The 103,056-nt window shown below is 32.9% G+C and overlaps 7 protein-coding genes and 4 pseudogenes across 8 annotated transcripts; 6 read left to right on the top strand and 5 right to left on the bottom strand.

The window, feature by feature from the left end:
- Window positions 1-8,389: 8,389 nt before the first annotated feature.
- Window positions 8,390-24,578, top strand: LOC146924445 (ubiquitin C-terminal hydrolase 13-like). The gene is made up of 32 exons (XM_085709474.1): window positions 8,390-8,547; window positions 8,911-9,001; window positions 10,678-10,822; window positions 11,025-11,182; window positions 11,868-12,133; window positions 12,229-12,447; window positions 12,533-12,641; window positions 12,785-12,900; window positions 14,600-14,698; window positions 15,408-15,517; window positions 16,105-16,179; window positions 17,434-17,512; window positions 17,609-17,755; window positions 18,664-18,744; window positions 18,909-19,028; window positions 19,635-19,757; window positions 20,256-20,333; window positions 20,425-20,513; window positions 20,598-20,706; window positions 21,030-21,098; window positions 21,179-21,289; window positions 21,527-21,582; window positions 21,685-21,862; window positions 21,944-22,045; window positions 22,237-22,308; window positions 22,582-22,647; window positions 22,850-22,915; window positions 23,083-23,169; window positions 23,271-23,387; window positions 23,537-23,611; window positions 23,733-23,819; window positions 23,972-24,578. Exons 1-32 carry the CDS (start codon window positions 8,518-8,520, stop codon window positions 24,011-24,013), a joined length of 3,372 nt encoding a protein of 1,123 aa, XP_085565600.1. The 5' UTR covers window positions 8,390-8,517; the 3' UTR covers window positions 24,014-24,578.
- A 3,021-nt stretch (window positions 24,579-27,599) lies between these two features.
- Window positions 27,600-30,617, top strand: LOC146924444 (thylakoid lumenal P17.1 protein). Its single transcript, XM_085709473.1, has 4 exons — window positions 27,600-27,992; window positions 28,964-29,000; window positions 29,901-29,984; window positions 30,372-30,617. Exons 1-4 carry the CDS (start codon window positions 27,681-27,683, stop codon window positions 30,422-30,424), a joined length of 486 nt encoding a protein of 161 aa, XP_085565599.1. The 5' UTR covers window positions 27,600-27,680; the 3' UTR covers window positions 30,425-30,617.
- Window positions 30,618-31,525: 908 nt separating this feature from the next.
- LOC146924443 (receptor-like protein 6) lies at window positions 31,526-33,400 on the top strand (annotated as a pseudogene).
- Window positions 33,401-34,529: 1,129 nt separating this feature from the next.
- Window positions 34,530-37,834, bottom strand: LOC146924442 (receptor-like protein 7). Its single transcript, XM_085709472.1, has one exon. The coding sequence runs from the start codon at window positions 37,763-37,765 to the stop codon at window positions 34,718-34,720; it is 3,048 nt and encodes a 1,015-aa protein (XP_085565598.1). The 5' UTR covers window positions 37,766-37,834; the 3' UTR covers window positions 34,530-34,717.
- A 10,934-nt stretch (window positions 37,835-48,768) lies between these two features.
- LOC146924441 (receptor-like protein 7) lies at window positions 48,769-51,967 on the top strand (annotated as a pseudogene).
- Window positions 51,968-56,600: 4,633 nt separating this feature from the next.
- LOC146924440 (hyperosmolality-gated Ca2+ permeable channel 1.5-like) lies at window positions 56,601-62,796 on the bottom strand. The gene is made up of 12 exons (XM_085709470.1): window positions 62,687-62,796; window positions 61,694-62,038; window positions 61,306-61,452; window positions 60,842-60,977; window positions 60,586-60,687; window positions 60,062-60,181; window positions 59,843-59,923; window positions 59,179-59,519; window positions 58,237-58,482; window positions 57,783-58,107; window positions 57,333-57,566; window positions 56,601-57,155 (listed from the first exon to the last, which is right to left on the bottom strand). Exons 2-12 carry the CDS (start codon window positions 62,005-62,007, stop codon window positions 56,901-56,903), a joined length of 2,301 nt encoding a protein of 766 aa, XP_085565596.1. The 5' UTR covers window positions 62,008-62,038; window positions 62,687-62,796; the 3' UTR covers window positions 56,601-56,900.
- Window positions 62,797-65,958: 3,162 nt separating this feature from the next.
- On the bottom strand, window positions 65,959-69,284 carry LOC146924439 (receptor-like protein 7). Its single transcript, XM_085709469.1, has one exon. It carries the CDS (start codon window positions 69,165-69,167, stop codon window positions 66,105-66,107), a length of 3,063 nt encoding a protein of 1,020 aa, XP_085565595.1. The 5' UTR covers window positions 69,168-69,284; the 3' UTR covers window positions 65,959-66,104.
- A 5,181-nt stretch (window positions 69,285-74,465) lies between these two features.
- LOC146924438 (lysM domain receptor-like kinase 3 pseudogene) lies at window positions 74,466-75,126 on the top strand (annotated as a pseudogene). The gene has a single exon (XR_015010175.1). The product of XR_015010175.1 is annotated as a lysM domain receptor-like kinase 3 pseudogene (transcript).
- On the top strand, window positions 74,636-78,031 carry LOC146924437 (lysM domain receptor-like kinase 3). The gene is made up of 8 exons (XM_085709467.1): window positions 74,636-75,126; window positions 75,690-75,723; window positions 75,829-76,190; window positions 76,520-76,778; window positions 76,869-76,963; window positions 77,145-77,316; window positions 77,400-77,501; window positions 77,582-78,031. Exons 4-8 carry the CDS (start codon window positions 76,638-76,640, stop codon window positions 77,741-77,743), a joined length of 672 nt encoding a protein of 223 aa, XP_085565593.1. The 5' UTR covers window positions 74,636-75,126; window positions 75,690-75,723; window positions 75,829-76,190; window positions 76,520-76,637; the 3' UTR covers window positions 77,744-78,031.
- A 75-nt stretch (window positions 78,032-78,106) lies between these two features.
- LOC146924436 (receptor-like protein 9DC3) lies at window positions 78,107-79,588 on the bottom strand (annotated as a pseudogene).
- A 2,062-nt stretch (window positions 79,589-81,650) lies between these two features.
- Window positions 81,651-93,225, bottom strand: LOC146924435 (receptor-like protein 7). The gene is made up of 2 exons (XM_085709468.1): window positions 91,717-93,225; window positions 81,651-84,692 (listed from the first exon to the last, which is right to left on the bottom strand). Exons 1-2 carry the CDS (start codon window positions 92,595-92,597, stop codon window positions 81,818-81,820), a joined length of 3,756 nt encoding a protein of 1,251 aa, XP_085565594.1. The 5' UTR covers window positions 92,598-93,225; the 3' UTR covers window positions 81,651-81,817.
- Window positions 93,226-103,056: the final 9,831 nt, after the last annotated feature.

Here is a 103,056-nt window from a genome sequence, read left to right as displayed (position 1 = left end):
TTTTAAAGAAGTAATTAAATTATGTATTTGTAAAGTTCTCAAAAAGCATATCTTTATTTTAAAGAGGTCGAAAAAAAAAAAAATCCTCGTGAGCTTAGCTCAGTTGGTATGGACAGTGCATGGTATGGACAGTGCATAAAATATGTAAGGTCCGGGGTTCAAACCCCGACCACCACCAAAAAAAAAAAAGAGGTTGAAAAACATATCTTACATACCCTTTTTTTCCGAATATCTTACGAATCAGACATATATTATGCATTGTTCTTATCAACTACACCTAAAGTTTCGGTCTATAGCAAAAAGTATATATTTTTAAAAATAATATAAAAAAGTGTATAAAATATATAAAAGATGTGATGTGATTAATATATAAATGTTTTAAGATCATGAGCTAAACAAAAAATGTTTTAAGATCATCTTCGATTGCGGGTTCTTATCATGTAGGAATAAGTACTTATTAAATTAGATACGATCGTTGGGTATGGAAAATAATGTACTTATGGAGAAGGTAATTTTGATTAAAAGATTGGTTTTGCCGTCCAAAAAAAATAGTGGTGCAAGTTGTTGTATGTTTGTCTTCTATTTATGTGTAATTGAGGTTAATAAGCTTGTTTGACTTACCAATTGGTCGTTTCATATCGTAATCCTACTTTTCAAGATTCACCATAAATAAGGTTGACTTACCAAATGCACGTTTCATACCATAATCCTACTTTGCAATATTCACCATAAAATGATATCTATCTATACTAAGTCATCTCCCTCTTTGTAAGCCCCACAGTTTTTAATATTGAAATGTGCTGATATAAATTATAGAATCGTTGATAGATGCTATAGAGTGATTAGCGAGTCACTTTTAACGAATTTTTGTAAGGTGTTTGGTTTGGAGTAAATCATCATCCTCGCATCCTATATTTTTATTTAAGAAGAAAAAAAAACTTATATTTCTATCAAACAAACAATTAACTTACGTAAATCATTATTTATTTATTTTAAAAATAAATAATTTAGTTGGGTTTTGTTATATGGTTGAAGCATATCGTTCGTTGAATCCAACGAATTAGGGCATGTCTTGCTTTTCGTTTTTTTGCAATAGTTAATAATTAAAAAATAATAAATTATATGATTGGGATTTGACGAAATACACTTGTCGCAGTGGTTCAACGAAATTTTATTTTGTACTAAAAACATTGTTCTGTTTTTTAAATTTAAATCTAGATCTTATTTATATATGTTGCACCTTCAAATTTGAGGGTTGCTAAAAAATGATGAAATTGCCACCAAAATTTATAAAAATAAAGAAAACATTGGAAAAGAAACCTTTGGAAACGGAAATATTGATATTTGAAATCATATTTTAATTTAATTTCGTGAGACGATTACGTATAGGAAATGTATCAACACCAGAAGACATTTGTTTCAAAACGGTTACATCTAATTAATTGTGCAAGATTTTGTTAAATTTAAAAATATTTATTTCTCCTTGTTATTTAATATGAATTAAAATCAAATTGTAATTAAAATGTTGTGTTTTAAACGGGAAAAAGTGTTTTATTATTATCGAGTTTTGGTGTCTTTGTTAACCATGATATTAACAAGCCTCCAAAATCAGTGTTATTTGACACATTAAATTTAAGTGAGTTTTTTACGGAGCACTCCACATTGTATATCGGATTTTCTGCATATCTTGTTAATCATGATGAGATTTATGAGATTGCTTGTTAGAGTTTCACTGCATTCTCCAAAAATTATCATAAGCACAATAAGATTTACATTGTTGTTGCATCATTTGTGGTTGTTGGTTTTTTGTTAGCAAGTCGCTTCCTAAGAGGTCCGTGAAACATCTACTTTATGTTTATTAGGTTTGTAGTACTTTTACAAAAATGTTGTTTATAGTTTTTAAATTATGTTTGGTGATTTAGTCATTATTGACTCACTGTTTGTAGTACCACAACTCTTGTGATATCTTAATGATGTTTAATTATGATATCTTACTCAAGTTTAATTATGACCTTAGTAGCATTGGTGTGTAGTTCCAAATTGGTATTGTTATATGGAAAAAAATAGGACGCTATCAAAGAAACTCATGAAACGTCTACTTTGTATTTATTAGGATTTTAGTGCTTTCAAAACAATGTTGTTTATAGTTTTTAAAATTATGTTTGATGATTTATTTATTATTGACTCATTGTTTGTAGTACCACAACTCTTATGATCTCTTAATGATATTTAATCACGATATATTAATGATGTTTAATTATTATCTTAGTAGCACTGGCGTGCAGTTGTAAATTAGCATTGTCAATATTATATGAAAAAAATGATGAGTTGCTTCCAAAGAAGCTCATACATTGTGTTTATTAATTTTTAGTGCTCTCAAAAAATGTTGTTTTTAGTGTTTAAAATTACGGTTGGTGATTTATCCATTATTGACTCAATGTTTGTAGTACCACAACTCTTATAATCTATTAATGATATTTAATTATAATAAATTAATGATGTTTAATTATGATCTTAGTATCACTGATGTGCAGTTGCAAATTGGTATTGTCAATAATATATTATGTGGAAAATGACGAGTTACTTTCAAAGAAGCCCATAAAACATCTACTTTGTGTTTATTAGGTTTTTAGTCTTTTCAAAAAAATGTTGTTTATAATTTTTAAAATTATGTTTGGTTATTTAGTCATTATTGTCTCACTGTTTGTAATAGCACAACTCTTATGATCAATAATTATGATTTATTTGGAAACGACTTGTCCATTTTCATATGAAAATGACAATACCAGTAAGCAACTGCATACTATTGCTACTCCGAACAAAAAGCGACAAACAACCCAAAAATCAACAGAAAATCAGTCACGCATGATGCTACAACAATGTAAATTTTATTTTGCTTATAAGAATTTTTTGATAATGCAATGAAACTTCAAGAAGCAATTTTGTTATTAATAACAGAATGTGTAGAAAATCCAGCATACAATTTGGAATGATTTGTGAAAAATTCACTTAAATTCATTGTGTCAGATAACACTTGTTGGACTGCGGTCTGAATTGTTTGCATGTGCATGCAAATCACTGTGATAAAGTTGTTGGGAGTCTAGAAGTAACGTATGATGGTTCTGTTACAGATGTGTCAAAGATTTTTGTGATAGATTACACAAAGAAGGATTTTGGTGGGAACTATGTACCAGTCCGAGTAAATAAGATTATAGAAATGAAAATCGATGCAAAATTTATTTTATTGATCGAAAGCAATTCAATATTATCAAGCCTTCACGCATCCAGATTTGACGAGAAGTACTAGTGCATCATAGTTAGTGGGTAAGGGTTTCTAACATCTGCACTCGAAAATTTGCACGCAAAATGAGTTCAAAGTTAAAACTACATGTGCTTACTCTTACCGACGGAGATCCAGCTGGGTTTCAAGTACTGTGTGCGTACAAATATGGGTCAGCAAACGTGGCATACGTTGGTGAAATGACAACTCCCAACATTTATTGCTTGGGAGTTAGGCCAAGTGATTATGAAGTTTACAAGATCCTTGAAAAATGTAAAAGACCATTGACTGCAAAGGAAGTGGGAGGTTTGAGTAAGATGAAGGACATGCCTTTTTCTAGAGACACATGATAATTGGAGAAAAGAGTTACAGAAGATGTTGGATACCAGAGAAAAATAAATCTAAACATTTTAGCGTGTGTTTGGTTGTGCGGTGAAGAGAATTGATTTTGATAAAATTGATTTTGTAAAATTGATTTTGGTTAAAATTGAGTTGAATTTAAAGTGATTTATGTTTGGATACCTTCAAAACGGAAGTGATTTTTATGAAAACTGGTGTTTGGATATTTTGTATTAGAATTGCTTTTGAGTGTGTGAAAGACTAAAATGGGTTTTAACATGTGTGTGAAAAGGAGAGTTGACAATATGTAAAAGACAATTAAATTAAAGGGCAAAAAAGAGAAATTCATTGAAACCAAACTCATGGTGAGAGAATTGATTCCAAGAAGCTATGAAATGGAGCTTCATCCAAAATTGATTCTCAAAAGCAAAAAGTATGCTAACAGCAAAAAGGTGAAAGATAACCAAACACAATAAAATTGATTTTGAAAAAATAAACTCACGTTTGGGCCATCTCACCGGGCAACCAAACACTGACTTAATTGTGGTAAGAGTAAGCATATTTTTTTTAGAATACGACACAATTATTAAACACCTTTAAAGTCAAAACTCACTCTCTTAAACATTATTAACACATTTACAATGTTTTTTTTAAAGAACACAATAAAATAATCATTAAAACATAATTGTAATAAACGAAAACGGATCATACTAAAATATCATTATAAGAGTTGTGGTACTACATATAGTGAGTTTCCAAACATAAATATCATAAATCAAGCATAACTTTAAAAACTACAAACATAATTTTTGAAATCCCTATAAACCTAATAAACACAATAGATGCTTCATGAGTTTCTTTGGTAGGAACGGGTCCATTTCAATATAAAGATGATAATACAAACTTGCAGCTGTATACCTGTGCCACTCCGAATAAAAGCAACAAGCAATCCAATAATTAACAAAGAATTAGCCACATATGATGCAACAATAATGTAAATCTTATTGTGCTTTGAGAGATTTTTGGAGAATGCAGTGAAATTTCATGAAGAAACCTCATAAATATCATCATGATGAACAAAATATACAAAAAAACCAACATATAATGTGGAGTACTTTTCGAAAAAAAATCACTTAAATCCATCGTGTCAAATAACACTGGATTTATAGGCTTGATAATATCTTGGTTAACAAAGACACCAAAATACTTATTGTTGGAGTTATATTCGATCCAAGCATAAAATGTGTGTGCATTTGTAATGTCTAGGTACTCATCACTACAAGTAATGGTTTTCAAAGGATCCACTGAGTTGTTGTTACATGAGCTGATGAGAGCAGATGTGTCTTGGTTAATATTTGGAAAGGTATCAAAAACAAATGCTAAAAATCTTTCTGGAAGACCAAACCTCGTAATAGGAGAATGCTGATAATTCAGAGGGTCAGAAGTAAAAAAGAAGTTAAAACCTTCTCCAAAAAAGTTTGGATTTTATGCTTTTGTCACGGTTGTAGAGAAATTAGTGTAAAAAGTGATTATGGGGGATTTCATGGCTCCAATATTGTGGATTAACTGACTTGCAGTATCCGGTGCAGCAACAAAAGACGGGTTCCCATCAACAACTTTGGTGAGTTGAATGGTCTTAGAAGTGAACAATGCATCACCAAACAAAGAAAGTTCATTATGATTGATCTGGGTGAAATCTGCATAATTGAAGGAGACAAGATTTTCTGCTTGTGCTAAACCAACATACAACGTGGAGTACTACGTGAAAAAATCACCAAAATCCATCTTGCCAAATAACACTGAATTTATAGGCTTGATAATATCTTTGTTAACAAAGACACCAAAATACTTATTGTTGGAGTTATATTCAATCCAAACATAAAATGTGTGTGCATTTGTAATGTCTAGGTACTCATCACTAAAAGAAATGGTTTTCAATGGATCGACACAATTATTGATACATAAGTTGAGGCAAGCAACTGTATGCTGAAGTGGTATAAAAAAACAAATGCTAAAAATCTGTCTGGAAAACCAAACACCCAATACGAGAATGCTGGTAATTTAGGGTGTTAGGTGTTAAAAATAAAATAATCAATATTATTAACTTTAACGCGAACATATTTGAAATTAATTTGTAATGTTAATATATGTGTGTGAGCAAGCAATCACGCGTGCAAGTGCGTGTGCGCGTGCATGCACACAGTACTTCATAGTCAAGTTTGTATATGTGTTACCTTCACTAATTGGATCATGATGATGTTTTTATTATGGGTAGTGTTAACTTGTGCCCTTAGGGCACATGTTAAGAAATCCAAAAAAAGAAATATTCTCTTAAACTTTGTGCATTCAATTCATTAAAACATTAAAAAGTAAATTTAATGCACGCATTTCAATACATTATTTCTAGTTTTGGCTTCTAAACTTGTGCCTTAAGGGCATAAGTTAACATTTCCCTTTTATTATTTGTTTTTGTAGCGAAAAATAATGGATGTTTGAGTCTGAACAATTTGTTAAAAAGTTTTTCGACAAGGTTTTTGTTTAGTGTAGTGATCATGCTTTTCTCGTTTTCTTTCTACACGTTTTTGTTTCATCATTCAGTTTTTACATTTAATATTTGTTAATCAGTTGTTTCTCTCATTTCTTTTCTCTAGACTATTAATGCTCGTTGATTAATTAATAAAACTACGTCAACATCTTTTCCTTACTGCGACGTTGGGTGCACACATCTCTTGCTTATGCACATGGTTAAAGACTTTGATGAAAGTTATTCATATAGGTTTGTTGTTTATCTCATTTTCATTTACTTTTTTACAAAGAGTTTGTTTCTTTTAAATATTTTTTGTATCGTTGAAAGGAAACTCTTTTGCACCGTACATGTATGCACTATGCAGTTTTGAAAGTCAGTTTGTATATGCAAATGTAACTTGTGATAATATCCTTCATATTTCCTACATCTTCCTACGTATTGTATTTTACTTTCTCAATGCATATATTTTTAGCTAGTTTTCACTATAAGAACTTTAGATATTGTTGGTTGGAGATCCTCATCCATTAGAAGTGATAATCTACTTGGAAAGATATATTTATCGATATTTCTAAGGTTGTTTGATTTATTTAATCATTCATTATCTTTTAGTTATGTAAGATAATATGGTTGACATCAGGAGCGCACCCTCGACGTAAAATACATACATACATATTGTAAATGAAGAGGATCATCAGATCTGTGACCTAATTGAATATAATAATTATGTCAATATTCAAGATATGTCTATTTTTCACCCAAATTAAATGTCATTGATCGTATTTTGTTGTTCAATAAATATTGACATCTTCTTTGCTCTTCATTTGTAATATAATTTTGTATATTGTTAAGTAGCTACTTAAGTTAAAGTGAGATTCTTCATCTTTACACGATTCATTTGCTTTTTTTTATTCACCTAACATCTAACTTGAGAATTAGTTATAGTAGAAAATGAAAAAAACATTGAACATGTTAAATAACTCTTTTAAAATATTTTTTGATACACAGTGAGATATTTCGTGACACATGTTAAACACAAAATTTAAATTGTAATATGCGGTCAAACCATGAGAATTGTGAAAAAACTTTGAGAATGATTTTGATAATAGAAAAATTCTGTTGATTATTTATATACTTACTTAGATCAACCATATTAGGAGATGCCATTAAAATAGATTTTAAGTAAATTATTGCGCTCAGAAAGTTAAATACTATGTTGGACAAGAGAGTCCGTGTGTTCTACTTCTTCATGTTCTTGAAGTTGTAATTTTTTTAATTAAAATAAACAAATTCAGAGAACTAGTAAGAGATTTGTCGCGTGCGTCATGGAAAAAATGGATGTTAGCTTTCAGACTTATCGTGTTGAGCACGAAGCTCGTAAAATAATATTTGTGTCTCAATATGCCATTGCTATTGTGTCCTTTAAGTAATTAATATCTAACATTGTGATTTGGGCTTAGTCAAGTTCTTATGTGGTTGGTTTAAAATGACCCTTATGTATTAGCCAAGTAGATAAATGTTTGAGTTCCTGATCGTAGGAATGCCTAAACCACCTTGTGATTTGGGCTTAGTCAAGTTCTTCCAATTCATCTAATGAGAAGAGTTTCTTCCCTATACAAAGGAATGCACCATGACATCAATTTTATCACAAAAATCAGACGGAAGCCAAAGTTTTGCTTAATATAAACAGGCAGGCAGTAACAACACTTTTGAGTAAAGTGACTTGACTTGATCTACTCAATAATTTTTTTTCCACCCTGCCAACCTACCATTTATCCTGTCTAGGATATACTGAAAATCAGAATTTTTAACTCTACCAGATAACATAGAAAAGCCAAAATACTTACCAAGTTGTGAAATATGGTTAAATTGAAGTACTGTTATAATTAATTAACAATGTAAATTTTCTTTTTTAACAAAAAATATTTGTATAAATACGATAAATTTTTTTTTTCAAGAGAATTCTAAATATGATTACTTTTAATTAACATATATTTGGTTTTTTTTAAGGAGATGTTTTGTATTTAGTTGTAAGTTGAAATTCATTTCCCTCAAACAAAAAAAAAGGTGAAATTCATTTCTTAACATGATTTTTTTTTTTTTTTTAAGGATAACATATGATCATACATTCTCATTTATCCATATACAAAATTAATGATGAAAGAAAAAAAGAAATATCAGCGAAATACCAAGAATACCCTCCACCCAAATCCCCAAATAAATAAAAAGATTCACAAACTCATTTCACCATTCTCGTCTCGAGCAACACCTTCTTCTGGTGTGATCTCGTTTTTTTTCTTTCACAGTGCACTTTCTCTCTCCTCCATTGTTTTCCTTCAACCACCGCACCGCGAGGTCAATTTCCATAACCGTCATGACCATCATGACTCCTGCTCCGATTGACGTAACCTCACTCTTCCTTCGCTACTCTCGTTTTTCGTTTCGTTTTTCCAATTTTGCTTTTAATGTTCTCAATTTCTTGTTATTGCATGATTTTTGTTTAATTCCTTTTTCAATTTTTGTATAAATGTTGTGTTTGATGTTGAAATTGAGTGTTGTGTGGTTAGAACTAGAAGTGATGAGGTTTTCGTTTAGGGATTGTGGTTTTGATTTTGTATAGTTGAATTTTCGTTCAATTTTGTTGCATTTCGTTTTTGATTTTGGGGATTTTGTTAGGGATTGTGTTTTTAGTCGATCAGAAGTAGTGTGATGGTGATTTTGTTTATGTTTTGGTAATTTCTTTTCTTTTTTCTTTCTGGTTTTGTAGCAACAACAGCAGGAGGATGAAGAGATGCTTGTGCCGCACGCGGTTCCGCATGCGGATTTGGCTGAGAACAATAATCATCAACCAATGGATGGTATTATCTATCGTTTCTTCACTTTTTTGATCTGTTCATAAAGTGTTTTTTTGTTACTTTATTTATTGTTTTTGAGATGATTTAAGGAAATTGATATGTTAGAGTTAAGTGAGATGATTCAAGGAAATTGATGTCAGAGTTAAGGAAAATGCTTCATGCATTGATGTTAGAGTCAAGGAACTAAGTGATATAAGCTAGTGTTGGTGTTTCTAAGTTTGTCGTTTTTTCCTTTTCGAGAGAAAAAGTAACACTTTTGATCTACAAAGCACTGACATGTGGACATGGGTGAGTAGTATGAGAAAATGGTATAATTGAATGTAACTAGTACATGTGTTGGTGTTGGACACTGGACACACCTTCAATGTGGAATGTCGGTGCTACATAGGGCTTGATTGGTTTGAGAACACATTTCCCAGTTTCTTTTTTAATGACAAAGTGCTACTGCCTACTTAGTATTCACTCTGTTTTCATTTCTCAATGATTCGTGGAAAACAATAGAGAAAAACTATGTGAAGTATTTGAAAGTAGTAAACAAAGTGGGATTTTTATAGTTGAAAGTGAAACCAGAATTTTTTTTTTTCCCCCTTCAAATCAAATGGTAATGTATGCGTGTTTTGCATTTTGGTAATGTATGCGTGTTTTCAGTTTCTTTATTTTTATGTAGTTAAGGAAAACACTTCATGCATTGATGTTAGAGTTAGAGAACTAAGTATATAAACTGGTGTTGGTATTAGTAAGTTTTCCATTTCTTCCCTTTCAAGAGAAAAAGTAACGCTTTTGATCTACATAGCACTGGCACGAGACACGACCCTGACACATGGAAATGGGTGGTAATTTGAGAAAATGGTATAAGGAACCATTTTAATCTATTTGACATGACACTGACACATGGAAATAGTGTAAGGAAATAGGTGCTAATTTGAGAAAATGGTGTTGTTGTTAATCTATTTACTTTGTTTTAGATGATTTAATTTATTTGATGTTAGAGTTAAGGAAACCACTTCATGCATTGATGTTAGACTTAAGGATCTAAGTGATTTAAGCTAGTGTTGGTGTTACTAAGTTCGTCCTTTTTTCCTTTTCAAGAGAAAAAGTAACTCTTTTGATCTACGAAGCACTAACACCAGACATGCCACTCAAGACATGTCAATGACGTGGAAATGGGTTGTAATTTGACAAGATGTTTAATTGAATGCAACCACATGGGTCGGTATCGGACACCGGACATATCTGCAATGTGAAGTGTCGGTGCTACATAGGGGTTGATTGGTTTGAGAAAACATTTCCTGGTTTCTTTTTTAGTTGCAAATGCTACTTATTGTTCGTTTTGATCTAGTTTTCTAAGAATTATGAAAAAATAAGATATAAACTGTAGATATTTGAAAGCAGTAAACAAAGTGGCATTTTATGGTAAAAGTGAAACTAGAAAATAAAGAAAGTTTTATTTTCTCCTTCAAATCAAGCAGGCCTTTATTTATTGGTTTTATGCATTTTGGTAGTATGTGTTTTCAATTTCTTTGTTATTATTTTTCTCCTTCCAATTGTTTTACTCGTCTTATGATGATTCCTTTTCTAGTTAGTTCAGTTATGACAACTCTTTTTTTACGCCTTCTAGTTTTGAGCTAATTTAAGGCAGATTCTTAATTGCTCTTTTCATTTATATTGATGAACATTAGTGGTTGCTCAACCTGAAACCGCCAACACTGTGGAGCCTGTTGAGGATCCTTCACCATCAAGATTCACATGGAGAATTGACAACTTTTCTAGGGTGAATTTGAAAAAGCTCTATTCAGATGTATTTGTTGTTGGGAGTTACAAATGGTATTATGCTTACTCATTTTCCAAATAAATTCACAATGTTCATTTTTCTATTTCAGTAGACATGCTCTTAGATAGGATATTTTGCTATTGTTTGACCCAAATAGCCCACTTTATCTAGTGGGGAAGTGATTGTGTTCTATATTTTCCCATGTGTCTTCATCTTCAGCAACCTCTCCTGATTTTATTTTTCCACTCTGAACAGGCGTGTACTTATTTTTCCAAAAGGGAACAATGTGGACTATTTGTCCATGTATTTGGATGTTGCAGATTCAACTAGTCTGCCCTACGGTTGGAGTAGATATGCACAGTTTAGCTTGGCTGTTGTTAATCAGATCCATAATAAGTACACTGTGAGAAAAGGTAACATATTATGTTTGTTCTTTACAATTATTATGAGATGAACTGCCATACATGATGTATAAAAAGACATTTCTGGAGTTAAAAGCAAGGACTACTTTATAGCTGAAAAATCTATGTTATGCTGCCATTTTTTCTGAGAAGCCTGCTTGATTTTGGTTGATTGTTTTTGTCAAACCCTGAGAATGATGCTTCTCTGTATTTCATACTCCTTTCATATGCCATTTATGATTAGCCATTATTTTGTGCACCTAGCCTTTGTTGTTGCTTGTTGATAAAAAAGTCAGAGCCTAACCAAATTGGTTTCTTTCCATCAGCCGTCTGCATCTGTTTCAAAATTTACTTCATTTAACTTCAGTACTAAATTTGAAACCCACACACACACACACACACACACTCCCTTATAAGTTGCAATTTTTTTTCCTAAGGTTGGACTTGTTAGTATTGACTTGTTGAACAAAATTGCTAATTAAGGTATAATAAACAGCAAGCATTGAATGCAAGTATAATGCATTGGGAACTTGCAATGTTTTCCTTCTCTTTCTTGAGCTCTTTCCACGAGTCTTGAGGGAAACCCTTAGCATTTACCATTAGACAAAATGGAAGAGGAGAAAAAGTGAAAGTGCACATAGTTTTTGGGTATATAGCGATGTGTTATTTTCATAACTTTTTGTTTTGTACTGTGTAGATACGCAGCATCAGTTCAATGCACGGGAAAGTGACTGGGGTTTCACATCCTTCATGCCTCTTGGTGAATTGTATGATCCTAGTAGAGGGTATCTTATGAATGATACTCTTATAATTGAAGCCGAGGTCCTTGTCCGTAGGATTGTTGATTACTGGACATATGATTCAAAAAAGGAGACTGGATATGTTGGGCTTAAGAACCAGGGAGCTACATGCTATATGAATTCTCTGCTTCAAACTCTGTATCATATTCCTTATTTCCGAAAGGTCAGGCTTTGTTTCTCCTATTTTGTTCTTGTCTTTAGCCCACCTGTTTAACTGGATAGCAACAATGATGTTTGGTCCTGGATATTGCATTTCAGGCTGTATACCACATGCCTACAACAGAGAATGATATGCCCTCTGGAAGCATCCCCCTGGCTCTGCAAAGTTTGTTCTACAAGCTCCAGTATAGTGACACCAGTGTTGCAACAAAAGAGCTGACAAAATCTTTTGGATGGGATACATATGATTCTTTCTTGCAGCATGATGTTCAAGAACTAAATAGAGTCCTTTGTGAAAAACTTGAAGACAAAATGAAGGTAACAGAAAGACCATCAGATGTTTGTGCACAATTTCATTTTGGTGAAGTACCGTCTTAAATGCATAATGAACTATTGTGTTCAGGCAACTGTCGTTGAGGGAACTATACAGAAATTGTTTGAAGGGCACCATATGAACTACATCGAGTGCATCAATGTGGACTATAAATCAACACGAAAGGAGTCATTTTATGGTACTTCCATATGCATTCTGAAATTAATTGTTTTTTTTTTTTTTTTTTCAGTTTTACCATGCCACTCTTTATTTTTATTTTTTTGATAAGCTTGTACCATGCCACTTGATTCTAATTTAGTCTTTATAACTTATGTATGGCAGATCTTCAACTTGATGTCAAAGGTTGTCCTGATGTTTATGCTTCCTTTGACAAGTATGTTGAAGTTGAACGTCTTGAGGGGGACAACAAATACCATGCTGAACAATATGGTTTGCAGGTTAGTTGCAATTGTTGAATTGAGTCTATTTGTAAAAATATCATTTAGTCAAGTCAACCTTTGTCTTTTAAGTTGAATGTCTTAAGTTCTTGGCCATGTTTTCTCTCAGTGCCCTTTGCCCTTTTTTCCTTTGTCTGTTACACTTTGATAGTCACAGCATGTAACTTAAGATAAGGAGTACCGTGGTAGTCCTTAGATCTAGTAACAACTAACAAATGATGTTTACAATGGGTTCCCAAGAAATTTGAGAGTCTTGGATCTCTCCCATCCAAGAATTCGAGAGTTTGGTCTCTCCCTTCCAAGAATTCGAGAGCTCTGTCTCTCCCAATCAATATCCAGTCCCAAATTATAATGCTTACTTATTTTTCCTTCAGTTTTCCTATTTATTCAAAACATGTTTAGTAAAATAACTGCCAGTCTAATAACATAACTGCTGCCTAAAGCAATAACTGCTGGCTATCGCCTAATAACAGAATAATTGCAGCTTAATATAATATATTACTAATAAGATATCTAGCCTAATAACAGAATAATTGCAGCTTAATATAATATATTACTAATAAGATATCTAACATATAGTAAGGGGTTCCAATAAAAGGTCTTACCTATGACGACAAATGTCATACGCGAGTTATTGGATAATCAGATGTTTGATTCAGCAGATTCCCTTATTGATATTAGATCCACTTCTAGGTATTTTGTATTTAAGAGGGATCTCTTGATTAAGCAATGTTGCTAAAATTGTGATCTAAATATCAAGGTCATGTGATTTTGAGATTTTACACATGCCTGGTGATCCAGATCACAATTCTACTGAGATTGCAGAGAAGTCACAATAGAGCAAAAAAGGTGAAACCACCCAAGTGTCTATCTCTCTTGTTCTGTTTGTCTTCTCTTGCTCTGTCTCATCTGCTGCTCTATTTTCCCTCTCACGATCTTTTTGCTGCTGCACAGTCCCCATCATGACCTCTCTACTGTGAAGTGCTACTGTTGATTGAGGTAGGCAGCTGATGGGTAAAAAAAGAACTAGGGTAACCAGGTTGTTTTTGTCTTGAGAGAGGGTATTGGGCTATTTAGGCGCAAATCATGTCGTATATATATATTTTTGTATGAATGGGTTATTCGGTAGTTTTTTTTTTTTAAACGGTAATAGGACACTTCTTTTTTACAAGAGGCAACAGTGATAATTGACTACTTGGGAGTGGTATAGCCAACATTTTTCTTTTTATTATGTTTTGAGTATCAGAGAACTTCTGCAAAAATATATAATGCTTAACGGAGCATCTAAATTTTATTATTATTAGAAAAGCTAAATCTTTACTTTGTTGCTGTAAGTATAGTTTTATTGAAATAGAAATAAATCATACGATTTATAATTGAAAAAGTAGTAGAAGTGATGTTAACATTTGATGTTTTAGATTATGTATATGAGTTAATTACTTCAGAAGTAAAAGATTATTTGTATTTATTACTTTTTGCACCTTCACCACCAGTCTCCTCTTAGCTCTCTCTTTCAACAGAATGATTTAATTTTGATATATTATTTTGTTCAATGTAACCTTTTTTTTTTTTTTGTAATTTGCTTGGAACAACTTCGTGACATTTCCTTGAGTTTCTTATATTCACTCTCAGAGGCCAATCATCTAAGCAACTTTTAAGTCTAGTTTCATGTGTAACTAATAATTTTTCATATTTTCAGGATGCTAAGAAAGGTGTCCTGTTCATCGATTTTCCTCCGGTCTTGCAGCTTCAGCTGAAAAGATTTGAATATGACTTTATGCGGGATACTATGGTAAAGGTCAGTAGTCAAATAGAGACACTGCTTTGCAACATGTTTCATTCTCTTGGTGCTTTATTTGCTTGCATATTAGAAATTTAGCATTTCTTCTTCTTGGAACTTCCACGGCTACTTGCACTTGAGTTAAGTTGCAACTGGTCCTGTAGTTTTATTGGCTATCGGCAAGAGTAAGATGCAGACAGAACATTCCAGCTTTGCTATAAAATGTTATTGAAGGTTATTTTAAATTGACTAATTATTTATGCTTGATTATGTAAATTGTACAGTAATATTCTTATTTTTGTTGTGTAGTATGCATTAATTCACGGTACTTAACTTAATGCAAGAAAGTGATTTGGCATGATAGTGTTTGGGGACAATAGAGTCTTGTGATATTGAAAAACAAAAGATTTCTGGGTTTTCTTAATATTTATTTTTCAAAGAAATTTTTTGTTCAACAAATGCTTTTTCCTTTGCTGCTTTGAAAATTGCTGTATACTTTTAACAAAGGAGGTATATTTGACACTGACACACACACAGACACATAAATTCAAGTACTTCATTTGAAAAAGTCACATACAATGAAGAACATGGTCTTCTAGAAGAAGCACGGGCGTTTGTTATTATCATTATTTCTACTTATCTGTCACAGATTTCTTTACTTTTGATGAAGGGATTGAATTATCCTATCTATACATGGAAATTTAATTTTCTACCTTTTTTGTTGCAGATTAATGATCGTTATGAGTTTCCATTGCAACTTGATCTTGATCGTGACAATGGAAAATATCTATCACCTGATGCTGATAGGAATGTCCGCAATCTTTACACACTTCATAGGTGATATATTGTCCGTTTCAGCTGTTTATATTGACGATTGCACAGTTTTTTTTGGCATTGGGACTAGTAACCTTTCTGATCTGTTTCATGATTTCTTTAGTAGCTGTGCTTGCTCTCTGGTATTTTATCTGCTGGTTTTTATTTTGGTGCTTCACGCCCACACTTTGTCTTCGATTTTTTCTTCTCTTGAAGTTGTTTTTGGTATATATATCAGACTTTTTTTTAACCCATATTCTTAATGTCTATTACAACCAACAGAATGACAGACAGAATAAAGGGGACAAGTCAAATAAGGATTAAATTAAGTGATAAAGGAAAAGAAACTTAGATAACAACTTATTTTTTTGGAGAGCCATCTCGTGGCCTCATCCAAATTAAGTCGGAGATGTATTTTTGAATCTTTTTGGAACACCTTGGAATAATGTGTTGAAAGCTGTTGTTTATCTAGAACTTTAAATCAATGAAGTTCATCAACTTGTAATTTCTATTTCTCCATGCTGATATTATTGATTGATTTGCAATTATTTATGCATGCATATCTTAATTTGTGATGATCAATATTTGACGGATTTGATTTCCCCTCCCAGCGTTCTGGTTCACAGTGGTGGTGTGCATGGTGGACATTACTATGCTTTTATCAGGCCGACTCTCTCTGATCAGTGGTATGTTCTCATATCTAAACTGTTCACAATCTTGTGAGCTACATGCTATTGTCAACATATTTGACGAGAACCAGGAGTCATGTACTGCATTCATCGAATGTTATTGTAACATGCATGACTAACTATTCATCATAGACTGAGGAATACACATTGTCTCATTGATTTCAAAGCCCAATTCTCAAATTTATTTTACAAGTATATTTGTTAGAGAGGTAGGGCCAAGAGGTGCTGTGTGGGAGTGGATAGGAGTTAGAAGTAAATCATGTTTATTTTGTTCTGTACGATCAATTTCAACAATTGCAAATCTTGTTTGGTAGGTTATCATGTAAGTTGTATAATTCAGCTGTTTGTAAATAAATTAACAATTAAAAATTTCATAATTTTTTTTTTATTCTCTTATGGTTCAAAATGCCAAAGTATTTTGAATATCATCTGCAGGCCTGATAAGTTATCATATCATTTTTCCGAATTATTAGAATAAAATTTTTGTTTTCTAGTTTATTCTTTTACTTATTATGTCCCCATTGTTACAACCTAGTGGTTGGTTGGCAGTTGGCTGTGAGGATGTTTTAAGTGGGTAGCTGAGTTCGATCCCAGGTTACCCCTTCCCTTCCCAGTGCGCGCGCGCGTGTGGCCACTATCTAAAACTTAACAATTTTTAAACTACAGAAGTTCGTAAGAAAACAAATTGTTTAGATCAAACATTGGTATACTTATTTTTATAAGATAAGGTGAAGTGGAGTGTTTTTCTAATGGTGGTATCTTCACATCCTTCCTCACCTCATTTAATACAAGCAGAATGCTTGGGTACTCTGCTTGGATGCTTCGTTTCTAAGTGGGACAAATCAAACATGAATATCCTTAATGTGTGTGTGTGTGTATTTTCTTACTTATTAACTTACATGTGCTTTGTCATAGTGGCTACTGAGTGCCTATGTAGCACTGGCACTACATGTTGAAGGTGTGTCCGAATGTTCGACACATGTCGGCATGTAAAAATTGTGTCATAGCCGGTACTTTGAAATGAGGCTGTTCTAGTGGTTAACAATTGAAAGGCTAAATATGTTCCTTTTGTACTTGTGTTATAGTTGGGTTATGCAATTCCAATAACATTTGTAAATAAAATTTTGTATTGCAGGAAAATTACTTAAGTCTTAAAGGCCATTGAACTTTATTTGTTATTTTGTATTGCTTTTATTGCTGACTACTGAACTCTTAACTGCATGGTTTGATTGAAATATATGAATTGCTCAGGTACAAATTTGATGATGAGAGGGTGACAAAAGAAGACCCTAAACGGGCAATGGAGGAGCAATATGGTGGTGAGGAAGAGGTAGTTATTTTATTTATAATGGTTGTGGCATTTGATCCCTATGAGCATTTGAGTACTTGTTACTGATTCAACCACTTGTATATTGTATTTTAACAGTTACCACAGACAAATCCCGGATTCAATAACACTCCTTTTAAATTCACCAAATATTCAAATGCTTACATGCTGGTGTATATACGTGAAGCGGACAAGGAAAAAGTAATATGCAATGTGGACGAGAAAGATATTGCTGAGCATTTAAGGGTTAGTAGATTTTCTCATATTTTAGAGCCCAAAATTAGTCAAGCCAGATCAGAACCTATTTGTATTCTGAATTCTGATTGCAACTTTAACTTCCAAACAAATTCAGATGACTAATTTATTTTATATCTATATCTATATCTATATATAGGGATATGCTAGAACACACCCACTAGTTTTTTTGTGGGAGTGTTTTAGCAAGTTATAACTAAAAAGTTGATAAATAGACCTTGAGTTGTATGTTGCTATAACACACCTTCTAAAAAATAAGTGGGTGTATGTTAGCAACTCCTATAGGCATTTGCTAGAATACACCCACTTATTTTTTAGGAGTATCTTAGCAAGTGATAACACTAAAAAGTGGTTAAATGCACCCTAAGGTGTAGCTTGCTAAAACACTCCCACATAAAAACTAGTGGGTGTGTTCTAGCAAATCCCACACAAACACACACACACACACACCCACACACACACACACACACACACACATACATATATTCTGGCAAGTATGATTGTTCTCGCGGGAAGCTCCGCTTTGCCGCAAATTTGAACTCTGCATGAACCAACATTTTTTTTTTTGTTTCTCATTAGAATTTTGTTACGAGCATTTTAAGCTAAAATCTAACCAATGTTTACCCATACCTTTGATCTTCTTTTGTACTATAACTGTTGGTTTGTTCTGGAAAATCTGCATTGAATTTGTACCAATGTCATCAATCGCGGATCGCAGAAAATAATGGTCTGTTCAAATTCTGCTATGCAACAATACTATAGTGCCGTCATAGCTTGCTATCTGGCATCATTTGTATCAAATATTGTATCGTGGGACTATATTGATTTTTTCACATTCCACTGTGATATATCACTGACGGTATTTAATGACCACTGATTTCTACAATGGGATTATGCAGGAGAGGTTAAAGAAAGAACAGGAAGAAAAAGAGCACAAAAAGAAAGAGAAGGCGGAGGCTCACCTCTACACTATTATAAAGGTGTTCTTAGCTTCCTTTCCTAGAATTGAGTATTGTTTGTGTCTCTTTATAAAGATGTTGTGAATTTCTCTATCAGATTGTGCGCGCATATATAGACACATGCGCGCGCGCACACACATATTTATATTTATATTTATATGTAACTGATAACATATGATACTTAGGTGGCACGAGATGAAGATCTTGGAGAACAGATTGGAAAGGATATATATTTTGATCTTGTAGACCATGACAAAGTGCGGAGTTTCCGTGTACAAAAGCAGACACCATTTAACGTTTTCAAGGTATCATCATTAGTTACCCCTCTTGCAGTGTAGATGAAAAGAAAAACTGAATTTTGTTATTTAGGGATTGATGTACGAGCACTAATGTGATCATATAGACTAAGCCTAATAAATTATAATAAAGGAAAACGAGAAGTCCCTTAGCGAATACATTTGCCAATTGAATTCCAAAAGGGACGTGTAGTTGTCAGCTGATTATCTAGTTTTTCCTTGAGGAAGTGTCAGTCTATCTCTAACTTGGTTCTATCATGTTGCGTTTGGCTGTGTGCAATGCTAATGGCAGAATTATTACCACAGAGTAGCCTCATAGGATAAGAGTTATGTAAGTCAGGAAAGTTTAGTTTGTGAACTGCTAAAGAGCAAGCTATTGTTTTTGTTAAATCCTCATAGAAAACTATTATTTTAAAAACAGTACTAAAATATAAAATTCATGAAGCTTTAGTTGGAAGAAGAAAAAACAGGTCTTATGAATCTTTATGGTCTTTATGCTTTTGATTTTGTAATTATTTATAATATAATTTGTGAAGTTCATGGTGATTATTCAATAGATGTGTTATTTTTTCTGAGTTTGGTATTTCTGTTTGTTTGCTAATCTGTGATATGTAGGAAGAGGTTGCTAAAGAGTTCGGCATACCTGTACAATTCCAGCGCTTTTGGCTTTGGGCAAAGCGTCAAAACCATACATATCGTCCTAATCGGCCATTGACACAAATTGAGGAAGCACAATCCGTAAGTTCCATGATCTTGCTTAAAGTTTATCGATATCATTTTTCGCATATACTTTCAAGCTTCTTATTTTACGACCTTTTCATGTCTGTTGGCTTTTAGGCAAATGTTGGTTTTGAATTAAAATACTTTGAGCTTCTTTTCCCCCTCATACGTTTTAAGTTGAATTTGTTCAATGTTTCATGGCATTTTATATCAACCTGCTTATTTAATGGTTGCCGTGGCTGGTTTCATTTGATTTCATTTTTATGTTAGGCCAACAGTTACTTCTATGCCTGTTAGCTTCGTTATTTTATTGTTTTTGGTCATTTTTTTGACTAGTTTTTATTTTTTTTATTTCTTTAAATTTTAAAATGAATAACAATGTAGCCCATACAAGTGGTTATCTTATTTGATTGTTTAAGATCCTATGTGAGGGTGTTCAATCTTGTGATTCATGTCTGTGTGACACCGATTTCTATTTGATCTAATTTTTTTTTCTCATTCTGATTTATATTGCAGGTTGGACAATTGAGAGAGATATCGAACAAGGTTCACAATGCAGAATTAAAATTGTTTTTGGAAGTGGAGCGTGGACCGGTAATCTTTATATTATGAAGCTGTATACTATTTTGATACAATGAAACATTATCCAAACACAGCCCTGTTGACAATCTACATTATTATTTAGGATTTATGTCCCATTGCACCACCTGAGAAGACAAAGGATGATATATTACTTTTTTTCAAGTTATATGATCCTGAGAAAGAGGAGCTACGGTACTTAATGTCTTGATTTTTAACATATATTGGGGTAGAAGATGGACCTGAGTTGACATCAAATGTTTTTCCCTTTGATGGCAGTTATGTTGGCAGACTCTTTGTGAACAACACTGGTAAACCATCAGAAATCTTAGCAAGGTTAAATAAAATGGCTGGTTATGATCCTGAAGAAGAGATTGGACTTTATGAGGTTGGTTTGTGATGTCTGTTTTATTGTTTATCTGTTGTACTACATAGAAATTTAAAACCGTAGTGTATTCTTGCATATTCTGAAGCCAGAAGCCATATGATTCATAACTTAGGATCAGGCACTAGCAGTCATGGTTTCAGTTGTTTGGTAACTATGTGATTAATGGCAAATTAAGTGTATGGTGTTCTATGAAAATTTATCTTTCTTGCATGACTTACCAGAAGGGAAATGGCCTTTTTATAATGCCATCCTCAGGTTTTGATCTCTACGAGTGATTTAAATGATACGGCATTAGCGAATTAACTGTGCCTATATTTGTGTAGGAAATTAAGTTTGAACCAAACGTGATGTGTGAGCCTATTGACAAGAAATTAACATTTCGAGCAAGCCAGGTATGGTATCTACCTAGTTAATGCACGTTAGGTTACTGTATGATTTACTTTCTTATTGATTTGTTCTTCCGTGAATGCAGCTTGAAGATGGAGATATTATATGCTTTCAGAAGGCTCCTGCTACGGATAATGAGGAGCATATCCGCTATCCTGATGTGCCTTCTTACTTGGAATATGTGCACAATCGCCAGGTATTTTCCTTTTGAGGATTAATTAAAGGCAATTTGTTTCGTTTGATGTGATCCAAAAATGAAATCTACCAATTTATTCTGTCATGTTTTGTTTGAATTATTCTAATTTCCTCCTCTTGTTTGTGCTAATGCATGCATGTATTTGTGTATGTAACCAGCAAGCCTTGCAAGTTTCACTGGGTATTGTAAGCTATGTACTTACTTTTTTTTTTTTTATCACTGATTGATGTATTGTAGGTTGTTCACTTTCGGTCCCTAGATAAACCAAAGGAAGATGACTTCTGCCTGGAGATGTAAGCTCATTAGATTTTATTGGAATAAATCATTGTATATGTGCCCCCACACACGTGTATGGTGCTTAGGATAACAGGTACTCTTGTGTTATTGATATCTAGGTCAAGGCTTTTCACATATGATGATGTTGTCGAGAGAGTAGCTGAACAACTTGGTTTGGACGACCCATCCAAAATCAGGCTCACCCCACACAACTGCTATTCTCAACAACCAAAACCCCAGCCTATCAAGTACCGAGGGGTGGAACATTTATCTGATATGCTCGTTCACTACAATCAGGTAGTTATTGATTTATCGTTCAATCCTTCTTAGTGTCTCTTATGTAAAAACAAAATATCTTATTCGTTTCTTGTATGTCAGACATCCGACATATTGTACTATGAAGTACTTGACATCCCTCTGCCAGAATTACAAGGTTTGAAAACTCTGAAAGTTGCGTTTCATCATGCTACCAAGGATGAAGTGAGTATAGTGACCTAATTTTCTTCTGGTTTTCATCTATTTTCTTTTTTATTATTATTATTATTATTATTATTACTACTACTACTACTACTACTACTACTACTACTACTACTACTACTACTACTACTACTACTACTACTACTGTTGTTATTATTGTTGTTGTTGTTGAATTTTAATAATTGTTGATTCAGGCGGTTATCCACACCATCAGACTCCCAAAGCAAAGCACTGTAGGAGATGTCCTTGAGGATCTTAAAAAGAAGGTGACTCTGATTTTTGCTGTACTTAATTAACTTGCCTGTATTGTAAGTTACTTATGGGATATTGTAATGCAACTGCACACTTCTGGCCTTCATGACTTGAGCTAAGAAAAAAAAAAAGAAGCCATTGTTTGCCAGCCTTGTGCAGTTGCGACTGTTGTATTGTATGTGTAGCAGTTCTATGATATGAAGTTGATAACTTTGCTAAATTTATAATTTTCCACATTTACTTAATTATATATCTGATGCTCGCTCAATTTTGGCTTGGTTTTACAGGTTGAATTGTCTCGTCCTGATACTGAGCTTAGGTTGCTTGAAGTCTTTTATCACAAGATATACAAGGTGTGGCATTACATTCCAATCATCTGCACCTAGGTTTATTAGCGTTCTTGATTGATTATTTTCTGATCAGGTTACGAGGGAATGACCATTAGTTGTATGAGGACACTCCAATTACATGTTACTGACAATGCAATTAACAATTGCACATTTGGTCATTTCTCTAATTAAAATATGTTCGCTATGTCCTGTTTATGCTGTGCAGGTTTTCCCTCCCAATGAAAAGATTGAAAACATAAATGATCAATACTGGACACTACGAGCCGAGGAGGTAGCAATCTCTTTCTTTCTTCTTTGAGTGGGGCTGGGAAAGGAGGAGGATAGATTTCATTTCATATAGTGTTTCTGCTTTTATTTATTCAAATATGTCATGTCGAATACATATTTTCCGGTTTCTGTAGAAAAATAAATGTTTCTCTTTGTATACTACTTTTACAGATACCAGAAGAAGAGAAAAATCTCGGTCCCCATGATCGTCTAATCCACGTGTATCATTTTACTAAAGACACTACTCAGAACCAAATGGTATATCGTTTTAATTGATTCAATTTGCTTTATACTGGTGGCTTTGATACATTAATTGTATGCATAAACTTTTATAACTTGGTTTTGCATTTTATGTACAGCAAATTCAGAATTTTGGGGAACCTTTTTTCTTGGTCATACACGAATGTGAGACTTTGGCTGAAATTAGATTGCGAATACAGAAGAAGCTTCAAGTTCCAGACGATGAGTTTGTCAAGGTATTTCTCCATCTTTGCAAGTTCTATGGGTATATTAGGCTTCTTCTGTTATATGTTATTTTGGTTTTAGTGATCACTGCTTCATGGAGTAAAGATTGGCTTGTATACTTAGTTTACCTAATTCTTTTAATTGCATTTTTTTTGGCCAGTGGAAATTTGCTTTTTTCTCATTAGGGCGTCCTGAGTACCTTGAGGACTCTGAAGTTGTATCAAATCGTTTTCAGGTGATTCATTTACACTTAAACTTTTTTCTTTCTTTAAAAAATATTACTAATATACAATTAATTTCAATTTCATATATTTGGGCTTATCCTTACATTGTCCTGTTATTATATCCTTTGACAGAGAAGAGACGTATATGGTGCCTGGGAGCAGTATCTTGGCTTGGAGCATACTGATAATGCTCCTAAAAGATCATATGCTGCTAATCAGGTTAGTAACTTTGCTGGCAAGTTATTTTATACCTAGGTTTTGGTCTTTGATTGTTTGGTGGTTATCCACTCTTTCCAGTACTGGGTTTTTTTTTTTGTTGTTGACAAACCTTTGGTTTGTTACACCTTTTCAAACTACATTTTTGTTTTCAGAATCGTCACACATTTGAGAAGCCAGTAAAGATTTATAATTAGGAAATCAGTATGGATGAGCTATCATTTTGCATGGGATGAATTCAGCGTTCTTCTATATCTATGGGATTGTAAAAACAGGCAAAGCAGCGAAAGGCTAATTATGCGTAGGTCAACTTTTGAGATCAGTGACCGAGGTGGTGTGTGCAGGTTTTATATTAGAATTATGATATGTAATTCCTTTTTTTGATGGACTGATACTGCTCTCTACACTGTGTATCTGCTGCCGACCACAGCTTCTTGAGCTTTTTGCTACTTCCATTGGTCTATGGAAGTTGTTCATGTCCAGGTCCTTGATCATCATCACTGCGCTGTATCAGTACATAAGATTTTTTGTTGGATTAGCGAGTATATACAGAGTATAGTTGGTTGGCTCTTTTTGTCCTCTTGGTCGCTTTCAGATTTTGTTCAGTTAGCACTTAGCAGTGTTAATTCTAGTGAGGGATGCAAAATGGTGTAACAAAGTTCATGTAGTGTTTTGTAAAGGAGACTTTGCAGCCTCCATATACTCGTTAGCATAAAGTATTCTGCAGCACCATTTGGTTCACCTCTTGTGGCTGTTTTACTATTTCCTTTTTATCGTCTTAGGAAGGAATATCAGTCAACGAGACTGTTTCTCAAATCTGAAAAAGTGACATTTCCTGTGCATACCCTTGTTGAGCTCTGTATAAAAGGATCTGAAGCTGTACTAACCAATGCAAAAAGAATCACAAACGAAGTAAATAACTTAATCACCACCTTAAAGTATCTTAATAATAATACTAATACTTAATTTTGAACCTAAATAATAATAATAATAATGGATACATAAGTTCGACTTCAAAAAATAAAAAATAATAACGGATACATAAGTATCGTATCAGCCACTTAGATATACCAGTTTTTCTTCTTCTTACATTTCCCGATCTCTTTGTGAACCCTAGGGTTCTTTGACATAGTTCAACGTACACTTCTTTCTCTGGAACATACATGTTCTTGTGCATTTTTCTTCATGTTTTTATACAAAAAACTCTTGATTGCTAAAATAAAACAAACAGTTAATATTAGTTTAAGAACCACAATTTTGGCAGTATGATATTGGGAAGTGCACCAAAATTATGCTTCAAAACTGATGCTTGTAATTAAATCAACGAGCCATTGACAGTAGTAAAATATTGTCCAATAAATGCAAAAAGAAATGGATCCATATATTCCAAGAAATATTTTTTCATACGCACCTACCAAACATCGAACCGGTTAATGGATCCAACTTTCCACTACCTTTGTCACATTATGTATGTTGGCAACAAATTCATATATTTTTTTTTTAAAATTTAAAGTTTAGAAGAGTTGGATTCCGAGGCTCACTAGAGTCAGAACAGACTTTAAGGTACAACGAGTGCTAACAATTCATCCACCAAAGAAGCTCTCACACTGACAACGAAAGTTGAACCTACACCTTGTGAGGTATGAATCAACTACTTATCAAACGAGCAACCTTATGTTGCTGTAGACGTTGGAAGCTTTAGCTGTGTGATGGCCATGGGGAGGGAGGCAAGTAGCGTTAGTGTGATATAGTGTACAAACGTGAATGACTTGTCTCAAGTTGGGTCACTTTCCCAGAAAAGTAGTAACGCTGATCTCCAAATTATTTTCTACAAATACATAAAGATAAAATAAATATTTAAAACAATGACACTGTTTTAAAAAATATACATATAGAAGGTTACCAAGTTTTTATACGATCCTTAAAAAAAGTATTTATATGATTTTTGGGTGAATTGCAAGAGAAGGAGATAAAAGAAATAAGGGATAATTACACTCACCTCCCCCGAAGTCTATTAAAATGACACTGACACCCCCTTTAATTTTAAAACTTACACTAACCTCCCTTAAGTTCTTGTAAAATAGACTAACACATCCCCTTCTATGTCAACGGTGTTAATTTTCCGTTAATTTGATTTTTTTCCTTTCACCCTCAGTTTCATGGACCCATTGTCAAACTAGAAACATAAAGGGATCATTTGCAGAAAGTTTGGGTGCAGTTTTAAGGACACATAAATTGGGATCAGGGGCGGATCCACTTAGGTTCTATGTGGAGCTAAAGCGCCACATGTTTTTTCCTCTTTTTTTTTTTGTTGTTATAATTTATAAAACAGAAAAGAAGTGACTTAGTAAATAACTCTCTCTTTTTCGCTTCCACCTTAGTCCCGCAAAGTCATTTGCAGCTTTAGATGTGAAAAAATTATTGAGGATGACTGAGTTTTATCCAAATGATTTTATAGATGTGCCGGAAGTGGCGTTACGCACTCAACTTAAGAATTGTATTACAAATGTTCTATCTGACCCAAAATTTGCTAAGTTGAAAGGGCTTTCAGATCTTTGTGCAAAACTTGTGGAAACAAATAAGTGCAAACAATGAGGTATGTTAGCACACTACTGAATGTTAGACTATTTGATCGACGAGTTTTTGTGTTTCTTACACAATCTCAATGAGAATTTAATATTTGTCGACTGAAAAAAAATTAGTTTGCATTATTATTTATTTGAAATTTTAGCTCCACATATACCTAAAGTCTGAATCCGCCCCTGATTGGGATCATTGTTCTTTGGGAGGTACTACTTCAATTGATTCTTGAATTGATCCTTCTGAGCACCAATCCCTAGTTTGGCATGAGCATCAGTATTGCCTTGTTGCTCTACTTTAAGCCTCTTGTTTGTCTTCTGAAGTGATTCGTACAAGGAATGCAATATAAATGGTAAAAATATTTATAATCATGAAATTGAATTGAAATTAATGAAGAAAATTTCAATTTTGGGGAATAATTTGATGGTAATATGAGGATGCATCATAGCAAACTTGATGATGAGCTGATGCGGTGGATCCATGAAACTGATGATTGAAAAAAAAAAAAAAATTAACAAAAAATGAATTGGGAGCCACTGGTTGTAAGCTTGCCCTGGTTGGTGAATCGTGGAAAGCCATATTTTGTAACTGAAGTTTAACCCCGTTAAAAAGAGGGGAGGTAAGTGAGTTTAGAAAACTAGAGGGGGTGTTTGTGTTATATAGTAAACCTCAAGGAAGGTCAATGTTTACCCAAGAAATAATGAGGCAACGGATCAAACTCATACTGAGCAAGATATATTCTAAATCAATAGAGGTAAAGGGTAAATTAGAGGGTTAAATAGATCAATTGATTCATTTGAGTTAAATGATTAAATGAGTTAAAAAGTTTAGTTCAAGTCAAACAAAGATGAAAAATATAAACATAACAATTAATATACAACTATTTCTCTAAATCTATTATCAATTGTTAATATGAAATTAGGCTGAAGAGAATAATTTTTTTTTTTGCAGTTAAGCAAAACATAATAGATGAATGGATATCATAATGATGAAGACGTGTATTAACACTAGTATTTTTTTTTTGAGAGGAAGACGTGTAGTGATATTATTTATTGTAATATGTGCATTAATATTATACTTAATGTGATAAGTTTGCACTAATTAATGCAAAGTCGCCAGATTTATTTGATAGAAAAAGTCATTAGATTTAAACTTGAAAAAACAAAAAAAGAAAAGGGTAAGCAATATGACAAGTGACATGACGTAAAAAAGAAGAGACCTTAACTTAGCTCCACATACAATACAAATAAAAATAAAAACAATATTTTCTTTTTCTTTTTATCAATGGCCACGCTTTTTCACTGCACTCTTCATCCTCTATCTTCTTCTTCTTCAAGCTCCATTCATCTTTCTTCTTCTCCTTGTTCTTCTACATCTTCTCTTACACTTCCACAACCTTCTTCTTCATCCAAGTTCTACTTCCAATCCTCCAAATGCAGACGAAAACCAACAAAATCCAGATTCTTGATGATCATGGACCCCATTTTGCTGTTTAATGGCTTAGGTAGTAGTGCTTTCTATATTGATACACAAACACTTCTTGCTACTGTTAGTGTTTTGGCTGCCATTGCTCTTTCTCTCTTCCTTGGCTTCAAGGTAACTACAAACAGTTTTATATTTCTTCTATTATTATTTGTCTTCTGTTTTTGTTTCCATAATAATGTATTTGTTGTTTTTGTTAATATAGTTATGGAAACAAAAACAGAAGACACTAGTTTGTTATTTGTTAAATGTAAATTATGCAATGCAACACTTGTGTTATATAGTTAGAGTTTTTCGAAACCACTAGCTCGGATGATCAAAATAGAATTGTTTTTAGTAGTGATTCTTGTTTCATGAGGTTATAATGTCTTTTCACTATCTTATACCATTTTTTGAGACGCTACTTCTAGTGGCTGAGCTTATAACGTATCATTTTTATTCTATCTAATTATCTTAGTTTTTAAAAAGAATAATAATTAAAAAAATATTTTTTTTGTCATTTTTACATTTTATAATTGTCAATTATTCAACCGTTAATTTTATCAAACATTTCAAATTTAATTTGTTAAGTTATCTGCTATAAGTTAGTTTATATGCCATCTGATACGTTTTTACCAAACAGAACCTTAGGCGTGTATAGTAACCAAAAAGAACCTTAGGCAGAAATGTGTTCATTTTAGTGGGTCCAAATGGACTAATTCCATCAATTCATGAGTTTGATTTTGATATACAATGTCTTTTGCAAAATTTTTACACGGTCAATCAATCTCATAATGTTATTCATGATTTTGTGGTTTTAAAGATGGTATGGTTAAAGTGAAACTTCATTAAACCAGTTATTGATAATAAGTTTGTATTCAATTATGAGTTTCTGCTGGTTTTGATTGGAAAAACCTTTATTGGGGTGGGGGTTTGTGGTTTGAATGGAACTTCAGATATCTATTATAGGATTCTCATGCATTGCATACATGACTGCAATCAGTTTAACTTCCAGAAGAAGTTATTTCGTTTGGTAACAATAAACTTGTGGGTCAATGTTGATACTTTGTTTTGGACTTTTGGTAACGAGTGATGGGGTTTTGCAGGGTGATCCGGTGTCCTGTGAGCGATGTGGCGGCAACGGTAATTATCTTTCTGCAATTGGACTTCAAGATTGTTGTGCTTTTTTGTTGTTTTTCTATCGAAATTATTAATGCTTTATACTTTGGTCTGAGAGTGTGAGGAACATTTTTAATATTACCAGTGAGGGGATGACAAGTCACTTGCTTAAAAACATTGACTTGGATAGGATAGCTGTTGTTAAAAGGAAGATTGTTTGAGCGATGGTGCAAAAGAGAGGGTAGAGTGAGAAAAACCAATTTTGAACCAATATTATAAGCTATTTTGGGAAGCTTTTTGAAATAAGTAGAAAACTTATCAATATGCCGTGTTATTTATTTCTGTAAGTGTATTTGAATACTAAAAAGTGCTTATCTCATTTAGTAAGCTCTTCCATATGCCCTCGCGTAAGACGGTCATAGCATTCCACTAGTTACCGTGTTTTTATTTTCCTTACCCCTTTCTATATCTGCTTTGTCCTTTCAATAAATTATCACTCTGTAGATGGAGATACATTGTATGGCTACGTATCACCGGTTTTGAAGTACTTACAGAGACAGGAACACCAAATACAACTCTGACACTGACATAGTATAAAAATTTGAGAAAATAAAAGTAATTGAACCGAACCACACACGTGAGTATCGGACACCGATATATGTCTACATAGGTCTCCGGAATGGGGAAAGAAGGTGATATAGATGCTTTAGTGATAGTTCATAATTGTGAATCATAAGTCATAACTAAAGCATGTGTGACTTTTGATTGCCATTGCACTCTCACTGTTTTAATTGTTCTAGTGAACCTGTTTGTTCCTTAATCAAGAGGAGTCTTGCTTTGTATATGAAGTAAAGGGGTAACTTGTATTAGTATTGTTGAGTGTTGACAAAAACTACAATTTTAAACGCCATTATTGATAAGCAGGTGGAACAAAATGTGTTTTTTGCAACAACGGCAAGATGAAAAAAGAGACTGGGTTGGTTGACTGCAAAGTATGCAAGGGTTCAGGTATCTCTTTATGTCATTATCACCTACATACAAAAAATTGTTATTGGACATCTAGCAAAATTGCATTTATTTTGCATTCTTTATTTAATATGAATAATTTGGGTTGTGCTCCCCTGTACCATCTTTAGTAGAATGTTTTTTGCTAGGAAACTAGTGTTGAAAATAGCGGCTATAGTGTACGCCATACTGGAATTTGAATAAATCGTTGCGATACATTATACATTATTTGATATAGTGTTGTTAAAGAGTGGCTCTAGCTCCACTATAGCATTGTAGCTTAGCAGAATTCGAACTAAGTGTTATTTTCCGCGATCTGCGATTCTGGTGAAAACCAACATATTTCACGGTATAATCTACTAATACTTGTGTCTAATTCACATTTTTTAGGATTGGTACTCTGCAAGAAATGTGCAGGTTCTGGCTATTCCCGAAGGTTATGAGCTTTGAATTCAGCTTTATAGCTTAAATCTTCTTCCTCTGACATCTTTAAGATCTTGTAACTATCTTATTGTTCATAGTTTTTATCTTTTTAAGAATATTTTTAAGCATATAACTTTGTTTCCCTTTGATGTGTCCTTGATAATTGCTATATGCATAAGCATAAAATGAATCAAAGTTTAATCTTGTGTTAAATTTCTGTGTCAGTGAACATATGAAGTTGTAGCAACGTTGTTTGATGCATCATTCATATCATAGATCATGCTCAAAACAGACGTTCATTTTTCTTTTATAGAACATAGTGGTCATCTATATATATACACACTAAACTTGAAGGAGACATTAGTATCATTAAATTATAAGGTAATTGTTCAATAAGCCCTTCAAATTGCTCAATCGATTGGATTGTAATCCCGATGGACATTTTTCTGAAAATGTCAGCAATCATCGATTGAATAAATCATAACATTAACCTGTTTTTGGTAAACAGTATCCCTTCGGAAGAGTAATCCACGCGCTCTATAAAGATGAAGAAGTCTAAGTTTCTGCTGTTATTTTCTTCATTTCCTGTGTCATTCTTTAACCAGATTACTCACTGTGATTTCTATTTAAATATTTGTTATCACATAAATTAAGTTACAGCTTGCAATAAGATTCCAACTTGAGTGCTATCTTAAATCTTAAATATAGTATACATACACCATACATTTCAACGGATCCTAATTAATTAATGTTGTTGTCAATTGTCATATCACTAAATCTGCAAATTAGGATTGCAACTTAAGTATTACATATGGCTCAAAAGTCTTGGTCTTCCCTTGTAGAAAATGTTATTTAATTTAGTTCACGTTTTCATTTTCTTCAGTCCTTACCCTCTTAAACCTACACCAAATATTTCTATGGATGCTAATAAATTAAACGTTTTTTTGAATTATCATATCACTAAAAGTCTAAAATTGCAACCACAAAAATTCTTCTTACTGGAGTGCCTCATACAGTTGAAGTAAAGCATCCAGAGCATGCCAAGACTTGTTGTTATAAATAACTAGAGGGTAATGGGTTGGTACAATCATCAACTAAAAAAGAAAGAATATTGATAAGAGAGTATAAGTCTAAGTCGCTCTAAATGGGGTCCTTTTTTACCTTTCACTTGTTCTTGTTGCTGCTGCTTACTCACTTTACTACCCACACTTTCTCATTGTGCAGCCAACATGACAGCTCTGCCTTGTTACAATTCAAAAACTCATTTTCTGTCAACACTTCATCTCAACTTGATATTTGGCCTAGTTTTTCCTCTTTTTCTTTCAAGATAGATTCTTGGAAAAACTATACAGATTGTTGCAATTGGAATGGTGTCACGTGTGACATCACGTCAGGTCACATGATTGGCCTGGACCTTAGTCACAATCATCTCAAAGGTAAATTACATCCTAATAGCATTCTCTTTCAACTTAAACACCTCCAACAACTCAACTTAGCTTTTAATGATTTTTCTTGGTCTTTTCTCCATGTTGGTATTGGTGATCTTGTGAGTCTCCCACAAATACTGAATTTACTGGTAACATTCCCTCCACAATTTATCACTAGAAAAAATTAGAATCACTTGATTTCAGTAGTTACTGGTTAGTGGAACATAAACTCAAACTTAATTCATTCACATGGAAGAAACTCATTCATAACGCTACTAATTTAAGGGAGCTTTATCTGGATTCTGTGGATATGTCTTCAATCAGAGGGAGCTCTTTGTCATTGTTAACTAATTTGTCATCCTCTTTGGTCTCCCTTAGTCTAGCATTCACTAGGTTACAAGGAAACTTGTCAAGTGACATCCTCTCTTTGCCAAATCTTCAAAAACTAGATTTGTTAGGTAATGATGATCTTAGTGGTCAACTTCCAAAATCCAACTGGAGCACTCCTCTAAGGTACTTGGACCTCTCTCTCATAACTTTCTCAGGTGAAATTCCGAATTCCATATGAAGTTTCTAACCCAATTACAACTCATGAATGCAAATTTGATGGTTTAGTTCCTCTATCTTTGTGGAACCTCACTCAACTAACACATTTGGACCTTTCACTCAACAAACTTAAAGGTGAGATCCCATCATTATTTTCAAACCTTGTACATCTCACTTATTTAGATCTTCAACAAAATAACTTCACTGGTCTTATCCCTAATGTGTTCCACAAGCTTATCAAATTAGAAAATTTAGCACTTAACACTAACAGCCTGACAGGCCAAGTTCCATCATCATTATTTCCTCTACCTCAACTTTCTTTTTTAGATTTATCATTTAATAAATTAGTTGGCCCAATTTCCAATTGAAACCGGTGAATGTTCAAAATTAAGTTTTGTTGCTTTAAATTCGAATATGTGAAATGGACAATTCCACATTGGTGTTTTTCTCTATCTACCTTGTTAGCGCTGTACCTTAAAGACAACCAACTCACAGGGTCCATTGGTGAGCTTACAGCTTATTCTTTGTAGTATTTGCTTCTCTCTAACAAGAACCTACAACTTAACTTTGTCATCAAACAACTTGAGCGGTGTTGTGGATTTTCCCCAATTTTCAAAACTTAAAAATCTAAATATCCTGAATCTTTTGCACGAAAGTTTTCTTTCTATCAACACTGATAGCAGTGCTAACTCCATCTTTCCCAGCCTTGAATCTTTTTCTCTATCTTCTACCAATATTAATAGTTTTCCTAAATTCTTAGCACGACTATCCAATATGGCAGCATTAGATCTATCTAATAACAACATTCATGGGAAAATTCCGAAATGGTTTCATAAGAAAATTTTACACACATGGAAGGACATTTGGCACATTGATCTAAGTTCCAACAAGTTGCAAGGAGATCTTCCAATTCCACCTTTAGGTATTGAGAACTTTTTACTCTCTAACAACAACTTCACAGGAGGCATTTCTTCAACATTGTGCCATAGAAGGGATTACTAATTTTACACACATGTAGATTAAATTGTTAGGCGTTATTACTAATTTATTCTTGCATCATTGTTTTTCTTGAGCTTAAATTGCAATAGAAGGCATCACTGTCCAAAGCTAAAAGACAAGCATTGAGTATTGGCATTTGTACACTTTGCTCGCTATCTATCTCTACAAATCACAATTGTGTCCAAGTTATGCAGTTGAATATGTGATCAATAAGCTGCAAGTTCATCTGGTAAGCCTATAGATTCTCATTAAAAATATTATCATTAATTCATATCATCACAGGAAAAAATTGACTAGTGGGTAAAACTTGAAAATTATTGTTTACTGAAAAAACTTGTCTTTAACAGTACTTGGTAAATTATGGCATACATCATCAGTTCTAAATATTACACTATTGAAACAAAAAAAAAATAATGAAAAACTTTAAATTGATGTGGTGATGTGAAGTACATTTCATACTAATAGCAAAATGAACAACTAGTAAATCAGTAATAGCATTAGCAAAATGCACACCAAATGTCTGAAAAGAATATAAAATGCAAGCCACTTTCCAATCACTAAAGCAATATTCAAATTAAAATGCAAACAAAATGCCAAATCGGTAACAGCATCAATATATCAATATATAAACAAATAATATAAAAACCACACATTGAGACAAAAGGAGTAATGTTTTCACTCACGACCATCAGCCATAAAAATTAATGTGAAAATTGTTAATATAGCTTTGTAAAATGAATGTATCAATTGAAATTTGTATTTATTTTCTGACTATGTTTATGTGGTGGAACTAATTAAATTCTATGTTTTGGTAGTTAATTTTCTCTCACATGTGCTTAGATAGTATGATAAAGTATTTGAGACAAGATTCTTAACATGTAGTTAGTTGGTAGAGCTGATGCTTCTTAATGTGAATGAGGGCATCCTTAATTAAATCTCAATTCAAATAGTCGTAGACTCTCACATTTTATATAAAGATTTGTATTCAAAAGATAAAGATATATTCTTCTTCAAAAAAAAAAAGATAAAGATATTCATGTACTACCAGAAACCATTACAGCTAGGAGATAATTGGATAAAAATGTCCGAAAATGAAGCAATAAAGCATTGAACATATTTTAGAAAGTATATGCATTATTGCAAAACAAAACCATGAAAATAACATGACAGCAATTATTCACTAATTTCTTATTTGTATAACAACTTGAAATAGGCAACAAAATAATTTAAGAAGATATAAGACTACATTACTCAAACAGAGAAATTCAAATTACAAACAACTTATCTATATTTTTTAAAAACTCGCATCAAATTAATTCATTCTCGGTGATCTGCACGAACTCAATTGTTCGTTCTTTTCAGTCTTATGTTAAATGTATGCTCAACAAGTCTAAGAAGCCATTCGGGTTTTCCAGTGAAAAAGAATACATTATACCCCAAGAGCAACCCGAATATTATCCCACATGCATATCCGATTGCAACAGCTTTCCAACCAAATCCCGATTCTTCTTCATCTTCAAATGTTGAATGTGGTGGCAGATCTTCCTCATTTTTGCATGATTTAGACAATGGCAACCCACACAACATTGTATTTCCTTCGTAGGAATCATTTCCAAATGTATCAAACTGTTGACCTGTAGGTATGACCCCCTCAAGGTGGTTTTGTGAAAGGTTTAAGACAGAGAGGAAATTCAAATTTGTCATAGCCTCAGGAATCTCACCCTTCAATTGGTTGCATGAGAGGTCCAACCACTCCAAATTTCTCAAATGACTCAAAGATTGTGGAATGTTACCCGTGATTCCATTGTTTGAAAGGTTAAGTCCTTTGAGAGAATTTAATTCTCCAATGACTTGTGGAATTTTACCTTCAAACATGTTATTTGATAAATCAATAGTTGTGAAAGTAGTCAATATCCTATTTAGCTCCATAGAAAAACCTTTCATTATGACCACTACAGAATCATTGTAGTAATTGGCTGTACCCATGTATTGCAAACCAATTTGGCTATCATTCACATTCATCATTCCTTGAAAGTTCTTGATGCATGATGTTGGCAAGGGACCACCAAAATTGTTGTTAGAGACATCGAATATTCTCAACTTGGGAAATGAATGCTTGGTGCTAGAACAAGTGATTGCACCATGAAGATGATTTGATCGTAAACTTAGCACCTGTAACTCTGGTAGAGTTTCTAGCCAATTGGGAAATGTATCCTCTATGCTGTTGTCACCAAGGTCCAATACTTTAAGATATGAACAGTGAGCCAAAGAGCGTGGTAATGGTCCTTCCAATTGGTTGCCATTCAACTTTATAGTCTTTAATTTATTTCCTTTGGAAAAGGTTCTAGGAATGCTTCCATAGAGGTTGTTCATTTGCATATCCAAAATAGAGAGATGAGGAAATGTTCCTAGGCATTGTGGAATCACACCTGTTAATTTGTTGTGTGCCAAATTGAGTACACTCAAGTCCCGTGTATTGCAGAATGTTGAAGAGATATCTCCTGTGAAGTTGTTGTTTGAGAGTAAAAAGTATCCAATGTCATCAGATGGAATTGGAAGATCTCCTTGTAACTTGTTGAAACTCAGGTCAACGGACCAAATGTCCTTCCATGAGTTTAAGAGCGTCTTATGAAACCATTTGGGAATTTCCCCATGAATGTTGTTATTGGAGAGATCTAACCATAGCAGATTATGTACTCGTGCTAGGAATTTAGGAAAACTATTAATATTAGCAAAAGATAAATCTAATGAAAAAAGGTTGGGTATGATGGAGTCAACACTGCTATCAATGTTGATAGAAAGAAAACTATTGTGGGAAAGACGGAGATAACATAGTTCACTTAATTTTGAAAATTGGTGAAAATCCACAACACCACTTAAGTTTGTTGAAGACAAATCTAAGTGGGTAAGATTTTGGAGTTCAAATATTGAATTTGGAAAATGGCCATGTAGGTTGTTATTAGAGAGGAACAAATATTGCAGAGAATATGTTGAAAACTCACCAATGAACCCTGTGAGATGGTTGCTGCTGAGTTGCAACTGTAACAATGAAGGCAAATGATAGCACCAATGGGGAATTGTTCCATTTAACATGTTATCATCCAAAGCCACATAGCTCAATTTTGAACGTTTTGTGATTTCAATTGGAATTGGGCCAACTAGTTTGTTACCTGATAAATATAAAATAGAAAGCTGAGGTAGATGAAAAAGTGATGATGGAACTTGGCCTGTTAGGTTGTTAGAGAACAGTGATAAATATTCCAATTTGTTTAAATTTCCATAAACTTTTGGGATGTTACCACTGAAGTTATTACCTCCAAGATTACATGAAATGAGGTGTGGGAGGTTTGAAAGTAATGGGGAGATCTCACCGTTAAGTTTATTATTTGAAAGATCCAAATATGTTAGTTGAGTGAGGTTCCACAAAGATAGAGGAACCATTCCATCAAAATTGCACCATGAAAGAGCTGATTGAGTAAGAGACTTCAATTGACCTATGGAAGAAGGAATTTCACCTGAGAAAGCAGTGTGAGAGAGGTCCAAGTAGCTTAGAGGAGTGCTCCAGTTGGACTTTGGAAGTTGACCACTAAGGTCATAATTGGATGACAAATGTAGTTTTTGAAGATTTGGCAAAGAGAGGATGTCACTTGACAAATTTCCTTGCAACTCAGTTTCTGATAGACTAAGAGAAACCAAAGAGGATGACAAATTCTTTAGCATAGACAAAGAGCTCTCTCTAATGTAATGCATATCCACTCTATTCAAATGAAGCTCCCTTAAATTAGTAGCATTATGAATGAGTTTCTTCCATGTGAATGAATTGAGTTTCAATCCCACTTGTTCGTACCAATAACCACTAAGATCAAGTGATACTAATTTAGACAAATGAGAGATTGTGGAGGGAATATTACCATTGAGGTAACAGTATGATAGATTTAGATGTGTGAGTTTCACTAAATCTCCAATACCAATAGGCATTGAAGACAAAGAAAAATGATTAAAAGCAAGGTTGAGTTTTTGAAGGTGTCTAAGTTGAAAGACCGTGCTATTGGGATGTAATTCACCTTTAAGATTGTTGCAACTAAGGTCCAGACCAATCACGTAATCTAACATGGAGTCGCACGTGACACCATCCCACTCGCAACAATCTGTACGATTTTTCCAAGATTCTGTCTTGAAAGAAAAAGAGGAACAACTAGGCCCCCAAAGTTGAGAAATATCTGGTTTCGATGAAGTGTTGATAAAAAATGAGTTTTTGAATTGTAACAAGGCAGAGGTGTCATGAAGGTTGCATAATGAAAAAGTGTGGGTAGTAAAGTGAGTAAGCAGCAGCAGCAACAAAAACAAGTGAAGGGCAAAAGAAGGCAAAAGAATAAAAAAGGACCCCATTTAGAGCAACTTACACCGATTCTCTCTTCTCAATAGTTTCTTTTTTTACTTTGATGATTTAGGATATACCAATTGATTACACCGATCTATTTATATAGGAAACATAACCCGAAACTAAGGGGCAAGGACCAAAAGTTTGACGTATTAGATTGTTTACAAATTGAGTCTAGGTATTCCCTTATTTTGTTGACCGTATAGTGATATGACAATTGGCAACAATATTAACAATCATACAAGAGTTTTGGTGTTCATTAAACTAAATAACATCTTGGAAGACCAAGACTTTTTGAACATAATTAGCACTAAAGTTGGAATCTTATTGCAAGTTGTGATAAGATAACAAATTCATTTAAGTAGCAATCAGAGTGAGTAATTTGCTTAAAAAATACACCTGAAATGAAAAAAATAATAGCAAGATTAATTGTATTTAGAAGCAGAGACTTAGACTTCTTCAACTGTACAGACTTTAAGGTGGATTACTCTTAGCAAGGATACTTTATTTTATATACGTGTTTTTTTTTTTTTATTTTTTTTTTATGGTTCTTAGCTAAACTACAAAAATTTCTTTAAATTTATAATTTTTTCAAAGATTGTTATAGCACATAAGAAAATGCACTAAGCATATAAAAATAAAAAGTATTAAGTGTCATCGGATATTGATACTCTACTCGTACGTTCTACAGCATACCACCTTCATAAGTGGTTCCTCAAGGACTACTACTTAAAATTACAAAAATAAAATCAATGATGGCCGACAACACTATTTAGAAATAAAAACTTACAACTAAGACTGTGACTTGATTGATGTATGTTTAGTACGAGCTATTAATAATTTACATTATCCCCCATGAGATTTAACATTGTTGCATTCCCGTAAATGGATTCAAACTCAGCACATCTAGTTAAGCCGGAAGAGATCACTTTCATCTTACCCAAGTAATCTTTGGTTATTTTCCGTTGTTTAAATCAACTTTCTCCTTCTACTTAAAATTATAAAAATAAAATCAATGATGGCCGACAACACTATTTAGAAATAAAAACTTACAACTAAGACAGTGACTTGATTGATGTATGTTTAGTACGAGCTATTAATAATTTACATTATCCCCCATGAGATTTAACATTGTTGCATTCCCGTAAATGGATTCAAACTCAGCACATCTAGTTAAGCCGGAAGAGATCACTTTCATCTTACCCAAGTAATCTTTGGTTATTTTCCGTTGTTTAAATCAACTTTCTCCTTCCCAAATTATAAGTCGTTTTACAATATCAATAAAACTATTTTTGAATATGAATATTTCTCATAATATTGAAAGGAATGAAAACCAACTATTTATATACATGAGATATGATCTAAATAGGAATGCAATCCTATCATAACTCCTAATGATACTAGCAGATCATACTATATTAAATATAATAAATATCAATATCTCAACACTCCCCCTCAAGGTGGAGCATACATATCATATGCATCCATCTTGTCACATATGTAAGTTATCCGAGGACTTCGTAGAGATTTAGTAAAGATATCTGCAAGTTGATCCTTAGAATTGACAAATGAGGTTTTGATGACTCCAGAGAGAATCTTTTCCCTAATGAAATGACAATCGACTTCTATATGCTTTGTTCTCTCGTGAAAAATCAAATTGGAGGAGAGGTGTAAAGCTGATTGATTATCACATACGAGTTCCATCTGACCAACCTCACAAAAACTTAATTGTTGCAGTAAATGTTTTAACCACACAAGCTCACTTGTAGCATGAGCCATTGCTCGATACCCGACTTCTGTACTTGATCGAGCAACGATTGTTTGCTTTTTGCTCTTCCATGAAATGAGATTTCCACACGTAAAAATACAATAACCAGAAGCAGACCGTCTATCACTCGCATCTCCTGCCCAATCGACATCAGAATACCCAACGATATTAGTGTGGCCTCTATCAGTGAAAACAAGTCCTTTTCTAGGTGCTCTTTTGATGTACTTAAGAATTCGAACAACTGCATTCCAATGACTGTCACACGGAGAGTTAAGGAACTGACTTACTACGCTAACTGGAAAAGATAGGTCAGGTCTTGTTAGGGTAAGATAATTCAATTTTCCCACTAGTCTCCGGTATCTTCCTAGATCGGAATAAGGCTCCCCCTGGTCAGGATGGAGCTTCACATTAGGATCCATAGGAGTGTCGGCTGGTTTGCAATCTATAAGACCTGTCTCCTCTAAAATATCAAGGGAATATTTTCTCTGAGAGATAGCAATGCCTGACTTTGATAGAGCCGCCTCAATCCCAAGAAAGTAACGTAGAAGACCTAAGTCCTTAACATGAAAGTTTTGAAATAGGTGTTGTTTTAATGCTTTGATACCTTCATAATCATAACCTGTAATCACAATATCATCAACATAAACTACAAGATAGATATATTGATTTGATGATGAACGTTTAAGAAAGACAAAATGATCTGATTCGCAACGGGTCATCCCAAACTGCTGCAAAACTTTGCTAAATCGACCAAACCATGCCCGAGGTTATTGTTTCAGGCCATATAAGGACTTCTGCAATTTGCATACCAGACTACGCCCCCTGAGCAACAAACCCAGGAGGTTGCTCCATATAAATCTCTTCTTCCAAGTCACCATGCAAGAAAGCGTTCTTGATATCTAACTGAAATAAAAGCCAACGTTTCATGGTAGCCATAGCTATAAAGAGGTGAACAGATGTCATCTTTGCAACTGGTGAGATGGTATCGCTGTAATCTTGACCATAGACCTGAGTATAACCTTTAGCCACTAATCGAGCCTTTAATCGATCAACTTGTCCGTCAGGTCCCACTTTGACATTAAACACCCACCTGCAACCAACAACATATTTTCCAGGAGGAGGTGGAACAAGCTCCCAAGTATGGTTGGATTCTAAAGCTACAATTTCATCAATCATGGCTTGTTTCCATTCTTTTTGAGATAATGCTTCATGAACTGTCTTAGGAATTGAGACGGATGACAGAGCAGAAACAAAAGCAAAGTAGGAATGAGACAGTCGGTGGTAACTCAAAAAGTTGTAAACAAGATGAGGATTAGCAGTTGACCTTTTACCTTTATGAAGAGCAATATGCAAGTCATTAGAAGGCTCAGGTGGGACCACAATAGGAGAGTAGATTGGAACAGTAGCCGAATCACTAGAATCAGTAGCAATAGTATTTGGAGCTGAATCACTAGAATCAATAGGAGACATGTTTCTGGAGCTTCAACATGTCGACGCTCATAAATATTACCGTAACGGCGGAACTCAGGGTTACCTTGTAACTGTGGAGAACTTTGAGTAGAGACATGTGGCTTAAATATTGGGTGAAACAGAGGAATAGGTATCACCTGAGAATCGGTAACATATGTTGTAGAACTAGATGTAGTGGGTGAAGCAAAGAATGGTGTATCCTCAAAGAAAGTAACATCTGCTGAAATATAAAAGCGACGTGTAGATGTAGAATAACACCGACACCCCTTTTGGGTTCTAGAATAGCCCAAAAACACACATTTGACAGCTCGTGCAGACAATTTATCGCGACCAGGAGTGAGATCATGAACTAAACATGTAGAGCCGAACACACAAAGTGGGAGTCTGTACAAAGGGTCCTTAGGAAATAAGAGTGAGTGTGGAATCTCATTATCCAATACTGAGGATGGCATACGGTTTATCAAATAACAAGCAGTGAGGATAGCATCACCCCAAAATTTAAAAGGTGCATGAGCATTGATCAATAAGGTTCGAGCTGTATCAACTAAATGACGATGTTTTCTTTCAGCGACGCCATTTTATTGTGGTGTGTAGGGACAACTGGATTGATGTATGATACCAAGAGAAGCCATGAAAGAGTTGAATGGTGCAGAAAAATATTTTTTTGCATTGTCACTCCGCAAAATTCGAATTCCTTTTCCAAATTGGTTCTTTATCTCTGAACAAAATGTCTGAAAGGCACCAAATAATTGTGAACAAAGTGATCCAGGTGCGTCTAGAAAAATCATCAATGAAAGTGACATAATATATATATCCCAAAGTAGACAGCACCCAACTAGGACCCCACACATCAGAAAGAACAATATCAAAGGGAGACTTGGATGTTTTGTTGGGACTGTTTGGGAAAGATGCTCTAACATGTTTGCCAAGTTGACATGACTCAGAATCCAATGACTTCAAATGTGAAAGTTGAGGAACCAACACCTTTAACTTATCTAAACTTGGATGACCCAAACGACGATGAATCATATCCGGAGATGCAGAAACACCACAAATAGTGGATGATTGTCTACGAAGGTAATATAGACCCTGTGATACAGATCCTGTTCCAATTGTCTTTCCTGGATTACAATCCTGCATACAGAAAGACTTGGAAGAAAATGTTATGGAACAATTGAGAGAGTCAGCAAGCTTACTGATTGATATCAAATTAAAAGGAAAATCAGGTATAAATAACACATAATTCAATGATAGAGATGGCAGAGGTGAGGCCTGACCAATACCAGTAACTTGTGCCTTATAACCATCAGCAAGGGTAATACTGTGAGGTATATTTGGAGGTGACAAGTTAGAGATAAGAGAGGGATTACCAACTACATGACAGGAAGCACCGAAATCTAAAATCATGATCCGACGCAGTGAGAAAGACAGGCGGTAGAATTACCAAAAAGAGCCAAAGTGGTCGGAGATGAAAACGGTTGGACAACCATCATACCACTAAACCAAAAAACCTTTGAATGACGTCCAAAGAAAAATATGCAAGTGGCATAATAAAGTGACCAGAGAATGACCCACGAAGCCTGAAACGCGAGAAAAAAAACTGACGAAAAACCAATCAACTACAAAGAAATCTCTGAACGACCTCTAAAAAGTGGGACCCAAGTGCTGTTGATGGTCCCAAACAAAACCGAACAACAAGGTGAGTCAGATGATGACAATGGCGATTGAAAGCAGCGGGAAGGCGGCGTGTCGATTGACGTTTAATGGCAGAAAGCAGATCGGCCCCGTCTGATTCTAATTTCAGAGCGTGTGTCTATGTTGGTGGCTCCAACCACTGTCAGCGGTGGTTGTGCTCTCACAACTGACTTGAGACCAAACAAACTAAAAAACTAGGGTTAGCCTTGTCGGCAGAACCCAAAGAAAAACCTTGCTCTAGATGCCATTTTGAATATGAATATTTCTCATAATATTGAAAGGAATGAAAATCAACTATTTATATACATGAGATATGATCTAAATAGGAATGCAATCCTATCATAACTCCTAATGATACTAGCAGATCATACTATATTAAATATAATAAATATCAATATCTCAACAACTATAATGTTACTTTTCCTATTATAACATTTAGTTCATTGGTAGAGCTATTGCTTCTTAATGTGAACGAGGGAATCCTAATCTATTATAATTTATTGGAAAATGCTAACAAATGCCTTTAGGACACTTGATAAGAAGCCAAATGAAGAAATATTATCTCAAAAATTATGCATTCATTACATTCAATCTTTAAAAACTCTCTAGTGCTTGTACCTCATCATCTTGTGTGCAAGCAATCTATTTTGTGCCACATCAGCAAAATTGTTTCCTTCTTAGAATCTCATAATGCAAGTTCTCACAATCATATATAATCCTATTTGAAAACCTAAATTTTCCAACAACCTTTCAACACCTTTTTTCTCTATCCCTATTTTTCGATCACATCATCAATATCACATCTATCACACCATCCTCTCTATTTCTTTCTCTCTCAATGTGTCTTCTCTCGCAAGTCCGTATTGAGACTATAAGATACTAGTTGTATAGTTCCTAGTTAGTGGAAAAATCTAACTAAAGATGAGGACATGAGTCGTCCACATTAAAACTTTAATGGGAAATGCTAACCGGTGCCCCCGGCACTGGTTAAGGATACTAAAAAAGGAAATTATATATTAATTATTGCATTGAAAATTGTTTAATTAATCCATAAATAAGTCAACAAAGCTTACTTTTATGGTAAGAATTTCCTTTTTTTTTTGTATGCTTAACCAATGCCCCGGGGGCACCGGTTAGCATGACCCAACTTTAAAAAGAAACTTTTTTTACATAATTTATAATTTATTTCCTCTTTTGAATTCTTAACGCATTTGTTAGCATATCCGTAACTTTTATAAGTTATTAGAAACTTACTAAAAAAATAAATTATCAGAAACAATTAATTATTATATTAATACTTCGTCTTTTTTCATCATTAATGAGGGTTCAATTTCAACTTTAATTTGAGTGTTATGATGAAGTAGTTTTGCATCAAACAAAAGTAAGTATTTGTATCGTCTCTACAGGGACTAGCGCAATATCAAGGATAGTTCAACAACATATATCATTCTAAGTATTAAGAGTGTTTGTTTGTTTGTTTAAATTAAATTAACTAAATTGAAAATAATAAAATAAAGATTAATAAGGCAAGAAACTTGTTAGGATTAGGATTCCTTGATCAAGCATAACATAAATACCTTAATGATCATATATGAATTCTAGCATATTAGACAATATTATCACAATCATTTCTACAATATCCTTCGTGTCCAAAGTGATATTGTTATTTCTAAGAGATTGTTTAAACATCGATTTCCCAAACATTTGAACAATCACAAAGTCGATCGGATAACTTAATCGACCGTGTCCAGCCTGACTAAATGTCCGAAAGCATTAAGTTCTTGATTTATTGTGATTATCAAAGATTAGTCAAACTTGTCAAGAGTGATAATTTAAGATAAATTGTTATTCTAGTTCTAGATTCAAGAGTTCGTGTCCAAATCATCTTGAATCTCGTTGAAAGTATTAAGAACGAGAATAACAACAATATTGAATAATTAAACTAGAACCATATATTGAAAATCAAGAAATTACATGTTTAGCTATGATCAAGTACCTCTAATCCCAACAGAGGATTTAGCTACTCATTTCCATGGAAGCCTTGCAAGAACGAAAGGAAGGAGAAGAATTCATTGCAACCTTGCGATGTCTCAACAAAGGAGAAAGAATCACACCTTCTATTATTCTTACTCTATATGCACAAGCCTATATTTCCTACTATGTAACTAAGAATGAAACTAAGAGGCAGTCTGCTATATGCAGAGCTAAGTCTCTCTATATGTCTATATATCTAAGTATTACAAACTCTTTGCCTTGCTTAAATAAGTGAAATTCCAAGTAAAATAATGTGGTAAAGTTTTCCACTCAAATTCCACTCCAAGAAAACCACTGGTTTTGGCTCAATTCTGTGTACCACAGCTCACACAACACTCCAAGAAAATATTAGGTTAGGCCACTTTTGCTTTCCACCATCCAAGTGTTGTCAAGTCACTTTCAAAGTGTCTGCTGCACTTTACTCGCAATTGCGAGTAGATGAGCTCGCCATTGCGAGTTCTTGCGCCTTGCTCGCCATTGCGAGTTCTCTAGCTCGCCATTGCGAGCTTGAGTGCTTTTTCTTGCATTTCCCTTCTTTGTTCCATGTTTTGATACATTCCTGCACAAAAGGATAAAGTAAGATACTTAAAGCGTAAATTAGGCAATAATCAATTATTCCTCGGCTTTTCCTTTAATTACTTGCAAAACAAGTAACAATTGTGCTTTAAATGTTCACTTAAATTACATCTTTCTAGCACTTATCATGTTAGGTACTATTGAAGAAGTCCAAGTCTTCATTTGAGATTTTATTTAAGGAATGTCTTCACTAGAGTTAATATCCAAGTCTTACATGATTTTAAATTATGGGTCATGCTAAGAAGTGCAATAAGAGCACATGTTGATTATTCTATATTTTGTATAATTCTTTTGTTGAGAAAAAATAATTATTAAACTTTTAAAAATTAAATTAATGCAATTTTCAATACATAATTTTTATATTTAGACATGTTAATATTTTTCTGAAATTATAAAAGTGGGTATATTAAGTGTTTATTTTCTTGCACCAGTTGTTTGGACTTATGGTCCAACTACTAGGACATGGTTGTTGACCGGAGTTAGTAATCTTCTAGGGAAACCTTTTCAAATCTTTTTTTGGTAAACTAATTTCATGGTTAAATGTCTATCTCTTAAAGCGTGCGAGTTGGTTAAGGTTCGAACCCCGATTCTTTTGTATATTGTTCAATATTTCTACCAAATGATAGGGAAAAAAACCCTTTTAAATTGGATAGTCTATTCATAAATGTTATGAATTGGTCGCCTCCGAAATCATGCAATTTATTAGAAGACTGAATATCTTTACACCTCTAAAATAAACAAATTTTAATTTTCACCTTCGCGTAACATCTCCTCAATAAAATTCTTTCAAAAAAAAAATCTCCTCAATAAAATAAATTCACCTTTGCTTGACTTTAAATATTAATTTTTGGACAAAATTCTTGTTGACATTCATTAATAGTTTATAAAATCATTAAATCCCATTTATTTTTATTTTTTTATCTTTTATTTTTATAGACCCATATTTAAACTGGACTCTCCATTCACCAGAGAATCCAGCCCCCCGTAGCACATGATCATCCCAAGTAACATTTAGTGATGTGATTCACCTAAATCCTTTCCTTGAGCCCTAAATAAATATGCGGACCTTTTGAGAGGAAATAGCTTATAGTTTTTCATTAGAAATTAAAGATCTAATACAACGTACAACATCAAAAGTTTGGGGACTAGCTAGGAGTATGACCTCTCTTGCAAGAGTATAAGCGACCATATTCGCTTGTCTCCTATTAAACCTAACCTTAGAGTTTTCAAACCAATAACAACATCGACGTCTACAATCATCAATGATTGCGCCAAATTCAGATATATCATTGCTTCCTTTAATGTAATAATCTACAACCCGTTTGACATCCATCTCAAAATCGACGTTAGTGAGTTGCAGCTCATGTACCCATTGGATAGCATATGACAGGCCCAAAGCTTCACCTATACTTGAATCACATATAGGACTAGACCGTAGCGTCTTTGTTGCCACAAACTGACCAGTTTCGTCCCTTATACACATACCAAATCCAATAACAGTTATCAATAAAAATGAATAAAAGAAATCAAACGTATTTTTTTTTTAAGAAATCAAATGTATGTTGGTTAAACTAGATCAATTATTTCAACTTTTTTTTACCCATTTTAATTTTTTTAATAATTAGGGACAGGATATATAGAAGAAGTAAGGGACAGAGTAAAAGAGAAGGAGATGATAGTAAAGAGGAAAAAATTGAAGAAGTTTCTAATAATGGTACAAGAGGAAGTGACTCTAGACTAGTGTATTTGATTTCTTAATATTTCTACTTGTTATCAGGATTCTAATTCAACTTGACCGCTCTGTACAATAGAGAAAGTCCAAGTCTCTATTTTTGAATACAATTAATGTTATTATTCTTTGATGTGTAAATTTTTGGTCAAATGAGTCACTGTGGTTTCTATTAAATGAATATTTATTGTCTTCTCATATCAAACCTATGAATTCAGCTACCTCTGTTCCTTTTTTAATGACAAGACTCGGTCACATTTTTCATATAAAACTTGATCTGTCCTAGATTATAAATCATTTTGCAAATTTTGTTTTAAAATATAAGTCGTTTTACACTATCAATAAAATATTAAATGTTATTTTTTTATGTTATATTAATTATTTATTACATTATCTTCTTTCATTTCTTTAATTTATTTTTTCATATAATTAATAAATGACAATTTTGTAAATAACTTATGATTTTTCTTTACCATACAAAATTAATTACATGTTAATTTATGTCAAATGGTCAAAATAACTTATAATTTAGGATGAGGAAATATATATTAAGAAAAGTTGATAATCTAATTAATATGTACTTTTTTTTGAATAAGTAATATGTACATTTTATGTATAACTATTAATAAATTATTCTCTATGTATACATTTTTTTGGTACAATTCCATATGTATACATTTATTTGTATTTTTTTTTTGAATTTGAATGATAAATATTAGCATGTTAATCGTTTTGTTAATATATACTTTCTCTTTTTTAAGGATTCAACATTCTGGACATCAGGGTTATGCTTTAAAAAAAAAAAAATAAAGTCATCTAATAATTTAAAAGTGAGCTAATATTTAGAGTTTTTTTTTCCAACTTTTAATTTAAAAAAGTACTTTTTTGAGTGGAAAAAAAACCTTGCAACTAAAAGCATTCCACCTTGAGCGCTATTTAATGCATATTTTCATTTTCTTCTGCACATCTTAAATATACACCAAACTTTTGTGTGGGTGCTAATGAATTAATGTTGTTGTCAATGTCATACACCAAAAAATATGGTAAACATAGTTGGGTATAGTGGAAGGGCTTGTCTCTCGCGAAGTGATGAACAGTTGGAATACCAACTTGAAAAGTATTCATATTTAACTGTCCAATAATGTCTTGAATATGATTAACTTTACTAGAAAGAACCTGTAAACAAATATCGTACTAAATAGTGAAATAAATAACAGTATAGTGTGATATTAGTAACAATGAAACTGAATGACTAATTATTTCATTTGGTTTATAATTTTACAAAGTACTATTTGCATATGTTTATTCAAATTAAATTCTTCTAAAATTTAGCATGCAGTATAAATTTATCAGTAAAAAATATGGAATGCAAATGTAAATAAATGTCTTAATTTATACACAGAACAAGATTAATTTGGAAACTGTGATCATAGGAATTGTTCTATTAATAGGTAAAACATTAAGATTTGTCAAACCAGAACACCAAAAAAGATTTGTCAAACCAGGACAGGAAAACACTAATCGACCAATGCACACGACTACCACAATTCCAAATACAAAAAGAATAAGACATATATGCAATATTCCTTTCCTTAATCATTCAACTACTATATGGTTGCAATCAATGCTTAGTAGGGCATGCTTCTGCATCCTTCAAACCACTTCATAACATCTATAGATAGAGGCAAAAATAATCAAATCCAAAATCCTCAAGAAGAGAGTATAATAATTTCCTCTAAATGGGGTCCTTTTATTTTCTATTTCCTTTTCTTGCCTTTCACTTGTTCATGTTGATGCTGCTTACTCATTTTACTTTCTATACATTCTCAATATGCAACCATCATGACAGTTCTGCTTTGTTACAATTCAAGAACTCATTTTTTATCAACACTTCATCTCAACCTGACTTTTGGTCTCACTGTTCCTCTTTTTCTTTCAAGACAGAATCTTGGAAAAACGATACTGATTGTTGCACGTGGGATGGTGTCAAGTGTGACACCATGTCAGATTACGTGATTGGTTTGGACCTTAGTTGCAACAATCTGAATGGTGAATTAACAGCCAATAGCACCATCTTTCAACTTAAACACCTTCAACAACTCAACTTGGCCTTCAATGATTTTTTTGGGTCTTCGGTGCATGCTGGTATTGGTGATCTGGTGAAGCTCACATATCTAAATCTATCAAACACCGGCATTAGTGGTAATTTTCCCTCCACAATCTCTCACTTGTTAAAATTAGTATCACTTGATCTTAGCAGTTATAGTTACTGGAACATGGTGCAGAAACTCGAACTTAGTCCATTCACATGGAAGAAACTCATTCTTAATGCTACTAATTTAAGGGAGATTCATTTGAATAGTGTGGATATGTCTTCAATCAGAGAGAGATCTTTGTCGCTGCTAAAGAATTTATCGTCCTCTTTGGTCGCTCTTGATCTATCAATCACTGGCTTGCAAGGAAATTTTCCAAGTGACATCCTCTCTTTACCAAATCTTCAAGAACTAGATTTGTCCTTCAATAAGGACCTTAGTGGGAAACTTCCACTGTCCAACAGGAGCACTCCCCTAAGGTACTTGGACCTCTCATACACTGCTTTCTCAAATGAAATCCCCTATTCCATAGGCAATTTGAAGTATCTTGCTCATTTAGGCCTTTCAAACTGTAATTTCTATGGTGTTCTTCCTCTATCTTTGTGGAACCTCACTCAACTAACAAAGTTAGACCTCTCTACTAACAACTTTAGTGGTGAGATTCCACCATTATTTTCAAACCTCACACACCTCACTATCTTTGGTCTTGGAAATAATAACTTCAACGGGATGATCTCGGATGTGTTCCACAAGCTTAACAAATTAGAAAATTTAGTATTTTCCTTTAATAACCTAACAGGCCAAGTTCCATCATCATTGTTTCATCTAACTCAGCTTTCTATTTTAGATTTATCGTTTAATAAATTAGATGGCCCAATTCCGATTCAAATCACCAAATTTTCCAAGTTACATTTTGTTCTTTTACAATCTAACAACTTAAACGGAACAATTCCACACTGGTGTTATTCCTTGCCTTCGTTGTCATGGTTGTATCTCAATGATAACCAACTCACAGGGTCAATTGGTGAGTTCTCTACTTGTTCATTGAATTATCTATTCCTCTAGAATAACAAGTTTCATGGTCATTTTCCAAATTCAATATTTGAAATCCAAAATCTTACTTACTTAGCTTTGTCATCAACCAACTTGAGTGGTGTAGTAGACTTTTACAAATTTTCTAAGTTTAAATTACTTACTTTCCTCGATCTTTCGCACAATAGCTTTCTTTCTATCAACATTGACAGTAGTGTTGACTCCATCTCACCTAGCCTTAATGCATTATATTTATCTTCTACAAATATTAATAGTTTTCCAAAATTCTTAGCCCGAATACCAAGTCTGCAAGAATTAGATCTCTCCAAAAACAACATTCATGGAAAAATTCCCATATGGTTTCATAAAATGCTCTTAAACTCGTGGAAGTATATTTGGCACATTGATCTCAGTTTCAACAAGTTGCAAGGAGATCTTCCAATTCCACCTTATGTCATTGAATACTTAACAACAACTTCACAGGAGAAATTTCATCAACATTGTGCGATGCAAGATCCATGAAGGTGCTCAGTTTGGCTCACAATAATTTGGTAGGCATGATTCCACAATGCATGGGAACATTTCCTTATCTTTCCATTTTGGATATGCAAATGAACAACCTCTATGGAAGCATGCCGAGAACCTTTTCCCAAGAAAATGCCTTTGAGACTATAAAATTGAATGGAAACCAATTGGATGGATCGTTACCCGAGTCTTTGGCTCATTGCACTAAACTCAATGTTTTGGACCTAGGAGACAACAATATAGGGGATGCATTTCCCAATTGCCTGGAAACTCTACAAGATTTACAGGTTCTCATTTTAAGATCAAATAAACTGCATGGTGCAATAACTTGTTCTATGACTAAGCATCCATTTCCCAAGTTGAGAATTTTCGACGTCTCTGACAACAATTTTAGTGGTCCGTTGCCGACAACATGCATCAGAAACTTTCAAGGAATGATGAATGTGAATGACAGCCAAATTGGTTTGCAATACATGGGTAAGGCCAATTACTATAATGATTCTGTGGTGGTCATAGTGAAAGGTTTTTCTATGTAGTTAACAAGGATATTGACAACTTTCACAACTATTGATTTATCAAATAACATGTTTGAAGGAGATATTCCAGAAGTCATTGGAGAATTAAATTCTCTCAATGGCCTTAACCTTTCAAACAACGGAATCACAGGTACCATTCCACAGTCATTGAGTAATTTGAGAAATTTAGAGTGGTTAGACCTCTCAATGAACCAGTTGACGGGTGAGATTCCCGCGATTTTGGCAAATTTGAATTTCCTCTCATTCTTGAATCTTTCACAAAACCACCTTGAGGGAATTATACCTAACGGCCAACAGTTTGATACATTTGGAAATGATTCTTATGAAGGGAATACAATGTTATGTGGATTCATATTGTCAAAATCATGCAAAAATGAGGAAGATCTGCCACCACATTCAACATCTGAAGATGAAGAAGAATCAGGATTTGGCTGGAAAGCGGTAGCAATAGGATATGCATGTGGGACAATATTTGGGATGATCTTGGGATATATTGTACTCTTCACTGGGAAACCCCAATGGTTTGTTAGACTTTTTGAACAAACATTCAACATAAGATTGAAAAGAACAAACACTAGAGCCCGTGCAAATCCTAGAAGAATGAAGTCATTTGATGAGGGTCTTTTCAAATATGAAGATACGGTTGTTGGTAATTTGAATTTCTCTGTTTGAGTAATGTAGTCTTGTATCGTTTAAAAGTATTATGTTGTATATTTCAAGTTGCTAACTTGTTATACAAATAAGAAAATTAGTGATCAATTGCTTTCATGTTGTTTTCATGATTTTGTTATGCATATAATTTCTAAAATGTGATCAAGATTTTATTGATTCGTTTTTTAACTTATTTTATTCAATTGTCTCCTAGTTGTGAGGTAGCTCATATGTATCAATTATTTTTTTAACTTCTTGATGAATAGGATATGTGTTGGTAATTCAAATGGATATTCGTACATATGAATGTCTTTACATTTTGAAGCACGTATGAAGTTATTGTAATTTGTAGTTGAAACCATGTCCTCAATTTGTGAATAAATGTTGATAACGAAATAGTGTTTGAAGCAACAAGTAGGAGCAAGCAACGTGGCGGTACTGATGCATTTTTATTTTATTTTATTTATTGATTTTGTATGGTTTCTTAAAATGGTGATTCTCATTCTTGGATTAATTGTGTTGGTGTTGCAAGGGAAATTGGCTCACGAAATAAAGCAATGAATATTTGAAGTGGAAAATGCAGCAAAAGTTGCTACTTTGTGTTGCTGGGATTATCATTCTCGCATTAGACGTGGGTACTTGTTTATAAGTATGAATCAAACTTGGTACCATGATTAACTTAGGACAGTGATATGTATTATCATTGTCTCTAAATTATGACTCTAACTAAATGATGAAAATTAAGAAAGATATGGTAGTTATATTAAATCTATCAATAATTGATATTATTTTTACAAGTTGTCCTTCAAGAGAGATAATATGTTTATGTTTTCAACACATTATATCTATTTTTAATGCAATCAATACAATAGTTTTTGTTGATTGAAAAATGGTAAAATAATTAGAGGTATGTTAGAAACGAAATAATTAATGCAACTAAAATTTTAAAAGAGGTCATATAATGACAACATTTATCTGAAGGGTCCTAGTCCTATACTTATTAAGATCGTGGTAACATGTGCCCTTGTCCTAAGGGCATATGTTAATGATTCTACAGTAACAAATTTATTAGGTGTGGATTATTGTGACCTTTGCAAAATGAACCTTATTTCGTCTGGACTCATCTTCTTTACGCCTGGATCAATTTGCAGAAATGATGAATTTTGTAAGTTTCTCCTTAGTTACCTAACAATTACTCACAAGCACTTCAAACTTTCGAAAATACTTCCATTAGGAGTTATAAATCGTTTGGCGGCAAACGGTAGTTATAAATCGTTCCCAAATATACGTTTTAGACCGGTTACACGTTTAAACGCTTTAAAAAGATAAAATTTGCCATTTGAAACGACACGTTTACACTTGTTACACGTTTAACCGCTTTAAAAACTTATTCTTTTGTGAAGTACCAGCGTTGCCAGGAAACAAGGAGATTAACCAATTTAAAAAGTTGAGAACAGTTAGTATGGGTATTTTTTGGCTTGTGAGGGAATGCTAGGTGTATAGAGAGCAATTTTCAACTTTGTGAATTTGAACCTTTTTGCAAAATCAACAAAAGAAGGTGTGGAGCAAATAACAATGATACCCAACAATGAAATCAACAATATTTGACTAACAACAGATCTAGCAACCTCAGTGTATAATAAATTCACGATTAATGCAGAGAGCAAAGGTAAAGTGAGTATATGAACAAACATAACAAGATTTTGTTTATCCGATTCGAACCAAATTGACTTACGAATGGGAGAAAGAGTGTTACAAGAATTAAGTATTAGTTTATTAATTTATTTCGATTACGAGTTTTACCTTATGCCATATTACCCTGTTTAACATCAATTGTTATAATTAACAAGACCTCGTCCGTCGTTTGAAAATCAATCAACATTCAATAACTATCTCTCTTACTACCCTAAAACTCTCATTCTCTCTTCACATAATTTCTCTTTTGGATTGGGTCCTATTCTAAATTGTTAAAATCTCCACTCTTGAGAATTGAATTTTATCGGTTCATCCTATTTTAATGACAAATGCTAGTATGTTAATTGTTGTGTTAGTTTTTTCTCCTTACCAAGAATTGAACTATGAACCTCCAACTTCTTTACTTACCCAAAAAATACAAATGTTTACATTCTTTTAAAGTCTTTGATAATATTTAAAATAAGGGTAACAAATACAGATACGAATACTTAGGTATCCCGTAGATATATGAACGAGTACAAAGATTTCAGGGTCTAATACAAGTATTTTTTTTTCTTTCAAACTACAAAGTATTTTACTCAGATCCTAACCATTATTATCTATATGTTCATGGTCGAAAGAAACTAAAATTTTAAATAAATCAGACAACATATGTATAAATTTGTTCCTTAAAAAAAATATGTATAAATTTGTAGAAATAAATATATGTATCTTTTTTTATATAAGAACAAATATATGTATTAAACATTGTTTTATATTATAGGCTAAAGTCAAATTTTATTTTCATTCTTTGTGATGAAATTTGCGTTACATACTACTCCTACATCGTACATCCGTTTCTTATAATAAACAAAAAGTTATTTATAAAAAAAGAGTAATGATATTTTGACATCCATTTGATGACAACTTTGTTAACAACCTTGTTTTTCTCACTTCTTATTGGTCAAAAACAATGGAGAGATAAAAAGGAAGAGAGAGGATAACAACATCATGTGAGTATGAGAGAGAAAGTTGTCCAAAAGTTGTCAAAAAGTGGTTGTCAAAATATCATTTCTCTAAAATAAATCATTAAATAATTTATTGTTTTTTTCAAAACTAAATGAGGGACATGGCCCACACACCTTATTTACATGGGTCCGATCCTTTTCATACTCTACAGTTATGCTCGATTTGTCGTTACACTCATTTGTTTCTGAATCAGATCAGACCGTTATTTCAGGTGGGTCCGTGTGTATTAAAGACTACATCTAAAACTGTAGAGGATACATTTGGTAATCACATACTCCCTCCGGTCACATATATAAGCAAAAAGTAATTTTTTAGGTTCATTGAATGACTAATGTATATGGTCTATAAATGTGACTAGATGCAATAATTATTCAATGAACCTAAAAAGTTGATTTTTGCTTATAAATGTGACCGGAGGGAGTATATCATATAGAGAAATGATATTTGTACTACCATTTGTGACAACTTTTTGGACAACTTTCTCTCTCATACTCACATGTTGTTCTTTTTATCTCTCTTCCTTTTTCTCTTTCCATTGTTTTTGACCAATAAGAAGAGAAAGAAACAAGGTTGTCATGAAAGTTGTCTTGAAATAGATGTACATATATCACTACTCTATCATATATTATGTCTTCAATTATAAAAGCGAAATGGTATAATTTTTTTCGGATGAAATGATATAATTTGTAAATCTGTGCAATTTTTGAACATCTCTCACTCTCACACTCACATTTCTCACCCTCATTTTTTTTCTCTCTATTATTTTTAACTAATAAGAACAGTGACGGATCCAGAAATTTTAATAAGTGGGGTCAAGTTATATCATAAAAAGTTTATAAACGCGTATGCGTGCGAAAATTATACAAGTTATATTTATAATTGCCCTAAAATGTTGATTTTTTTAAAATATTTGTCCATTTCTAGCTGGATATAAATAATATAACCATAATTAATTATTTTTTCACCACCAACGTAGCGTCAGTCACAACCTTTTTCAACAAATATAAGAATAATTTATATTATAATAATAGTTATATGGTCTTGCTAACGATATGCTATGAGATAATTGGTTAAAGATTTCATAAAAGAAAATTTTATCTTAAAAATAAGCATTATTTGTATTGATATAATAATTATAACAACTTTTTATAAAAAAAACTACTTATTCTGATTTATTAACTAGTGCTCTTAGAACACTCGTTAGGATCCTTCTTAGTTTTGTAATATTTTATATGTAATAAATAGAGTACGTAAAGACAATAATATTATATAAAGAGGGGTCAAACTAGGTATATATTTAAATTTGGGTTAAAAATACAATACACGTGTGGAGGCAAGTGGGGTCGCTTGACCCCATTGCCCCCACACTAGATCCGTGCCTGAATAAGAAGAGACAAAATAAAAGTAGTAGTTGTCAGAAAATAATTATACAAATATCATTACTTATTATAAAACTCGTTCCCTTAAATTTTTTTTTTTTATAAAACCCATTGAATTTTTTATTTATCTATGAATATAAGCTTTATTTCAAATTAGTAGATCTATTTTATTTTCAAGCATAACCATATTTACTATTAATTTGCATTGAAATATGATAAATAAATATTTATATATAAAAGACAATTTACTAATAATTATATGTAAACTGCTCGTATTAATTACACTATTAACTTTTTTTTTAATATATGCAAAATATAAGATGAATGTTTATAATTAGAGACGAAGAGAGTATACTTAAAACTACCACTTCGTTTATTGGAGTGGGGAGATTGGGAATAAGAAAGTTCGTAAAGGATATTGGTTAGTGTGATATGCTTCTCTTTGAATGATTTGGAAAGTTAGGAACAATAGGATTTGTAATAATTGCATCAAGGAGATGGAAGAGATTAAAGTGTTGTCTTGGTAATGGAGTTTAATGCTTTTGAAGGTCTCACCGATGTGTCTGTACTTCAATCTGCTCATTCTCAAGATTTCGGTTTCCATAACATCGACCATCCTTGTGGTCTCCGCTATGAGTGATTTCACCGTCAATTTTTAAAAATAAAACAAGACACTAGTATATTTGATACAGAAAATCCATAGAGCAAAAACTCACTACAATTTGACCTGAATATTGCTCTTATCTGTCTCATCCCAAAATTTTCTTGCTTTTCATATCTATATACAAAAGAAATCTGGAAATCACTGTGCAATGTTTACAAGAGTAACTTGTGAACCAACCTTCAATCTGTCTATAGATTTATGCTGAGCCAACCATGCACTTGTCATTAAGCTCCAACACGAACTTAGTCCTTGACTTCAACTCAAATCTACGGCTGTTTATGCTCATCATCAGACATCAGTAGTGCCATGCATAGAGGCTTGTAATGAGCCACCACTATGTTTGCTAGGCGCAGGTGTGTTCTTCCGCGACTGGCGTTTTGTTTGGACAATTACCGGCTCTTCCTTCCACTCTTGACTCATCACATCACTGTCTGTGTCTCCGTCATCTTTGAAAACGGGATGGATATATGCATCATGGAGGAAATCTTTCAAATTGAAGTTTGGCTCTTTAGTACGCTCCAATGTGTCTTTGACCATTGCTTCCTGAAGTTCACGCACCACAAAAAAAAGAAAATTAACTCAAGCTTTATAAGAAGCATGTTCAAAACATAGGGTGTCCCCTAAAATATTGCTTTCTGTTTACTTGATTGCTCAAAGCAGTTAAAAGAAGAAGACGCAGATATTGCTAATTTCAACATCAGAAAAAGAAAAAAAAAATACCTGTAATGGATGAGTAGTAAAAGCAGGTTCGTAGCTTCCCTTGCAAAACCGATGAAACCATATTGTCAAAACTGGGAGAGCGATGAGTAATGGAGTCGAATTAGCAGCTTCTTTTGTACTCAATAATCCCATTAACAGAAGTTGTGAGACAACTAATGCAAATACAATACGTCCATGGACATCAGGCCAGAATGCTCCAGCACTCTCATATTCTTGGTTGTACACGTTTATAATCTGCCAGTCAGTTTCAGACATTAATATCATACAATACATGCACTAAAATACTTAAGGATGTCGATTTTAATATATGCTCATGGACTAAAATCCTGTTTGAATAACCAAAATTGTACACACACAACATAGCACTCATTTTCATGGTAAATATGTAAAATACTAAAATCAGTAATGAAAAGCATCAAAACAGCGAAGGTTCTACGAGCTAATGTTTACCTGATGACGGTAGACAAGATATGCCAAACCAAAAAAGACAATGATGTATGGAAGTAGAAATGGTGTGACTACAGCATACACAAGGCCAAGCAAGAAATAAAGTTGTATCTGAGGTTCTCCTGTATTGAAACCAATAGTCCCAGGATCCATTGCTTCTTCACGGTCTTTTTCAGTCTTCACCAACAAGAAATTCTTTAAGTGATAAAATATCAAAGGCTTCAACCTTAAAATCTCACCAGCACATCCTGCCCATCCATCAACCATTATGTATGTTATGAAGAAAGTTGCTTTCATTGGAATCGAAACACCAATTGTCTTTGGAATTCTGCATACATACAAATGTTTTGCATTATGAACAAATCATGTACAGGTAAATCAAACACACACACACACACACATGTACGTACACACAAACACATACAGTCATATATATATGCATAGGAGGAACACTTACTCATTTGCAGACTGATGAATGAATTTATCTAGTTGTTGGAATGCAGTCCCGGTAATTATGCTCCCCAGAAACACATTAATGAACTGGAAGATGTAATATCTTGAGGCGCATCTTCTTTCCAGAGAAGACTGACTTATAAACCCTTCGAACTTGGACATGATCATCAATATTGTTGGCAAAAAAATGAGGAATAGCTTCAAAGCAATCCCAGGAAGGAAACCTTGTATAAAAGACTTGATGACGTCGCTGCAATAAAAATGATGCATAACATTAACATCTACCATGGATAGACAGTTATCAAAGAGTCACAAGAGTTATCTGCAAAATTTTATTTTCTCATCAAAGTTGCCAGTGAAAGACATAAACTTCCAGCATATTCCGTGATGTAATCAGACTAGATAGCATTCTTTTCATCATAACAATAGCAAAATGTTCCATACAATATCATATTATATTAGAGATTCTTAGTTCATTCTAAGATCAGTTTATAATCTTACATTATCTCTAAGGACTACTTATTATTAGCTATTATAATATGATTTCTTTCCTGAATTTTCTATTTATTTAAGGTTTGAGTCAATGTAGTCCTACACATAGGGATTAGTATTTAGCCTTTTGTATCAAGTTACTATAAACTATTATAAATAGTATTCAAACTATTATTATTATTTTTTGAATAAACTAAACTAGCCCACCAAACTTAGCACCAGGGAGAATCGAACCTGAGACCTTGAGAGGAGCAAACTCTAAGGTAAGGTCCCAAGTCAACACCACGAGACCAACCCAGATGGGTTGTTCAAGCTATTATTATTTCTCTATTTTTTTTTTTTTTTTTTTATCTAAAACTCATAACTTCAACACATACTTTTCAACACATTTTGTTTACTATGTCAACCAATAAAGAGAAAAATGTAATAAAAGGCAAAAAGAAGATAACATTACATTTCAATAATGGACTTGAGGAATGGTGCGGCTTTTTCAATGCCTTCTATATTAGCAAGTGACTGTACGAATGCAATGGGAATCATGAAAAAGAATGTAAGAAAGAAGAACGCAACACCAATTACAAGTCTCCTTATTGAGAGAGAAACATATGGTATAGCCATGTTATCCCAGTATATGTCACAGGGCTCTGGAGCCCATTCAGTCAACCATATTGTTGGATTTCTAGTTTGTTGAGTTTGTGCACAAACTGCAGCACCCCAACGAGTTTTGAAGGAAACAAAGGCTGCTGGCATTATAGATTTAGGATTCTTTGTCACCTTATCTTTCTCCAGCTCTATCTGAAATTTAACGAAACATCAACTAATATTAAATACTTTTTTTTTGAAAAAGTAATGAACATTCAATAACTTATCATACAAGAAATATATTTAACTAAAAAACCAATTTGGAGAAGCATGCACTGCAATGATGAAAATAAGCAAAGGTTACAAATATGAGGACACAAGTTCTCTTGTATGGCATCATACAAAAAACACTTTTGATATGATCTATATATCTTTTTCATGCACCCTTTATTAAGATTTTCATAATACAAGTGTGGTACAATAATAATTGCTGTATATTTAAATGATATAAAGTATGCACATGCAGTTCTGCTTACGTCTCTTGATAGTCTCTCAATTGCAGCAGTATAAAAATCAATAGCATCCACTTTACTGCCACAAAGACCTAAAAAGCCAGTCTGCAAGCACAATGTGACCAACTAGAATTACATGGTGCCAGAGGGAAGAAAGGGAAATAGAATACCTTTAAAAAGATGGCAACAGATTTGGAAGATGATTTGGAGTTCATAGAGACAGGATTACTGGAGATGACATACCTTTTTAGTTGGCCTTATGGATTCGTTTCTAGAATATTTAAGTTCATAGTAGTCAAGCCAATTCTGTTTTTTCTTCTTCTTAGCAACTAGACTAGAGAGTTTCTTTGCATCGTAAACAACCTGCAAAAATATCACTTAAGAGTAAGGGAAAACACAATGAAACAACTTGGTAGGATAAGACACAACAAACTGCCAATAAGAATTCATCCCAGAATCGTTATTTTGCATTGAATTTTACCCAAAGGTATCGGAAAACATTACAAAGATCTGAATCTTAGTACCAGTTAACAAGATATAATTCTCTAAGAAACATCACATTATTTACTTCTTATACTAGAGAAGAACTACTATCAATTTGTACATACGTAAAAATGAATATGAATTTGAAGTCATAACAGGTAAAACTGATTGTTTTGATACGTGTAATTAAATAGTGAAAGTTACACAACATTATTATTCTTATTACAAGCTCCAGATGAAGAGAGGCAATTAGGTATGTGCAGTTACAGAAAACAGGATCAAACCTGATGAGTTAGATATTGATCAGGATGGTTCACCAAAAAGAAATGTTCAACTAGCTCACTGACTGATTCATCATCATCAGGCGGTACATTCCTAACAAGTACCTGCACAAATGCACAGTAATTGCTTGAAGAAGGAGCATGGGGGAACAAAATGAAAGAACAAAGTCACTTTAGAATATAAATCTTTATCATAGAAACGGTGCTACTATGATTATCAGCATATTGCATCTGTGAGTGTGATAAAACTTGATCATACCGTGAATTGGTCAGGACGGCGTCTTTCAGATGCAAGAAAAGACAATCTCATTGCTGCAACTATCTGATACTCCCTTTTCAAGATATAGCATGTCCAGAAGGTAAAAGCATAAGCCATTACCAAGTGAGTCCAAAATCTGCAATAAGTAATGAGTTACTGGAAGATAAACATACTTATATGAAAAGCTTAACAAATATTTCGGTTAGGGAATAAGTCCTCGTAAAACCAATAACCAGAAGATGTATTAATTTGTTTGATATTGATTAAGAAGTTTGCATAGAATTGTTTAGAGTTAGAGGTGTAAAATTCTCATCAAATGCTGAAATGCATTATTCTTATTCATTTAAATAAACAAGGATATTATGTAAATCTGAAGTTCATGCATACTAAAATGATAGACTATAGATAGCAAAGAAGGTGCAAAAAAAGAATGGTAACAATTGAAAAGTTTGCTTATTACGTACCTATTTGATCCAAGTGGAATATTTGAAATTGAAAGCTTATCGATGCTGCTATAAACCACATTTGAACGTTTCAAGGTGTCATTGGTCCAATTGACAGGGACCATAACAGAAAATGCTAGGAGTGAAATGGGGACAAATATTTTCAGCCTGCAATTCAATTGAATAAGATTATGCAGTTGGTAAATAGAAAAGACACAAGTAACCAATCTTGAAACTAGAAAAACGTAGGAAATATCAACTATTATAAAAAAAAAGAAAAAAATTAACTATTGATATTACTTGTGCATACATAATAAATCATGTATTGGTTAAAATCTACTCTCTGGATTTTCTAGTAACCGATTCAGAACTACAAACTTTAGAGGAGTCAAAGTGTACTAAAGCATACCCGAGTAAGTAGATCCTCAAGTATACAGCAGAATCCAAGCCTGCATGTTCAATTAGTTCGGGTTCCGGCATTTGCAATGCAGCAGGCATCCAGTTCAAGAACCTTATGTATGACCTGAAGTCTATATTGACAAATTTGCTCACAAATGCCCCTCCTTGCAGTGGACTGGACCTTAAACCCCTCAGATACCATTTCGGAAAATACACCCTATCGTTTATAGGTTGAATCCGGAGTATGGCAAATGCCAGTAAGAATGCAATTGCAGTAAGGATGTTTATTGCAGCTGCAAGTCCTATATCACCAAGTGAAGCCATGTTCTTTGATTTACTATCAACAACCTACTCCCTGCAAAATATACAACTCTTCTTTATTTCAACGATACCGTTTAATTTCTAATCTTCCAATAAATGATATAAACAGTGATTGCAGTCACAATCATGTCAAAAACTTTGAAATATCACAAAAAGTACATTGTTCTTTTGAAGTAAGACAGTGACATAAAGAACATGGCTGAAAAAAAAAAAAAAACTAGTAAAGTGGTGGGGCTGAAAACTCATATATTCAACTGATTATTTTTCTTTCCACCATATATTTCATACAATTCTTCATCAAACATGAAAACAAGTAAAAATTATCCCTTTTCACATAATCTAGCTCAGTAATCACTAACCAAACTATAATTCACTTCAAAAATGTATAAATTATATTAAAAGAACATAAATTTTCCAATTTGCAACAACCCTTTATGAACTAAAATCACAATTCTTTAAGCAAAATTGAAAAGAAAACAAAAAGTCCAAATTTCATAACATTTATTTTTCTTTTCCAGTCATCTTAACAACCAATGATGAACAAGAAAATAAAATCCAATTTTTTTATTTGGTTTTACAAAACCACACAAAAAAACATGCATAACCAAAATCTAAAATTGAAAAAAACAGAACATTTATGCTAAAAAAAAAGCATAAGATCCATTACATAAGAGTACATTACCTTATGTAGCACCAAAATTGTGAATTTCTGAGAAAAAGACAGAAAATGAAGTGAAACAGAAAAAGAAGAGAATGGTTTTGATGAATTGAAGAATCCAAAATTGTGATAATGAGAGTGACACTGTTGTTGTTGATGTTAGTTCAACGCTCAAGCAGGGGTAGAATCGTCAAAACGTAGTCAAAAATCATCAAAAAGTTGTAAACTTTATGGCTTTACATTTCAAGGAGTGTATTATTGACTACTAAAATATTATTTTATTTTTATGGAAAATAAAATAATAATTTTGAAGGGTAATAAAATAAAATGTGTAGCGAAACGTCTCAATTTGCTGAGGTGTGAAATGTGCCTACTCATTCATTGCATGCCGACCGACCAACCATTCACTATTCGTTGTGTGTACTTACTTTTTAAATTGGATATATTTGTTCCTAACTTTGTAAATTAATCACTTTGAATCTTATTGAACCACTATTTTTTTATTAATTTTTTTTAATGTTATTGTATGTTTAAAATCAGATTCAAATTCATGATCTCAATTAAGTTATAGTAAAAGATTTGTGTTATCTAATCCAAACAATTTTGGTTATATGTGACGTATGTCTCATTATAAAACAATGAATATTATATATAGAATGTAAAAATATTAATAATAATAATAAATGGAAATTTTTTAGTTATATTTTCTTTATTCAAAAAAAAATAAATGGAAAAAAATTGAATTGTTATTGATTTTTTTGTTATTGGAAGAAGAAATTTTAAATTCCCTAAAACAATGCGTTTGATTGGTAGCATGTGGAAATGATGGCATAAGATATAGAGAGAGAGAGAGGATATTGTTCTCTTGTCACGTTTCTTTCTTTCCATAACGGCTACTATCTTTATTAATTCAGTTTCACATATTCCTCACAACAGTCCAAACTATGACCGTTTTTTATCCTCTTTTCACATGGAACGTGAAACATTAATTCAAATTAATATACACTCAGTTTCTTTTTAGTTAACTTTTATAGAAGAAGAAAATAAAATAGAGTAGACACCCTTAGAAATGAGTTTGCATTTATAGAGAATTGTTATGATACTCTCTTTCTAACATTCTCAAACGCCTACATTTTTATTGGGTAGAATTCATGTGGGTGTTATTCTCATGAGTTTAACTCAAGTGGAAGAGATATTGCATATTGTATGTAGGGGCTGGAGTTCGAACCCCGAGCTCCACAATTAAATTGTGTGAGCTCTAGCCACTAGGTTACTTGACAAAAGAAAAAAAAAATTCATGTGGATGTCACACCTTAAAAATGGATTTTACATAAAGTGGTGAAACCACATGTGTTTCACCAAATATGAGAGTAAATGTTAAACTGAGTGTTAGAAGAGAGTGTTTATGGCATCTCTCTTTAGTATATGTTTGGTTATACGATAAGAAACAATAACTATGAGTGAATTGATTCTATAAAATTGATTGTATAAAATTATCTTAAAAAGTATATAATGACTTGTGTTTAGATACATTCTAGAATGAGAAGTATGTTGAACTATAAATTTGAGTTCAAAACTCAATTCTAGAATCAGAAGCTACAATTTACACATTCAAGTAGAATCAATTCTCAACGTAAAATTAATTTTACTTTAGAAGAATCAAACATGTTAAAATGAATTTTAACTCATCTAAAAATAAAATCCTTTTAAAACATTGGTTGAGTTCAAAGCATAAATCTCTAAATTCCAAGTGTGTATTTTTACCATTAGACTAAATTTTAGAGTTTAATTATTATTTGCAATCAATATATCAATGAATTTTACTATTTTAGTTAATTTTGTTACTTTTTCTTCAATTGTGTTGTCGACTATTTATTATCTCATTTTGTCTATTTCACTGTTTATATAGAAAGAAAAAAATTAAAATAATTCCTTAAAAAAAATCATTAAGACTAAGGAGACTAGTTAGATGTGATGATTTTAAAAGTTTTAAATAAAGATTTGTAAAAAAAAAGTTTTAAATAAAGTATCGTTGACATTTAATGTTTTCACATCAACTAATATGATGATTGATTTCATTTTTAGTAAATATAAATCTAGAACGGTATAAAAGTTGAAGATAAAAAAATCAATATAAAAGTTATTTAACCAATAAATATATTTTAAAATTTGCAACTTTTCTTATAAGAATTACTTTAATTTGATGATTTTGATGCAAAAAAACGATGATGTGATATGAAGAGAAAGATAAACTTTTTATTTTAACGTGTAAAAAATTAATGGATTTACACATATTATTTTTGTATTTTCCCTCGAGCCTAAAACAGGGCTTGAATAATCACCTTATAACAAAGCAACCTTTTGTGATATATAAGAAACAAAAGAATGCACATGTGGCAGTTTTGGAAAGAAAAGTAGAAATAGTTTAGTATTGACATAAAAGATTAGACTCTTACAATATACATAGCAAATCAATGTTAAAATTTCAATGAAAAATGTATTTATATTTAGTATCTGATCCACCTTAAACACAATTACATGTAAAGAATTTATGGAATTATCAACCTCGTTTTCCTAAGTCAATCATTTCCAGCATCTAATAAACGTGTATAGTACAAATGATTTATGCATAGTGTGTATGACTCATACAATTTGGTTCGGTTCAACTGTTTGGTTCAGTTTTTGGTTTTTTTGACCACCAGTATGAGTGTTGTAAATCTTTATTTACCGAGGTGGATTGTATTTTGTAAGTTGGATGTAAATTAAGGACACACTTGGCACGTGATCCTTGCAATAGGGAAACAAGAAGGAACATCATTTATGTACTTTCCTCTATCAAGAAGGAATATAGGGAACTCAACATTATTTATAAACTTGCGTCAAAAAAATAATATTCATAAACTTCTTTTGTTTTCAATTTTCATCTTAAAAAATAAAAAAACAGCTTCTATATATGACGCATTATCGACTCCAAATTTCCACAGCTTTATTTCATGAGCAGTTAAATTCCCCTTGCAGCATAATCTAAGAAACCAATACCAACTATCATCATATTCATATTGCAATCTTTCCACACATTCAAAATACACACATATTCTTAGATTAAATTCCAACACACACTAATATGGGTTCAAACACCATTGAGAAATCAAATATTTAAATCATTCAGACCTCATTGATATCCAAATGTTCACTTTCTATTGCCATGTTTTGCTCTAAAAGAATGTTCATTTCATTCCAACCATCTGAAATTTTGAGCATATTTTAGAGAGTATATGCATTTAAAATCATGGAAATAAACATGAAAGATTGATCACTACTATAATTTTAATAATTGTACAATACGTGAAATATATAACACAATGGTACTAAAAAAAATATAATACAATACTACATTACTCAAACAGAGAAGTTCAAATTAATTAGAAGACTACATATCAAGTTAATTCAATCTTCTGCGATTTGCACTGGTTCTATTATTTGTTCTATTCAGTCTAATGTTAAATATAAGTTCAACAAGTCTTGCAAACCATTGAGGTTTACTAGTGAAGAATACACTATATCCCAAGAGTAACCCAATTATTGTCCCGCATGCATATCCTATTGCTACCGCTTTCCAGCCAAATCCTGATTCATCTTCATCTTCAGATACTGAACGTGGTGGTTGATCTTCATCGTTTTTGCATGATTTAGACAATGGAAATCCACATAACATTGTATTCCCTTCATAGGAATCATTTCCAAATGTATCAAACTGCTGACCTGTAGGTATGATTCCCTCAAGGTGGTTTTCTGAAAGGTTTAAGACAGAGAGGAAATTCAAATTCGTCAAAGCCTCAGGAATCTCTCCGGTCAACTGGTTCCTTGAGAGATCCAGCCACTCCAAATTTCTCAAACGACTTAAAGATTGTGGAATGGTACCAGTGATTTCATTGTTTGAAAAGTTCAGGCCTTTGAGAGAATTTAATTCTCCAATGACTTCTGAAATTTCTCCTTCAAACATGTTATTTGATAAATCAATAGTTGTGAAAGTAGTCAATATCTTTGTTAGCTCCATAGAAAAACCTTTCATTATGACCACAACGGAATCATTATAGTAATTGGCCTTACCCATGTATTGCAAACCAATTTGGCTGTCATTCACATTCATCATTCCTTGAAAGTTCTTGATGCATGATGTTGGCAAAGGCCCACTAAAATTGTTGTTAGAGACATCGAAAATTCTCAACTTGGAAAATGTATGCTTGGTGCTAGAGCAGGTGATTGCACCATGAAGATTATTTGATCGTAAACTTAGCACATGTAACTCATGTAGAGTTTCTAGCCAATTGGGAAATGTATCTTTTATGTTGTTGTCACCAAGGTCCAAAACTTCAAGATTTATGCATTGAGCCAAAGACTGTGGTAATGGTCCTTCCAATTGATTTCCATTCAACTTTATCGTCTCAAATGTATTTCCTTCGGAAAAGGTGCTAGGCAAGCTTCCATACAAGTCGTTCATTTGCATATCCAAGATAGAAAGAGAAGGAAATGTTCCTAGGCATTGTGGAATCATGCCTGTTAAATTGTTGTGAGCCAAATTGAGCATAGTAAGGGAACTTGCATTGCACAATGACGAAGCAATATCTCCTTTGAAATTGTTGTTTGAGAGTGAAAAGTATTGAATGCCATAAGGTGGAATTGGAAGATCTCCTTGCAACTTGTTGAAACTCAGATCAATATGTTGAATTTGCTTCCATGTGTGTAAGAGCTTCTCATGAAACCATTTAGGAACTTTTCCTTGAATTATGTTATTAGATAGATCTAATTCTTGCAGATTTTGAAGTTGTGCTAAGAAATTAGGAAAACTATTAATATTACTAGAAGATAAATATAATGAATCAAGGTTGGGCGAGATGGAGTCAACACTGCTATCAATGTTGATAGAAAGAAAATTGTTGTGGGAAAGATCAAGGAAAGTTAGTTTTTTAAACTTTGAAAATTGATGAAAGTCCACATCACCGGTCAAGTTTGTTGATGACAAACCTAAGTAAGTAAGATTTTGGAATTTAAATATTGAATTTGGAAAATGACCCTGTAGCTTGTTATTAGAGAGAAGCAATTTTTGCAAAGAATAAGTTGAGAACTCTCCAATGGACCCTGTGAGGTGGTTGTCACCGAGGTACAACTCCAACAAAGAAGACAAATAATAACACCAGAGTGGAATTGTTCCATTTAACATGTTATTATTTAAATCCACAGTACTCAATTTTGAATGTTTGTTGATTTTTGTTGGTATTGGGCCAACAAATTTATTAAATGATAAATCTAAATAAGAAAGTTGAGTTAGATGGAACAATGATGAGGGAACTTGACCTGTAATGTTGTTAAAGGAAATATCTAAATATTCTAATTTGATAATCTTGTGGAACATATTCGAGATCAAGCCGGTGAAGCTATTTTGTTCAAGATCCAAGTAAGTAAGATGTGCGAGGTTTGAAAGTAATGATGGGATCTCACCGTTAAGTTTGTTAAATGAAAGGTCCAAATGTGTTAGTTGAGTGAGGTTCCATAAAGATTGAGGAACTAATCCATCCAAATCACATGCTTTAAGCGATAACTGGTTGAGAGACTTCAACTGACCTATGGAATAAGGAATTTCACCTGAGAAAAAAGTTAAAGAGAGATCCAAGTACCTTAGAGGAGTGCTCCAGTTGAACATTGGAAGTTTTCCAATAAGGTCCTCGTTAGATGACAAATCTAGTTCTTGAAGATTAGGTAAAGAGAGAATGTCACTTGCTAAATTTCCTTGCAAACTAGTGTTCCCTAGACTAAGAGAGACCAGAGAGGATGACAAATTATTTAGCAGCAACAAGGAATTCTCTCTGATTGAAGACATATCAACACTGTTCAGATGAAGCTCGCTTAAATTAGTAGCGTTATGAATGAGTTTCTTCCATGTGAAGGGATCAAGTTTGAGTTTTTGATCCATGTACCAGTTACTGCTAAGATCAAGTGATACTAATTTTGACAAGTGAGAGATTGTGGAAGGAATATTACCAATGATTCCAGTATTTGAAAAATTGAGATGTGTGAGATTCACGAAATCACCAATATCTCCAGGCACCGAAGACCCGGAAAAATCATTAAAAGCCAAGTTGAGTCGTTGAAGGTGTTTAAGTTGGAAGATAGTACTATTGAGATGTAATTCGCCTTTAAGATTGTTGCAACTAAGGTCCAAACCGATCACATGATCCAAAACAATGTCGCACGTGACACCATCCCATTCGCAACAATCTGTATTGTTTTTCCAAGATTCTGTCTTGAAAGAAAAAGAGGAACAACTAGGCCAAATATCATGCTGAGATGAAGTGCCATTGACAAGAAGTAAGTTCTTGAATTGTAACAAGGCAAAGCTGTCATTATAGTTGCATAATGAGAAAGTGTAGGAAGTAAAATGAGTAAACAGCAGCAACAAGAACAAGTGAAAGGTAAAATAGGGCAATAGAACAAAACAGGACCCCATTTAGAGCAACTTAAACTCTTTCCTTGATATTCTTTATTTTTTTACTTGATGATTTTGGATGTACCAATTGATTAGGCTCTCTATTTATTATATAAGCATTGGTATTAGATGGGGATTGTTTACAAATTGAGTCTTGCAAGCATGCTCTTGCTTTGGAGGAAGAAATTTTCTGGTTGCTGCTTCAATGATATGACAATTGACAACAACATTAATTCATTAGCATCCATAGAAAAGTTTGGTGTATATTTAAGATGGGAAGAAAATCAAAACATGCATTAAATTAAATAGCAAGACTTTTTGAACTGCATGTAGCACTCAAATTGGACTTCTTTTGCATGTTCAGCTTCACCTTATAGTTATCACTTATCACTTCACAATGAGTATTTGGTAAAAAATATACGCACGAAGTGAAGAAAACATCAACATAATTAATTGTATCCAAAACCTGATACTTGGACTTCTTCAGCTTTACATATAGTTTTGATCTCTATTTTCTTAAATTCACTATTTTTACCATCGTATTTTATTTCTAAAAAATTTGGTTCCCATCACATAATGTTTTCTCTAATTTATCCTGCACTTTTCTAATAACAATTCTGGTCCCTTAATTTGGTGGGCTTTTGACACATGGTCTCCAAATTATGGAAGAGATGAGGTTGAACACTATATAAGTGAGATGACTCGTATATTATGTTTTAAGGTTTTGGGTGAAAATGTGATGTCCAACTCATTTGTGTGATTGCTCATAGTCAAATTTGGTGATAGCAAGAGAGATTCTTGATGTTGGATAAAAAACACAAAAACTTATACTTGAGGGAGAATTGTCATGATTTTGGGTGAATAACGTATAAATGAGAGGACCCATAAATGCAACGTCAAAATTTTGAGTGAAAATATATATCCAATTCAGTTATGTGGTTGATGTTATCGCAATGTAATAATCCAATCGAGAGAGACTCACCCTAATGGCCCAACAAATAGTGACAAAGGTTTAACATCTGATTTGAGATAAGTATAGTCAACAAAATAAATAAAATATTTAAAAAATAGTAGGGTGGTGGGACTGAAAAGTCACATATTTGATTATTTAACCTTTTCCCATACCTTTCATCCAATTCTTCATCAACACATAAAAACAATAAAAGTTAGCCTTTTCTCATAATTTCTCATCAAAAAACTATAAACCACTCCTGTATAAATTGTATAGAAAATTTTGTATAACCATTTCAAGTAACTCTCCAAGTTTATTATCCAAATAGTAGAATTGAAAGATTTTGTATTTATTGAAAACTTGGTATCAAATTCCAAGATTGAACAACTTATCTTGTCAAGATTGAACAACTTGAAAGATCAATTTTCACCGTCCATTAATAGGAGATCAAAATAAAAACTTTGTATCGGCTGACTCAACTTAAAAAAAACTACATCATATTTCTCTTATATATATTGGTGTAAATAAAATTCCAGAAGTCACATGCATTGATCAAGCTCAATAGTAACGGTGTTTACAAGAGGAATAACTAGACTTCAGATTGTGGTCTCTTTTGCAATTCAGACCCATTTTAACAACTCAATTGGTAATTGTAGTCATTCTTTGAATTTATTTAGAGCATCCACATGCATTATATTCATTTGGGTTCTTTAAATGGACCACACTTGATTTTTTATTTATTTTTATAAAAATCCAAAATTCAAACAAATTTGATTTTCTTTTTTAGAAAAAAAGAGACATGATGGATCAAAGTACTTTCCTAGTCGTATAAAAGCAACAAGTCCCAAATAAATATAATCGAAGTGCTTCCAGTCAGTACATTGCCGCTCTCTCAACTAAAGAAAGGTTAGGGTTTGTTCGATCTCAACGTCATTGCAAACTCACTAACTCGGTGATTCAGGGCCTGTTTGTTATAGTTTCTAAAAAAATAGATTTTTCTTTGTATTTTAAAAAATAGATTTTTTGGAAATTTATTCAAAAATATTATAAGTTATTTCAAATTCATTTGTTATAAGTTAAAAAGATATTTTGACATTCACTAACCTAAATATTTATTGTTTGATATTTTATAGAGTAAAAATCGCATATTTTTTCAAAATGATATATTTCAAAAATGTTTTTTATGAAAAACTATTTGAAATAGTTTTTTTTAAAAAAAAATTTCAAAATTTTAGCATCCAAAAAAATTATAACAAAATGATGAAATATCTAGAATCACAAACGAAAAACTTAAAGGATTTGTTTGGGACTTTTGAAACTTAAAGGACCACTTTGAGAAAAACGAAAAACTTAAAGGACCTTTAGATGCATTTGACCTATTAAATTAAATTTAAAGAAAAGTTTAATTGTAGTCCAATAAATTATAACCTTTTAGGTTTAGTCACTACAAAAAAAAAATTATTCTATTTTTTCCTAAACAATGAGTGTTTTTGGTCATTTAATCTTGATAACAATAAATTAAGGACTAAAATTAAATAAAATATTATGAATTTAACTTAAAAATCGAGAGTGTTCTATAGACTAAAACCAAATTTAACCCTAAACTTAACTAATATGTTAGAAAAAAATAAATAATTTTTACTTACATGAAATGTAAATTAAAGCAATAACAAAGCAAATAAAAATTGACAATAACTATTACTATTTAGAAAAGTTGGGCACAACAAGTTTTAAAAATTTAATTTTATTCATAATTGATTGTATACTAAATACACTAATAATATCTTTTTCAATGTAAACAAATAAATTATTTGCAAAAAAAACTCATTATATGTTTAATTTGTTTATGCTTGTTTTGACAATTTTGATTCTTACAAAAGTTTTCTTTATATTTGTTACTTAGACAGAAAGTGTTAAACTAATACAAATAAGGGAAATGTTAACTAGTGCCCCCGGGGTACTCTTTAAACACATAAAGTGGTAAGTTTTTATAAAAGTTTGTGCATTTATTGCATTGGAAATTGAAGTTTTAAATTTTTTCAAAGAATAATTTCTTTATTAGGAATGCTTAAAAAGTGTTCCGAGGGAACTCGTTAACAAGACCCTACAAATAAATCTATCACTCTTCGTAGTAATTTGTTTACTTTCTTATTTATGCTAATTTTTAACAAATAAATATGTTTGGGGTAGCTAGATATAAAAACATACCAACCTATTCAAAAATATCTTTTTTTTGGGGTAGCCATGGCTACCTCGTGTCAATGAAGGGAACCGCCCCTGATGTCGAGTATATTATAATTATCCGATATAATATTTATTAAAAATTAAAATAATAAATTTTGATACTCCGTAGATATGTATGCGAGAGTATCTGTAAAATATCAATATCCAATACTTATCTGATACGGGTACGTTTTCATGTTTAGAGTATCTGGATTTGATAGTTACAAACGCTCCAACAAAAATCAATCCTTTCATAGTGCGCGTGTGAATATATGTGAATGATATTTAACCAATATTTAACCAATATTTCTCATTGTGAATGATATTTAACCAATATTTCTTGTCATATACGTTAGAGCTGCAACCTTGAAAAGGATTCCAACTTCAGTGTTATACGGTTCAATTTCAAAAGTCTTGGTCTTCCATTGTGAAGATGCTATTCAATTCAATGCATGTTTTCATTTTCTTCTATCACTACCTCTCGAAAGAAAAAAAATAAAATACATCTATCTCTACATATAAATTCTGGACACATAATATGCGGGTGCAATACAAAATGGATGTATCGATCCGATCATTCTTATTTAATATTATAAATGTCTTGTTAAAGAATTCTCGAATATTTTTTAAGCATTCTAAATTAATCTTTAAAAAAAAGCATTCTAAGTTAAGTAATTGTGCTTTATAAAAAATCTTCCAACTGTCGATATGAAAATAATTGTAGTTCCTGGGGATCTTTTGGGTTAGTTAATTAGTTGGGTCTGGTTATTAGCTTCTTGGTCAAGTTAGAGTGTGTTTTGGTTGTAACCTTAGGTCCCGTTTACTCTTTAGAAATATTTTCGGATTTTACTTTGAATATTTTGGTTGTAACCTTAGGTCAAGTTAGAGTGTATTTTGGTTTATTTTTAATTGTGATAGAGAGAAAATGAAAGCTAACTTATTATGTATAGTCAGTGACGGATCCAAAAATTTTAATAAGTGAGGTCAAGTTATATCATAAAAATTTATATAAACTTTATAAACGGATAAGCGTGCGAAAATTATACAAGTTATATTTATAATTGTCCTAAAATGTTGATTTTTTTAAAAAAATATTTGTCCATTTTTAGCAGAGTATAAAAAATATAACCATAATTAATTATTTTTTCACCACCAACGTAGCATCAGCCACAACCTTTTTCAACAAATATAAGAATAGTTTATATTATAATAGTAGTTGTATGGTCTTGCCAACGATATGCTCTGAGATAATTGGTTAAAGATTTCATAAAAGAAAATTTTATCTTAAAAATAAGCATTATTTGTATCGATATAATAATTAGGGTTAAATATATTTTTGGTCCCTATAAATATGTCAACTTTTTGTTTTAGTCCCTCTAAAATTTTCCTTCAACTTTTAGTCCCTATAAAATTTTCAATCTTCACTTTTGGTCCCTCTTTTAAAGTAAACTCATATGTAGAATTCATATTTTTTAATAAAATTTTCCAGAAAAATTCAAAATATTACAAGAATCACTCCAAAATTTTTTTATAATTTTTTAACAAAACATGAATTTAATATGATTTTTTATATTTTTTACGGTTAAAAATTCATATTTAATTTGTGTTTTGTTAAAAAATTCTAATTTTTTTTTCAGGAAATTGTTTTAGAATATTTTACACATTTCTGCACAATTTCATTAAAAAATAAATAAATAAATTTGAAAATAGGGACCAAAAGTAGTGATTGAAAATTTTATAGGGACCAAAAGTTGAAGGAAAATTTTAGAGGGACTAAAACGAAAAGTTGATATATTTATAGGGACCAAAAACATATTTAACCCTAATAATTATAACAACTTTTTACATATATAAAAAAAAAAAAATACTCCTTTTGATATATTAACTAGTGCTCTTAGAACACTCATTAGGATCCTTCTTAGTTTTGTAATTTTTATAGTGTAATAAATAGACTATGTGAAGACAATAATATCATATAAAGAAGGATCAAATTAGATATATATCCAATTTTGAGATAAAAATACAATACACATGTGGAGGCAAGTGGGGTCGCTTGATCCCATTGCTCCCGCACTAGATCCGTGCCTGTGTATAGTAAGAGTTTGTGGACAATAGGAATATCACAACATGCCCAAATTCTTATTATGTATTCCTATTGTAATCTCACAATGAAACCAATCATCAAATTCAGATTATCACTTTTATTCTTGTTACTTGTCTCTCAATCCATCACATCAGAATCAAAATGTAGCAAAACTTGTGACTTAGCTTTAGCTTCCCATAAAATAAGGAAATCTATAAACTTGAGAAAAATAACAAACATCATGCAATCCAAGGTTGTTTCAACACCTAAAGATATTTTCGGCTACAACACTGACACTCTACCAAGCCAAGATATGCTCCGTGTTTATTCAAGAGTGAATGTTCCATTCCCTTGTGATTGCATTAATGATGAGTTTCTTGGTCACACGTTTCTGTACGAGCCTCAGCCAAGAGATACCTATGCTTCAATTGCTGAGTTTAATTTTAGCAATTTGACCAATAAAGAGTGGATGGAGAAGGTCAATGGTTATGCACCAAGCTCTATTCCTGATTCTGTGAAGGTTAATGTTACTGTTAACTGTTCCTGTGGAGACAGACTGGTTTCCAAGGATTATGGTTTGTTCATAACATATCCTCTTAGTTCTGAGCACACTTTGAGGTCCATTGCGAAGCATACAAAGGTTAAGGCTGAGTTGCTGCAGAGGTAGAACCCTGGTGTCAATTTCAGCAAAGGAAGTGGTCTGGTTTTTATTCCAGGGAAAGGTCAGATTATTATTTTGCTTTTATTTGAGTTTCAATATTTTGAATTTCAAAATTTGTCAAAAAAGTATATCAGACCTGTTTGAATCGACTTATCTGAGTTTATCTACTTGTGAGACTGTAGAGAGCTTATGAAAAGAACTTGCAATTAGTTAATAAGTTGTTTATGACTTATATGAAAATAGTTTGCCTTTATTTTTTCTTTTATTATAGAAATAACTTATGTGGTAAGCGCTTCATTGAGTTGTTTATCCAAACAAAGCGTTAATGTTTGACTATATTATCCAATTTAATATTCATATCAGACCTGTTTGAATCGACTTATCTGAGTTTATCTACTTGTGAGACTGTAGAGAGCTTATGAAAAGAACTTGCAATTAGTTAATAAGTTGTTTATGACTTATATGAAAATAGTTTGCCTTTATTTTTTCTTTTATTATAGAAATAACTTATGTGGTAAGCGCTTCATTGAGTTGTTTATCCAAACAAAGCGTTAATGTTTGACTATATTATCCAATTTAATATTCATTCTTTTATTGATTTTTTTTTTCCTTTTAACTTTGCAGATAAAAATGGAGTTTATGTTCCCTTGCCCCACAGGTAAGTTTTAATCTATTACCCTTCATGCTGAGTGCTCACAACAATGAACATTCATTTATGTTTTGTTCGATAATCATTATTTATATTTCCATTTCTCTCTTGCAGAAAAGCAGGTTTGGCCTTCAAACATATCAGAGAATCGGCCATGTTGATGACTACATATTTTTGGCATGTCTCTTAGCTTAAATTTCTATCTATATAAATAAGCAGGTCATTTAGCTAGGAGTTTAGCTACTGCTGTCGGAGGAATATGCATGGTTTTGTTATTAGCAATTTGTATATATGCTAGATACTTTCGAAAGAAGAATGCAGAGGAGTCTAAATTGCCATCAAAATATATTGTGGTGGACAAATCACCTAAATTTTCGTACGAAGAACTCGCCAATGCTACTGATAACTTCAGCTTGGCTAACAAAATTGGTCAAGGTGGTTTTGGTGAAGTCTACTATGGAGAGCCGAGAGACAAGGTTTGTTATCATAATAGCATTGTTAGTTTTAATTTGCATTGATCATTTGAAAGAAAAGTTGCATATGAAAGGTTTAAATAGGAAGATAATAACCTCCATGTGACTATTTTAGACTTATATATGTTCTCTTCAATAACACAGAAAACTGCAATAAAAAAGATGAAGATGCAAGCAACAAGAGAATTTCTTGCTGAACTGAAAATCTTAACAAGAGTTCATCACTCCAACCTGGTAAATTTTCAAACTTAAATCATGTTTTGTTTTATAAAGTTAATTGTTGCTCTATAAACTTATTTGAGTAATATGTGTGTTTGTTTGAACATATATAGGTACACTTGATTGGATATTGTGTTGAAGGATCTCTATTTTCAGTGTTGTTGCATTAATGTGAATAAAACGACTCTAGCCTAAAAGGATCAAGTGAAACTATTTACAGAGAGAGGACCGATGACGTGGTCTACCAGGATGCAAATTGCTCTGGATGTAGCAAGAGGCCTTGAATACATTCATGAGCATTCAGTGCCTGTATACATCCATCGCGACATCAAATCAGATAATATTTTATTAAATGAAAACTTCAGAGGGAAGGTATAGTACTGCACTTCTATTTTGTTAGGACTTACTATTTTCCTTCTTGAGATAATTGTGGTAGATCATACATTATTCTTATTATTACAGATTGCAGATTTTGGATTAACCAGGCTTACTGATTCTGCAAATTCAACAGATAACACTCTTCATGTGGCTGGCACATTTGGTTACATGCCACCTGAGTATGATGAATTCTGCTTCTCTTTTTATGATATAGGATTTGAAATTTTGAAATCAAAGAGCCATTTTTTAGTTTCTTTCAACATGAGTATTGAGTAATCAACTAGTCATAACTCATTAGGTGAAAAAGTAAAAACTAGTCCTCTTCCTTAGTTTAACTCTACCATAATTACTTTTGTGCAGAAATGTATACGGACGTATTTCTCGCAAGATAGATGTATATGCTTTTGGAGTTGTTCTTTATGAACTAATTTCTGCTAAACCAGCTGTGATCAAGATCGATAAAACCGAATTCGAGAGCCTTGAAATTAGGACCAATGAATCTATTGATGAATACAAGAGCCTTGTAGCTTTGGTAATTATTAATTGTTAAAGTCCCACTAATTTTAATTCTCAATTGATAACCTTAACTAAGTGAGTGTTTATATATTGTGTTAGTTTGATGAAGTTGTTGATCAAAAGGGAGATCCTATAGAAGGTCTAAGAAAGCTGGTGGATCCAAGGCTAGGAGATAATTATTCAATTGATTCCATTAGCAAGGTATTTATTTATGAATCATAAATATTTTTGTTTTTCTGATTTCAGCATCAGACAAACTTTACCTGTTTTTCCACTTGCAGATGGCAAAGCTTGCCAGGGCTTGCTTAAACCGAGATCCGAAACGTCGTCCAACAATGAGAGCTGTTGTGGTTTATCTAATGACACTTAATTCTACAATTGATGATGGAAGTAGGACAGCCAGTGCAGCATTGAGTACTGTTATGGAGCATGACTCAAATTGAAATGAAATTCCAATGTTTATAACGCACTGGTTGTAAAATTTATTATAAGAGAAAAACTGAAAAAATGTAACAATTTGTAGCCGTATGTATGTAACAGTCAAGTTCATTTGGAGGTTGCAGCATCATTTACTGCCGGTATATAATAATATCACAAGATATATACATTCATGTTCTATCTATAAAATAACAACATCAATAATTCTTAATGTCTAGAAGAGGAGACTTGGACTTCTACTTACTGTATTATATATACAATGCAGTTGTAGTCATATAACAACGACATTTGACAACTTTGCAGATTTTGTTTCAAGTAGAGTTTATTAAGAATATTTCCAAGCATGTACCAAAAAAAAAAAAAAAATATTTCCAAGCAATGAAGCCTTCAGCACATTTATTAGCACAAAATCTTCAAATGAGCATGAATTACAATTGGTGACTAATTTTCTTCTTATAAAAGCTTGAAATAGATAATACAATGATATTAAAAGACATATGCTACTACATTCCTCAAACAGAGAAGTAGAAATTAGTTTCAAACATGTGTATATCAGTATATGTATATAACTACACATCGCCGCATGAAACTAATTCGTTCTTCTGCGATTTGCAGCAGCTCTGTTGTGTTTTTTCTTTGTAGTCTTACGCTAAATATGCTTTCCATTAGTCTTGAAACCCATCGGGGTTTCCCATTTACAAACACATTACATCCCAATAGCATCCCAACTATTGATCCACATGAATATCCTATTACCACTGCTTTCCAGCCAAATCCAGATTCCTCTTCATCATTAGATGTTGAATATGGCGACCGATCTTCATCAGTTTTGCACGATTTTGACAATGGAAATCCACATAACATTGTATTTCCTTCAAAGGAATAATTTCCAAATGTACCAAACTGTTGACCCGTAGGCATGATTCCCTCAAGGTGGTTTTGTGAAAGATTCAAGAAAGAGAGGAAATTCAAATTTGTCAAAGCCAAAGGAATCTCACCCTTCAATTGGTTCCTTGAGAGGTCTAACCACTCTAGATTTCTCAAACTACTCAAAGAATAAGGAATTGTACCTGTGATTCTATTGTTTGAAAGGTTAAGGCCTTTGAGAGAAATTAATTCTCCAATGACTTGTGGAATTTCTCCTTCAAACATGTTATTTGATAAATCAATAGTTGTGAACGTGGTCAATATCCTCGTTAGCTCCATATATTGTCCTTTTACTACGACCACCACAGAATCATTATAGTAACTGGCCTTACCAATGTATTGCAAACCAGTTTTATTATCATTCACATTCATCATTCCTTGAAAGTTCTTGAGACATGAAGTTGGCAATGGACCACTAAAATTGTTAGCAGAGACATCATAAATTCTCAACATGGGAAATGCATGCTTGGTATTAGAACAAGTGATTGAACCACGAAGATTATTTGATCGTAAGCTAAGTACCTGTAGCTCTTGTAAAGTTGCTAGCCAATTGGGAAACTTATCCTCTATATTGTTGTCTCCGTACGTGATCTAAAACTTGGAGTTTTGTGCAGTGAGCCAAAGACTGTGGTAATGGTCCTTCCAATCGGTCTCCATTCAACTTTATTGTCTCAAATGCATTTCCTTTGGAGAAGGTTCTAGGAATGTGTCCATAGAGGTTGTTCATTTGCATATCCAATACCGAAAGAGAAGGAAATGTTCCCAAGCATTGTGGAATCATGCCAGCTAAATTGTTGTGAGCCAAATTGAGCACATTCAGGGAAGTTGCGTTGCACAATGAAAAATTTATGTTTCCTGTGAAGTTGTTGTTCGAGAGTAAAAAGTAGAAAATGCCATAACTTGGAATTGGAAGATCTCCTTGCAAGTTGTTGAAACTCAGATCAATATGTCGAATGTCCCTCCATGTGTGTAAGAGCTTCTCGTGAAACCATTTAGGAACTTTCCCTTGAATTTTGTTATGATAGAGATCTAATTCTACCAGATTTTGATTTTGTGCTAAGAATTTAGGAAAACTACTAATATTACTAGAAGATAAATATAATATCGCAAGGTTGGGTAAGATGGAGTCAACTCTGCTTTCGATATTGATAGAAAGCAAACTATTGTGGGAAAGATCAAGGAAACCTAGTCTTATTACATATATTGATCTTTCAGTTGTGTTAAGGTTTTGGGTAAAGTGAATGGTCCCCAAGCTCCATCGTGACCCAACACATAACTTAAAGAAAATAGATTTGGTTAAATTAAACAATTTGTCAGGAATACATTTAACCCTTTATATATATATTTTTATACAAGTCTATTTATCTACAATTTTTTTTATCAAGAAACTAATTTAATTTACTTGCTGTTGAAGTATGTAAATGAACTTATACTTGTAACAATGTCTCAAGCCCTGAAGTTACGTTCGTTGTTTGTTGGACAATGGACATATGATTGAGTTGATGTGCGTTTTGTTTGTCATTTACTTGGAATTGTTCTCGGTGGTTGGTGTTCGTCTCTGTGTCTCTGCTTCATGTGTAATGTGGTCTTTCTCATATGATAATGATTTAATTTTCTGTATTTATGCCGACTATTTGATTAAAGGATTAGGAAGTATAGTATTCAGCATCATCATTTTCAAAGGCATGTTGGGAGTTTGGTAGTGAACGACATTATATGGACCTTTTTGCAAGTTTGGTTTATAATTCAAGAGAAGTTGAACACAAGGAATAGATTCAAGAGATTAAATATTATAACAGAAGATGATAACGGACCTTTTTGCAATGTATAAGAAGAACCGGTGAGTCACATATTTCTACACTGTACTTATAGCTGGAAAGTTTGGATGCAGGTGTTGTTATGATGGAATGTGAGTATACTGTATACTGATAAAATCAACTCCGGCACAGTGGTTTGAATGTTTGTTGGGAAAAATAGAAGGTAGTTTTCAAAAGAAGTTGTGGGTATCACTTTGCCGTGTGGTTTTTTGGTCTCTATGGCACCAAAGCAATAAAGTAGTTTTCGAAAATGATAGAACGGATTGGGACCAATTGTTGTACATGATAAAGCTGAGATTAGGCTTTTGGATGAAAGGATGGAATCAAGATTGTACATCTACTCCAGATTAGAATACTGAGAAGGATTTGGTTTTGGAATGTAGATGGCTCTTCTAAAGGCAAATCGGGTCCAGCTGGTATAGTTGGAGTACTTCCAAAGGACTAAGGTACAATCATGGGAAGCTTTATGACATCGATAGGTGTTCGAGATTCCAATGACGAGGAGTTTTTAGCAACTGTGTCCGCTTATCATTCGAGAAAATCTGGTTAAACGATGATGAGATTATAGCAGAATCGGACACCAAAAATACACTTTTGTGGATTCAGAACAAACAAGATTGTCCGTGGAATCTCCGCTTTTATTCTACTAAGGTAAGTAACCTAATGATGGTGCTAAAAAAGATGTCATTTGTACATACGCACAGAGAAGGAAACTAAATACTTTTTGAAGCATGCATGGAGAGGAGGCTGATACATTGCAGGGACATTTTGAAGAAGGAATGCTAATACTTTTTTCATTGGCTGCTAGGTCTGATTCTTTGATAGCCTGGTTCAAACTCATGGTTTTGTGCCTGCTGTTTTGAGCATGACATTGCTGAATTGCTTTCTTTATAGCAGAGTTGTTATTTTATGGTTGGTTGTGTCTCGGTGCCTGGTTTCATGTCAGATGGTGTTCTAGTGTGAAGTCTGAAGGGTGTGTTATTTTTTGTGCACATAATGTATGTTATGCAGTTTTTGGGGGTGATGTTTGATTCAGCAGTATGCAACATATACTAGATTTACCCAAATGTGGGCTACCTACCAACCAGGAGACATTGAGATAAAAAAAAAATTCAAAAGTTGAAGCAATTAAGTCTTGATCATTTATTCAATAAAAAAATCTTGAAAGTAACAAAAAAGCAATTGATCACTATAAATTTCTTATTTGTTCAACAACTTACAATATATAACACATGGGTATTAAAAGATAAATATGATACTACATCCCTTAAACTGGGAAATTCTGATTAATTACAATATAGTTGTATCTCCATATTTGAAAAGACCCTCATCCAATTAATTCATTCTTCTGCGATTCGCGCTGGCTCTGTTGTTTGTTCTTTTCAATCTTATGTTAAACATATGTTCAACATGTCTTGCAAGGCATTGGGGTTTTCCAGTGAAGAAGAATACATTATATCCCAATAGCAAACCAACTATTATCCCACATGCATATCCGATTGCTACCGCTTTCCAGCCAAATCCTGATTCTTCTTCATCTTCAAATGTTGAATGTGGTGGCAGATCTTCCTCATTTTTGCATGATTTAGACAATGGGAATCCACATAACATTGTATTCCCTTCATAGGAATCATCTCCAAATGTATCAAACTGTTGACCTTTAGGTATGATTCCTTCAAGGTGGTTTTGTGAAAGGTTTAAGACAGAGAGGAAATTCAAATTTGTCAAAGCCTCAGGAATCTCACCCTTCAATTGGTTGCATGAGAGGTCCAACCACTCCAAATTTCTCAAATGACTCAAAGATTGTGGAATGGTACCCGTGATTCCATTGTTTGAAAGGTTAAGGCCTTTGAGAGAATTTAATTCTCCAATGACTTGAGGAATTTCTCCTTCAAACATGTTATTTGATAAATCAATAGTTGTGAAAGTAGTCAATATCTTTGTTAGCTCCATAGAAAAACCTTTCATTATGACCACTACAGAATCATTGTAGTAATTGGCTGTACCCATGTATTTCAAACCAATTTGGCTGTCATTCACGTTCATCATTCCTTGAAAGTTCTTGATGCATGATGTTGGCAAGGTGCCACTAAAATTGTTGTTAGAGACATCAAAAATTCTCAACTTAGGAAATGAATGCTTGGTGCTAGAACAAGTGATTGCACCATGAAGATTATTTGATCGTAAACTTAGCACCTGTAACTCTGGTAGAGTTTCCAGCCAATTGGGAAATGTATCCTCTATGCTGTTGTCACCAAGGTCCAATACTTCAAGATTTGAACAGTGAGCCAAAGATTGTGGTAATGGTCCTTCCAATTTGTTGCCATTCAACTTTATGGTCGCAAATGCATTTCCTTTGGAAAAGGTTCTAGGCATGCTTCCATAGAGGTTGTTCATTTGCATATCCAATACATAAAGAGAAGTTAATGTTCCCAGGCATTGTGGAATCATACCTGTCAAATTGTTGTGAGCCAAATTGAGAATATAAAGGGAACTTGCATTGCAGAATGTTGAAGAAATATCTCCTGTGAAGTTGTTATTTGAGAGTAAAAAGTAGTAAATGCCATACGGTGGAATTGGAAGATCACCTTGTAACTTGTTGAAACTGAGGTCAATGTGTATAATGTCCTTCCATGAGTTTAAGAGCTTATGAAACCATTTAGGAATTTTCCCATGAATGTTGTTATTAGAGAGATCTAATGTTCGCATATTTGTCAGTCGTGCTAGGAATTTAGGAAAACTATTAATATTAGCAGAAGATAAATATAACCACACAAGGTTGGGTAAGATGGAGTCAGCACTGCTATCAATGTTGATAGAAAGAAAACTATTGTGGGAAAGATGGAGATAACGTATTTTGCTTAATTTTGAAAATTGGTGAAAATCCACAACACCACTTAAGTTTGTTGATGACAAAACTAAGTGAGTAAGATTTTGGAGTTGAAATATTGAATTTGGAAAATGACCTTGTAGGTTGTTATTAGAGAGATCCAAATATTGCAAAGAATAAGTTGAAAACTCACCAATGAACCCTGTGAGATTGTTGTTGCTGAGGTACAGCTCTAACAAGGAAGGCAAAGAATAACACCAATGTGGAATTGTTCCATTTAACATGTTATGACCCAAACCCACAGAGCTCAATTTTGAACGTTTTGTGATTTCAATTGGAATTGGGCCAACTAGTTTGTTATCTGCTAAATCTAAAAAAGAAAGCTGAGGTAGATGAAAAAGTGATGATGGAACTTGGCCTGTTAGGTTGTTAGAGAACAGTGCTAAATATTCCAATTTGTTTAAATTTCCATAAACATTTGGGATGCTACCACTAAAGTTATTTCCTGCGAGGTCTAAATATGTTAGTTGAGTGAGGTTCCACAAAGATAGAGGAACCTTCCCATCAAAATTGCAGTCTGAAAGGAATAATTGAGTAAGAGACTTCAATTGACCTATGGAATAGGGAATTTCACCTGAGAAAGCAGTGTGAGAGAGGTCCAAGTAGCTTAGAGGAGTGCTCCAGTTGGACTTTGGAAGTTGACCACTAAGGTCATAATTGGATGACAAATGTAGTTTTTGAAGATTAGGTAAAGAGAGGATGTCACTGGACAAATTTCCTTGCAACTCAGTTTCTGATAGACTAAGAGAAACCAAAGAGGATGACAAATTCTTTAGCATAGACAAAGAGCTCTCTCTAATGGAAGACATATCCACACTATCCAAATAAAGCTCCCTTAAATTAGTAGCATTATGAATGAGTTTCTTCCATGTGGATGGATTGAGTTTCAATCCCACGTCCCCATAACTGCTAAGATCAAGTGATACTAATTTTGAGAAATGAGAGATTGTGAAGGGAATATTACCACTGAGGTAACAGTATGATAGATTTAGATGCGTGAGTTTCACTAAATCTCCAATACCAATAGGAATTGAAGACCCAGAAAAATTATTAAAAGCCAAGTTGAGTTGTTGAAGGTGTCTAAGCTGGAAGATAGTGCTATTGGGATGTAATTCACCTTTCAGATTGTTGCAACTGAGGTCCAGACCTATCACGTGACCTGACACAGTATCGCACGTGACACCATCCCAATTGCAACAATCTGTACTGTTTTTCCAAGATTCTGTCTTGAAAGAAAAAGAAGAACAACCAAAGTCCGGATCGTCCGGTTTAGATGAAGTGTTGGCAGAAAATGAGTTTTTGAATTGTAACAAGGCAGAACTGTCGTGAAAGTTGCATAATGAGAAAGTATGGGAAGTAAAATGAGTAAGCAACAACAAGAAGAAAAAGTGAAAGGTAAAATAAGGCAATTGAATAAAAAAGGATCCCATTTAGAGAAACTTACACTCTTCTCAATATTATTTCTTGTATATGCAAATTGATTGGCTTCTTTTTATTTATACAAGATAAGATGGGCGAGAACCGAATAAGTTTGTCTTATTAGAGTTGTTTTCAAATTGAGTCTTGGCGTGCTCTTGTTTTGTATTCCCTCCTGTCTTAAGAAATTTTTCACTTTTTAATTCATTCAATAATGGGTCATGTTAACTTGTGCACTTAGGGCACATGTTAAGCAACCTAAATAAAGCAATTTTGCATTGGAAAACACAATATAACAACTTTTAAGAAGTTGAATGCACACCTTTTTATATGTGTATTTCTATAATGAGTATCTTAACATGTGTTTTGAGGGCACAAGTTAACATTAGCCTTCAATAAATGATGTATGTGGACCACATAAATCATTTATTGAATGAATCTAAAAAGTGAAAAGTTTCTTACATTTGAGACCGAAGGGAGTCGTAGCCAGGGGATGCTTTTCTTCAACCGTATGGAGCACTCCAGGAAAAAGATCTTTTTTGGTTGCAATTTTAGTAATAATGATAATTGACGATAACATTAATTCATTAGCATATATCGAAAGGTGCGGTGTTTCAATGAGTCGGTATGTGTCTGTCTCAGTTGACAGAGATATTGTAGTATGTAATGGTTAGAATTTAAAATTCAGATTCCTTGCTTATTAACTTTAAGATGTAAATTTTAATCACTAAACTACTTAATTAAAAAATTTAAGATAGGTAGGGACCGAAAGAAAATAAAAACATGCATTGAATTAAATAGGAAGACCAAGACTTTTGAAATGTGTAGCACACCAGCACTGAAGCTGGAATCGTAATTTGAGGTTGCAGCTAATTTATTCACGACAAGAATTATTCGTTAAGTAGTAATCACAATGAATCGGAGACTTGTGACTTCCTAAATTGTACCGTAATCACAATGGTTTTACACGTTCACAAAGGTTTTACACGTTTTAATAGACATGTTACACGTTTTTGATACCGACCAGGACAGGGGCCATCTCACATTCTCACTTACTTGCTTGGTGAAAAAATTCATCAAAAACTTTGGCTTAAATATATTCAAATGAGGCTTCGAAAAAAAATATTGAGACCTATTTTAACATTAATTTATGAAAAATGTTAATTTCATCTTTAATAATATCAATTAAATTAGAGCTTTTAAATTGACAAAAATTCTAAATTATCTTAGAGTGTGATTGAATAAGGTCATGGAAAATTTCAAAGAATTTATAATTTTAGACAATTTAGAAAATTTAACTGGATTTGATTTTATTTTTAAATGTTTTTGTTTTAGATAGAATAATAAAAAAAATTCATTATGAACATTTTTGGGCTACTTTATAAGATTTTAAAAAATGTTGGTCAAATTTTTAAATTGAAACAAGGGTACCAATTTGTAAATTATGCAGCTTTTAGGGGTCAATTGCCAATTTTTTTTTGAAAATTATAGGGTTCAATATGAAAAAATGGGAAACAACTTGCAAAATTTGAAAGAAAAAAAAACTAAAAGAAGAGAGAAATTTGAAATTCTTAGGTTTTACTTGTCATTTGAAATTATCTAAATTTAACTTGAAAAAATATTTCATAAAAATTTATCATTTTAAAAGTTCACCAAGTTAATCATACAAACAATGAAAATTAGGTAGAAGCATTTGTATTTACTCAAAAAATTACATTGCCTCAAAATATCATTTTTAAAATTCAAGGGAATTTGAAATTCCATAGAATTAAAAACTTCATTTGAATTCTCTTTATTTTTAAAATTAATTGTTTGAATAAAGTAATTGAAGTCATTATGTACTTGCAAGAAGTACAATCGTTCCTGCCAGTTTTGTTTTGGTAAGGATGGTGACGTTTTTTTGTTTTGTGAAAATCCTCATCTAATCTGTCTTCGCTTAGTCCTTTTATCCTTTCGTGTTCCTGGGTGGGAACCGCCTTGCGGTTACCTCGCCCTCCAACTTCGTCAAACCGCCCTTCAGCTATGCTTTCTTTCTTGTTCTCGCCCAGCTGCAGGGCACATGATTTATCCAATGCATCAAGTATTTCCCTTATTTAGGACGGGGTATAGAGCTATATATCATAAAATGGTCCAAAGCCCCCCAAACACGAGACTAAAACTTAGGCGAAGTGCTTTATATCTTTAGCTCTAGATGATCAGTACAAAACTATTTCTAATAGAGGCTCACATCCCCCCAAGCACGAGGCGTGAAAAGGGTGAAGTGTTTGACAAGTTTTATGCTATTATTGAGGCGAACTTATTATGATTGTGACAATCCCCCAAAAACATGATTTTAAATGTGTATTTCTTTACTTATTTCGCTCTAGGCGAGTTATGAACGTTGTTGACATTCCATAACTAGCATGATATCATAAACAAGCGATATTTTCATAACATGCATGTTGCCTTGGCAATTTGGGCGATGACTATAACTTTTCAGACTTATTGAAGTATGTACGAAGAGTGAAACCCTACGATTTTCATACAGGTCGCCCTTGTATATTGAGAGCGAAATACTAAAATAATGATTATACGCTAACTTCTCCCTTTCTATGTCACCCTGATTTACATATGCATGTATGTCACCTTTACAAGAAGTACAAGGCTAAGAATTAGGCGAAGTGTCACAAATATGTACTATGTGATTTTATTGATGCACTTTGAAATTGTAATCTTGGCACCAACGTTCATTCTAAGTGGCCAAAATTATCATCGCTTTGGTGGTTTGTTCCCAGAATCTAGATCGAGGCCAAAGTTTGCCTGATTGTATATATACGATACTAATAATGATTTGGAAAACGGAGTTGGACATTTAAGGTATTAAAAGACCAATTGAAAACTCATAGTACTGGCTAGGTTCGTTATAACATATTCTATAGTATAATAAACTTTATTTATGTATATTTTTTAGATCACAAAAGGGATTGTTTTGCTTCGACGGTTCTTTGGTTGAAGATCTCACAAAAATGATTGATGAAGACAACCCTTTGGCCAAGTCTTTTAGGCACGTAAGGGTTTGGTTACTCAACAACCATCATCAAATTTTCGATTAAAGTTGCTACGAAATCTGTCAAAGGATGCAAGAATGCACAATTTGCCTACTACTGACGAAGTAGCAGCACTGATAATTGGTAATGATGACAACATTGAGGAGGTTAGAGATTATTTTCATCAACCAAACACGTGCTTAACCACCTAGTGATAATTTTCATTTGAGAAATAAAGAGGATCTTAACTTTGTGTTACGTGCATGACGGCGAAACAAAAGAACACTACGCAAGAACACCCCCGGCAAAAATAATGCCAAACAAAGCCAACACTGAATCATCACCTCGCCATACAGACGCCGAGTCCCCAACGCGGTAACAAGGCACTATTGATAATTTCTCTCTCTGCAAGCAAGAGTGCAATCTTTTGGATATGAGCATCATGATTTATGCTTGTTGTATTGAATGTAGCTGCTTCTTTCCAAATTGTTTCTGCTTACTGTGAGGTTAGAAATACCTGCAATCCTTTCACTTTGCAGATCAAAATAAAATGGAAGTTATTCTCCCCTTCACCCGAGGTATATATTCTAACCATATTTTCCATGTTAATTTACATAAAATTTTATTATTTTTCAATCTAAAAAAACATTATCATGAAGTTTTCATTTTCCCTTGCAGCAAAGTAGGTTTGATTTTCTTACTCCCTCAGAAAGTTGGTTATTTGATTATCTGTTGGGGTACTTGCAGGGCTTTTATTATTGTCATTTTATGTTGAGTATTACTTTTCCCACCCTGCTGCCTTCTCGTTCGCCCTGCAAAATTTCCAAAAATACCCCTGGTCCGGATTATAAAATCCGGACCAGATTGTTGGTGATTTCCCGAAAACGAACTCCGGACCATATTGTTATGTGCTTTTTTTGTGTCTTTCTTTGATGTCAAGGGTCTCTGTTGAACGTTATATGAACCCCACACAATGACCATGACACCACCGACACCCCTAAAAAACTAAAAAAAATTGAAGAAAATGGAAGAAAAGAGGTGAAGTGAAGAATGAAGGTATTTGTTGATGATAGAAGCCTATTTATAGCCTAAAACAAGTCATAGGTCATTTATACAGTCAATGAAAACGTGTTAGTGGTTGTAACCGTCCAAAATTGCATTAATGTCTCCACACAAAAGAATCCAATGCTGAAGCTTTTCCCCAGTATCGTATTAATCCGGAAAATATATTCCGGAAAACAAAGGTGTATTCCGGATTGTATTTTCCGGAATGTATCAGTGTCATGGCCGGTGGTTTGCCCCACATGTTTTTGTCGGTGGTCAAGTCAACAAAACGTGTTTTACCACGTTTTTTGACTGCATTTATGGCCTCCCAACCATTTTTTGACTCACCCTCCCTATAAAAAGTCTTCCAAACCCCACCATTTCTCACACCATCCTCTCCCACCCTCTCCTCCTCTTCTTCCTTCTACAACCATGGTTTTCCATCGTTGGCCTTTCATAGATAAGGGCCTCTTTGAAAACTTTCAGGGTTTGTATGAACAGTCAATGAGGATGGAACTGCACTGCAAAGAAGTGCGGTTCATCTGGGGGTCATGTGGATCAGTGTGGTTTTTAGCTTGGCCTGTCTGGGCGTAAGTTTGAGCACCCCCTACCTCCCTCAGGGACATTGTTCTCTTCTTCCCCCCTCCTCTTCCCCCCTCCCCTGGTTGCCCTCCAACAGGAAAGCTACTAGTATGTCCTATCATATACCAGTGTTTAGGCTCTTAGGATATTAGAATTAGATTTAGGTTCTTATGTAATAAGCTTAAAAAGCTTCAACATTATTGTAATGTATTGTTCATATGTTAATAAAATGAGTTGTTTTTTTATTTTTTTGTCTTTTTATTTCTGGTTTATATGTTTATTTGCATTTATTTTACGAATTTCAAAGCTTGAAATCGAAAAAGTTCTGGAAAAATACCATTACTGAGGGTTTTCATATTTTATAATCTGGAATGCATGAAGGTGGTCCGGATTGTAAAATTCGAAGTACACAGACCCTTTATTTGAATCGTTTTTGTTGCGAATGCCTCGGAAAAAAATCGATCAAAGGTACATAACATAAATAGAAGCAACATAAGACGAATAAACAGTTTTAAAAAACTATAATAGCATAAATGATGAATCTTTTGGGAAGGTGTTCGAAGAGGAGCTTTTGAACTCGATCCTGCCGGCCTGCCAACTGACATGTTACGATCGGCAGGCCGACATGATCCAGTTCATAAGAACCTCTTCTTTTGGAGTCAAATATAAAGCAATCTCTTTGTATCTGTATATTTTTGCTAGCATGCGGAGGATCTTCATCACGCGGACATGGTCAAATACAGAGCTATCTATTTGCGACTGCGTGAGAAAGATCTTCAGCTAAATGATAAAAAATTTCAAGGTTTTCTTTGGTGTGTTTGTGTGTTTTGCTGGTATTGAAGCTGAAAACCGGAGAGGGTGTATTTATAGAGGTTCTTGGATGTTGTGGACCACATAAACTCTTGGTGCGATGTGGTCCATACAAAAGAATCATATGCTGAGCTGTCCGGATTATAAAATTCGAACCACCATTCACCCTACAGAAAGCACCAAGTTTCATTTGTTTCAACCAGAATCGTATTTTTCCGGATTATATAATCCGGAATGCATGTGTAATCCAGATTATAAAATTCGGACTGCATCAGAATCATTTGGTCGGTGGTCTGCACCACACAGAACACGTTTGTCAATTGTTTTGGTCTTGGGTCAAGTCAAGAAAACGTGTTTTACCATGTTTTTTGACTACATTTAAGGCCCCAACCGGTTTTGACCCACCCTCCCTATAAATAGCCTTCCAAAACCACACCATTCTCTCCCACCCTCTCCTCCTCTTCCTTCTACAACCCTCTCCTCCTCTTCCTTCTACAACCATGATTTTCCATCGTTTGCCTTTCATAGAAACATGTCTCTTTGGAAATTTTCAGGGATTGTATGAACGGTCAATAGGGCTCAAGGGCATTGGTTTCTTCTTCCCGCCCTCCTCTTTCCTCCTCCTCTGTCTCCCCTCCAACAGTGAAGCTACTGCTATGTCCTATCAACAGGAGCCACTGGTATAGCTTACCCCCCTAGAAATAGTTTTAGGTTTTTATGTAATAAGATTAGAAATAGTTTTAGGTTCTTATGTAAAAAGCTTAAAAAGCTTCAACATTAATGTAATGTATTATTCAAATATCAATAAAATGAGTTGTTTTTATATTTTTGTCTTTTTATTTCTGTTTTATGTTTATTTGCATTTATTTTACGAATTTCAAAGCTTAAAATTGAAAAAGTTCTGGAAAAAGATCATTCCGGAATGTGTAATCCAGATAAATCTGAAAAACGTTAACAATTCATTCCGGAAAACGAATTCCGGACCAGGGGTAAAAATGGAAAAAAAAATAGGGCGCATGAGGAAACCCACAGGTTGGGAAAAGTAAATCTCTTTTGTGTTTAGTATTAAAAGAAGAAGGCATGGGAGAAAAATTTGATCTTGGATGATTACAAGATGAACTTATCCCAAATTGGTACTCACATCACATGCAGTATATAATCTTTATCAATCCTATCATTAATTTAATCATCTATGTTTTTTGACATACTACATCTTTACTTATATTTTATTGTCTTCTCAATTCTTTAATATTCAGGTTTTTTAATGAATCTGTCCAAAAAAACATTTTTAATGAGGAGAAGTGGTATCTAATGTTATATATTAAAAGTTAAAACTGGCAAAGGGCATGGAAACAACAAACCACTACATATCCAGAGGGACTAAATTTGTGTTAAAACAGTCAGCCTAAACAAAGTACAAACAACTAAATAACAAGAACAATTAAACCGAACCTAAAGGCACCTACAGAGTCCTTACATATTCTGGTGCATCCTCCCTTTTTCCAGCCACTGTACGATACAAATACATCTTCTCTACTCTCTGCCCATCATCTTCCTTATAACAATCTGCTTGTTCACTTTCATTGAAGATCTCCACATTTAACATCGGCATCTTCTTAGCCAATGTCTTGCATGCTCCTACAGTCACCTCGCACGACGACATCCAAAGGGATTGCATTGTTTCATACTTCCCTATGTTGGTCAGAAGTGCTGTGTCGCCAAAAGGACAGTCTCTTATCTTGAGCTTACGAAGCTTTTTGCATCCATTCAATACATAGAGCATTCCCTTGTCACTCTCACCAGCAAATGCAATAGACAACATTTCAACCTGCTCGGCATACATTCCAATGTAAAGGAAGACCTGGTCGGTCAACTTACCTGCGAGTGATAGCCGCCTCAGTTGTTTGCATGACTGCACGATTGCTCTGAAACCTTCATCCAGTGGCTGCATTGTATCGGGGTTAGGTTTTGTTGCATCTGGGATACATAACCTGAACCAGGTAAAATTTGGGCAGTTCCTGGCTACTGTCATGAGAGCAGCATTTGTCATCTGGTGGCAGAAGTAGTGTAATGTGTGAAGCTTACGACATCTCGTTGATATAAATACGAGCCCTTTTTCTGTAACAGCTGCTTGATTTCCGAATGGAGCTGATGGAAAAACCCTTAATTCTTGCAAATCTCTACATGCTCTAGCCACAACATGTAACCCTTTGTCTCCAATGCAATCCATTATCCATAAGCATTGTAGCTTACCGCATGCGTAGATAATTCGTATCAGCTCTCTACCCTGAATGCCGGCTACATAGCTCAAGTTCAAGGATGTTAAGTTCCAGCAAATTCTATGCATAAACGCAAGGCTAAAAGGAGGCACATCCAAAAACCCTTACAAACTTCTTATTGACTTGCACTTAAGAATGGCAGTCTTAAGCATTTGATACGTATCATCTGAAGTGAAATAGTGAGAAAATGACCCAATACCAAAATCCACTAATTGAGGCGCTCGCATTAATATCCGTGGAAGTGCGTCAACAGGCATAGAACAACGGTTTAACCTTAGACTCTTGAGGTTAGGAGATCTTGCCACAAGTCTCTCAAGTGTTCCCCCAATCAATCTCTCCTTTTAAGACAAGCAAAATTAAGAGACACAAGTGATGTACAGCTTTCAGGAAAGCAACTTAACCACAGTCCGCTGTGATCATCGACTTCATTCTCTTGCAGCTCTATCTCTCTAAGAGACCTGCAATTTGCAGCTACAACAGCAAGGCCATCGGTGGTGAACCCTTCACATGTAACAAGAACTAAAGACTTAAAATTCACGAAAGAGCGAGAAAGTAGCTCGAGGCTCTCATCCGAGACCACCATTCTCTTTAACCTAAGCTCCTCCAATCCAACTATTGGCCAATGCTTGAATCCATGGATAAACAAAAGCACCCCAATCACGAGGAACCAAAGCGAAGTGATTAAAATGAGGTTTTCCCTTCAAAGTTAGAGATTTGAGATTATGAAACCTTTCGACCAACCTCTTAGGACTAACAGAGTAACAATTCCTTATGAATACTCTTTGCCTTGTAAATCTCTCAATTTTATACCAACTTTTGCATACTAAAGACAAAGTGTTTCTGTGACTATGTGACACCACATAATCAAAAACATGTTCAATTACCTCCTCTGGAAAATAATTTATTTTTTCTTTCTCTTACTCAAAGATATCCAAATTCCACGATGAGATACCCTTTAGAAATGAGAGTTGAAAAAACAGGTCTTGACTTAAAATAGTGTGAGATTACATGATCTTCAAATCTAGAACACATGAGAATGGAATTAAATTAGAGTTAGAGTTAGAACTCACAAAAAATGGAACAAGAATCTACAATTTGGGGAAAAACCTAGAAAGTAGAGTAAACCAGCATTTGAGTCTACAATTTGTAATAATTTAGGGGAAAATAGAAAATGAAATTCTTCAATCGAGGAATGAGAAATAAATACCTCGTTATTGTTGAGTTGCGGCAAACGGCAAGAACGAAACTAGAGTGAGGAAAAAGACATGGGTTCAACTCTCACTTCAAAATCACATAGTCCTTTTTACGACCTTCCATTTAAGTGCTAAGTGTTAAACATTTTTAACTTACCAAAAAACTTAAGGACCAAATTGTATATCTTTTTATAATTTAAAGGATCAAAATTATACAAAATAGATTTAAAAGACCAAAACAAAATCTAAAATTAACCTTTCCTTCAAAAAAAAAATCTAAAATTAACCTAGAAACCAAAAATGTTATTTAGCCTTTTAATTTTTAAACGTATTGATAATTAAATGCAACAAAGCTAAATTTCTTGAGGAATAACTTTGCCATCTATAAAAATTCTATCCAACTCAAAGGATAAGTTTATGTAGCTGCACACAGATGATATCTAATTATCTATAAAATTCTATAAAATTGCACTTATGTAAGTTTAATTAGCTTAGTTAATAGTCATTAGAGACGTCATTTTATTTGTATGAGTCGGAATTTAAATTCAAATTCTCCAATTTTTCTACGTTAAAAATGTGTTAATCTAACAATTAAAATACTTGACAGTATTTTTTTTAATAAAATCACAAACAAATCACTTTTTGAGATGTATATCTTGATACATTTAAAGATTATAATGAAAATGTTTCACATGCCGACGGATCAAAATTACTATTTATCGGAAGGAAAAAAAAACTATATTGTAGTAGTATCTCCTTAACTTTATTAAGGGTGGTGGAAGGTGAATGAAGGTCTTATCTGTGCATGCAAATTGAAAGTAAAAAACAGTCCTTGTGTGGCACTTTAAGTTGTTGCCACGTATTAGAGAATATGTATTTATCTGTCACCACTACAACCACAAATTAACACTTCAAGTACAAACCATATGCTATATAATAATATAAGTATATAAGTAATTAAGTATATATAAATCATAAATCATTCACTAGTTACCTTCTTACACTTTGCTCATGTGTGAAGGAACCAGCTAGCAAGCAATTGGCCAAGAACAAGATGAGGGGTGGTGATGGGTTTGAAGAAATGGAAGATGAGATGATGAATGACATTGTGGATGGTTGTTCAACACCAAAGAGGTGGGAGTGTCAGATACATACTCCATTGGTGCCTCCTCCTCCACCTAAGAAGAAGAAACCATTTTCATTTGGAGGAAGGAAAAGAGAAGCTTCCAAACATGGCTACTTTTACCCATCTCATATTGATCTTGAGGAACTCTTCACTCTTTTCCAGCCTAGAAATAGGATATAAAACTTATATAATTAAAATAGGTAGGTTGTTTTATATAAAATATTTTGCTAGCTAGGTCGATGATGGAGAATATGCATGTACTAGTTTTTTTTGTTATATTTCATAGTGCATGTGAATGAATATATGTAGCATATAAATGCAGTATGTTTATTTTCTTATATAAATGCATATAAAAAAAATTCTAGCGATTTAAATTTTGGATATTTGGTTTTGATCTTGTTGGAGAATTAGCTAGAATGACATCGTTAATTATTATTTTAGTTATTTTTAAAATGAAAATTAGGATTAACGAGTAGAGATCATCTCGATCTCTTAATGAATGAGCGAAATCAATAACCATTTTTATAAATCTTTGAATGTTTTTTTTTTTTCAAAATATAAGAATAGACATTTTATATAATCTTCGAATGTATTAAAATATAAGAATAAACATTTTAAGCTTTTTAATATTTTGACCGATGATGACAATAGAGGTTTGGTGACTCCGTTTTTGCTTACGGAGATTGAGACGGTGGTGGAGCAGAGTGATGTTGACAAGAGCCTCGAATCGGACGGTTTTAATTTTGCCTATGTGAATAAATTTTGGTATGTGAATAAATTTTGGTATTTGATAAAGAATGAGGTAAGGATTATGTTTGAGAAATTTCATAGGAATGAAACCATACTAAAAGGTATGTTGGTGTATTTTGTGGCGTTGATCTCAGAAAGTTAGCTCACCTATGGAGTTGAAAGATTATCGACCTATTTTTTTGTTGGCTTGTGTTATGAATCAAATAATTTGTACAAATCAATCAGTTTTTCTTAAAGATAGAAATTTGGTGGATGGGGTGATGGTGGTTAATGAGATAGTTGATTTTGCAAAAAGAGCTAACAATGAATGCTTGATTGTAAAAGTTGATTTTGAAAAGGTATATGATTCGATACGTTGGGGCTTTTTGAAGTATACGATGAGGAGGGTGGGGTTGTGTGAGAAATGAGTGGTGTGGATGAAGGCTTGTGTTTGTGGAGGAAGTATGTCGATCCTAGTAATCCAATATAGGAAATTAATATTCAAAGAGGTTTAAAACAAGGTGATCCTTGGACACCATTTTTGTTTCTCTAAGTAGCGGAAGGTTTTAGTGGATTAATGAAAAATGCGGTTCGACAAATTTTTTTGCCAGATTTAAGTTTGTGGAGGATGAGAAGGTTTTTTTCATTTACAATATGTGGATGACACTCTGTATATGAAAGGCAACAGTCAAAAATCTTTGAACTTTGAAGGCGTAGTTGAGGGGTTTTGAGATGACGTCGAGTTTAAAGGCTAATGTTATTAAAAGTTGTTTGACAAAGGTGAATGTAGTGCCAGAATTTTTGGATTGTCATTTTTAAAATTGTAGTGAAGGGCGACTTCTGTTAAAATACTTGAGATTGTCGGTAGGGGCAAATCCTAGTATGAATATGTTTATGCAAAATCATCCATTTATAAAGATACAAATGCATTAGCATGAATATGTTTATGCAAAATCATCCATTTATAAAGATACAAATGCATTAGCACAATGTATATATTGTGAATTTTGTTCACCGTCTCTTTTAATGTTATATTTATCTCATTTTTATCTTGTACGAATATGTTTTTAGTTGTTTGGAAGAAAAAAGATGAATCAAAACTATATTTTGAATCCTAATGTTTTTTCAATAATAACCATCAATGGTATTTTTAAATGTCTCTGGTATTTTTAAAAGACAAATAATTGATAGCTAAACCTCTATGTTATTTTCAAAATATAAAACATAATTTGAGTTCATAGGTTTAAATCTCATTCAATAACATTCATTTTAATTTTTGTATTATCTCTTTCGTATTCTCTTTTAACATTTACACAGTAATGACATTAATCACATATGCATATAAAACACATGGAACTTCAAATGTTATAAGCAACTTATCACTATTTATACAAATGTGCAAAAGTTCTTCCTATTTGTAGTCACTTAAAAGTTAAATAATTGTTGTCACAAGAATCATTAAAAAAAAATCAATTGTTGGTGTAATTGAATACATATTGGTAGGAACCAAACCAAGTTTAGATATTTTGATTCCGGTGTTAGCTATGAAGTTAAATTTGTATTGGATATGAAAAGTTTATAAAAACCATCGTTACAACTACCATTAATGGGAGAAATTGTGCATCCAATACCCTCATAGATGTTTCTCCTTAAACTTGTAGATTAATGTGTTGAAGACAAAATCCTTATATTTTAAAGATTAGAAACATCTTATATATGTTTTAGATTGTTATCTACTAATGTATTTTGTGAGAAATGTTTCATTTATAACGTTCCTCGCACAAAGAAGAACGTTCTAGTCTTACAAAGTGAAGAGAACATCCTCATCAAAAACAAAAGATGAAAAAAACATGCATGAACTTTTCGCTACATTTAAGAATCATAATTTCTTCAAAAAAAAAAATTAAATCAAAGAGTGAAGAATCATAATTTCTTAAAAATAAAAATTAAATTAAATCAACAAAAGGATAAATTGAAATACCATATATTAAAAGAAACTCAATAGAAAACACCTTTAAAGAAAATCCATAAAAATACGAGTTTCTTATTTTGACACCCAAACACGTACAACCCTCACACCACATATTTATGATTGTTTCTCATGAGATATGACATCATCATAATTATATTTAAAAGATATTGTTGCAAAAAAATAATAAAAATTAACAAGTAAAATTTTGAAAGATCCATGAACATCAAATGACTTTGTGTTTGTTTTTTCTTCCCAAGTGACTATCATTTATAGTGAGTTTGTTTGTAAAACATACGGACGACTGCGCCTCAAATATAAACTCTCAATTTGATCTTGTATGCTTATGTTTTTATTCTTGCTTCTTGTTGTATGCTTTATGATTCATGTAATGTTTCACATTGAACTGCTAGTGAGAGTTAACCTATGAAGTATGGACTCATGAAGATACACAAACATACAAGTCAAAATTAAACATATCATAATCTGAGAAACATGAATTATTAGTGTAACATTTTTTTGTTAGTGTAATATTTTCTTATTAATTATTTTTAATATGTACTAAATATTTGGAAAAGTTGATGGTAAGATTGCGACATTAAACATGTTGTTGACATGTTTAGAAACATGAATTTTAGATTAAAACACTTAGAAAACTTTTAATTGTTAGTACAAAAATATGTATGTTTCACAAGACATATCAGAATTGTTGTATTGGATATTCTTTATATTAGACATTTATTTGTGTAAATATTTATTAGAGATTCATTGTATTAAACTTTTAGAAAACATTTATTTGTGAAACATGTGTGTATGCTTCACAAAACATCAATTGCTTCAAATAAAATGAGTTATTATATTTGAACATAAAAAATTGAAAAATGTATGCGACAACTTATAAAACCACATCAAAAACAGTTTATAGAATTTTAATAATAATTTTTTTTCTCTCTCTAAACCAAATTATCACTTGTTTTTCTTAGGTGGTTTTAAATTATTTCCAAATTTATATAAAATTTTATATTCAAATTTCAGCGCCTCAAATTTATATAAAATTTTATATTCAAATTTCAGCGCCTCAAATATCAATACTCATGAAATTTTGTAAAACAAAAGTAAAATTAAAACCATATAACACACATGCAACATTATCACTACCCTACAATTATTTAATTGGTTCTAAATAATAGTATGTACATGTTATAACATCTTTATAACATTATCATTACCCTACAATTATCCGTTTATTGTCTGAATTTTATAACATCTTTTATACCCTATTTGTTTTATCAAATATTGTTGACATTGACACTGTGCACACAAATTTACTAGAACATAATTGTAACAAAATAAAAAGATAATAATTAAACAAAAATCATAATTAAACGTCATTAAGATACAATAAGAGTTGTGATACAAATAGTAAGTCAATAATGACTAAATCACTAAACATAATTTTAAAAACTACAAACATGCTTTTTTTGACAGCATCAAAAACCTAAGAAACACTAAGTAGATGCTTCATGAACTTCTTTGAAAGCGACATGTCAATTGCCATATAAAAATGACAACACAAACTTGAAACTACAAATATGTGCTACTCCGACAAAAAGCGACAAGTAATCCAAGGATCAACAAAAAATCAGCCACGATGATGCAACAATAATGTAAATTTTATTCTGTTTTTGAGAATTTTTGGAGAATGCAGTGAAACTCCAAGAAGCAATATCATAAATCTCATTATGATGAATAGAATATGCAGAAAATCATACATACAATGTGGAGTGTTTTGTGAAAAATTCACTTAAATCCATTGTCCTAAATAACATTGGTTTTAAAGGCTTGTTAATATCTTTGTTAACAAAGACACCAAAATACTTGTTGTTGGAATTATATTCAATCCAAACACATAAAGTGTGTGCATTTGTAATGTCTAGGTACTCATCAAATAAAACATTGGTTTTCAATGGGTTTGCAGAGTTGTTGATACATAAGCTGATTTGAGCAGATATATCTAGGTTAACATTTGGAGAGGTATCAAAAACAAATGCTAAAAAGCTGGTTGGAAGGTCAAACCTCCCAACAGGAGGATGCTTATAATAAAGGGGTTGGGAGTAAAAAAGAAGACAAAACCTTCTCCAGAAAAGTTTGAATTTTTAGCTTTTGTCAAGGTTGCAGAGAAATTAGTTAAAAATGTGATTATGGGAGATATTATGGCAAGATTGTGGATTAACTGGTCTGAAGAATCTTGTCCAGCAGCAGCAGATATGATCTCAGGCTTGGTGAGTTTAACGTTGTTAGAAACAAACATTGCATCACCAAACAAAGAAAAATCATTGCTATTGATTTTAGAAACGAACATTTCAGCTTGTGTTAAACCAATGAAGAGGATGAACATGATTGAAAAAATTGGAAGTATTTTGGTGGGTGAAATGAGAGTAGTGCTGGTGTACGAGAAAGGCATGTTGTTAAAAAGAAATCTCAACATAAGAAACTCAATGAAAGAGAGACGTAGGTCGAGTGTGTGTATGGTTGCAATTTTCAAAACCACAGCAACCAAAAATAACTATTTAACAATGCAAATTTCAAAACCACAACAACCAAATAGTCTATGATCTTTATTATATACCCAAGCGAACCATATAACTATGTGATGCAACTATGTACATAATAGTTGAAATGCAGAGATACAAAGATACCAAACCAAATAGAGATACAAAGACAATAAAGTTTGAATATTTGATGATGAAACCCTTTCGATGATGGGATTTACCATCCATATTTTATTTCTATCTCTTTTAAATTGAACTCTAAATTTCTTTTATCCGATAAGATCCCTCAAAGAAAACATAAGTAATAATAAGTCTATATAAGATAGATCATTTCAGTTGTATCAAAGTCAAAAACAAAGGGGATGTGTGGGTCCCTTTCCACACAAACATGACAAGCTGACAACATGAATGTTTGTTACACTAACACTACGGCGAAATTAACCTCTATCACACATGTATAAATCCTATTGGTTCTTTTCTTCTTACGTGAATTGATTTGATTTGATTACCATTAAGCTAAAACTAACACTTACAAGCATATTTTTTTAGAATACAACAGACCTTTACATTATTAAGCACCTTTTACCTCAAAAGTCACTCTTTTAAACATTATTAATACTTTTACAACAGTTTTTGTTTTCCAGAAAACAACAGAATATTTATTAGAACATAATTATAATAAAAGAAAAAGATCATAATTAAATAGAAGTCATAATTAAACATCATTAAGATACAATAAGAGTTGTGGTACAAATAGTAAGTCAATAATGACTAAATCACTAAACATAATTTTAAAAACTACAAACATGATATTTTTGAAAGCATAAAAAACTTAATAAACACTAAGTTGATGCTTCACGGACTTCTTTGAAATCGGCTTCTCAATTACTATACAAAAATGACAACACAAACTTGAAACTACAAGTATGTGCTACTCCGACAAAAAGCGACAAGTAATCCAAGGATCAACAAAAAGTCAGCCACGATGATGCAACAATAATGTAAATTTTATTCTGTTTTTGAGAATTTTTGGAGAATGCAGTGAAACTCCAAGAAGCAATATCATAAATCTCATTATGATGAATAGAATATGCAGAAAATCATACATACAATGTGGAGTGTTTTGTGAAAAATTCACTTAAATCCATTGTCCTAAATAACATTGGTTTTAAAGGCTTGTTAATATCTTTGTTAACAAAGACACCAAAATACTTGTTGTTGGAATTATATTCAATCCAAACATATAAAGTGTGTGCATTTCTAATGTCTAGGTACTCATCAAATAAATCATTGGTTTTCAATGGGTTTGCAGAGTTGTTGATACATAAGCTGATTTGAGCAGATATATTTAGGTTAACATTTAGAGAGGTATCAAAAACAAATGATAAAAAACTGGTTGGAAGACCAACCTCCCAACAGGAGGATGCTTGTAATAAAGGGGGTTGGGAGTAAAAAAGAAGGCAAAACTTTCTCCAGAAAAGTTTGAATTTTTAGCTTTTGTCAAGGTTGCAGAGAAATTAGTTAAAAATGTGATTATGAGAGATTTTATCGCAAGATTGTGGATTAACTGATCTGAAGAATCTTGTCCAGCAGCAGCAGATATGATCCCAGACTTGGTGAGTTGAATGTTGTTAGAAACGAACATTGCATCACCAAACAAAGAAAAATCATTGTTATTGATTTGAGAGAAGTTTGCATAGCTTAAGGAGATTTCAGCTTGTGCTAAACCAATGAAGAGGATGAACATGATTGAAAAAATTGGAAGTATTTTGGTGGGTGAAATGAGAGTAGTGTTGGTGTACGAGAAAAACATGTTGTTAAAAAGAAATCTCAACATAAGAAACTCAAGGAGAGAGATATGTAGGTCGAGTGTGTGTATGGTTGCAAGTTTCAAAACCACATCAACCAAAAATAACTATTTAACAATGCAAATTTCAAAACCACAACACCCATATTTTATTTCTATCTCTTTTAAATTGAACTCTAAATTTCTTTTATCCGATAAGATCCCTCAAAGAAAACATAAGTAATAATAAGTCTATATAAGATAGATCATTTCAATTGTATCAAAGTCAAAGACAAAAGGGATGTGTGGGTCCCTTTCCACACAAACATGACAAGCTCACAACATGAATGTTTGTTACACTAACACTACGGCGAAATTAACCTCTATCACACATGTATAAACTCCTTTGGTTCTTTTCTTCATACGCTAATTGATTTGATTAACATTAATCTAAAACTAACACTTACGAGCATAATTTTTTAGAATACTGCAGACCTTTATATTATTAAGCATCTTTTAAGTCAAAATCCACTCTCCTAAACATTATTAATACATTTACAACAATTTTTTTCCAAAATACAACAGAAAATTTATTAGAACATAATTGTAATAAAATAAAAAGATCATAATTAAACGGAAATCATAATTAAACATCATTAAGATACAATAAGATTTGTGGTACAAATAGTAAGTTAATAATGACTAAATCACTAAACATAATTTTAAAAACTACAAACATGATTTTGTTGAAAGCATCAAAAACCTAAGAAACACTAAGTAGATGCTTCATGGACTTCTTTGAAAGCGACTTGTCAATTGTTATATAAAATTGACAACACCAACTTGAAACTGCGCATCTGTGTTACTCTGACAAAAAACGATAAGTAATCCAAGGATCAACAAAAAGCCAGCCACAGATGATGCAACAATAATGTAAATTTTATTGTGTTTTTGACAATTTTTGGAAAATGCAGTGAAACTCCAAGAAGCAATGTGGAGTGTTTTGTGAAATATTCACTTAAATGCTTTGTCCTAAATAACACTGTTTTTAAAGGCTTGTTAATATCTTTGTTAACAAAGACACCAAAATACTTGTTGTTGGAATTATATTCAATCCAAACATATAAAGTGTGTTTATTTGTAATGTCTACGTACTGATCAATTAAAGCAAC

The sequence above is a fragment of the Medicago sativa genome, chromosome 5, assembly GCF_051527215.1.
Source record: "Medicago sativa cultivar Bolivia chromosome 5, Bolivia_mono, whole genome shotgun sequence".
In the NCBI taxonomy this organism is placed as follows: Eukaryota; Viridiplantae; Streptophyta; class Magnoliopsida; order Fabales; family Fabaceae; genus Medicago; species Medicago sativa.
Note: the sequence above shows the minus strand (reverse complement) of the source record. Positions and strands in the feature narration are given on the sequence as shown.

Excerpts from the sequence above, each read along its gene's own strand:
- LOC146924442 (XM_085709472.1), bottom strand. The coding sequence starts at position 37,765 with ATGGGGTCCTTTTTTATTCTTTTGCCTTCTTTTGCCCTTCACTTGTTT.
- LOC146924439 (XM_085709469.1), bottom strand. The coding sequence starts at position 69,167 with ATGGGGTCCTGTTTTGTTCTATTGCCCTATTTTACCTTTCACTTGTTC.
- LOC146924445 (XM_085709474.1), top strand. The coding sequence starts at position 8,518 with ATGACCATCATGACTCCTGCTCCGATTGAC. Across the intron at positions 8,548-8,910 it reads TGACTCCTGCTCCGATTGAC|CAACAACAGCAGGAGGATGA; the intron begins GTAACCTCACTC and ends CTGGTTTTGTAG. Across the intron at positions 23,820-23,971 it reads GATCATATGCTGCTAATCAG|AATCGTCACACATTTGAGAA; the intron begins GTTAGTAACTTT and ends TTTTGTTTTCAG.
- LOC146924444 (XM_085709473.1), top strand. The coding sequence starts at position 27,681 with ATGGCCACGCTTTTTCACTGCACTCTTCATCCTCTATCTTCTTCTTCT. Across the intron at positions 27,993-28,963 it reads CTCTCTTCCTTGGCTTCAAG|GGTGATCCGGTGTCCTGTGA; the intron begins GTAACTACAAAC and ends GGGGTTTTGCAG. Across the intron at positions 29,985-30,371 it reads CAAAGTATGCAAGGGTTCAG|GATTGGTACTCTGCAAGAAA; the intron begins GTATCTCTTTAT and ends CACATTTTTTAG.
- LOC146924437 (XM_085709467.1), top strand. The coding sequence starts at position 76,638 with ATGACGTGGTCTACCAGGATGCAAATTGCTCTGGATGTAGCAAGAGGC. Across the intron at positions 76,779-76,868 it reads ATGAAAACTTCAGAGGGAAG|ATTGCAGATTTTGGATTAAC; the intron begins GTATAGTACTGC and ends TTATTATTACAG. Across the intron at positions 77,317-77,399 it reads ACAAGAGCCTTGTAGCTTTG|TTTGATGAAGTTGTTGATCA; the intron begins GTAATTATTAAT and ends ATATTGTGTTAG.
- LOC146924435 (XM_085709468.1), bottom strand. The coding sequence starts at position 92,597 with ATGCATAGAATTTGCTGGAACTTAACATCCTTGAACTTGAGCTATGTA. Across the intron at positions 84,693-91,716 it reads CCAGAATATGTAAGGACTCT|TTCTGCCTTGTTACAATTCA; the intron begins GTAGGTGCCTTT and ends CTTTCACGACAG.
- LOC146924440 (XM_085709470.1), bottom strand. The coding sequence starts at position 62,007 with ATGGCTTCACTTGGTGATATAGGACTTGCAGCTGCAATAAACATCCTT. Across the intron at positions 60,182-60,585 it reads ATCAATATCTAACTCATCAG|GTTGTTTACGATGCAAAGAA; the intron begins GTTTGATCCTGT and ends ATATTTTTGCAG. Across the intron at positions 59,924-60,061 it reads CCATAAGGCCAACTAAAAAG|ACTGGCTTTTTAGGTCTTTG; the intron begins GTATGTCATCTC and ends TTGTGCTTGCAG.